The sequence below is a fragment of the Chlorocebus sabaeus genome, chromosome 11 (genome assembly GCF_047675955.1).
Source record: "Chlorocebus sabaeus isolate Y175 chromosome 11, mChlSab1.0.hap1, whole genome shotgun sequence".
NCBI classification, from domain to species: Eukaryota; Metazoa; Chordata; class Mammalia; order Primates; family Cercopithecidae; genus Chlorocebus; species Chlorocebus sabaeus.
Genome location: NC_132914.1, coordinates 118,173,803 through 118,315,567, shown reverse-complemented (window position 1 = coordinate 118,315,567; position 141,765 = coordinate 118,173,803). Strand labels below are relative to the sequence as shown.

The window sequence follows — 141,765 nt, the reverse complement described above, 5'->3', positions numbered from 1 at the left end:
TGAAGAAACTAAGACTGAGAACCCACCAATTCCGGACGCAACACTTGTTATCTTCTTTTGGATAATAGCCCTTCTAACAGGTATGAGGTGATGTCTCATTGAGGTTTTGATTTTTCATTTGCATTTCCTTGATTAGTGCTGTTTAGCACTTTCACTTACACCCGTTGGATGTTTATGTCTTTTGATAAACGTTTGTTCAGGTGCTTTGCCCATGTTGAATCAGGTGATTCGTTTTTGACTACTGTGTTTTGTGAGTTCTGTATATATTCTGGATATTGCTACCTCATGAGTTGTGTGGTTTGCAAATACTTTCTCCTAATCTGTAGGGTGCTTGAATATCGTTTATTTCTGTCGTGCAGAAGCTTTTTAGTTGGATGCAACCCCACTTGTCTGTGTATTCATTGTGCTTTTGATGCTGGATCCGAAAACGTTGGCCAGACCAACATCAGGAAGCTTTTGCCCTGTGTTTTCTTCTGGTAGTTTTATGATTTCAGGTCTTACATTGAAGTTTCTAATCCATTTTGAGTTGCTTTAGAATATGCAAAGGAAGCGCTTGAAAAAGCGCTAGGTTCAGCAGATCCTTCCTTTGGGGAACTGTCTTGGGATTACAGCAGGATTGCTTGGCCCCCAGCATGCATCTCTGCAGTGACCAGGGCTGTGTCAGCGTGGCTAGGGGGGTGGGGGGAGCATGGCACTGAGGACTCCATATGGGAAAAGGGAGGAGGAAGACTTAGCCAATCAGGGTCAGGTTATTACCAGGAGAGCGCTTGAGACAAACAGTCCATCCCCCTGTGGGGGATTCTCATTGTTAGTGTAGGTGAACACACATCCAAGAAAATGTCACCTACACCGATATATGGTGGTGGCAAAGTCTCTTTTCAGTTCTGGATGGGACGTAGGCATTTCTCCAGTTCTCTGTTAAAATACACACGCACACACACGTTTTTACTAGGAATAAAATCTATTGCACTCCGACATTTAGTAAATCACATAATCCATTAGGTGATATCCAGATGTTTAACTTGTAACTTCCATAATACATTAATTTGAACTTACAGAAATAAAAAGGAAAGCATTTGGAAATGGATCCCAGAATATAGGACATTTCTATAGGAAACGACATAAAACATAAGATTCAATGAGATGGTGACAATAACACTCAGGGCTCAATTTATAATTAATCAAATTACATTAATTATAATCATGAAATGTCCCATATTTTTTTCTGTGACTTCGTATAGTGCAGACAAGCAGAAACTTCCTACACCACCGAGTAATTTTCTGACCCTGTTACTTTGCAGCGAGTGTTTTATTTGGCCTCAGGATGGCCTGAAGCATTGCGGTGGCTGGGTTCATCACAGGGCAAATTGGACACCCTGTGATAACTTTTAGGTGTAATTGAAGGAGCCAAAAAAGGGCTCAGGGCTCCTCAGCAGAGACTCTCCTGAATGTATAGACGTGGGATCCACCCTGAGCATCAAAAAAAGGAAACATTCTGCATGCCTATGTCCAGACAACTCACCAGTTGCTGTACTTTGCAGTCTATGAAGAGAAAGTTAGGGGCACCATGGTGGCAGAGAGGCGGCCTCCAACCCTCAAATGCACAGTCCAGAATCCATGCTCTGTGATCAGTTGGACCTTCCCTTTTCAGTGGATGGATTCTCTGCAGACTCTCATGTCCCATTCTGTGCCTGTTCCCATGTCCACCTCCCAGTAGTGGTGGCCACAGGTGTGAAGCAAGGGGAGCCCAGGACACACACAGACAAACGGAATCTCTCAGCAAGGTCTTGCCGATTCGGTCTGATGCGCCCAGATCGGATGCTCCTGAGTCATCAGAAATGAGGGGGAAGTTGTTGGCCGTGTGGGCATCCAAGGTTACATTGGCTGTGAAAAGAAAAACAGGTCACCTGCTCAGTAAATGGACAGAAGCCAAGCCCATGTCTCCCATCTACTTCAAAGTTCCAAGTATCTCTTGACTTTAGTTTCTTTAATTCTGCTGCTTATCCTGAACTCAAAACTTTTTATGAGGCAACTTTTCTGACTAGTTCAAATTCTCACAGGTATGCTTGGTGGAAAGACCCGACGCTCTTTTTTTTTTTTTTTTTTTTTTGAGACGGAGTCTTGCTCTGTCGCCCAGGCTGGGGTGCAGTGGCCGGATCTCAGCTCACTGCAAGCTCCGCCTCCCTGGTTTACGCCATTCTCCTGCCTCAGCCTCCCGAGTAGCTGGGACTACAGGCGCCCGCCACCTCGCCCGGCTAGTTTTTTGTATTTTTTAGTAGAGATGGGGTTTCACCGTGTTAGCCAGGATGGTCTCGATCTCCTGACCTCGTGATCCACCCATCTCAGCCTCCCAAAGTGCTGGGATTACAGGCTTGAGCCACCGCGCCCGGCCTCTCTTTTTTTTTTTTTTTTTGAGACAGAGTTTCACTCTGTCACCCAGGCTGGAGTGCAGTGGCATGATCTCCGCTCACTGCAGCCTCTGCCTCCCAGGTTCAAGCAATTATCCCGCCTCAGCCTCCTGAGTAACTGGGATTATAGGCGTGCGCCACACATCTGGCTAATTTTTGCGTTTTTAGTAGAGAGCGAGTTTTCACCATGTCGGCCAGGATGTTCTCAAACTCCCAACCTCAGGTGTCCCATTGGCCTCAGCCTCCCAAGGAGCTGGGATTACAGGCGTGAGCCGCCATGCCTGGCTGGTGATACTTCTTATTCACAGTAGATATTTTTATTTTACTCTCTGTCATGTGTTTGCTTCATTGGACTTTTGTTCATTTAGAGTGGAGTGTCTGTGAAGGCAGACATCATGACCCTCTTTCTACCACCTTGATGCGTGAAGCATGAACAAATGATAAGACAATGCAAGTGATCAATATTAAATGAAATATTTCTCTTTTCACATTTTATTACTCCAATTTAAATAGTCCCTAGAGCATAATTTCAGGCTTTTGTTTTCCATGTTTGTAAACAAATTATGCACAGTTCTGACAGCAGATGGGCTGTCTCTGCAGCTGATGGTGTGATGACAGAGGTACCAGTCCTGGACATTGAGAGGATCCAAGGCCAAGGGGAGGGAGGGGGCCTAGATGGAAGAACGGTTTCCATCCTACATGGGAGGTGAGGCCTTAAGCAAAACAATGGTAAATTTAAAAGCCAAGAGAAAGGTATTTGAAAGTTGTTAGCCATCAGTGATTGTAGGGAAAAGGGGCAGCAAATACAAAGGTGTATAATTTAAGGCATTGAGTATGTGGTTGCCAGGTGAAGCCACTAATGTTCATGGAGGAAGAAAGGAAGGGAAGCAGTATAATCTGGCCTAGAGAAAATTGTCAGGCCATGCGTGGGGGCTCATGCCTCTAATCCCAGACTTTGGGAGGCAAAGGCAGACAGGTCACTTGAGGTCAGGAGTTCAAGACCAGCCTGGCCAACATGGTGAAACTCTATCTCTACTAAAAATACAAAAATTAGCTGGGTGTGGTGGTGGGCGCCTGTAGTCTCAGCTAGCCGGGAGGCTGAGGCAGGAGAATCACTTGAACCCAGGAGGTAGCGGCTGCAGTGAGCCGAGATCGTGCCGCTGCCCTCCAGCCTAGGCGAGAAAGTAAGACTCCATCTCAAAAAACAAAAAAACCCCACCAGGTGCGGTGGCTCACGGTTGTAATCTCAGCACTTTTTGAGGGTGAGGCAGGTGGATCACCTGAGGTCAGGAGTTCCAGAGTAGCCTGGTCAACGTGGTGAAACCCTGTGTCTACTAAAAATACAAAAATTAGCTGGGCATGGCAGTGGACGCCTGTAATTCCAGCTACTCAGGAGGCTGAGGGAGGAGAATCACTTGAACCCAGGAGGCAGAAGTTACAGTGAGCCTGGATCACTACGCCGCTGCACTCCTGCCTGGGTGACAGAGCAAGACTCCATCTCAAAAAAAAAAAAGAAAAAGAAAATTGTTCAGAACATTGTGAAAAAAAATCTACAGAACATGTTATCCTTCAAGTGAAAAAAATGAATATGATCACCAATGTGGATTTTATAGATGACGATAAGACATCAGGGGATTGATTGTTGTTTAGTGGTAAATTAGAAAGAAATGAGTTGAATGGAAATGAATGAGGAAGGGGGCTCCAAACAAGATGTGGACAGAGTGAATCTGTCCTCCATATTTCAGTAGAGACAGTCAGGTGTTGGTAGGTGTGGATGAGTGGAGATCATGAGTGTCGGGGAAGATACCGTGCAGGAGCCAGCAATGTCGGGACATCATAGGAGCCCACTACCATTTAGAGGTGTACTTCTTTGCCCGGGCTGACCGCGATCTCTTCATTTGAATGTCCCTTTCCTCCAGAGTTATGCAGTCTGATAATGTTTTGTAGAGCCAGGGCCACTGTTGAAGCCCATGGGGCACAGGTGAGGAGACCAGAGTCTGCAACTCACCTCACACAGAAACGAACACCGCAGGTGCTTGATTCCAAACTCTTCCCAACCGTGGGGTGAGAGGTTGCTTGGTGCAATAGGTGCCACCATTCACTGCATGTTAGAATTATCAGGGCAATCTTAATGTCAGAGTCCTGGGAACCTCAGCTAGAAAGAAATGCAAATTCAGTTGTTCTATGTTTTTGCTACTCAGCAAAGTTCCCAATGAAAGGATACTGATCCTGAGATCTCCCAGTTCAGAATTTGTGTTCTAACAAGATCCCCAGGTAATTGGAGCACAGTAAGTTTTAAGAAATCCCTTGTCTGGGCCATGACCTGGACATTGGTAATTTTTCTTGGGGATCACTAGGTGATTCTATAAATTATCAGGGCTGAGACTAACTGATGCTGGAGGAACATGTCAAATTTAGGTGCCAGACAGCAGCTAATCACCATAAGGAATGGGAAGCCAATTACACAAGTGATTTTTTTGGCCTGGTCATAGGAAGGGGACAGGGTACACAGATTTCCTTACTGTGGTACTTCCACATCCTTGGATTTATCTGTGGAAATCTTCAGTTTGGGCTCCAGTTTCTTCATGTGAGAAAACGGCCTCCTCAGTTGCTGGTTGGACATGGTTTTGTTCTTCTGAGACACCGTGGAACAGCAATAGCAAAATAGCTCCTGCCCATGGGGCTCCATCTGCAGTGAATTGATGCACTTGAGGCAGACGGTGCATCCACACTCCAGGGACACTGGTTTTTCTAGGTAGGCTGCACAGACGGGACAGCTGCTTGCTGCTTGTAAGAGTCCAGCCATAGCCGCTGCCAGAGGGAAAGTGAACAAGGGAATGAATTTCCATGAGTTGAAAGCCTGTTCATTGCGACAAGTGACAGCCTTTCCATGCCTAGAGGTATTCTGTTCCAGCTATTATCCATCAAACAAAACCATGAGTACAAATGCTCAAGCACTTGTCCTTGTCTTCAGAAATTTGAAGTTCTATTGGGAAAGAGAGTCACAAGTCATCACTATGCTCGGAGCTGAGGTGGAAGAAGGGTCCATTCTGGTAACCCAGCAGCTATGCCAGCAGATGCACCTGAGCCCATGACACAGGAGCAGCCATGTGAAATGCACTGAGCTGGGGTCATTTCACCACCTCCTGGGGGAGCCCAAGCAAGAGATTAACATATGAATTAGGAGCCAGGCAGGGTAACTCACATGTGTAATCCCAGCACTTTGGGAGGCTGAGGTAGGAGGATCCCTTGAGCCCAGGAGTTCGAGATCAGCCTGGACAGCATAGGAAGACCCCACCTCTACAAAAACTGCAGAAATTAGCAGTGAGCAGAGATCACACCATGTTATTTCAAGCTGGGCAACAGAGTGAGACCCTGTCTCAAAAAAAAAAAAAAAAAAAATTACATCCTTCCTGCAGCCTTGGAACTGAATAACAAAGTGGCTGCCACCATTCCTAGAGTGAGGGGATCCAGGGTGACTTTTTCAACACGGAGGCAGCCCTCAGACAACCTTTGTTGAATTCATTAATTATTAATTTGTTTCATTTTCCTAGGTCATAACCCCCATTTCTAAACATCTGAGAAGGAAAAACAAAACACAGAGGCGTGGACTTACCTCTTCTGCTGGAAGCTCCTCTGTCTTCCAGCTGCTTCTGCCAAGAGCTTTAGACTCCAGGCACTGTGCTTTTGGCCACTGAGATCTGCCGCCTTACTGTATATAACATTCCCAAGTACCTAGAACCCTTCAGTGGGATTTCTACCCAGCCAGTGAGGCTCCAGGCACTGTGCTCTTGTTCACTGGGATATGGTGCCTCTTTCTGTTGCCTCATATAAAGCAGGTATTTGCCCACACATCAGTCTGCTGGGTTTTCAGTGCAACCCAAACTGCAAGGTCTTGCTGGAGCCCAACTCAGATTCAGGTGACTTGTTCTGTAAATGGTGAAAAAGAGGATCAGAAGTTTGAACTGTGAATAAATTAGTAAGAATTTCTCTATGGAATTCTACCAGCGAAATGTCACCAGTTGTCTTTCTTGAAACACATTTTGGGAGGAGGTTGCCTCCAGGATCTGAGAGTAGCAACTGAGGAATCAGCACAATTTATTGCTGGCCCCACACAGTGGGTCAGAAAAATCCACAAGTGGCCACACAACCGAGTTCATCCAGAACAGCAATCAATGGAAGGTACTGTGGAAAAGTAGTGGAGTTCAAGCCCCACACAGTGGGTCAGAAAAATCCACAAGTGGCCACACAACCGAGTTCATCCAGAACAGCAATCAATGGAAGGTACTGTGGAAAAGTAGTGGAGTTCATTCAGTCATCATGATTCTAGTTGGATCAGTTTTCCATTTTTAAGACAAAACTGTCCTATTTACTGTTTCTCTAGTTTTCTTTCTCAGAATATTATGAACTAAGAGTCATGGAGAAGGCAGCTTTTTCAGACTGACTTATCTCACTGAGCAATATACATTGACTGCCAGCACCTGGCTTTGAGATCACCTTCATGGACCCCAATTCCCTTTCCCAGCCTTTCCTTGCAAGGCCTCATGTTGGCTCTGGTGGGAGCTTCTTCCCATCTGCCAAGGCCCTTCAGACGTACCCCAGTGGCAGCAAGGCCTCCACCAGGGACACCACAAGCCACCTGAACTGAAGTCTTGCAGCTCCAGCCCAACTTGAAATTTCCCAGTAACCATTCAGCCCCTACCCAGCCAGTACTGGGAGTCTTTGATGGACAGCAGCATGCAGCCCCCACCTCTGACTGCTCTTTCCGGTTTGGAGATCTGGTAACTCAGCTCTAGCTCCAGCTTCAACCTCCACTCTAGGGCCTAACTGCCAGGGCAGCCCAACACAGTCAGCTTTGGAGGTTAGTCATCTGCAAATTCTGTCTTGGACACCCCCCCAGCACCCAGATGGTCTTTACCATACCTCCTTTATCACCCTGGTTCCCCCACTGCCTCTGGCTCTGCATCTGCTGCCTATGCTCCTAGCACTGGGAACAGTGTTCAGCCCCACATTGAGCAGCCTTGCTCCACATTGGGCAGCACAAGCCCAGCTTCTTGAGGCTGGCAGTTTCAGTAGCACCCATGGGCTCTGGGAGCAGAGAAGCGACCCCAGATCTGAGTTCCAACTTTGTGTCACTCAGCAGCACAGCAGGAAGGAGAGGGGCCCGAGCACCACACACCCCATGGGGGAAGTTTCGACCTGAACAGGTGGGGCTCCCCTAGCTGGAGGACCCCTTGGTGACCTAGGGACCTAGTGCTGGAAATAATTGCCTCTTTGGAGGCACTGTTGCCCCTCCTTTGAGTCACATCCCCGGAGAATCACCCAAGCAGAAACCTCTAATTCTAACTTGGGGGCCCAGGGCTGCCCCTAGCTTCAAGTCCGGGCCAGGATCTGACCCTAGCAACTTTGCTTCTCTCTGGGTGTGGAGAAGAGAAACCTCAATTCTAACGGCCTCCCAGTACCCTGTCGAGAGGGTTCTGCTGGTCACAGAACTCCAGGGCCATCCACCAGCTCATCCTCCTCAGGATCAGGATCCACTCACTTGGGGTCCAAGAGGGGAATGCAAGACTCGGAGGAAACTTCCTTCCTGGAGCCAGCATCCATCTGCCTCAGACCTTGCTGAACTGAACAAAGGAGGACAGACGCAGGAATAAAAGCAAAGACAAAAGCGTATGTTTGGAAGAAGGGGTCAGGGGGCTCCTTGCTTCTAGCGAACAAGGGCCCTGAGCTTCTAGAGCCCTTTGTGTTTATCGAGTAAAGGAGATAGGGAGGAGGGGGTGGTTGTCAATCAGCTGCTTGATTTAGTGCAGGCCTGCATGACTGCTTTCTTTGAACAGCAGGCTCCAGATGTTCCAGTAGATAACCTCAAGGAGCACGGTGCCAGGGAGTGATTGCCTTCAGCATACCTTCTAGAGGCAGATGCCAGTGTGAGTTTGCCCACATCCTGCATTCATGATAAACAGCTTGCTGTTTAATCATATAGCCTCCAGTGGAATGCTGAGTTGGTCACGACCCTCAGGTCTTCAGCTCCCAATATCCATCATCCTCCCAGGAGGTACCTTCTGTGAGTGCCATTTAAAAAATGTTTTCCTCTGTAATCTCAGCACTTTGGGAGGCCGAGACCATCCTGGCTAACATGGTGAAACCCCGTCTCTACTAAAAAATACAAAAAACTAGCCGGGCGAGGTGGCGGGTGCCTGTAGTGCCAGCTACCCAGGAGGCTGAGGTGGGAGAATGGCGTAAACCCGGGAGGTGGAGCTTGCAGTGAGCTGAGATCCGGCCACTGCACTCCAGCCTGGGCGACAGAGTGAGACTCCGTCTCAAAAAAAAAAAAAAAAAAAAAAAAAAAAAATTTCCTTTTTGTTTGTACAAATTTATGGGATACATGTGCACTTTTCTTACAGGCATAGATTGTGCAGTGATCAAGTAGGGGCTTCTAGGGTATCCATCACCAGAGTAATGAACATTGAATTTATTAAGCAATTCTCCATCATCCTTTGCCTCCCACTCCCTCACCCTTCGTTATCTATCATCCCACTCTCTCTATCCATGTGAAATTGCTCAGTGAGCTCACAGAGACAGAGAGAATTAACTACGTAGACTTAGTGGCATGCAGAGAAAAAGTAATGTACATAGTTGATAAAAGAATGGTTTCTAGAGTTTGACAATGTTACCTACTGAGGGACACTGAATTTTTAAAATTTAATTTGTAGAATGTGATTTTTATGGCTGTCTCAAGCAATTGTTACAGCAGCACCTAGAAGCGTCTGATGACTCTGAACTAGCAGAAGTGCATGGGTATGCCATTTCACATCAAGAACGGAAGTTTAGATTCTTCTATAGTTCATAAGCATGATGACTGGATTTTTCACCAGCACGTGTGAAATATGCTTTCCCAAAACCTTGTTACAACATCAGCGCATTACCAATCTTAACAACAAAAAATAGAAGGAACGTTTTCCTCTCACATGTTGACTTTGTGTGTCCACACTATCAACTACATATGATGGGGCAGGTCCTTTTCCCCGTAACTTGTTTTTACAAACACAATATAATAGTGTGGAGGGAGCGATTCTGTTTTTGAAACAAAACAGGTGCTCATAAATCACACCCTTGTACATGAAAACTACACGTCTGGATGGGAGTGGTGGGAACCCACAGTGAACTTGTTGAGTCATGAAAGGTGGTGGAAGAGGGCAGGGAAGTAGCTTCAATGACAGATGTGGAAGACACTGCAGCATAGCCTACCCTTGCTAGTGGCTGACGACTGGGCCTTGAAGAACTACCATCAATAAACCAAGTGTAGTCTGGATTAGGTGCCGAGACCAGCTTGGTTGTGGAGACCCTAACCCAGAGGCACTAGAGGAATTAAGACAAAGACACGTAAATAGAGTGCAGAGTGGGAATCGGAGGCTGACAGCCTTCAGAGCTGAGAGCCTTGAACAGAATTTGACCCACATATTTGTTGACAGCAAGCCAGTGATAAGGATTATTTCTGTAGATTATAGGCAAGCTAAAAGCATTCTTTATGGGAAACAAAGGGACATGCTCTGGTTTGTTATCTGCAGCAGGAACATGTTCTTAAGGCACAGACTGCTCATGCTATTGTCCGTGGTTTAGTAATGCCTTAAGCGGTTTTCCGACCTGGGTGTGCCAGGTGTTCCTTGCCCTCATTCCGGTAAACCAACAGCCTCCAGCGTGGGCGTCATGGCCATCACAAGCATGTCACAGTGATGCAGAGATTTTGTTCATGGCCAGTTTCTCATGGCCTGTTTATGGCCAGATTTGGGGGCCTTGTTCCCAGCGATTAGGAACAGGAAAGAGGGAAATACGGGAAAATGGGGAGGATGCCATATAGGTTAGAGAGAGACAGTCATGAGGTTCAGGTTTGGTGCTAGGTGTAAGGTGAGAGACCAGGTTGAAGTCTGTGCCAGGAGCAATGGTAATTGTGAGAGTTTCAACCAATAGTGAGTATAGTTGGAGGAGTCAGTGGGGGCAGAAAATATATGTGCCAAGTGTAAGGAGGAAAATAGATTTTGAAAGTTACGAGAGCTCTAGAGGGTAAGTGGGGTATGGTTTGTGATCTCGAGGGCCTCTAGAAGTATCGAAGTGGTGGCTGCCACCACATATAGACGTGAGGGCCAGCCTGGAACTGTGAGGTTAAGTTGTTTGGATAGGAAGGCTGCAGGTTGTGGGTCTGGTTCCTGTGTAAGAACTCTGACTGCATAACCTTGTATTTCAGCCTATGTAAGAAGACGGATTGGGACAAGTTAGGCAGTGCTAATGTGGGAGCTGTTTCTAGGGCTGTTCTTAAGGAACAAAAAGAAGAAAGGACTTAGGGTCTATGGGATCAGTCAGGTTTCCCTTTGTGAGTTTATATAGTGGTTTAGTTAGGACCGCAAAACCTGCTATCCAAAGGCGAAAGTATCCAACCACACCAAGGAAGGAAAGAAGTTGTTGCTCTGTAGAAGGGGTTGGGATTTCAGAGATTAGCTGGACACGATTAGCAGGGAGAGCACGTGTGTTTTGCTGAAGGACTATGTCGAGACAGGTAACGGATGGGGAAGAAATTTGGGCTTCAGAGGGGGATACGTGATACCCCTTTGAGAATAGATGTTGAAGGAGCAGGAGGGTGTCCTGTTGGGAAGATTCGTAAGAGGGGCTGCAGAGGAGGAGGTCGTCCATATATTGAATAAAGTGAGAAACGGATGGATGGAAAGAAAGTAGATCATGAGAAAGCTTGATTAAAGTAATGGGGGCTGTCTCTGAAGCCTTGCGGCAGTACAGTCCAGGTGAGTTGCTGAGATTGGTGGGTGTCAGGGTCAGTCCACGTGAAAGTCCCTTGATGACGGGTGCAAAGGAATAGTGAAGAAGGCATTTTTGAGGTCGAGGACGGAATAATGACTTGTGGAGGGAGGTATTGAGGATAGGAGAGTATATGGTTTGGCACCACAGGATGGATAGGTAAGACAATTTGGTTAATAAGGCAAAGATCCTGAACCAACCTGTAAGATTTGTCTGGTTTCTGGACAGGTAGGGTAGGGGAGTTGTGAGGAGAATTTGTAGGCTTTAAAAGGCCATGCTGTAACAGGTGAGTGATAACAAGCTTTAGTCCTCTTAAAGCCTGTTATGGGATGGGGTACTGATGTTGAGCAGGGTAAGGGTGATGAGGTTTTAATGGGATGGTAAGGGGTGCCTGAGTGGTCGCCAAGGAGGGAGTAGAGGTATCCCACACTTGTGGATTAAGGTAGGGAGACATGAAAGGAGGATTCAAAGGAGGCCTCGAATCGGGCAAAAAGGCAGCAGTGAGGTGTGGTTGTAGTCCAGGATAGGAAGCAGAAAATTTAATTAAAATGTCTTGGTCTGATAAGGGAACTGGGCAGTTGGGGATAACTAATAAAGAGTGAATAAAAGAATGTTGTCCAAGTTGGCACCAGAGTTGGGAAGTTTTAAGAGGTTTAGAAGCCTTGCCGTCAATACCCACAACAGTTACGGGGCAAGTGAAATAGGCCCTTGAAAAGAAGGTAACGTGGAGTGGGTAGCCCCTGTATTGATTAAACAGGGTAAGGATTTACCCTCCACTGTGAGAGTTACCCAAAGCTCAGCATCCATGATGGTCCAGGGGGCTTTCGAGGCGATTGAGCAGCATCAGTCTTCAGCCACTAAGCCAAGGAGATCTGGGAAGGAGTCAGCCAAGGAACATTGGATTTGAGCTCCAGGAGCTTTAGGAGGGGCGACGATGTGAGTTGGACCATCTGACCTCCAGTGGGGGCCCGCACAGACAAGGCATGGCCTAGGAGGAATCCTGGGCTGCGGGCATTCTGAGGCCCAGTGGTCAGGCTTTTGGCATTTGAAGCAAGGTCCAGGAGGAGGTTTTGAAGGAGCCCCTGGGAGCTGTGGCTTGGATGTTCTGTTTTCTGTGCTGGAGATGTGGTTGTGGGTTGTCTTACAGTGGAGGCAAGTAGCTGTAACTGAGAGATACATTGCCACTTGGCAGCTTCTTCTCTGTTACTGAACACCTTGAAGGTGAGGTTGATTAAATCCTGTTATGGGGTTTGAGGGCCAGAATCCAACTTTTGGAGTTTTTTTCTAATGTAAGGAGCGGATTGGGTGATAAAATGAATATTAAGGATAAGATGGCCTTCTGGTCTCTCTAGGTCTAGGACTATAAAGCGTCTTTAAGGGTAGCTGCTAAGTGGGCCATGAACTGGGCTAGGTTTTTATCTTTACCTTGGGTTGTTTCTTTTATCTTGTCATAATTGACAGCTTTATATGCTTCCTTTTTGAGCCCCTTGACTAGACAGGAGACCATGTAATCTCGCCTAGCTATACCTGGGGAGTCCATCTGGTATTGCCAATGGGGATCCTCTTGGGGAACTGCCCTGGTGCCCTCTTGGAGGCCTGGCTCATGAAACCGGCGGCTGTCTGCATAGGGCTGGGCTAGAAAATAAACTCTTTCTCGTTCATCTGGGGAGAGGGGTAGAGGTCAGGATGACATTTAAGTCACTCCAGGTTAAATTGTAGGACTGAGTTAGATATTGGAATTCGCATATATATTCAGTGGGAGGTCGGATGAGAAAGAGCCTAAACACTGGCTGATTTGGGAAAGGTCTGATAGAGAAAAAGGCACATGTACCCTGACTATGCCTTCACCTCCAGCCACCTCTCTCAGAGGAAATTGTTGGGCAGGTAGGGGAGAGCTAGTCATGGAATGAAACTGTAAACCGGACCAGGTGTGAGGAGGGGAGGTAATAGAAGGGTTATAGGGTGGGGGAGCAGAGGCTGCAGAAGAATTGGGGCCCAATTCAGCCTGGCAAAGGGTGGTCAGGGGATGAGGAGAAGAGGTCAGAGGGGTCAGTGGAAAGGAGGATTCAGGAGGACAGAGCTTGGGGTGGAGACCGAAGGAGCGGACGGGAGAGAAAGAAGGAAAATCTGGGATGAGTCGCATTGGGAGCAGAGACGAGGGAGGGAGCGAAGTGTAAAACATGCCTGGATGTCAGGCACCTCAGACCATTTGCCTAATTTTTGACAAAAATTATCTAGGTCTTGTAGGATAGACAAATCAATAGTGCCACTCTCTGGCCACTTGGAACTATTGACAAGTTTGTATTGGGGCCAGGCGGTATTACAGAAGAAAATAAGACATTTAGATTTTAGGTCAGGTGTTAGTCGAAGGGGTTTTAGGTTTTTAAGAACACAGGCTAAGGGGGAAGAGGGAGGAATGGATGGGGTTAGGTTGCCCATAGTGAAGAAGGTAAGTTTAAAGAGGAAGGTAGAGACACAGAGAAACGGAGGTGAACAGCTACCAGGCTTCCAGTAGGCATCCCTAATTTTGTCTTGGGCTGTAATGTGGGTGAGCAGCCAAAACAGGAGTCCCCACAATTGACTTGCCACCAACGGAATGTGGATGAATGATCAAGGCAAGCATCCCCATGGTGATCAGACACCAAGGGAAGACCATCTTTCCAAGTCCGTGACTGACATCGGAGTTTTTGAATGCATGGATAAAATGTGTCTCCTTTTTGTCTCTACCAGGAAGGGAAACTGAAATTGAAAGGAGAGAGATTGAAGGGAGGCAACAGAGGCTAGGTAGACAGTGAAAAAAACCCTTACCCGAGTGCGAAGAACCACTTAACCGATTTGAAATTGGTGAGATAGTCTTCGGGCTGGCTGGTCCGGTGACCTGAGGTTGTAGGTGGATCTCCTCATGGAGGGAGCGTGAGGACAGGGGACTGGTCTCCCGAAGGAGTTCTCCTGTCCTGGGTCTTCAGCACCAAATGTTGCATGCATCCTTGTAAGAGACCCCCTGAGCAGGTTTAGTGTGAGCAACAGGCTGTTTATTCACTTGGATGCAAGTGGGCTGAGTCCAAGAAAAGAGTCAGCAAAGGGTGATGAGATTATCATTGGTTCTTAGAGGTTTGGGATAGGTGGTGGAGTCAGGAGCAATTTTTTGTGGGCAGGGGATGGATGTACATTCTCAAGGGCAGGGAGGATGTTATAAAGTACATTCACAAAGCTGGGGAGGGTGTATTGTCACAGGGCGGGGAGGAATGTTACAGAGCACATTCACAAGGAAGGGGAATATCACAAAGTACATTATCACGAGGGCTGGGGAATGTCACGATGGCTTGACCATGGTGCGGCCAGCTTAGGGGACCTTACACTTCCCATCTGCCCAGGCCCTTCAGACATACCCCAGTGGCAGCAAGGCCTCCACAAGGACACCACGAGCCTCCTGCACTGAGGTCTTGCAGCTCCGCCTCAACTATTAAACTTCCCAGTAACCCTTCAGCCACCACTCAGCCCGTACTGGGAGTCCTTGATGGACAGCAGCATGCAGCCCCCACCTCTGACTGCTGTTTCCAGTTTGGAGATCTGGTAGCCCAGCTCCAGCTCTAGCCCTAACCTCTGCTCTAGGGCCCACCTGCCAGGGCAGCCTGAAACACACTCAGCTTTGGAGGTTCATTATCTACAAATTCCATCTTGGTCACCCCCACTAGCAAGCACCCAGATGTTCTTTGTTGTCCCTCCTTCATCCCCCTGGTTCCCCCACTGCCTCTGGCTCTGCAGCTGCCTCCTACGCCCCCAGCACTGGGAACAGTGTTCGGCCCCACATTGAACAGCCCTGCTCCACGTTGGGCAGCACAAGCCCAGTTCCTTGAGGTTGGCAGTTTCAGCGGCGCTCATGGGCTCTGGGAGTAGACTGGCGACCCCAGATATGAGTTCCAACTTTGTGTCAGTCAGCAGCACAGCCGGAAGGAGAGAGGTCTGAGCACCACACACCCTATGGGGGAAGCTTCCGCCTGAACAGGTGGGGCTCCCCTAACCAGAGGACTCCATGGTGACCCAGGGACCGGGAGCAATTGTCTCTTTGGAGGCACTGTTGTCCCTCCTTTGAGTCACATCCCTGGAGAGTCACCCAAGCAGAAACTTGTAATTCTAACTTGGGGGCCCAGGGTCACCGAAAGCAAGGCAAACTCTAGGCACAAGTCCAGGCCAGGCTCTGATGCTAGCAACCTGCTTCTCTCTGGGCACAGAGAGGAAACCTTAACTCTGCGGCCTCCAGGGACCCTGTCGAGGGTTCTACTGGTCACAGAACTCCAGGGTTGTTCACCAGCTCTTCCTCCTCCAGACTGGGATCCATTCGCTTTGGGTCCAAGAGGGGAATGCAGGACTCAGAGGAAATATTCCTGAAGCCAGGGTCCATCATCCTCCCAGGATAAAACTTGTGTGAGTGCCATTTTTTTATTTCTTTTTATTTGTACAAATTTATGGGATGCGTGTGCGATTTTGTTACAATCATAGATTGTGCAGTGGTCAAGTTGAGGCACTTGGGGTATCCATCACCAGAGAAATGAACATTGAATTTATTAAGCAATTTCCCGTCGTCCCTTCCCTCCACACCCCTCACCTTTCAGAGTCTCCATTATCTATCATCCCACACTCTGCATCCATGTGAAATTGCTCAATGAACTCACAGAGACTGAGACATAACTAGTACATAGACTTAGTAGCATACAGACAAAGGTAATATACATGGGTGATAAGAACCATTTCTATAGTTTCACAATGTTTCTTAGTGAGGAACACTGAATTTCTTAAATTACATTTCCACTATGTGTTCTTTATTCGATCTTAAGAAATTGTTAAAGTAGCATACCTACAAATGTCTGGTGACTCAGTAACAGCAGAGATACAGAAGCATGGCTTTTCTAATGAAGAATGCAATGGCGCAGATCCTTCTGTAGTTCACCAGCATGATGATTGAATTTTCACGGACACATGTGAGATGTGCCTCCTCCAAATTTTTTTTACAACAGCACATTACCCATCTCACAATAACAAATAGAAGGAACTTTTTATTCTCAAATGTTCGCTTTGTGTGTCCACACTGTCAACTATATAGGACGGGGAAGGTCCCTTTTCTCCTCTAACTTGTTTTTATAAATAGAAAATAATAGTGTGGAGGGAATGATCCTGTTTTGAAACAAAACAGGTGCTAGAAACCACACCCTTGTACGTGTAACAATACACATGTGTGGATCGGAACAGTCGGAACCCAGAGCCAGGCTGTGTTGTGTGTTTCATCATCCCTGGGTGACCTGTCACCAAGGCCATGCACCGATTAGCATGTTGCCTTTTGTTCCATCTGTCACCCTGTGAGTGGAAGAGTTCACATTAGCAGTTGGCAATTTGAGGGACTTATCCATAGAGTCCTCCAAGATGGGAAATGGAAATGCTGTGGCCAGGCAGTTCCCTCTTAGAGGACCTGTCTGGGTATGCCTTGTTTTGGGGCTGCCCACATTCGTGTCCTCAGATAACAGCACTTCTTCCCCTCTCCTTGCAATTAGAGAACATCTGCTTCTAAATACCAATTGTGGTTCCAACTGGGGTCATCCGTTTTAGCACTCTTCCTATAATCACCTGAGACACAGGTATACTATGAGTCCCAATCCTGGCCAAACATGGTACTTCAGCCCATGACCCACGATCACCTGAGACAAGTATACTATTGAGAGGTGACAACATGCTAGCAGCCCTCTAAGTGCCTTCTTGGCCTCGGCGCCCACTCTGGCGGCGTCTGAGGTGCCCTTCAGCCTGCCACAGCACTGTGGGAGCCCCTCTCTGGGCTGGCTGAGGCCGAAGCTGACTCCCTCTGGTTGCAGGGAGGTGTGGAGGGAGAGGTGCCTGCGGGAACCAGGGCTGCAGGCAGCGCTTGCGGGCCACCGCGTGTTCCAGGTGGGCGTGGGCTCGGTGGGTCCCGCACTTGGGGCAGCAGACCGTCGCCGGTGGCCCCGGGCAGTGAAGGGCTTAGCACCTGGGCCAGCAGCTGCAGAGGGTGCGCCAGGTCTCCCAGCAGTGCCAGCCTGCTGGTGCTGCACTCGAAATCTCACTGGGCCTCAGCTGGCTCCCCGTGGGGCAGGGCTGGGTACCTGAAACCCGCCCTGGCGGAACCCCCGCCCCTCCCCCCCCCCGTGGTCTCCCAGGCGGCCTGAACCTCCTCGATGAGCGCCACCCCCTGCTCCACGTCGCCCAGTCCCATCAACCGCCTAAGGGCTGAGAAGTGGGGGGTCTATGGCCAGGGACTGGTGGGCAGCTCCGCCTGCGGCCCTGGTGCAAGATCTACTAGGTGAAGCCAACCGGGCTCCTGGGTCTAGTGGGCACTTGGAAAACCTTTATGTCTAGCTAAGGGATTGTAAATACACCAATCAGTACTGTGTGTCTAGCCCAAGATTTGTAAATATACCAATCAGTACTCTGTATCTAGCTAACCTAGTGGGGACTTGGAGAACTTTTCTAACACTCTGTATCTAGCTAAAGGATTGTAAATGCACCAATCAGCACTCTGTGTCTAGCTAGGGGATTGCAAATACACCAATCAGCACCCTGTGTCTAGCTCAAGGTTTGTAAAACAAACCAGTCAGCTCTCTGTAAAATGGACCAATCAGCAGGATGTGGGTGGGGCCAGATAAGGGAATAAAAGCAGGCTGCCTGAGCCAGCCACCAGCAACCTGCTTCCGTCCCCTTCCACTCTGTGGAAGTTTTGTTCTTTTGCTCTTTGCAATAAATCTTGTTGCTGCTAAGTCTTTGGGTCCATGCTGCCTTTATGAGCTGTAACACCTCGAAGGTCTGCAGCTTCACTCCTGAGGCCAGTGAGACCATGAACCCACCAGGAGGAATGAACAGCTCCAGACACGCTGCCTTAACAGCTGTAACACTCACCGTGAAGGTCTGCGGCTTCACTCCTGAAACCAGCCAGACCACGGACCCACCAGAAGGAAGAAACTCCGAACACGTCCGAACATCAGAAGGAACAAACTCCAGACACACTGTCTTTAAAAACTGTAACACTTACCGTGAGGGTCTGGGACCTCATTCTTGAAGTCAGCGAGACCAAGAACCCACCAATTTCGGACACACTATGTATGAGTCCCAATCCTGGCCAAACATGGTACTGCAGCCCATGACCACAACTCCTGACCCACAAACATAGAACCAAAGTCCAGTTGATTAGAATGCTTCCCCTACAGATGGAGAGAATGGATGAGGACGAACTCTCTCTAAGGTTGACAGAACTGTAAAACTATGAGCTTGAAACATGCAAATAATGGCTTTTTCCTCCAGAATTTGGAGAGGAAGTTTCCCCCACCCCTGCAGGGCCTAGGGAGGCATGAGGAGTTTGTAGAAACTGAGTCCTGGTGAGGGAGGATGTGAGCAGGAAGGTACTCACTCTCTGCAGGTGCAGTCATTGCCCTTCTTAGGCAGTGACTAAGTTCACCCTGATCTCATTGCTATCGGAATTACGGTCAGTGAGACAGTGGGGGTCACTGTCTTCATTCATTCTCGCACTGAAGCAACTACTCAGAGGCCCACATCCCTAGATAATTCCCATTCTTGCTCATCCAGGCCTGGTCAGTGGAAGGGAGCCAAGGGAGCTTGGGAGCGAAGCTGACCCCTGGGCACTTGGAGTAGTCAACAGGCCACGGAGGCTCACCACGAGCCCCTTGCCAGTGCAAAGATGCTGGTGGAGGAGGGCACACCATTGAACTTATCCTTTACAGAGGCTTGGTTTGGAGGAAACTGTCATATTTTGGGTCAGGTGTGGAAACCTGAAGGAGACTGTGTTAGATGTGAGGTCCTCTGGGATCAACCACATCTTCCAAAATGTTATAGGTATGAACCACGTGCACCCAGCCCAGATATGTTCCATGAGAGGGAAAGGATCACCCCAGGTAAAGAATGAAGTGAGTCTCTGTCTTTCACGTCCCTAAAGCCATGCCAGCTCTTTGTCTGCGTTCAACCACTACCAAGAGTCTGGCTTGTTCTTTGGAACATTTAATGAGTGGATACTTTAGTGCACTTAAAAGGAACTAGTCTATTTAAGACTTTACCTGAATTCAATCATGTTTAGCCTTAAAGCATAACAGAGACCATATTAACTTTTGAACCTCTCAAAACCAGGCACTGAGGCATAGAGAGGTCTGTACAACATGGCCAGGTACGTAGAGCTCCTCAGTGGGATTTGAACCCAGCTAGTGAGGCTCCAGGCGCTGTGCTGTTGCTCACTAGGATATGCTGCCTCTCTCTAAAGCCTCATATAAAGGCAGGTATTTTCCCAGACATCAGTCTGCTGGGTTTTTGGTGCAACCCAAACTGCAAGCTCTTCCTAGAGCCCAACTCAGATTCAGGTGGCTTCCTGTGGAGTTGTTTCAACAGGGGCTCCAAAGTTTGAACTCTAACTAAATTACTAAGAATTTCTCTATGGAATTCTGGCAGCAAGATATCAATAGTTGTCTTTCTTGTAATACATTTGGGAGCATGTTCTGTTGAAGATCAGAGAGTAGTACCTGAAACGTCAGCACAGTCTATTCTATTGCTAGACCAGTGCAGTGGGTCAGAAAAGTCCACAACTGGCCACACAGCCGAGTTCATCCAGATAAGCAATCAGTGGAAGGTACTGTGGAAAGTCAGTGGAGTTCATTCAATCATCACGATTCTAGTTGGATCAGTGTCCCCTTTTTAAGAGAAAACTGTCCTATTTACTGTCTCTCTAGTTTTCTTTCTCAGGATATTATGCACTAAGAGTCGTGGAGAAGGCAGCTTTTTCAGACTGACTTATCTCACTGAGCAATATACATTGACTGCCAGCCCCTGACTTTGAGGTCACCCCCATGGACACCACTCCCCTTTCCCAGCCTTTCCTTGCAAGGCCTTATGTTGGCCCCAGTGTGAGCTTCTCCCCATCTGCCCAGGCCCTTCAGACGTACCCCAGTGACAGCAAGGCCTCCACCAGGGACACCACGAGCCTTCTGCACTGAGGTCTTGCAGCTCCACCCCAATCATAAAACTTCCCAGGAACCCTTCAGGCACCACTCAGCCGGTACTGGGAGTCCTTGATGGACAGCAGCGTGCAGCCCCCACCTCTGACTGCTGTTTGGAGATCTGGTAGCCCAGCTCCAGCTCCAGCCCTAACCTGTGCTCCAGGATCCACCTGCCAGGGCAGCCTGAAACACACTCAGCTTTGGAGGTTCATCATCTATAAATTCCATCTTGGTCACCCCCACTAGGAAGTGCCCAGATGTTCTTTGTTGTCCCTCCTTCATCCCCCTGGTTCCCCCACTGCCTCTGGTCTGCAGCTGCCTCCTACGCCCCCAGCACTGGGAACAGTGTTCGGCCCCACATTGAACAGCCCTGCTCCACGTTGGGCAGCACAAGCCCAGTTCCTTGAGGTTGGCAGTTTCAGCGGCACCCATGGGCTCTGGGAGCAGACTGGTGACCCCAGATCTGAGTTCCAACTTTGTGTCAGTCAGCAGCACAGCCGGAAGGAGAGAGGTCTGAGCACCACACACCCTATGGGGGAAGCTTCCGCCTGAACAGGTGGGGCTCCTCTAGACGGAGACCCCATGGTGACCCAGGGACCAGGACCAATTGTCTCTTTGGAGGCACTGTTGTCCCTCCTTTGAGTCACATCCCTGGAGAGTCACCCAAGCAGAAACTTGTAATTCTAACTTGGGGGCCCAGGGCCACCGAAAGCAAGGCAAACTCTAGGCACAAGTCCAGGCCAGGCTCTGACGCTAGCAACCCTGCTTCTCTCTGGGCACAAAGAGAGGAAACCTCAACTCTACGGCCTCCTGGTACCCTGTCGAGGGTTCTCCTGGTCACAGAACTCCAGGGTTGTCCACCAGCTCTTCCTCCTCCATACTGGGATCCACTCACTCTGGGTCCAAGAGGGGAAGGCAGGACTCAGAGGAAATATTCCTGGAGCCAGGGTCCATCATCCTCCCAAGATGGACATTGTGTGAGTGCCATTTATTTATACAAATAAACAAATGATAATTTATAAAGAATAATTTATTTTACATAAAATGCATTATTTGTTATAAAATATTACAAATGATAAAATTTATAAACAGTATTTTATTTATCATCAATAAAATGTGATTTATTATTTTTTGTACAAATTTATGGAATACATGTGGAATTTGGATACACTCATAGATATGTGCAGTGGTCAAGTCGGGGCATTTAGGGTATCCATCACCGGAGTAATAAACATTGAATTTATTAACCAATTTCCCATCATCCCTTCCCTCCCAGCCCCTCACCCTTCAGAGTCTCCATTATCTATCATCTCACTCTCTGCATCCATGTGAAATTGCTCGATGAACTCACAGAGACTGAGACACAACTAAGTACATAGACGTAGAAGCATGCAGACAAAAGGTAATATACATGGGTGATAAGAGAACCATTTGTATAGTTTCACAGTGTTTCTTAGTGAGGGACACTGAATTTGTTTTTTTTTTCTTTTTCTTTTTCTTTTTTTTTTTTTTTTTTTGAGGCAGAGTCTCGCTCTGTCGCCCAGGCTGGAGCGCAGTGGTGCGATCTCAGCCCACTGCAACTCCGCCTCTCGGGTTCACGCCATTCTCCTGCCTCAGCGTCCTGAGTAACTGGGACTACAGGCGCCTGCCACTACGCCTGGCTAATTTTTTGTTTTTTTTTAGTAGAGATGGGGTTTCACCATGTTAGCCAGGATGGTCTCGATCTCCTGACCTCATGATCCGCCCGCCTCAGCCTCCCAAAGTGCTAGGATTACAGGCGTGAGCCACCGTGCCCGGTCTGAATTTCTTAAAGTGAATTTCCACCATGTGTTTTTTATTCAATCTTAAGAAATTGTTAAAGTAGCATACCTACAAATGTCTGGTGACTCAGTAACAGCAGAGATACAGAAGCATGGCTTTTCTAATGAAGAATGCAATGGCAGATCCTTCTGTAGTTCACCAGCATGATGATTGAATTTTCACGGACACATGTGAGATGTGCCTCCTCCAAATTTTTTTTACAACAGCACATTACCCATCTCACAATAACAAATAGAAGGAACTTTTTATTCTCAAATGTTCGCTTTGTGTGTCCACACTGTCAACTATATAGGACGGGGAAGGTCCCTTTTCTCCTCTAACTTGTTTTTATAAATAGAAAATAATAGTGTGGAGGGAATGATCCTGTTTTGAAACAAAACAGGTGCTAGAAACCACACCCTTGTACGTGTAACAATACACATGTGTGGATCGGAACAGTCGGAACCCAGAGCCAGGCTGTGTTGTGTGTTTCATCATCCCTGGGTGACCTGTCACCAAGGCCATGCACCGATTAGCATGTTGCCTTTTGTTCCATCTGTCACCCTGTGAGTGGAAGAGTTCACATTAGCAGTTGGCAATTTGAGGGACTTATCCATAGAGTCCTCCAAGATGGGAAATGGAAATGCTGTGGCCAGGCAGTTCCCTCTTAGAGGACCTGTCTGGGTATGCATTGTTTTGGGGCTGCCCACATTTGTGTCCTCAGATAACAGCACTTCCTCCCCTCTCCTTGCAATTAGAGAACATCTGCTTCTAAATACCAATTGTGGTTCCAACTGGGGTCATCCGTTTTAGCACTCTTCCTACAATCACCTGAGACACAGGTATACTATGAGTCCCAATCCTGGCCAAACATGGTACTGCAGCCCATGACCACAACTCCTGACCCACAAACAGAGAACCAAGGTCCAATTGATTAGAATGCTTCCCCTACAGATGGAGGGAATGGATGAGGACGAATTCTCCCTAAGGTTGACAGAACTGTAAAACTATGAGCTTGAAACATGCAAATAATGGCTTTTTCCTCCAGAATTTGGAGAGGGACTGTCCCCCACCCTGCATGTCCTAGGGAGGCATGAGGAGTTTGTGGAAACTGAGTCCTGGTGAGGGAGGATGTGAGCAGGAAGGTGCCCACTCTGTGCAGGTGCAGTCACTGCCCCTTAGGCAGGCCTGAGTTCACCCTGATCACATTGCTATTGGAATTATAGACAGACGGTGGGGGTCACTGTCCCACTCATTCAGTGGAAGGGAAGTTCAATCCTGGCACAGCCATCATGTGGCAATTGGTTGGAATGTCCTGAGTCCTGTGGCACCTTGGGAGGCAAGCTGACCACTGGGCACTTGGAGGAGCCAACTGGCCAGTTATGCTCACCACAAGGCAGCCGGCAGTGTTAAGATGCTGGGGGAGGAGGTCACACCTTTGGACTTGTCCTGCACACAGGCTTGGGGTGGAGGAAACTGTCATATTTTGGGTGAAGGATGAAAACCTGGAGGAGGCTGTGTTAGGATTTGAGGTTCTCTCTGGGATCACCCACATCTTCCAAGATGATGTAGGTGTGAGTCACAGGTGTGCAGTTCAGATGTGTTTTGTGAGAGGAAAAGGGTCAGCACATGTGAAGAATAAAGTGAGCTTCTGCATTTCACTTTCCTACAGGCCTGCAGGTTTCCTGTCTGTATCCAACCACTACCGAGAGTCTGGCTTGTTCTTCCAAGAAGTTCATGACTGAACACATTAGGGCACTTAGGAAGCACCAGTCTCCTCAAGGCCTCACCTGAATTCAGTCACGTTTAGCCTTATAAGACAACAGACACCATATCAATATTTGAACATCTCAGAATAGGGAACTGAGGCACAGACCAGTCTATACAGCACTCCCAGTAGACGGCTCCTCAGCAGGATTGAAACCCAGCCAGTGAGGCTCTACGCACTCTGCTCTTGCTCACTGGTACCTGCTGCCTCTATATCATCTCTGAAGGCAGGTATTTGCCTACACAGTCTGCTGAGTACTAAGTGCAACACACACTGCAGGGGGTTCCCAGAGCTGGACTCAGATTCAGTTGGATTCCTATGCAGATAGCAAAAAAGGAGGACACAAGTTTGAACTGTGGATCAATTACTCTTAAGTTTCTCTATGATACTCTCCCAGCAAGATGTCTGTCTTGTAATAATTTGAGAGAACGTTGACTCCAGGATAGGAGAGTGTTCCTGAGGAGTCGGCATACTTTATTGCTGGCCGCGTGCCGTGGGTCAGAAAAATCCACAACTGGCCACACCGTTCTGTGCAGCGGGAAGAACCATCAATCGAAGATACTGTGGAAAATCAGTTCAGCTCCTTCAGTCATCCTGATTCTGGTTGATTCGGTGTCCCATATTTAAGACAGAACTCTAACACTGTTATGCTATGATCTTCTTTGAGTTCATCTGTGAAAAATCTAAATTATTAAGTCAATCGCTAGTCTTACAACTAGAAAAGAAAGACACGTATACTATGTAAATTTGTGACACTGTTCATAGAATGCAACATCTCAATCTAATGTTACATATTCAGGTGAGTGTGAAACATCATCTGAGATGAGCTCTTCTCTGGGCTCAGCCACATCTCTCAAGATCCCAAGGGAGTCAAAAGGTTGAAGTGTGAATTGATTCGCATGAATTTCTCATTAATCCTGCCAACAAGATGTCAACAACTGTCTTTATCGTCACACATTTGGGGGGCTCTTGCCTCTAAGATCTGACTGTGGTTACCAAGGAATCAGCACCATCTGTTGCTGGTCCCACGCAGTGGGTCAGAAAAACCCAAAACTGGCCAGACAATTGAGTTCATCCCAGAAAACCATCCATTGAAGTACTGTGGAAGGTCAGTAAAGTTCATTCAATCATCAAGATTCTAGGGGGTTCAGTGTCCTGTATTGAAGACAGAACTCTCACACTGTTAAGCCTTAGTCTTCTTGCAGTTCATCTACACACATTTAAAATGAAGTCATTGCTATTCCTGCAACTGGAGAAGTAAAGATGTGTTCACAGTTTAAAGATTGATTCCCTTTTACTGGAAAGCAACATCTGAATCTTCTATTGACACATTTAGCATACTATTAAACATCTGCTCAGATGAGCCTCTTCCTGAAACAGTGTTGCCAACCTTGACTAAAATAGTCATTGTGTAGAACGGTTTGAAATTAACATAAACATGGAACAGACATCACAGAAATGTCTCAGATCCTTTGTCCACACTTTTCTTAACCCAGTTTTCCAGTGATGTGGTCCGTTTGTAACTCCAGAGCTTACAGCTTGCAGTGAATGCCAGCAATGAGTTCTCAGACAATTCCAGCTGAGTGGGGTCGGAGGGCAGCTCTTCTAAGAGAGTCCCCTGCAACCAGAATCCACCCCCCACGTAGTTATTGAAAAGGCTTGTTAAACCACAAACATCCACTGGATGGCTTTTTTGAGGTCTGGTCGTGAGACACCTGTGGCCTTGGAAAAGCACTGGAACCGCATTCTCAGGAGGCTGTTTTCAGCCTTCCCTATCACACCACACACTCCGCTCCCTGTCCTGTTTTCAGGGTCAAGGAGTTTCATTCTCATGCACAAATAAGTAACACACAGCACCTCAGTACTTTTCCATGCCCCGACCTCAAATGCCATGTACATAAGCTTGAATATGCTGCCATGCGCCCCCCACAGTAACAATGACCAATATCGATACATTCTTACGAACTGAAGTCAGGAGTTTGCATGGAGGTTCACTGTGTTGTGCCCTCTATGGATTGTGACAAACTCCGAATGCCATTCACCACCCATACGAACTAGCTGCATGCCCTGTGTTTCCCCTGCCAATCTCTCTCCCCTTTGCCGGAAACCCTGGCAACAACTGTCCTGTTCACTGTCTAGAGTTTTCTCTCCCAGAATTGTATAGGCCTGGAATCATGGAGTAGGCAACTTTTTCAGATGGCCTTATCCCCCTCAGCAATATTCATTCACTGCCAGCACCTGTCTTTGAGGTCATGCCAGGGTTGCCACTCCCCCTTCCCAGATTTTCCTTGCAAGGACCCATGTCGGCTTCAGTGGGAGCTTCTTCCCATCTGCACAGGCCCTTCCAGCGCCCCCCAGTGTCAGCAAGGCCTGGACCAGGAACACCAGCAGACCCCTGCACTGGAGTCCTGTGGCTCCACCCCACTTTGAAATTTCCCAGTAACCCTGCAGCCGCCACCCAGCCAATTCTGGTAGAAATGAGGGAAAAAAGGATCCTCCATGCACTCGGCGAAATTTCTCTCCAACCTTCTCAACTGAAGTCTAAAGTTACACTGCAGATAATGTTGCCAAGAATGTGGAAAGTCTGCCTGCCATCACCACCTCTGCCAGCCACGGCTTCTGTGTGGCGGGGCCACACGCACTATGGAAAATGACAAAGGCTGAGGATCGGGACAGGGATGTGGCTCTGTTCCTATGAGGAGAACGGCTGAGGATCAGGACAGGGATGTGGCTCTGTTCCTATGAGGAGAACACAGGAGGTTGTGCATTGCAAGGCGGGAAAGGTCAAGTCAGCGGATCCCATGAAGAATCCCCACCCCATTCCCTGCCAAACCTCCTGGGTGAAATAGGCGTCTGATGGCTCCCGAGGGCCTTTGCAAGAAAACAGGATTCTTGCTTAAGCAAATGTAAATGTAAGATCAGGTAAATTATGGCTTGAGGAACGTTGGGATCATAAACCCCATGTGAAATGCTTTGTATCATCATAGAAATCCATTAGCCTGCAATTGAGCTCTTAATATTTATCCCCACAAAACAATGAGAATGCTCCATTTGAAAAGGGTCACTTTTGCCTACAGAAGCATGCTTCTCATAACAAGACTGTCCCAGGCATTTCTTACTCTCTAGAACGCAGTTTTGCCAGTGGTGTTTGAGAAAAAACCCAAGGTGAGGAACTCAGTGCTAAAAGGTATGACGACAAGACTTAAGGGCTCCGGGAATCCAGGGACAGCTGCTCAGTAGATTCCGCGGGAGAAGGCAGGGCTCGGGCCCCAGACTGGGCCTGCAGAGGGAGAATATATAGAGGGATAGAAGGAAGTCACAAGGGTCCCCGTGCCCGGTGAGGGTGGGGATGGGGGAGGATGGATCCCAGGGTTTTAATGTCAGGAGACTCATGACATCATCATCCTCTGAGTCCAGTGATTTTCCTGCTCCTTCTAAGTGGGAAAGAGCAGGGGGGATGATCCTGGCTGGAGTGACCCTGCATGGACATCTCTGACATTTCTCAAGAGATGGGGGTTCCTTCCTGTTGAAGCTGTGACAGGAGTTGGGGACTGGCGTCATCATGCTGTGCGACAAAGCAGGTCCTTCCATCCTGGAAGCTGGCGAGAGGCAGAGAGTAGGAATCAGGTTTCCGGTCCTCTGAGCTAGACTAGGGGGACATAGTTCAGCAGGGATGGACTCAAGGTCAGGCCAGACACACAGAGCTTCCCAGGCTGACCTTTTTAGGGCTGTACAGAAATGAGTTTCCATCTTCCACCTGCTTTTGGAAGTTGCCTGTCGAGTGCCCTTCTGTAGACGGCACTAGCCAAAGATTGCCTGGCTCAGAAGTGCATTGAAACTGAAGGCAGTGTGGCCCCACCTGGCCACGATGGCTGCTCGCACTGTAGCTCCCTGGCAGGTGCGAGGGCACCGGCTCCCGTTCAGGGCAAGCTCAGCAAAGCAATGGAGGCGGATCCCAGAGCCTAAGTCACCCTTGCTCCTCCGTTTCACAGCCCAGAAGATGTGGGTTTGAGATTTTCTCTGAAACGTTCTTGGAGTTCTCAGGCCCAGACTCTGAATCCTTGCACTCATGGGGAGCCGCATTGTGGCCGCAGATGTTCAGTGCAAGGGTAGGAATGTGCCCTCCACATTTCGTCTCATCACAGCGCTCAGCCCTGGGCAGCCTGTCTTAGGCCCCATGAAGGTCTCATGAAAACACCCCCAGGCTGGGTTCTAGCTCGAGTGGGCAAAGGTTCCCTCCTCACACTGTTCAGCCTGTTGGACCTTCCCACTGAACGAGGCGTCTTCCCAGGATCTGACCCAAGTCAGAGAGTGGTGAGGGTGGGCTCCTGCAAACACTGGGGTCTTCAGGACCCCATTTTCCTGGGGTCCTCTGCTCTGATCCTGTCTAGACAAGGTTAGTTTCACTTCTCTGTGTACAAGTGCACCCCCTCCCCGACGGCTTCCCTCTGGGCCAAGACACTGTCCTCATTATTGCATCCCTATATCTCATGGTGCCTGGCCCTTGTGCAGGTGCTTAAAAAAATCCTGTTTCCTTGCAAAGGCCCTCAGAAGCCACACATGAATGATGGGATCAGAGCACCCAACCCCACTGCAAGGAGACACCCAGGGAGTGAGTCATGTCTTCCTCGTGTTTGTATCTCTAGAGCTGCACCATCCAGCATGGGAGTCGCAACCTGGAGGTGCCGTGTGTATAACTCACCCATTCCTCAGTGCAGTTAATCAACACAAAATGAAAGGTTCCAAGCCCAGTGCCCCACAGAGTTTGTACCAGCGACCACCATATGCAACAGCACAGAGAACATTTCCATCCACACAGAACACACTCTTGGGAACCTGCTCTGAGCCTGGCATGGGGTCTGTTCGTGAAACTCATCTAACTTAAGAAACCTGTGCATCAAAGTTGGAATTTCAGGTGAATGGGACTGGAGGAAAGAGCTCTAATGATCCAGTGGGAAGGCAGAAGTGGGAAGATGAAAGGGGTGCTCTCTCCTGAGGGTTTGCACCTGTGAGCAGTGTCTTGGAGACTCTCAACTCTACAGAGTTAAAGGAGGGTTGAACAGCCCGAGAGAGAGAGAGCAGAGTGGTCTTGTGCGATCCAGCTTGACCTCAGCTGGAGGAAGAGGGATGAAGGAGTCTTCCTCTAGAATAGTTGTCTTCCCACTTATGACAGTCTTTAGAGACTCCATTGTCAACAGAAGACATAGTTGAAGTGGGGATGAAAAAGACACTTTGGATTTGGAACAACCCCAGGAGGGACCCAGTGGAGGAGGGTGCCTGCAGTGCTTGGGGTTGGTCTGCTGCTTTAGAGACTGAGGAAGTGGGGGATGAAATTAAAAAGAGAAACGAAATGTGTATGGAAGCCTGCTTTGTCCTTGTCACTGTCTGCTGACTCAGGAGGGAGAGGTTTGGTGCCTCTGGGCTTTGAGTGTGCAGTACCTGTCATCATCTTTTCTTGCTGTGGTATTGAAAAATGATCTTTCCCAGAAAACCACATCTTTCCTGCCTTTGCCTCAGCAAAACTTCAAAGCCTTTTGTAATGTCTGGGAGCACCTCTGGGAAATATGCACAGAGATTTTGGGTTGGGTTTTGGGCATCGACCTACAATGGATAGAATCTAGGGTACAGGACTCCCCTTACAGGCACCACGGGAACCAGGGGCCAAACACCTTCTAGCGAGTGCAGTTTCGTGGAGAGGCTAGCCCTCTCCGTCTGCAATTCCAGGCTTGTGACTGCTGCTTCCTGGTCTATTCCTGGTTGAAAAGCTGTTCCCTGGGCTGGATGAGGTAAAGAATTCTCCCCTGGGATAACTACAGATGTCCTGGCATCCTAGAAAGGCAATAGGCAAACACCTTCCTGTTGTCACCCAAATTCCAAATCCTGGGATGAGGAATAAACCTGGATTTACTTCCATTTGAAAGGCCCCAGTCCAGCTGCACCTCGAGACCTTCCCCATTGGAGAGGACGTGTGAAGGGGTGCTGGGTGAGTATCACAGTCTCAATGCCCTCATCCCTGGAATCCTCCAGGCCCAGGACAGAGTCCTTGGCAGCAGGGAAAGGGCTCTCTGCACTCTCATGCCCACGGCTCTGGCCAGATAGCACTGCCCTGCTGCCCACAATCCAGCCTCTACCCTGTGCTCAGCCCTCCCGGGCACCAGCTTCCCTCCCTGTCCTCCCGCAGCTTGGAGGAAATCCTGAACGGTCCCCTCAATGCAGGTGGCCAGGATCCCGCCTGTTGTAGACTCCTTGCTACCTCACTTATGAACTAAGGCAATTTCACAAGTTACGTGACCCCTGAGCTTGTGTTCATTCTCTCTCATGGGCTCTGGAATTGTTGTGAAGATTCAGTGTCTCTCCAGGTACCCAAAGTGATCCCAGACCCAGAAAACAGTTGCCACAGTGAGTTGGATGTAATTCTCTCCCATAGGACCCAGCGTAACTCCAGGCTGGTGGGAGGCGCTCCCTGGGTTGGTCTGTTTGGTGAACTGGTGAATGAATTGGAGGTGGTGGCAGTGTACCCGCAGTGACTGCATCAGTGATTGGAGAATGAGATGAATGGTGGCAGGTGACAAGGAGAAAGGAAATGGGTGTTACTCCAGAGAATGAAAACAGGCCCTGAAGTGGGGAGGACAGAGGGAAGTCCATGTTATGCACAGAAAGTTACGGAGATGGTGAGCTACTCTCAGAGGAACAGGATGGCCCAGGCCACCCTTCCTGGTCACAGTTATGAAATGTGAGGACTGGAAAAGTGTGTTGGAGATCAGAGGCCAGATACTCACAGATAAAAGAAACCCAGGCCCTGGGAGGAGGTGACTGTAGAGATGAGGACCAAGAGACTCCCAGGATTAGGCTCCATCATCCCAGGAGCAGCAGGAACCCAGGTTCCCACCTGCACTCTAACTCTCCCCGCTGCCCTTTCCCAAGGCCACCTCATTCCTCTTCCTGCAGGAATCCATGCAGCCGGGTATGTGCAGATTTCAAAGGGTCTGAGAATGGAGGCAACAGCATGCCTGTCATTGAGTTCCTGTCTCATCTTCTTTCATCTTCTCTTTCCTTTTCATCCCCCCTTCCATTGTCAAGAGCTTCTCTTTGGAGTCCTACCCCATTCTTCCCTCTGTTAGGATTCTCATCCTGAAGGACCTGCTCCCACCCAGGTGAGTGAGGTCCTGGGTCTGCATTGTGGATAAAACCTTTCCCAGGCATCTTGCCACTGTCCTGGCGCTGCCCTGGTTGCTGACCCCAGGCCGCAGCCCTGAATCCTGCTGAGCAGCTTCAAGTGCTCCAGGCAGGGAGCTGGGCTGTCCTTAGGAAGAGCTGGGCCCTTCCTGCAAAAGGGGATCCGAGTGAAGTCTGGTCTGCCCTGGACCCCCTTCACGGGGCTTTGTCTGCATTGGGGGGCTCTGACATGCACGATTCTTCTCTTCCAGAAGTCAGGACATTCTCCCACTGTCCCTGCAGGAGGAAACGTAGAGGACATAAAGTTTGAACAGGAAGAGGAAATGAGAGTGTGTGAGTGTGGAGGGGCAACAGGAAGAGGGGAAGCCAGGAAGGGCGCACGGTCCCATTGCTTCCCTCACTTTCTTACTGACGTGTCCACAAAATCAGTGAACTCCATCCGGGAGAACACTGGAGCGGCTTCTCTTAAGGGGAACCCAACAGAGGCAGATGAGAGGACGCTGAGCACCCGTGCAAGCAAGGGGAGGGTGCCCTGAGATTGTCCTGCCACAGCAGAATGATTTTCTTTTTTGTTAAAAAGCACACAGGCCAGTTGGGTTGGGTGATTAGAGAGAAAAAAACTATTAGGGGAAAAGAACAAAGAGCTCCAGGAGGCTGTCCACGGGAATGTGCCAGTTCCTGACCCCATCTTGCTGCGGGTCCTGATGGAGGGGCAGGGTCACCTCTCCCACCCCTGTGTCATCAGACCTCCTGGTCTCTCAGGGTCCAGGTGCAGGGGACTCTGTCTTTTCATCCGAGAGCCCTGGAGACCTCCTCATTTTAGTGCATCTTTTTCAACAATCCAGAGGCCAGACTCCCCAAGGCTGCCTAGGTGAATACCTGGGTTAATTCGCTGCTGTGGGACATTTATAGGCGCACTCTCTGTGGACAGACAGCACCCTCAGCTGAGAGCAGCAACCAGGCCTCAGTGCCCTGTGGATCTAACCTGGGGACGTCAGCGCGAGGTCACCTTCCAGGGCTTGAGGGGCCTTCTGGGTCCTGCACACCCAGCCCAGAGAGCCCCTCCAGCCCCCGGCCCCCCACTGCCTCCCCAGTGACCCCTGTGCCTGTGTGTACGTGGCAGATCCCGTAGCGACACCCAGGCCGGCCCTGATGTGCAGATCTCACCCAGGTCTAGGGGTGATCTGGAGCTTCACAGGTTTTGGGGAGATCTAGTCAGACAGGAGGCTGCTTCACCTCATTGGCAGTTCATTTTTGATAGAGATTTGGGATTGTTCTGAGAAATGTTCATTTTTAATGCTGGTGGCCTTCCCTACAACTAGTTTTATTTTAAAAATATTTTCTGTACAGGAAAAGATAAATCAACAGCAGCCTAAACAGAGGCAGGCCTTGATGCCCTGCTCTGGGCTCTGTACTTTGTGCTGCGGTCGTGTTTCCGACTGTGGAAGCCCAGTGCTCCTGAGAAGTTTGTCTCCGGTTTCTGTCCCTGCCCTCAGACTTCCTTATAGGAAGTCCCCCGGCCCCTCTGTTGGCTTCTGCAGACTCTCCTGACCTGTCCCTCGCCCTCTGAGGGTGCCACCCCCCTCATTCTGTGCAAAGTATGTGTCATCCTGTGCTCAAAACATACATGAAGGAACTGGTTTTTTTCTTGAAACCTGACATTGGGTGCGATTCCCCTCCCCTCCCACAGCAGGCTGCCAGGGTGCCGATGACTTTCTGTGTGTTGAACTGGGGCTGGTAAGACACGTGGCTCTAAAGAGCAGCAAGGTTGTACACTTCCTGTTTGTGCACCTTATCATGGTAAAATAAGCATTGATTTCACAACAAAACAGAGCAAAAAATCTTTTTTCCACAAAGCCAACTTCAGGCACAGGTTGATTTCTACCAGATATTGAGGTAGAAAGAATGCCAGCCTCCTCCATACTCTTCCAGAGACTAGATGTGGGGACTCATGCTCGCTGCTTTCATCAGGAGACTCTTGGCCCCACCCTAGCAACAGACACTGCAGGGAAGGGGAATGTCAGGCCAAAGGCTCTGGAGAGTGTTTGTCAAAATCTGATGCAATCTTCAGCAGTCTCAATTTCCAGATCTGGAAAGGAAAGTAGCTGAACTCTCATGGTGGGATCTGCATGGGGTTGAGAAGGACAGAAGGACCCTTGGCTGTTTGGGTGCAGCCGGGGAGAGTGGTAAGAAGGGAGGTGCCATCGGGTTCCTGGAATGCACATTTCACGACAGAGGGAAGGAGCCCGGGGTTGGATGTCTTCAGGCTGTGGCAATGGACAGGTCCCTCTAGGAGGAGATGGACTCTGCCCCTGCCCCTGCAGAGTCTAGGGAGGGAGGAGGAGCTTGTAGAGACTGAGTCTTGGGGAAGAAGGATGTGAGCTGGGAGGCGCCCACTACATGCTGGAGCAGCCACTGCCTCTTCCCAGCCAGGCCTGAGTCCAGGCTGCTCAGACAGGTGCTCAGATCTTCAGTCCATGAAGGGAAAGGGAAGCAGGGAGCTGGCAGTCTCCATTGAGAGAGGCACCAGAGAACCAGGCCAGCAGCCCTCCTCCCCAGTTAACTCGCCTGCCCTGCTCATAAGAGTTTGTCAGTTACAGTGAAGCTAAAGGCTCTGTCCTACGGGTGTGGCTGGCTCGGGAGTCCTGAGCTCTGAGCCAGTGGGTGTCAAGCAGGACACTAGTCATTCAGGAACTTCCAGAAACCTCACCCTGAGGTGGCTCATGGTGTGAAGGTGCTGGGGCAGAAGTGGCGTGGATTGGACACCCTGATCCTTCAAAGGGTCTTCATTTGGGGTCACCTGCATCCTTTTTTGGGTCAAGGTTTACAACATAGATGCAGGAGGCTGTGTCAGCCACCTCCCGCAGGACATCACCTCTCTCCAAAGCAATCCTGGAGGAAGAGGATTTGGGAAATGGGCTGAAGGAAGCCCTGGTTCAGGCGCCCAGGGCATGATCTAGAGGAATCTGGGCTTCAGGGGTCTCCGACTCCAGGAAACTAACTACCTTCCTGGCTCAGCCTCGTCCCTCCTGAGTATTGTGACTCTGGGTAATGCCCTTAGCCCCTTTCAGTTTTAGTGTCCTCAGCGGTAAAATGTGGGTCACAGCCCTGCTCTGCCCACTTCATGGGGCTCACGTGAGGGTCGCAAGGGATGACAACAGACCCTCTTCAGGAGTGAGAAGTTCCCACCCATGTAAAGGCTGGAAAGTGACTCGTGACTTGTAGCCTCTCTGAAGGCAACCACTACTACGTGTCTCCCTCATTCCCTCAGACATTGTGTATCTGAGCACTTTTCTAGCACTTATGAAGTGTCAGTCATTTTTCCGTTGGCTTCCTCTGGGTCTGCTTGTAGGTAGGGTCTGAGTCCAGGCCATCAGGCACTTGCCACTAGCTCTCAGTCACTGAGCTCAGCTGCCCTCCTGAATTGTCTTGTTAGAGTAACGTCCCCACGCAGTCATCGGGGTGTTTGTGTGAAGTGCTCACGGCACCTCAGGACGCCTCCTCCTAAGCCAGCTTTGACTCGGTTGCTCCCCTAGGCAGCTGCTGGAGACGAGTGACCTGGGAAAGGCGAACACCTGCCCACTGTCTCCTGCCCACACCGTATCAACAGGGGGCTCTATTTTGAATGTATATTTCCAAACTCATGGCTCATGGGTACAACTAGAAGAGACCATGAAAGATTCCAATTCAGAATATGCCAGAAAAGTGATCTGGGCTCAAGAAAACCCTCCTGGCCATTCCCAGAAGCATCCCGTCAGCATCTGGCCGAAGGCAGGAGGAGCCCCAGACATCAGCACCTGCCATCTCCTCCAGTGAAGGAGTCCTGGACCTGAAGCTCTCAGGAGACTGGAACCGTTGCTGTGGTTTGTACAGCAGGGCCTGAGTCTTGGTGAGGAAGGACAGGAGCAGGGGGGCACCCACTCAGAGCTGGGGCAGCCACTGCCTCTTCTCAGCCAGGCCTGAGTCCAGGCTGCTCGGGCAGCTGCTGTGATCAAGAGACACTGAGACCCTGCGAGCTTGCCGGCTTCACTCCCTGCACTGCCCAAGCCCCAGCCCAGCAGGCCACTTTTTCAATGAAAGAATCCGCACTGCCTAGCAGCCCAGTGTGGTCAGTTGAAGGCGAATCTGATTCAAAGTCCAACGGTCACGTGGGCAGTTGGTGGGTGACGTCCTGCATTCCGAGTCGGTTGGGAGTCAAGCAGGCTACTGGTCATTCAGGGCAGTCACCCAACCACAGGGAAGTCTCTTCACAAGGCAGCCACAGAGTCCAGTGTGGTGGGAGACAGACACACATTGGGACCCCACGCATTCAGCAGGCTTCATTTGGGGGAAAGTCATGGCATCTTGGGTCAGGTGTTGAAATGTAAAGCCAGGAGTTGAGTCAGGGTTTGGGCCCTTCTTTTGGGCCAAGCACCTCCTCCAGGCATCGGTGTCTGCCTGCAGCAGCCATGGGGTAGGAGGATTTGGGAAAGGAGTGAGGAGGGTCCTTGGTTCAGTGTCCAGGGCGTGATCTAATGGTCTTGATGCAGGTGAACTCCAAAATTGTACCTTAGGCCGTGAGAGTCCTTGGCTTTGCTCAGGAAACAAGAGCCAGCCAGCAGTGAAAGCCAGCAAGTTTGTGTGAACAACAGTGTCTGCCGAAATGGCTGCTCCACAGACAGAGCAGGCCTGTCCCAGAGGCGTGTAGCACCAGTGTAGTGATGGCTAGCTATATTTATAACCACTCCTAATTATATGCCAATTAAGGGGCGGGCTATTCACGACTTTCTGGAACAGAACCAGGAGTCCCGGAACCACGTGGCAACTTCCAGGTCACTGCCATGGCATTTGTAAGCTGTCATGGCCCTGGTGGGGGTGACTCAAGCGTATACAATACAATTCCTAGTCCTAGTTTGTTTGGGACAGTTTCTTTGCTATATCTTGTTTCCATCAGCAGGGCTGTGATAGTTGCTTGGAAAGTGAGTCCTGCTTATCGCCTGTCTCAGTCTCAGGTGTTCAGGGATCTCCATCCCTTGGGAACCAACTAAATTCCCTGCCTGAGCTTCATTACTCATCACCGTTGCTACTCTGAGCACGTCACTGAATCTCTGTCAATTTCAGTGCCACGAACCATAAAGTAAAAGTTACAGCCCCTGCTCTGCACATCCAGGAGCTGTAAAGTGTCGTGCCCATGCCCATGTGGAACAGTAGGGCCCTGTCCTTCCCCCGTCTGTCACCCTCCATGTCCCCTCTCTGGGAGTCACCATTGCTTCGTGTCTTTTTTATTTTTCCTGACGCGTAATCATTGAACACTTAGGTAGGCAGCGCTTATGAAGTACCCGTCGTCATTTTTCTGCAGGCTGTGTCTGAGTTTATCTTTAGCCTTACCACATGGTAGTACTAAGCAAGCCCTAGTAACGTGTTCTCACCCCAGAGCAGGGAGCTGAGGACGGAGGGGCTGAGTGACAGTCCCAGGCACACGTGGCTTTGATCTCAGGCCATCAGGCACCAGCACCCATGCTCTGGTCACTGTGTTCTGCTGACTTTCTACACTGTCCCATGTAAAGAAAGTCACTCTTCCCACGCAATCCGTCTGTGGGGTATTTTATGCACACCTCACTGCAGGATCCCTCTTCCTAACGCCCCTTTCATTCAGGTGTCCCCACTGGACAGCTAGTGATAAGGAGATAATGGATTCCAATAAAGAGTATACATGGGGATGGATTCTTGGGGAAGAAAATGTATCCCTTGCCCCACAGCTGTTCAACAGCATCAAAACCGGATCTGGCTAAGGACCAAGGCTAAGCCTCAAATATCATCCCATACAAGCTCTTCTACTGAAGTCCCTGTGGCAATTTAATCATTCAATTTATTCACCAGCGACTGTTGTAGTTTATTCAGTGCATCAGATTTAGAAACAAAGTAAATTGTTGTCATATTCTTTTGTATTGAAATATAATGAAATATAATTTACAGTCCATAAATGCACCTTTATGAAGGATACAATTCAGTGGTTTTTAGTATATTCTGGTTTTGCCATCGTCCCCACTACCTAATTCTGGTACTTCACCACTCCAAAGAGAAACCCCTTGCCCATGTCAACCAACCCCATTCTCTCCACACACCCTGCCCTGCCAGCCTCTAATCTGCTTTCTGTCTGTGGGTTTTTCTATTCTAGACATTTCATATACATAGAATCATACAATGGGCTGTCTTCTGTGTCCTGGCTTCTTCAGTAGGCGGAGAGTATTCACATTCACCCGTGTCGTGGCCATATCTGGACCTCACCTGTTTATGGTGGAATACCATCCATTGTGGGAGCATAACTCATTCGTTTTTCCATTTGTCAGTGATGGACAGATGCGTTATTTTCATTTTTTGGCTACTATCAATAATGCTGCTATGAACACCCATCTTCAAATTGTCGTATATGATTTTTATTTCTCCTGAATATATATCTAGCATTGGAACTGCTAGGCCATATCGTAGCTCTGTAACTGTTTGAGGAACCACCAAAGTCTTTTCCTTTTTATATTTGCACAAGTGATGTGGGAAGGTCCCAGTTTCTCCAATCATTGCTAACACCTGTGTTTGCTTTTTAAATTATAGCCACACTAGTGGATGTGAAGTGCTATTTCAGGGGTTTTGACTGGCATTTCCCTATTAACTAATGATTTTAAACATGTTTTCTTTTTTTTTTTTTTTTTTTTTTTGAGACGGAGTCTCGCTCTGTCGCCCAGGCTGGAGTGCAGTGGCACAATCTCGGCTCACTGCAAGCTCCGCCTCCCGGGTTCACGCCATTCTCCTACCTCAGCCTCCCGAGTAGCTGGGACTACAGGCGCCCGCCACTGCGCCCGGCTAATTTTTTTCTATTTTTTAATAGAGACGGGGTTTCACCATGGTCTCGATCTCCTGACCTTGTGATCCGCCCGCCTCGGCCTCCCAAAGTGCTGGGATTACAGGCGTGAGCCACCGCGCCCGGCCTTAAACATGTTTTCATTAATTTATTGCCAATTTGTGTATCTTCTTTAGAGCAGTATCTATGCAAATCCTATTTTAATTTTGAAAATTTGTTAGACATTTTATTGTTGATTTATTAGTGTTCTTTATCTCTTCTGGATAATAGACCCTATCAGATACATGAATTGCAGAAAATTTATTCAACTCCGTGTTGTTGTATCCCTTTCATGATGGTGTTCTTTGAAACACAACAGATTTTAAGTTTGGTGAAGTCCTATTTATTTTTCCTTTGGTTGCTTGTACTTTTGGTGACACATCTGAGAATTCATTGCCAAATGTAAGAAAATGAAGATTTATGCCCTTTTTTCTGAGATTCATATAGTTTAGCTCTTTCATGTTTTTTGTTTTATGTTTTATCAAAGGCTTAAGCCTTTGATCCATTTTTAATTTTTTTTTTTTTTTTTTTTTCCTGAGACAGAGTTTCCCCATGTCTCCCAGGCTGGAGCGCAATGGCGTGATCTTGGCTGACCGCAACCTCCACCTCCCAGATTCAAGTGATTCTCCTGCCTCAGCCTCCCGAGTAGCTGGGATTACAGGCACGTGACACCATGCGTGGCTAATTTTTGTATTTTTAGTAGAGACGGAGTTTCACCATGTTGGTCAGGTTAATCTCGAACTCCTGACCTCAAGTGGTCTACCCGCCTCCGCCTCCCAAAGTGCTGGGATTACAGGCATGAGCAACCATGCCTGGCCTCTTAAATTAACTTTTGTGTATGGTGTGACTTAGGGGTCCAACTTCGTTGTTTGCTTCTGGATGCTCATTGTCCTGACACCATTTGTTGAAAAGGTTATTCTGTCTTTGGCCTTGCCACCATTTTTAAAAATGGACAGTAAATGTGAGGGTTTACTTCCAGACTCATAATTCTATTTCACTGATGTATACATCCATCCTTTCACTGGTACTGCACAGAGAGATTATACTACCTTTATATTAAGTTTTTAAGTTAGGAAGTCTGAATCCTTGTTCTTTTTTAAGATTATTTTCTCTACATTGGGTTCTATTCCTTTATGAGTTTTGGGATCACTTTGTCAGTTTCAAGGGAGCTGGAATCCTTATAGGAATTTGCTGAATCTGTCAATGAATTAGGGGAATATAACATCTTAAGTATAAGCACTCTGGTCTATGAACATATGTCTTTCCATTTTTTAGATCTTTTAAAATTTATTTAAATGATGTTTTGTAGTTCTCAATGTACAAGATTTGTACTTCTTTTGATAAATTCATTTCTATGTATTTATTTGTTTGTTTGTTTGTTTATTTGAGATGAAGTCTTGCTCTGTTGCCCAGGCTGGAGTGCCGTGGCACGATCTCAGCTCACTGCAACTTCTGCCTCCCGAGTTCAAGTGATTCTCCTGCTTCAGCCTCCCAAGTAGCTGGGACTGCAGGCGTGCACCACCACTCCTGGCTAATGTTTGTATTTTTAGTAAAGACAGGGTTTCACCACGTTGGCCAGGCTGGTCTCAAACTCCTGACCTCAAATTATCCACCCACCTCAACCTCCCAAAGTGCTGGGATTACAGGCATGAACCCCACTGTGCCTGGCCTCTATAGTTTATTTCTGATGCTATTGCAAAAAGAATTGTTTTCTTAATTTCAAGTTCAGATTGTTTATTGCAAGTTCATAGAAATACAATTGATTTGTTTATCAAGGCTTCAAGCCTCGTCAAAGGTTTATTATTATTATTTCTCAATATAGGATTATGCTCAAAGAACCTTGAAATCTTCTCTTATGGACAAGTGGAAGAATAAACTCGTATAAACTTTCTGGAAAGCAAGTTGGCAAGTTATCAAGATCCTTAAAATGCACCATATCCTTTGACACAGTAATTCTTGCCCAAGAAATTTTTTTTATTTCATTGTAAGTTGACAGTTTATAATTGTATATATTTATGAGGTGCCAAGTGATATTGTGATTTACTTATATGATGTGGAATAATTAAATCAAGTTAATTGATATATCCACAACCTCAATTACTTACCATTTTTATGGCGAGAAAAATTATTACCTATTGATTTTGTATCCTGTAATATTGCTGAACTTACTTATTAGTCCAAATAGTTTTTCATTTATTTCTGATGATTTTCTATACAGTGTCGTGTCATTTGCAAATTGGGGTAGTTTTATTTCTTCCCTGCCCATTTGTATGCTTTTTATTTCTTTTTCTTGCCTAGTAGTTGTAGCTGGAATTTCCATTACTGTGTTGGGTCAAAAGTGATGAGAGTTGGCCTGGCGTGGTGGCTCACGCCTATAATCCCAGCACTTTGGGAGGCCGGATCACCTGAGGTCGGGAGTTTGAGACCAGTCTGACCAACATGGAGAAATCCCATCTCTTAAAAATACAAAATTAGCTGGGCATGGTGGCACATGCCTATAATCCCAGCTACCCAGGAGGCTGAGGCAAGAGAATTACTTGAACCCGGGAGGCAGAGGTTGCTGTGAGCCGAGATTGTGCCACTGCACTCCAGCCTGGGCAACAAGAGCAAAACTCCGTCTCAGAAAAAAAAAAAAGTTGGGGGGAGGGGGAGAGTGGATATCGGGGGAAATTTTTCAGTCTTTTACCATTAAGTATAAAGTAGTGGTGGGTTTTTCATAGATGCCCTTTATAAGGTTGAGGAAGCCAGCTTCTATTCGTAGATAACTATTTTTATATGATAGGGCGTTGCATTTTGCCAAATCATTTTTTAGTCTATTGAGATGATTATGCTTTTTTTGTTTGTTTGTTTTTCTGGTTACTTGGAGTTTATTTTCTGCTTGGTGCCAGGTGCACAGTTCCAGGCATCAGGAGAGGTCACAAGTACTGGGGCGGTAGGGAGCGGGGCTTTCTCACTCCTTTTGGTGTCTGCTGTGTTGATGTGAATGAAAGTCAGCTTGCTGCAGCTGCCCAGTCCTACATGGTGAGGAGTGGGGAAGGAGTCAGGGAGGGACTCTGGTGGCCTAGCGTCTCCACAGGCCTGGGGCTGGTGGTGGCCGCTCAGGTCAGGACGGGGGTCTAGGACGGGGCTGTGCTGGACTAGCCACTGGGCTGCTTCCTCGGGGTGTCCCGAGCCGGGCCCCAGGTGGTCATGCTGCTGGAGGCCTGGGGGGTTCCGGGTGCTCTACCGACTCCAACACCATGGCCATGAATAGGAGGGTGGACTTCCCAAAAAATAAACTGGCCCACCAGTGACCTGGGTCAGCCTTGGGGAAACCCGGGGGCTGGGGCATGGCTTCCCCAAGGCACTCGGTACTGCCACAGGAAGCGGCAGGTGTTGCTGGAAGCGGAACCCAGGTGACCTGGGCAGCGACCTCTCTCAGGCCTTGGCACACGATCACAGGTGGTGGGGTCAGGGGCGCTGGGCCACAGAGCCCATTTGCAGAAGAGGCCTGGGGAGACTGCTCCACAATCAAGATGCAGGCACACAAGAGATGATTATGCATTCTTAACCTTGTTTTGTTACTATGGTATATTAACATTGATTGATACAAACTTTGGGAATCAACCTTGCATTCCTAAAATTAATCCCATTTGATCATCATGTATCATTTTCTCTTTTTTTCTTTTTCTCTCTCTCTTTTTTTTTTTGAGACAGGGTCTCACTCTGTTGCCCAGGCTGGAGTGCAGTGGCTCGCCATAGCTCACTGCAGCGTTGACATCCCCAGACTCAGGTGATCTTCCCACCTCAGTCTCCCAAGTAGCTGGGACTACAGTAGTATGCCACCATGCCCAGCTATATTTTTTTGTATTTTTTGTAGAGATGAGGTTCCACCACGTTACCTGGGCTGGTCTTGAACTCCTGGACTCAAGTGATTTGCCTGCCTTGGCCTCCGGAGTGCTGGAATTACAGGCATGAGCCACCCTGCCTGACCCTTGTATCATCCTTTTTGTTGTTGTTGTTGCATTCGGTTTGCAAGTGTTTCGTTGAGGATTTTTTGCATCTGTAGTCATTAAAGACATTGGTCTGTTGTTTTGTTTTCTTGCGATGTCTTTGGTTTTGATATCAAGGTACTAAGATTATAGAATGGGTTGTTGGGAAATGACCCCTCCTCTTACATGTTTTAGAAGTTTGTGAAAGACTTAATTCTGTTATAAACTTTTGGTAGAATTCACCAGTGAATCAATCATGCCCTGAGCTTTGCTTTATGGGGATTTTGACCCTTTTTTTTTAAAAATTAATAACTCAATCTATACCTTGCTATAGGCATATTCAGATTTTCTTTTTCAGTTTTGTTGGTTTTTTTGCTTTCTAGATATTTCTTCATTTCATCTAGGTTATATAGTTTGTTGGCATACAGTTGTTCATGGTATTATAATCTTTTCATGTTTTCATAGGGATGGTATTGAGTCTTCTTTTTTTCTAGGTCAGTCTAGCTAAAAGTTTGTCAATTTTTTTGATGTTTTCAAAGAAATTTTGATCATTAATTTTCTGTATTACGTTTCTTTTCTCCATTTTATTTATTTTCATTATAATCTCTATTCATTCTGCTTGCTTTGGTTTGGCTTGTGCTTCTCTTTTCAGTTTCTTAGGTGGAAGATTAAATTGTAGATTTGAATTATTTCATGTTTTCTAATATAGGCGTTTCCTATATTAAATGCATTTAATATAGGATATAAATTTCCCTCAATGCACAGCTTTTCTTGTATCCCTTAAGTTTTGATATTTTGTGTTATTGTATCCATCCATCTAAAGTATTTTATTAATTCCTATTATGGTGCTTTTGACCCATAAGCTATATAGAAGTGGTGTTGTTTGATTAACCTATATTTGTGAATTTCCTAAATTTCTGCCTATTATTGATTTAATAAAACCAATTTAATAAAATCATTGTGGCCCGAGAGCATAACTTGTATGATTTTAATCACCTTAAATTTATTGAGATTTGTTTTCTTGCCTATCATATGGTCTATTTTGGGGACTGTTTGATGTGTGTTTGAGAAGAATGTGTGTCTTGCTGTTGCCGGATGGAGCAATCTATAGATGCCCATTAGGTTTCTTAGTATTGTTCAAGTCTTCTACTTCCTTGTTGAACTTTTCTGCCTCATTGTTTATCCACTATTTAAAGTTCGGTATTGAAGTCTCCAAATATTATTGTTAAAGTGTTTATTTCAACTTTCAATTCTGTCAGTTTTCCTTCACGTATTTTGAAGCTCTGTTGGTAAGTGCAAAATGCAGTTTTATAATTTATACCTTTATAGTTTTATAATAATTTTGTAATTATTATACCCTTGAAGGATGGACCCTTTGATCCTTATAAAATGTTCTTCTTTGTCTCTGGGAATAATTTTGTCCTTTTGATCTAATATTAAGAAGGACATTCTGGCCCTCTTTTGGTTAATACTTGCTTGATGCATTTCTTCCTATTCTGTTACTTTGATCATCTTTGTGTCTTGAATTTAAAGTTTGACTCTTGTAGACAGCATATAGGTAGATCACATTTTTTATCTGTTCTGTCACTCTCTGCCACTTAACTGAAGTGTATCTGAAGTATAATCAAAGTCCATTTGATTTAATTATTAATTAGGATTTAGTAAAATACTAACAGGATTGAAATATTCTATTTTGCTATTTTTGTATATGTGGGATGTCTTCTGCTTTTGATATTCCTCCATTACCATCTTATTTTGTGTTAGGTATTTCCTGTTGTGCTGATTTAATCCCTATGCCATTTCTTTTGTCATAATATTTTTGGAATTTTTTCGTTTTAGTAGTTGCCCTGGAGACTACAATTAACATCTTAACTTATAACATTTAAGTGCGATTAATTTCAGTAGCATACATTTTTCTCCTATACATGTTCCGTGCCCCTTTCTGTATATTGTTATTGTCATATAAAATACATTTTTATTCATTGTATGCTCAAAAACATAGATTTATATTTGCTTTACATAGTTGTCCTTCAAAGCAGATACAGGAAAAATACATTATTTATACATGTTTACTACATACATTACATTTATTTATTTATTTATTTATTTATTTATTTATTTATTGAGACAGAGACTCACTATGTTGCCCAGGATGGAGTGCAGTGGTGTGATCTCGGTTCACTGCAACCTCTGCTTCCCAGGCTCAAGCCAGCCTTCCACCTCAGCATCTCAAGTAGCTAGGACCACAAGCTTACACCACCACACCTGGATAATTTTTGTATTTTTTGTAGAGCTGCAGTTTTACCATGTTGCCCAGTCTGGTCACGAACTCCTGAGCTCAAGCAATCCACCCACCTTGGCCTCCCAAAGTGCTGGGATTACAGGCATGAGCCACCACGTCCAGCCCATACATTTTATTTATTTAGACATACTTTCTCATTTTTACTAACATAACTTTACCTTTTACTAACATAACTTTACCAAATTCAAATTCTTGTGAATTTGAATCACTCTCTTGTCTTCATTTCAGCTGGAAGGACTCTGTTTAGTGTTTCTGGTGGGGCTAGTCTGACAGGTATTAGTGCATAAATACCACAGGTTTATCATAGTCGTTATATGAAAACCACTTAGAAAGCCCAAATGCTTTTGGACAGCTTGTAGATTTTGAGAGTTCGGGGACACCACTTGGGACAACCAGTAAAATTCTTCCAGTGCTTGGCCACTCCTCGGCACCTGTCCCAAACTGATAAATAACGGGAAGACTCTTTTTTCCAAGTGGAGTTTGGCTCTTGTTGCCCAGGCTGGAGTGCAATGGCACCATCTTGGCTCACTGCAACCTCCACCTCCCGGGTTCAAGCCATTCTTCTGCCTCAGCCTCCCAAGTAGCACAGATTACAGGTGCATGCCACCGTGGCCAGCTAATTTTTTGTATTTTTAGTAGAGAAGGGGTTTCACTGTTTGGCCAGGCTGGTCTCAAATTCCTGACCTCAGGTGATCTGCCTGCCTCGGTCTCCCATATCCTGGGATTACAGGCGTGAGCCACCACACCCAGCCAGCAATTCTTTGTTTCACAGATTTTTCCTATTATTTTCCTGTTTTGAATTTCATTGATTTCTATTCTGTTTAATATGTCCATCCTTATGCTTGCTTTTTTGTTTATTTTGCTCTTTAGTTTCTAGGATCTTGAGATAAGACCCTATATTACTGATTTGAATTTTGTTTCATCATTACTGTATGCATTTGGGGCAATCAGGTTTGTTCTCAGCACTGTTTTAGCTGTGTCATACCATTTTTACTTGGATAATTATGTAGCATGGACAGTGGGACAGTCATTTATCTAAGGACTCTACCTGTGTGTTCTCGTTCATTCTTCGTTTACTGTGGCGAATCAGGTGGTAGCTGGAGGGAAAGTCCCCAGCTTCATCACTGGGGACTTTCCTCAAATGGGAAAGTGTTCCTCAAATGGGAACTTTAAACTACTCTTCATCCTTGCCTTTCAAGCGCTGCTCCTCTAAAAGGATGGGGACATTTTCTCACTATATTTCCTACTTCTTTTTAAATTTTCTCCTCCAGTTGGGCATTCAAACCTGTGAATCTGGGTTTTTTTTTTTAAATTTTGCTGCATTTCTGAGTATGTATATACACACACACATATAACTGTAGTATCAGTGTGTGTGTATATATATATAAATATAAAATTTGTGTATATACATATATTTGTTCAATCTGAAAGCCATTATAATTTTGAAGTTTATAACAATACAGAATGACCTATTCTTTCAGCAACTAACCCATTACACCCTCTGTTGTGTAATCAATGGACAAAATATGTCATCGTCTATATCAATGCAGATTGTATACATCATTCATGACCTGTTTATTTGTTCTCAAAATTTGTACTTAGCAGTGATGATGGACATTTGTACTGTGATATTTATGTCATGAAAGGTACCTATTCTCTTTGGTTTGTGTGTGTGTGTATATGTGTGTTTTTGTTGGAGTGTAGTGGCGCGATCTCAGCTGGAGTGTAGTGGTATGATCTTGGCTCACTACAACCTCTGCCTCCCGGGTTCAAGCGATTCTCCTGCCTCAGTCCCCCGAGTAGCTGAGATTACAGGAACATGCCACCTTGCCTGGCTAAGTTTTGTATTTTTAGTAGAGATGGGGTTTCGCCATGTTGACCCAGGCTAGTCTCGAACTCCTGACCTCTGGTGATCCTCCTACCTCGGCCTCCCAAAGTGCTGGGATTACAGGCGTCAGCCACCGCACCCAGCCAGTACCTATTTTCTTTGAAACATAACAACTTTCTCATCTTCATCCTAAAATTTTCAAAGCATACTAAAGGGCAGAAACCACAGTTTGAAGACAGAGCATGCATCAGAGCCAGACTGCAATATACAGAGATTTGATGATTATCAGACTGATAACTATGATTAATATGCTTAAAAGCTCTAATGGGAAAAGTGGACGAGATGCAAGAACCAATGGGATGTAAATAGAGAAGTGAGAATCTAAGAAAGAATCAAAAGGGAATGCTAGAAATAAAAAATGCCGTAAAAGAAATGGAGAAGTCCTTTGATGGGCCCATCAGTGGACTGCACATGGTTGAGGAAAGAATCAGTGAACTTGAGAAAATGTCAATAGAACTTCCCAAACTGAAAAGCAAGAGAAAAAAAGGCTGAGGAAAACAGAAAAAAAAAATCAAAAAATGACAGGACAATTACAAAAGGTATAACATCTTTGTAAAGGGAATTCTAAAAGGAGAAAAAGGAGCAGAAGACATATTTTAACTAATAATGGCTGATAACTCGCCAACATTATTGACAGACACCAGGCCACAGATCCAGGAATCTCAGAACACCAAACAGGATAAATACAAAGAAGTCAATATCTTATCATATCATATTCAAATTTTGTAGAATCAAAGATAAAAACTTTGAAAGAAGCTGGGCACAGTGGCTCAGGCCTGTAATCTCAGCACTTTGGGAGGCCAAGGTAGGCAGATTACTTGAGGTCAGGAGTTCGAGACCAGCCTAGCCAACATGGTGAAACAGAGTCTCTACTAAAAATACAAAAATTAGCTGGGCAAGGTGGTGGGTGCCTGTAGTCCCAGCTACTCAGGAGGCTGAAGCAGGAGAATTGCTTAAACCCAAGAGATGGAGGTTGCAATGAGCCAAGATCACGCCACTGCACTCCAGCCTGGGCAACAGGGCGAGACTCCATCTCAAAAAAAAAAAGAAAAGAAAAAGAAAAAAAGAAAAAAAACTTTGAAAGAAGCCAAAGGAAAATATACATATTACTCATAGAGGAACTAGTATAAGAATTACATTGGGCAGGGTGCGGTGATTCACACTTATAATCCCAGCACTTTGGAGGTCAAGGCAGGAGGATTGCTTGAGCTCAGGAGTTTGAGACCAGCCTGGGCAACAAAGAGAAACCCCATCTCTACAAAAAATATGAAACATTAGGCTTGACAATGTGTGCCTGTGGTTCCAGCTACTCAGGAGGCTGAGGCAGGAGGATCGCTTGAGCCTGGGAGGTTGAGGCTACAGTAAGTCAAGATTATGGTACTGTACCACTGCTTGGGCAACAGAGTGAAACCCTGTCTCAGGAAAAAAAAAAAAAAAAGAATTACATTGAACTTCTTGTCAGGAACCACATAAGAAAGAAGAGAGTGGAGTAAAATACCTAGTGTTGAATGAAAAAGCCCCCACACCTTGAATTCTGTACCTGTCAAAATTATCCTTCAAAAATGAAAGAGAAATAAAGAACTTTAAGGTAAGCAAAACAAAAAACAAAAACAAAAACAAAAAAAAACCTTGTTCAGACACAAGGAAAATGACATAGATCACAGACAACATCACTTTTGAGCTGAAATTTTTATTCACTATTTTATGTCATTTTTCTTTAAAGGGATCTAGAAAATTTTAGAAGCTCCACAAACCCTGGATAAGCTTTTGCAGCCAGTCATGAACTTAACCTGCCCCCCTCACTCCACCTTATCCAGCCACATTTCCAAAAACCCAGTCTTATTTTGTGACCCAGAGTCACAAGTTCCCCCAAATGTGCTCAATACGTATGATCCCAACAAATGGCAAAATCTTGTTTTTACCATTAACGGAAAGAAGAAGAAAATCATTCTGGCGTTTTGTTGATGATGGTTGGGATGAGGGCAACTTCGAACTTAGAACCCTGAGTGGAACTGTTTTTTGCACTTCCTGGGAATACCTGTTGGACACAAGAATTAAAGAATGTGGTTACATCCAGGCGCGGTGGCTCACGCCTGCAATTCCAGTACTTTGGGAGTCCGAGGCAGGCGGATCACCTGAGGTCAGGAGTTCAAGACTAGCCTGGCCAACATGGCGAAACCCTGTCTCTACAAAAAATACAAAAATTAGCCAGGGGTGGTGGCATGTGCCTGTAATCCCAGCTGCTCAGGAGGCTGGGGCAGGAGAATCATTTGAACCCGGGAGGCGGAGATTGCAGTGAGCCAAGATTACACCACTATACTCCAGCCTGGGCAACAAGAGTGAGACTCTGTCTCAAAATAAAAAATTTTAAAGAATGTGGTTATTAGAGGCGATTCAGGATTATCCAGGCTTCCCTTCGAGAAACCTATGCAAGGCTCTAAAATGGGAGCCAGATGGAAGGAAAAGTTGCGGGCTTACTCGGGAGGTGGGAAACACCTGGAACCCAGTCCCACATGTGACTTGAGAACTGAGAGGCTGATGACTAGATGCCCTGCTGTCCAGGGCTCCCTTCTGACTGATCTGAAGGCTGCAGATTTTCCCTACAGTATCCCTTAGCACTCAGCATGATGCACAGTGCACAGTAGGAATTCAGTAAAAAGGTTTGAGATGTGACTCTTGTTCAGGATGTCTTTTGGTCCTCAAGAATCTTACACAGGAGCAGCCAAGCATGCTGGCATGCACTGTAATCCCAGCTATTCAGGAGGCTGAATGAAGCAGGAAGATCCTCTGAGCCCAGGAATTTGACTCCAGCCTGGGCAACATAGCGAGACGTCCACCCCTCCATCTCTAATAAAAATTTTGAAAAATAAAAAAATAAGCATCTTCCGCAGCAGATATTCTTCTTTTTATTTTTTTATTTTTTTGAGACGAGAGTCTGACGCCCAGGCTGAAGTGCAGTGGCGCGATCTCGGCTCACTGCAACCTCTGCCTCCCCAGTTCAAGCGATTCTCCTGCCTCAGCCTCCCGAGCAGCTTGGATTACAGGCGCCCACCACGCCTGGCTAATTCTTTTGTATTTTTAGTAGAGATGGGGTTTCACCATATTGGCCAGGCTGGTCTCAAACTCCTGACCTCAAGTGATCCACCTGCCTCGACCTCCCAAAGTGCTTGGATTACAGACATGAGCCACCATGTCCGGCTCCACAGCAGAGATTCTTAACTTGGGGTCCAGGAAGCCCCTGAAATTGCATGCAAATATATAAGCATAAACATGTTTTTTAGAGGGACGGTCCCTTACGTGCACAAGACTCTAAAATGTTAAGAAACACTGGGGTAAATGAGGAAGCAAACACCTCTGGGAAAGAGGTCCCGCACCACCACGCACAGTGTGTGCAATGCAGGACCAGAGGGGACCTTTGGGATGGTCCACTGTAGCTGAGCCACCGTACTCAAAGATGGGGACCCTTGACAGACGCCTTGACGGAGCAAGCAGAATGTCACCAGGAAGTTCTCTGTCCTCCACCATTTATCCCTTTTATGGACTTAAAAATACAGTCAGAAGATTGAAGTGCTTTTGCTTCCTAGGAAACATGGTATCATTCATTCATTTATTCAGCCAACATTAACTGAAGCCCCACTGTGTGCCAAGCTCTGTGCTAGACCCTGGGACCACGTGCTTCTCACCCTGAAGATTCCCAATAGAGTAGACACATACCAAATTGCCCATAGAATGGGGCTGCCTTATTCATTTCTGTATTCTCCAAGCCTCGCCCAGTGCCCAGCACGTAGTAGGAGCTCAATAAATAAGAAGTGACTTGGGCAGTAGGATAATGTCGTGGGTAAGCCTCTGGCATTTAGAATCAGAGAACCTGGGTTTGTATCACTGCTTGTCCACTTCTTTGGTGTGTGACTCTGGGCAGGTCACATCATCTTTCTGAGACTCGATTTCTTCATAATGTAACATGGTGTGAACTTGCATCACACAGTCTTGTGGGGATTATGGGAACTAAACTGTGAAAAGAGGCTGGGTGTGGAGGCTCATGACTCTAATCCCAGCACTTTGGGAGGTCAAGGCAGGTGGATCACTGGAGCCCGGGAGTTTGAGACCAGCCTGGGCAGCATAGCAAAACCCCATCTCTACAAAAAAATACAAAAAGTAGCCAGGCGTAGTGATGCCTACTTGTAGTCTCAGTTACTCAGGAGGCTGAGGTGGGAGAATCACTTGAGTTTGGGAGGTGAGGTTGCAGTGAGCCCAGATCGTGCCACTCACTCCAGCCTGGGTGCCAGAGCCAGACCCCGTCTCAAAAAAAAAGAATAAAATAAACTGTGTGGAGAGCCTGGAATACACAGAGTGCTTGATAAGTAATAGCTATCAGAGTTAATATCAATACCATAATGTAAAAGAGCCCTGGTAAACACTCTGGGCTCCTGTCTGCCTTCTGAGAAACAAGGATTAAGCAGATCCCCTCTGTCTCTTCTGTACTAGGATCCTAGGAACTAGAAATGGTGATTGTTTTAGGTGGGCGTGGAGCATCACCTTGTGGAAGAGAGGAAAATTGACAAAAATGTCACAGTTTACTATTAAGAATATATATTGGAATCCACAGTTTTTAAAATATAAGTATGTATACCAAAAATGCCCTAATGCAAGGTGATCCCCAAATCCAATTTTTCCAATTGATTAATAACAAAGATTTGCCAGTGAGAAAATAAAAATGTGTTTCAGAATCACACAAACCAATGGGGAAAAACATAAAAATAAATAAATGAAAAATAAAAATATATTGGCATAGCCCTAATTACATAAGCTTAAGGGAAATCAAATATGCATTTCCAATATTTTGTTAATTTATTTAGATACGACTATACATTTGTATGTGTTATGGGGTAATATATAAATATTACTCTTTTCCACTTTCAGTTTTCAAAAAGATTTTTTAACTCAAGCTCTTCACAGCCATCTCCTACTTGGTGTTTCTCCCTCTCCGAGGCAATTTTTGAATCTTCTAGGCCTGTGTTTCGGGACTCAGTATTTTTTACTCCATTAAGCAAAATGAGAGACAGGCTGTCATGAATCTGGACATTTTTATTTTTAATTTTTTCAGACAGGGTTCCATTCTGTTGCCCAGGCTTGAGTGCAGTGGTTTGATCACAGTTCACTGCAGCCTCGACTTCCCAGGCTCAGACGATCCTCCCACCTCAGCCTCCCTAGTAGCTGGGACTACAGGCACATGCCACCATGCCCAGCTAATTTTTTTGTGTATTTTGTAGAGATGGAGTTTTACTATGTTGCCCAGACTGGGAATCTGGACATTCTTAACAAACCTCAGTGACATATTTATGCGTTATTAGGGCATTTTAAAAACGCATCCTGTAGGTGCATACTTATGGCCTCCACAGTATCAATGTGGGATTTATTTTTCCTCCCTTCCTTCCTTCCTTCCTTTCTTTCCTTTTTTCTTTTTTCTTTTTTTTTTTTTTTTTTTTGAGACAGAATCTGGCTGGCTAGAGTGCAGTGGTGCCATCTCGGCTCACTGCAACCTCCGCCTCTGGGGGTCAAGTGATTCTCCTGCCTCAGCCTCCCAAGTAGCTGGGATTACCGGCGCCTGCCACCATGCCTGGCTAATTTTTTTGTATTTTATAGAGATGGGGTTTCACCGTGTTAGCCAGGCTGGTCTCAAATGCCTGGCCTCAAGCCATCCTACCGCCTTGGCCTCCCAAAGTGCTGGGATTACAGGCGTGAGCCACCGCGCCTGGTCGTTAGTTGAGATCTTTAAAGGTCAAAGTGTCTACCACCAACTGTCAGTTTGCTCTTCAAAATGAAGTTCTTGAGAGAACAGCGCTCCCTAAAGATAATTTTTTAAAAGATTACCTCCTTCCTGTGGATTATTGGTGGGGGGATAGGGGAAACCTAAATATACGCAACAAAATAAGCAGCAAAGGGGTGAGTATGTCTTTGCTTTTAGAAAATAAAGAGTCAATCCCAGGCCCCAGGACTCCCCAGGCTCAGCCCAAGCCCCCACCCCCTCACCCCAAGGAGCCCGCACCTCCTGATGCCAGGGCAGACGCTACTGAGTTCCTATAGGGAGACAAGGTCTCCTCCTCCCGCAGCAGGAAATAGGGGATGGAGGGGTGGGGGCAGCCCAGCTCCAGGACATCCTGGGTCATTCCCAGCCTGAGAACCTTCCTCTCAAGGAAGCCCAAGGGGCACTTGGCTCCATCTCCAGCCTTTTTTCCTGGCAACCTCAAATGGAAAGAGAAAATCCCTCTTTGAAAGCTCAGAAAGTTTGTTTCCAGTTAAAACAAAACAAAACCCAAACAAAACAAAGTTCAGTTTCAGTTTCCATTCTCAGTTGGCAGGAGAGATGGCTGCTGAACTAAGGCAGCCCAGCAGAGGGAGGCTCAGCTGATGCCTGGAGGGCCCCCTAGCCCTCTCTACACCCTAAAGAGAAGAAAATAAGCTTAGCCATTCTTCCATCGGTGTCTCAAGCCTGTAATCGCAGCACTTTGGGAGCCCGAGGTGGGCAGATCACCTGAGGTCAGGAGTTCAAGACCAGCCTGGCCAACATGATGAAACCCCATTTCTACTAAAAATACCAAAAATTAGCCAGGCATGATGGCAGGTGCCTGTAATCCCAGCTACAAGGGAGGATGAGGTGGGAGAATCACTTGAACCCAGGAGGCGGAGGTTGTAGTGAGCTATCACGCCATGGGTGACAGAGCAAAACTCTGTATCAAAAAAAGAAAAGAAAAAAAAAAAAGCAGCTACCTCTCTAAACCACACCATCTCCCTGCCTTTCTGCAGTTCTGTGGCCTGCTGGACAAAGGCTGGGAGTTGCCCCTAACAGGGCTGGGCAGAGGCAGAGACGATTCGTTCCTGGTGCCACAGAGAAGGCAGGCTTCCAGGACCTGTGTGACACCCCCTGGGACAGGCTGGATGCCTTTGTAAAACGTCCTTCCAGTCTGCCTTCGTTAAACAGCCTCCAGCCCCAGGGAGACTGGAAGGATGAAGTGAAGGATGCCGGGCACAGAATCGGGCAGTTCTTGAGGGATCGGTGCTTCTATAATGAGCTGATTCTGGACCAAGAAGTCAGGGTGCTGAAGGTGGCGAAGGTGAGCACTCAGGAACCCCCGGAGTCCAAATCCCAGCTCTGCCCTGTGGGACTGCGGGGCTGTGGGATGGTAAGGGATGAGTTGTTTTGTCTCTCTGAGCACTAGTCTCTTCCTCTCTAAAACTGGTTTCTAATGCACCATAAATGGGATAAAGCATAGAAAAGTGCTCTTAAGCAGTAAACTATTCTACATATCTGGATGATGATGATGATGATTTGGGATCCAGCTGTCTAAGTGCCAGGGAATCAAGTGGAATATGGATAGCAGGTTTGTATAAAATTTATGTCTTTTGGCCGGGCACAGTGGCTCCCACCTGTAATCCCAGCACTTTGGGAAGCTGAGTGGGGAGGATCGCTTGAGCCCGGGAGTTCAAGGCCAGCCTGGGCAACATAGCAAGACCTCGTCTCAATTATTTAAAATTTTTAACTTTTTAATATATTATTTAAAAATTTTTTTCTAAGAAATTAAAATAAAATTTATGCCTTTTGTTTCCTCTTTAACAAGCCCCATTTTACCCCTAAAGTGACAAAGGTCATCTATATTTTCATTCTAAAATGGCACTGACTGGCTGGGTGCAGTGGCTCACACTTGTAATCCTAGCACTTTGGGAGACCGAGGCGGGCAGATCCTGAGGTCAGGAGATCGAGACCATCCTGGCTAACACGGTGAAACCCCGTCTCTACTAAAAAATACAAAAAACTAGCCAGGCGTGGTGGCGGGCGCCTGTAGTCCTAGCTACTCAGGAGGCTGAGGCAGGAGAATGGCATGAACCCGGGAGGTGGAACTTGCAGTGAGCTGAGATCACACCACTGCACTCCAACCTGGGCGACAGAGCGAGACTTGATCTAAAAAACCATAATAATAAATAAATTAAATAAATAAATAAAATAACACTGATTTTGTTAGAAACTACCTAGCAATTAGCTAATATCAGAGGGTACTCTCTGGGTTCAGAGGGTTTGTTAGGGGCTGACCATGGAATCAAATACCTATTTATAGCATGGTTTCCCTGGGAAAGTACTAAGCTATAGTTCAACTTTTAATATATCACCCTAAATCAAAAATGCCTTAACCATAAATCTAGATTTGGCTCATTTTGCTAGAATGGAAGACATCTAACATTATCTTAAGCAAATCAGACTTCACCTGGGAGTGGCAACGACTGCCAAGAATAAGACTGAAAAGGAAGGAAATGCAGCTTTAACGAATCTTCAGGCCAGGCACAGTGGCTCTTGCCTGTAATCCTGGCACTTTGGGAAGCCAATGTAGGCAGATTGCTTGAGCTCAGGAGCTCAAGACCAGCCTGGGCAACATAACAAAACCTCGTCTCTACAAAAAATACAAAAAATTTAGCCAGGTGTGGTAGCATCCATCAGCGGTCCCAGCTACTCGGGAGGCTGAGGTGGGAGGATCACTTGAGGCCAGGAGGTCGAGGCTGCAGTAAGCTGTGATCATGCCTCTGCACTGTAGCCTGGGTGCCAGTGTTAAAGAATCTAAATACGGAGTTGAAGGCAAATAATCAGGAGTGTTACTAGCAAACTGTGAGCTTCAAAACAGAAATTCGAGCTTCCATGGTTGCTTAAAAAGATACAACTTTGCCCTTCTGGCTTTTGACGCGTCCACACATCTGAATGTGCCCTACGCTCCCTCTGCTGTAGAGCTCTGGCCGCATCTTTGCTTTCCAGATCCGAAACCAAAACACAAAGAACGGGGGAATCCTGATCAGAACCGGAAATGGAATGCATATTCTCTTAAGAATGGGCTTGAAGGTGTTCAAGTACTTTAACATATGTTATAATAAAGTTCTACGGATTGAAATGCCCTGTCTTGATGGGAGGCACACCATTTATATGACCTCAAATACTCACATCTTGAAGATCCTATTTCCACCTCTCAGGGATGTGTGTCAAATGGAGTCTGTTTGTCTGTATAAGAAAAAAATATATTTTACCTTTCCTCTTGCTCTCTCAACCATCTCTATTTCCAGAGGTGGAAACATCCCTAGAATACCTGTTTCCACTGGTTTTGACCAGCACAGAAAATGCCTACAACAAGGTTATCTATGGAGCTAGAGATCCTATTTGAATAAACATCGGTAAACAAGCAACAAGAAGGACTTTGTTTCTGTATTAGGAAGAAGGGAGTACATTGCACATAATTCAACATTTGCTTGAGCTTTTTAAGCACTAAGTTTTCTTCCTTTCCTTTCTTTTCTTTTCTTTTTTTTTTTTTTTTTTTATGTGACAGCCTTGCTCTGTTGCCCAGGCTGGAGTACAGTGGCACAACTTTGGCTTACCACAACTTCCACCTCCCAGATTCAAGCAATTCTCGTGCCTCAGCCTCAGTCTCCCAAATAGCTGGGATTACAAGCACGCGACACCACGCCTAGCTAATTTTTTTTTCCCTTTTTTGTATTTTAGTAGAGATGGGGTTTCACCATGTTGCCCAGGCTGATCTTGAACTCCTGAGCTCAGGCAATCTGCTCACCTCAGCCTCCCAAAGGGCTGGGATTACAGGTGTGAGCCACCACACCCTGTGGGAAGGTTCTATATATTCACTGTCCAATATGATAGCCACTATTTCTGGGCAGCTCTTGAGTACTTCAAATGAGATCAGTAACACCAAAGTACTGAATGTTTTATTTCATTTCATTTTAATTCATTTAAATGTATGTATTTATCTATTAGAGACAGTATCTCTGTCACCCAGGCTTCAGTACCAGTGGCGTGATCGTGGCTCACTGCAGCCTCTAACTCCTGGCCTCAAGCAATCCTCCCACCTCAGCTTCCCAAAGTGCTGGCAATACAGGCGTGAGCCACTGCTCCCAGTATAATTAATTTAAATGTAAATAGCCACAGGTGGTTCTTGGCTACCATGTTGGGTGATACAGGTCTTGACGTTCATTTATGGAGCGATATACAAGAAGCTTGTAACTGTGGTTGTCTCTGGAAAAGGAGTTTAGGGCTTAAAGAGGAGTGGAGTTTTACATGTTACTTATATCCTTTGAAGTGTTTACCAAGTATTTAATTTTTTTGCATCAATGCAAAAAGGAATAATACTCAGCAAAGACCATGATGTATGATGGAGACCAAGGGCTCCTTAGGGACCTGGGTGAACAGCCTAACCTGGGTGCCTCTGGCTTCACTCCTAACCCCAAAGCAACAGATCTCAGCAGACGTGACACCCACTCATGTCATCCTCCACAGAGCAGCTCCACAGGGAAGGGGATGACGCTGAACTACAGCTCCGACCTGGACCTGATTCTCTTCCTGAGCTGCTTCTCCAGCGTCCAAGACCAGGCACAGCCACGAGACTGTATCATTAAGGAGAACTGGGTTGCTGTAGCAAGAGCCTGGCTTGCAACATCACTGTGGTCCGGCACAGGGAGGGGACCAGGGCCCCTGACTCCCTGTCCCTCCAGGGCCAGTCCAGGAGAGCAGCGGAGTCATTTGGATGGATATGCTCCCGGCTTTCAATGCTCTGGGTAAAGACGGCGACAGGTCGGGTCCAGAGAAACTAGTCAGGGCCCCTTCGCCAACCTGGCCTCGGAAGGTTTGGGAAAGTGGAATCCAGTGGGAGAGACTAGAGGTTGCTCTTTTTCGGGGAGACAGGACTGGAACGATACCTTGGAGATTAAGTCCTCCCATAAATGCGTGTGTTACCATATTCCATCATGGCCTGGGGAAATAAATGGAACTTCCAAATTATAGATTCCCACCCAACCCAAGGAGGTGATTTCTCTAATCCTTTGGGATTAGAAAGGTTGCTTGCAGGGTGTTGGGTATTGTTTATTTTTAATTTTTATTTATTTTTTATTTTTTGAGGCAGGGTCTCGCTCTGTCGCCCAGGCTGGAGTGCAGTGACGCACTCTCTGCTCACTACAACCTCCGTCTCCCGGGTTTAAGTGATTCTTCTGCCTCAGCCTCCTGAGTAGCTGGGACTACAGGCGTGCGCCACCACGTCCAGCTAATTTTTGTATTTTAGTAGAAACGAAGTTTCACCATGTTGGTCAGGCTGGTTTCAAACTCCTGACCTCAGGTGATCTGCCCACCTTGGCCTCCCAGAGTGCTGGGATTACAAGTATGAGCCACTGCACCCGGCCTCCAGCATTTTTGAAGAGAAACAAATGGAAATAACCTCATTGTCTAAGGATACCGTACAATGTTAGGGATAGCCATTGTGTGTGTTTGCTGTTGCCATACAGTGCTGTACTGCTATCTTTTTTGTCTTTTTGAGACGGGATGTCCCGCTGTGCCCCAGGCTGGAGTGGTGCCATCGGGGCTCACTGAAGCCTTGACCTGGGCTCAAGTAATCCTCCTGCCTCAGCTGTGTGGCCAGAACCACAGGCATGTGCCACCACATCAAGCTAATTTTTTTATGTTTTGTAGAGATGGGATGTGGGGGGTTATCACTTTGTTGCTCAGGCTGGTGTTGAACTCCTAGTTTCAAGCAATCCTGACTCGGTCTCCCAAAGTGCTGGGATTACAGGCGTGAGCCACCACACCCAGCCCATCTGTTACCTTCTGAAGTGTGGTGTCCTGCTTAGAACCTCTCGGTTCCAATGCCACGTTCCTCAAGGACAGTCAAATGGTTGCTGATGAGTACAAACATGATTTTCAACAAGCTTCAGAGCTCAGGGGCTTCAGATATTAATAAAAACAATAACATCAGTAATAATAACAAGACCACCATTTACTGACTTAATTCTGTTCATGATCTATGCTAAATATGCTGCATTTTTTATGTAGTCTTTCCAGCAATTATTTTAATATACCTTAAAATATATATTAAATTTCTTAAATATTAAATTAAAATTATTTTAATATACATTAAAATATGCAATTATTCATTGTCCCCATTTTGGAGATAAGAAAACAGAGACCAAAGCAGAAGTGGAGCTGAGATTGAAACACAAAAGTCTCCGACACTAGAACTTGTGCTCTTAGTCCACAACACTAGATGTTTTTCATCATAATAATTAAATTTTTTTCTGGTCAGGCGTGGTGGCTCACACCTGTAATCCCAGCACTTTGGGAGGCCCAGGTGGGTGGATCACTTGAGCTCAGGAGTTTGAGACCAGCCTGGACAACATGGCAAAACCCCGTCTTTACAAAAAAATACAAAAGTTAGCCAGGCGAGGTGGCACTTGCCTGTTGTCCCAGCTACACAGGGGGTTGAGATGGAAAGATTGCTTGAGCCTGGGAGGGGGAGGTTGCAGTGAGCTGAGATTGCACCACTGTGCTCTAGCCTGGGTGACAGAGTGAGACCCTGTCTCAAAAAATAATAATTAATTGTTTCCGATTATCTGAATATCACAATAGACTTATTTTTTAAAAAAATTAAAGCAATGCAAAAAAGCATAAGATGATAAAATCCACATGAAATCCCTGAGAGAATACCAATAACAGTGACTATTCTCTCTTGACCTTTTTTTTTTTTTTTTTTTTTTGAGACAGAGTTTCCCTCTTGTCACCCAGGCTGGAGTACAATGGCGCGATATTGGCTCATCGCAACCTCCACTCCCCAGGTTCAAGCGATTCTCCTGCCTCAGCCTCCCGAGTAGCTGAGATTACAGGCATGTCTGGATAATTTTGTATTTTTAGTAAAGACGGGGTTTCTCCATGTTGGTCAGGCTGGTCTCAAACTCCTGACCTCAGGTGATCCGCCTGCCTCAGCCCCCCAAAATGCTGGGATTATAGGCATAAGCCACCGTGCCTGGCTTTTTTATTTTTTTATTTTTTTATTTTTAGTTTTTTTGATGGAGCCTCAGTCCATTGTCCAGGCTGGAATGCAGTGGCGCAATCTGAGCTCACTGCAACCTCCGCCTCTCCAATTCAAGGGATTCTCCTGCCTCAGCCTCCTGAGTAGCTGGGATTATAGGCGCTCACCACCACCAGCTAATTTTTTGTATATTTAGCAGAGATGGGGTTTCACCATGTTGGTCAGGCTGGTCTCAAACTCCTGACCTCAAGTGATCTGCCCGCCTCGGCCCCCCAAAGTGCTGGGATTACAGGCCTGAGCCACCGCGCCCATCCTCTCCCGCCTCTCTTGAAATCTATATGCATATGGTGCACACAGAGCTTACATAAGTGGACCCATATCATGCATACTGGTTTTGTAGTCTTCTTTCAAAAAAATACTTTTGCTTATTGACCTTTCAACTTGAATTTTTGGGAGCTATCTATTAATGTAATTTGCACATTTTCCCATTGAGCTGTCTGTGTTCCTTATCATTTGTAAAAACTCTTTGTAACTTGTAGATATTTACCATTATTTTTCTTTTTTCTTTTATTTTATTTATTTATTTATTTATTTTTGAGGTGGAGTCTCCCTCTGTCACCCAGGCTGGAGTGCAGTGGCTGGAGTGCTGTGGCTGGAGTGCCATGGCTGGAGTGCAGTGGCTGGAGTGCCGTGGCTGGAGTGCAGTGGCACAATCTCAGCTCACTGCAACCTCTGTCTCCCAGGTTCAAGCAACCTTCCCTCCTTGGCCTCCTGAAGTGCTGGGATAACAGGAACGCCTGACCTGAGGATATGACCTTGAGCGAAGCAACCTCCCATTGTCTGAGGGCAATGCTTTGGCAGAGACTCAACTAGGAGCTGTCAGCAGCAACACTCCCAACAGCTGGGCAATGAGTGCCCCAGTCCTGAAGGGGCATCTGGTGACAAGTGCCATCATCCTCATCCACTGCACTTCAAATCTGTGTGCTCTATTGTGTGTGAGTTATATCTCAGCTGAATAATCCAGGAAAAAGAATTGACTTAGCCAGGCACAGTGGCTCACGCCTGTAATCCCAGCACTTTGGGAGGCCAAGGTAGGTGGATCACCTGAGGTCAGGAGTTTGAGACCAGCCCAGCCTATGTGGCAAAAACCCATACCTACTAAAAGTTAAAAAAAAAAAAAAAAAATTAGGCCATGGTGGCGTGCACCTCTAGTTCTAGCTACTAGGGAAACTGAGGCAGGAGAAGCACTTGAACCTGGGAGGTAGAGGTTGCAGTGAGCTGAGATCGTACCACTGCACTCCAGCCTGGGGGCAACAGAGCAAGACTTCATCCCCCCCACCCCACCCCAAAAAAAAGAATGACTCCCAGAGTTCTAGCCACTGCTGACAGTGAACCCTGCTCTTTTTTCTGTTCACACTCATCTCATTAAAATTCAAATTTGAGATTTGTCTCCCCCATTAGAATAATAGCTGACGTTTATTGAGCACCAACTATATGCCAGATACTGGGCTGAGTACTTTTCATCTATCACTTCTTTGGAGCACTACAGTAGCCTTAGGATGTAGGTACTATTATCATCTTCATTTTCCAGGTGGGGAAATTGAGACACAGATAGTTTAGATGACTTCCACATTCACACAGTGAATACACTTGGATTTGAACCCAGACACTCTGGCTCCAAAGCTCATGCTGCGACTACTGTGCTTTGCTGCAAACTCACCAGGATCTTATTCATCACTCTCTCCCAGTACCTGGCGTAGTGGCAAACACATAATAGGTGCTCAGTAAATATGTGTTGAATGAACGGATGAATTTAAAGAAGATTGAATGAAGTCTTGGATGAGGTCTGGAATAACATGTCACAGGTGAAATTCTTCACCCAGTGCCTAGCACACAAGTGCTCAATAAATGCAACAGCTACCAGCTGTTATTAGCTCCTTCCACTGCCTCCTCCAAATTCTCCCTTCAAATCCTTGTGTTGGGGTGGAGGGAATTCTGAAGAGCTGTATTCTTTCCAGTCCTGGCAGTTCCCTCACTCCTACTTCTATACCAGGGCCAAAATGGCAAAAACAGAATGCATGTTGTGGCAGAAATTGCTATTTTCCCTCAATATCCTTAAGGAAGCCTTAAGGTTTCTCTCTTTCTTCCATAGCAATAGAATTTTTAGTTAGGCACATTGCCAAAGGCTAAAGACTACATTTCCCAGCCTCCCTTGCAGCTGGGTGTGACCATGTGATTAAGTTCTGACCATTGGCATTATTTTATATGTTATGCATAAATTATCATGTTTATCCCTGACAACCTTTGCCATTTGCCTGTTGGTTTCAGAATCTCCAGGAGCTATCTTCCTCCTGCTTTAGAGTCAGGAAGGAAGATGGAGAAAATGTGATATTAGGCATTGAGACAATTTTTGTGCAAGTTTCTGTCCTTTGGGTAGGTTGAAAACTGGATGCAGCTTTATTCCGTGGTGCTCCAGATATCACAAGGAGAAAGTCCCTAAGACCCAGAAGCCCAACTGAGCTGTTTTGCCAGAATACAAGGAGATGAATTATGTTAATGATCAGGGACGGGGCTCCACATTTTCCTACCTTTAAACAGGGAGGCGGTCACAATTCTGTGGAGTTCTGGGGACCTACAGAAAACAGGCTGATATGAGTTAGCAAAAGCCTCGTGTTACTGGGGAGGCCAGGAGGCTCCCAGTGAATTTCATTCAGCTCCAAGAAGAGATTCAGAGAAGGAAGGCTTAAGGTTTCAAGGAGGAAGGACCTTGGGCTGCTGACTCATTTCTTCTACACCCTTGTTTACTTGCCTTTCTATCCAGCCCAGACTCCATGGTCAAGCCTGCCAGTCACTCCCTAGTGGATGCCTTCAATTTTCTGCCCATTTGTCCTTCCAGTCCATTCACTCCTGGAACATAAGGACATTTTGGGTTGCAAGTGACAGAGACCCAATTCAAAATAGTTTAAGCAAAAGTAAGTAGAATGGGCTGGCTGTGGTGTCTCATACCTACAATTCCATCACTTTGGAAGGCCGAGGCAGGAAAATCACTTGAGGCCAGGAGTTTGAGCCCAGCCTGGGCAACATAGAGATCTCATATCTACAAAAAATTTAAAAGTTAGGTAGGTGTGGTAAGCACACATCTATAGTCCTAGCCACTTGGGAGGCTGAGGTAGGAGGATCACATAAGCCCAGGTGTTTGAGGTTACAGTGAGCTATGATTGTGCCACTACACTCCAGCCTGGGTGAAAGAGTGAGACCCTGACTCTAAAAATACAAATACAAAATAAATAGAATATAATGGCCCATAAGAGTCCAGGGGAAGCTAACATTAGGTACAACTGGACTGTATTAGTCAGGGTTCTCCATAGAAACAGAACCAATAGGGTATACATGTAGATAAAGAAGAGGGGATTTATTAGGGGAATTTGTTGCATTAGTCTGGTCTCACACTGCTATAAAGAAATACCTGAGACTGGGTAATTTATGAAGAAAAGAGGTTTAATTGGCTCACACTTCCGCAGTCTGTACAGGAAGCATAGCAACCTCTGCTTCTGGGGAAGCCGCAGGAAGCTTACAATCATGGCTGGAGCAGGAGCAAGAGAGAGAAGCAGGAAGTCCTTCATACTTTTTTTTTTTTTTTTTTTTTGATACAGAGTCTTGCTCTGTCACCCAGGCTGGAGTGCAGTGGCGTGATCTTGGCTCACTGCAATCTCCACCTCCTGGGTTAAAGCAATTCTCCTGCCTCAGCCTCCCTAGTAGCTGGAATTACAGGTGCCCAACACCAAGCCCAGCTAACTTTTGTATTTTAGTGGAGACCGGGTTTCACCGTGTTGGCCAGGCTGGTCTTGAACTTCTGACCTCAAGCAATTCATCTGCCAGCCTCCTGCACACTTTTTAAACAACCAGATCTCACAAGAACTCACTATACAGTATCAAGGGGGTATGGTGCTAAACCATTCATGAGAACTCCACCCCTATAATCCAATCACCTCCTACCAGGTCCCACCTCCAACGCTGGGGTTTACAATTTAACATCAGATTTGGGCAGAGACACAGGTCCAAACAATATCATTGGCTCATATGATTACAGAGGCTTAGAAGTCCCAAAATATGCCATCAACAAGCTGGAGACACAGAGGAGCCAGTGGTGTAAGTCTCAGAGTCCGAAGACCTGAGGACCTGGAGCTCTGATGTCTGAGAGCAGGAGAAGATGAAGGTCCCAGCTCCCAAGGAGGACAGCAAATTCACCACCCTTCCTTCACAAACTGTCCAGGCTCTCAGTGGATTGGACGATGCCCACCTACATTAGTGAGGGCAGATCTTCATCCCTCAGTGTACTCTTTCAAATGCTAATCTCCTCTGGAAATAGCCTTACAGGCACACCCAGCGATAATGTTTTACTCTCTGGGCATCCTGATGCCTAAAATTAACTGTCGTGTGGATCCAGGAATCCAGATGATGCTAGAGGGGGTGCCAGCTGGTTTATGTGGCAGGTCAACTCTCCCTGACAATCACACACAGACCTGTATAGCACTTCAGTGACACAGACACATTTCCACAGAGCAGCACCAAGAGTACAGGGAAGCTAGAAGTGGACGAGGCGGGGATGCCGGCAGCTGCAAGAAGATGCCGGGGAACAGACACAGAAACTCTCCCCGCCAGATTAAAAAAACACAGCAGCACAAAGGCAGCTGTTTGAATAAATTCATTGGAGAGTCTAAGGCAGCTCTCTGGACCAAGCTGTAAAGGAGATAAGACAGAAATAATCACACAATAGACAGGCCTTAAAGGTACTGAGGTTCTCCACCAGGTGTGGTGGCTCACACCTGTAATCCCAGCACTTTGGGAGCCTGAGGTGAGTGGATCACCTGAGGTCAGGAGTTCAAGACCAGCCTGACCAATATGGTGAAACCCCATCTCTACTAAAAATACAAAAATTAGCCAGGCATGGTGGTGTGCACCTGTGGTCCCAGCAACTCAGGAGGCTGAGACAGGAGAATCGCTTGAACCCGGGAAGCGGACGTAGCAGTGAGCCAAGATCGTTCCATTGCACTCCAGGGTGGGCAACAAGAGCAAAACTCTGTCTAAAGAAAAAGCAAACAAACTATATATATGTATATATATTTATCTCAGCTGGGAAAAATAGGGATGCCTTCACCATAGGTTTCTCCTTACCCAATAGGCTGACCTGAGCTTGTGCATGTGGTCACTGGACTCTGACAGGAGCAAGAGAAGGGGCAAGTCCCCCTAGGCCCGCACTTTTTAAGCATCTGCTTGCATCACATTTGCTAATGTCCCACTGGCCAAAACCAGTCACATGGCCAAGCCTTGATTTGAAGGAAATAGAGAAATAAATTCCACCTCTTGCTGGGAGGAGCTGCAAAGCCAGCCTTGCAGAGGAGTGTATACAGGGAGGAGAGGAAATTGGCATTATTATTATTATTATCATTATTATTATTATTATTGAGATGGAGTCTTGCTCTGTTGCCCAGGCTGGAGTGCAGTGGCGTGATCTCGGCTCACTGCAAGCTCTGCCTCCCGGGTTCACACCATTCTCCTGCCTCAGCCTCCTGAGTAGCTGGGACTACAGGCATCCACCACCACTCCTGGCTAATTTTTTGTTTTATTAGTAGATACAGGGTTTCACCGTGATAGCCAGGATGGTCTTGATCTCCTGACCTTGTGATCTGCCCACCTCGGCCTCCCAAAGTGCTGGGATTACAGGTGTGAGCCACCGCACCCAGCCAATTGGCAGCAGCATTCTATGCATTGTTAGCCTTTTTTTTTTTTTTTTTTTTTTTTTGAGACAGTCTCACTCTGTTGCCCAGGCTGGAGTGCAGAGGCACGATCTCAGCTCACTGCAACCTCTGCTTCCCAGTTCAAGCAATTATCCTGCCTCAGCCTCCCTAGTAGCTGGGATTACAGGCACCCGCCACTGTGCCCCTCTAATTTTTTGTATTTTTTAGTAGAGACAGCGTTTCACCATTTGGCCAGGCTGATCTCGAACTCCTGACCTCTGAGGTGATCTGCCTGTCTCAGCCTCCCAAAGTACTGGGGTTATAGGCGTGAGCCACCATGCCCAGCCTGTGAGCCATTTTCTTCTATAATCTCTCTCCATGAATAGAAAACACGGCCCTGCTTTCTATCAAGGCATTCTCCACCACCTCATAGGAAACATCTGTGGGTGCCTACTCATCCATTAGAATGCATGAGCAAGCCAAGAAATTCAAGGGAGCTAACACCCCACAGAGCAACGTGTAACCAAGGGGAAGGCCAGCACCAGTGTCCCCTCTTCTACCTCTCAGATGGATAATTTTTTTCTTTTTAAACAGGGTCTCACTCTCTTGCCCAGGCTGGATTGCAGTGGAGCAATCAGGGTTCATTGCAGCCTTGACTTACCGCACTCAGATCCTCCTACCTCAGCCCCGCCCTCCACCCTACCCAAGTAGCTGGAACAACAAGCACACGCCACCACACCCAGCTAATTTTTAAATAGTTTGTAGAGAAGAGATCTCCATGTTGCCCAGGCTGCTCTGGAACTCCTGGGCTCAAGCAATCCTCCCGCCTCAGCTTCCCAAAGTGCTGGGAATTACAGGCATGAGCCACTGCACCTGGCCTAGATGGACAATTGTTTTTCTTTTTTTTTTTTTTTTTTTTTGAGATGGAGTCTCATTCTGTTGTCCAGGCTGGAGTGCAGTGGCACAATCTTGGCTCACTGCAGCCTCTGCCTCCCGGGTTCAAGCAATTCTCCTGCCTCAGCCTCCCAAGTAGCTGGGATTACAGGTGCCCACCACCATGCCTGTAATATTTTTGGTAGAGACGGGGTTTCACCGTGTTGGCCAGGCTGGTCTTAAACTCCTGGCCTCAAGTGATCTGCCCGCCTCGGCCTCCCAAAGTGCTGGGATTTCAGGCATGAGCCACTGTGCCTGCCCTAGATGGACAATTTTAAGGTACATTCTACACAGTACCTAGGAGGGTCCCGAGTGGGATCAAGCCCCAGATGCCCACAGTAGTAATCAATTTAATGTTCCTTGAGACCAAGTGTAGTGGCTCATTCCTGTAATCCGGCACTTTGGAAGACCAAGGTGAGAGGATCACTTGACCCCAAGAGTTCAACGTCAGCCTGGGCAACACAGCAAGACCCCGTCTCCACAAACAATTTTCTGAAAATTAACCAGGCATGGTGACTGTAGTTCTACCTACTCAGGAGGCTGAGGTGGGAGGATCATTTCAGCCTAGGAGTTCGACACCGGCTTGGGCAACATAGTGAGACCCTGTCTCAACAATAAAAATAAACAATTCAAAATTAGCCAGGTACAGTGGCTTGTGCCTGTAGTCCCAGCTACTCAGAAGGCTGAGGTGGGGGGATCACTTAAGCCCAAGAGGTTGAGGCTACAGTGAGTTGTGATCACGCCACTGCACTCCAGCCTGGGTGAATGAGCAAGACAACATCGAAAAAAAAAAGAGAGGGAAAGGGAAAGCGAAAGCGAAAGGGAAAGAAAGAGTTCCTCAGATTGGCTTTCTCTGCTTCCCAATCCCCCACACTTATCCCTTGAGATCATTTCCCAGAGCAAACCACCTTCATGCAACCCTTTGTCTCATGCTCTGCATTGAGAGGAATCCAAGCTAAGACAATACTCATCTTTGTGTCTCTTTCTCCTGCTCAAAACCTAGCTCAGCCCTTTCCTATCCCCTGGCTCTTCTCCCTCCCTGCAGATGCCTGCTCAACTGGGTGATATTTTAACAACCATGAAACCAACACATTACAGATTTCATGTTCCCTTTTGAAATCCTCAAGTGTCATCCAACATATTAACGATCAAAAAATTGAAAGCTGTGTAACCCTCAGAGATTTCATGAAGTCGAAGAAAAAACGAATAGGTTAAGGTCTGAATGTTTATTGTTTGAGTAACTTCTATATTGCCTTGCAGTTCATTGTCAGTCATCATAACCATATGGCAAATGTTTGGAGTCTTAACCGATTGTTGACTTAGCTTTATGAAATTATCACTGCTCTTTAATATAATCCTCGTAATATGGTATTGCTCAAGGATCAAGTACTACCAAACGTTGGAAATATAAGAAATTTTAGAATTTATGTAATTAAAATACATGATGCCTTCCACTTGGGGTTAGCCAGTTTGAAAAGTTAAATTGGAATATGTTAAATTGGAATAAGTTAAATTGGAATACTGAGAAACTCCTTGAAAGAATTATCTGCACTTCTGGTCTCCATGTTCCCCACCCCACCCAGCCTAATCTGGCTTCAGCTCCCTCCTCTCTCCTAAAACTGCACCCACCTTGATCACTAGTAGCTTTCTTGGGTACTTCTCAGATCTGTATTTCTTCACTTCTCAGAAGCATTCAGCAATGTGGGTGACTTTTTTTAACTCTGGTTTTGTGCCTACCTCTTTGGCCACCCCAGCAGGAACCGCCTAAATTTCCCTTCCTCTGCTCATCACTTCAATCTGGGGCTTGGCCAGGCATAGCAGTTCATGCCTGCAATCCTGGCACTTCGGGATGCTGAGGTGGGAGGATCGCTTGAGCCCAGGAGTTTGAGGCTGCAGTGAGCTATGATTGCATCACTGCACTTCAGCCTGGGAGACAGAACGAGACTCTGTCTCTACATTAGTTCATTTTGGTGTGACGGTGTGATTCATTCCTCCCCGAGGTACCAATGACCATGTGTATACTGAGGGAAATCAAATCTGTCTTCACATGGAGCAGGGCACTCACTTCTCATCTTTGGGTACTACCAAATCATCGTCCAAAAAGCACTCCTAGAACTCCCCACAGCCATGCCCACTCCTCCTCCTCTCCTTGTGAATGGTGGCCCCAGCAGTTACTCAGGATGCAAGCCAGAGAGCTGGGAGTCATCCCTGTCTTCTCCCTGCCCTCACCTATAGTCAACAAGAAGTCCTGCCCACCCTTCTTCCAAAATAGACCTAGAATTCAGCCCCTCATCTCCACCCGCACTGCTTCCAGCCTCGTCTTGGGCCTCACTGGTCATCACCTGCATCCCTGCAAAGCATCCTCATGCATTTCCCTGCATCTGCCCTTGCCCTCTGCCACCCATCCTCGCCATGGAAGCAGCCAGACCAATCTTTCTAGATCTTAACTCCACTACATGCCACTCCCCTAAATTTGCCACTGCCCTCAGGACAAAAAGCAGATTCACCTGGTCTCACTTGGTCACCCAGGCTGAAATGCAGTGGCATTATCATGGCTCACCGCGGCCTGGATCTCCCTGGACTGAGGCGATCCTCCTACCTCATCCTCCTGAGTAGCTGGGACTATGGGCGCTCACCATCCTACCTGGCTAATTTTTGTATTCTTTGTAGAGATGGGGTTTTACCATATTGCCCAGGCTGATATTGAATTCCTGGGCTCAAGCAATCTTCCCACCTTGACTTTCAAAGTGCCGGGATTTCAGGTGTGAACCACCATGCCCATCTCATTTCCTCTTTCTTAAAACAGTATCTTCACTTGGCCTTCAAACCATCACTCCTGATTTCTCTTCCACCTCACTAGCTACTTCTTTTCCTTCTTCTTTACTGGACTCATGCAACTCCCAAACTCTGAATAATATTAAGTGCTCTGGGGCTTAGTCCTGGGTCTTTTTCTCTTCCTGCTGTTATCACTTCCTTGGTGATCTCATTCAGTGTCATGGCTTTGAACATCTCTATGCCAGTGACCCCCACATTTGTATCTCAAGTCCAGACCTCCTCCCTGAAATCCAGACTTGCATATCCAACTCCCACCACACATCTCCACCCGGGTCTCTGACAGACACCCCCAACTTCAGTTCCCAAACTGAGTTCCTTCCTGATCTCCATGTCCAGCCTATCCCACCTCAGTTAAGGGCAGTTCAACCTTTCTGTTGCTAAGGCCAAAAGCCCTGGACCTAGACCTTGACTCTGATCTTTCTTTCTCATCATACTCTACCCATTAGCAAGATCTGTCAGCCTTAGAGTCAAAATATATCCAGCAGAATGACATGATGTCCAGATTCACTTCCAAATAACACAGTAGGGAATCTAGGGATGGGGGTATAATTGAAACCAGATTGTCTATAAGTTGATCATTGTTGAAGCTGGTAATGGTACATGGAGGTTCATTATATTATTCCACTTTGTTTGTTTGAAATTTTCCAAAATCAAAAAAATTAAATCATACTATTTCACTGCTACTGCTCTGATCGCAGTCAGCTGATCTCTTGCCTGGACTGTTGCAGTAGCTTCCTAACCATACTCCTGCCTCCACTTTCACCTCCACTCCACCCTCTGCTTCTAATCTAATTTCTTCCCAGCAGCCAATGTGATTAATCCCATTAAAATGAAAGACCGTGTCACTCCTCCACTGAAAACTCTCCAGTGTATGGTATCAGACTCCTACAGAACAACACAAAATGCTCCCCAGTTGTCTTCAAGATCCTATCCACTCCTCCTCCTTGTTTATGGAATAAATCTTTTTAAAAAGATCCTATATCCTGGCTGGGTGCAGTGGCTCACACCTGTAATCCCAGCACTTTGGGAGGCCGAGGCGGGTGGATCACTTGTGGTCAGGAGTTAGAGATCAGCCTGGCCAACACGGTGAAATACTGTCTCTACTAAAAATGCAAAAATCAGCCGGGTGTGGCGGCAGGAGGCACCTTTAATCCCAGCTGCTCAGGAGGCTGAGGCAGGAGAATCGCTTGAACCCGGGAGGCGGAGGTTGCAGTGAGCCAAGATTACACCACTGCACTCCAGCTTGGGCAACAAGAGTGAGACTCTTGTCTCAAAAAAATTTTTTTAAAGTATCTGTTGAATGAATGAATGAATGAATGAGTGAGTGAGTGGCACTCCAAGATTCAATCCTGCCCACCTGTCCAGGTACATTTCTCACCACTCCCCTGCTCACCCTTTCATGCCAAGGCACACAGGACACTTGAGTCCCTGGCATACCCTAGCATTATTTACACTTCTCAGCCTCTATTTGTGCTGTACCCTCATCCTCCTGGCTGGAATGCCAGTCTTTTTTATTTTTTATTTTGAGACACAGTCTCATGCTGTCACCCAGGCTGGAGTTTAATGGCGCCATGATAATTCACTGTAGCCTGAACTCCTAGACTCAAGTGGTCGTCCCACCTCAGCCTCCCAAGTAGCTGGGGCTACAGGTGCACAACATCACATCTAGCTATTTTTTTAAATTATTTTTGTAGCGACTGCTCCAGGCCACCACTGCCTCTCAGCTGCACCACTGTGCAGCGTCTTGACCATCTCCCTACATCTGCTCTTGCCTTTGCAATCATCCTAACCACAGCAGCAGAGAAGTTATGAGTGTGGCAAAGGGCAGACCAGAATTCAAAGCCGACGTGGAGTGGGGAGTTGGATACATGAGTCTGGATTTCAGGGAAGAGGTATGGATTTAAGATACAAATGTGGAAGTCACTGGGTGCGGTGGCTCACGCCTGTAATCCCAGCACTTTGGGAGGCCAATGAGGGCAGATCACTTGAGGTCAGGAGTTCAAGACCAGCCTGGGCAACATGGTGAAACTCTGTTTCTACTAAAAACACAAAAAATTAGCCAGGCGCGGTGGCGGGCTCCTGTAATCCCAGCTCCTCAGGAGACTGAGGCACAAGCATTGCCTGAACCCGGGAGGCAGAGGTTGCAGTGAGCTGAGATCGTGCCCCTGCACTTCAGCCTGGGCGACAGAGTGAGACTCCGTCTCAAACATAAACAAATAAATAAATTTAAAATTGATATGTGGGAGTTGCCAGAGTAAAAACATTTGAACACGTTGAAATCACCAAGGGAGTAAGTCTGGAGCAAGAAGAGAGAAGGGCCCAGGACTAAGCCCTGGAGCGCTTAGTGTTATTCAGAGTTGGCTACGTTGCCCAGCTATGTTGCCCAGGCTGGTCTTGAACTCCTGGCCTCAAGCGATCCTCTCACCTTGGCCTCCCAAAGCGCTGGGACTACAGGCATGAGCCATCGTGCCCGGCCCGGATCCCTGGTCTTTAAGATTCCTCTCGAGCAGGTGTCTGCTAACACCAAACGAAACTCATCTGCTGGCTTCCCACCAAATTTTCATGCTTTCTTCCTACTTAACATACATCGCACTGGACTTTTGAAGTCTCTTTTTTCTATGTCTCCCCCGCCGTTCTGGGAGCCCCCTTGGAACAGGAACCTCCTCTTATTTTGTCTTCCTGGCTCAATGCATGAACTTCTTGGTTCAGTGCATGAATCGTAATACCTGTTAAACCCACGCTATGGGCCGGGCACGGTGGCTCACGCTGTAATCCCAGCACTGTGGGAGGCTGAGGTGAGCAGATCATTTGAGGTCAGGAGTTTGAGACCAGCCTGACCAAATGGTGAGACCCCGTCTCTACTAAAAATACAAAAAAAAATTAGCCAGGCGTGGTGGCACATGTCTGTAGTCCCAGCTACTCGGGAGGCTGAGGCAGGAGAATCGCTTGAACCCGTGAGGCAGAGGTTGCAGCGAGCTGAGATCGCACCACTGCACTCCAGCCTGGGCAACAGAGCGAGACCCTGTCAAAAATAAATAAATAAAAAATTTAAAAAAACAACAAAAAACTCACTCTACGAATAGTGAGTGTGAGGGCCAGAGAGGCTGGAGTCTGGCCCAGGGTAGACTAGAATTCCCAGTCTGTTATTTTGGGCTCCAGATTCTCTCTCCATCACCTGAACGTGAGTGAGTCCCTTCCATTCCCAAGCCTCAATTTGCTTAGACAGATTTAAGCAGCTGAATTGGCTAACCACTATCCAACTCCAACCTACTGGACAAATTGCCGCCTCTGGGGTCAAACACTATCCAATTTCAGTTTCCAAACATCATGAAAGGGAACTCTAAAAATTGAGAATCGAAACTGATAGCAGAGAGACTGACTAGACGGCCAACCTGTTAAGGTGGCCCCAGACATTCCAGCCTCAGCCGAGCGTCCTCCTGTGCCCCTACTGCAGCAAGGGGGTCTCCAAGAAGGGGGACCTGGAGTCAGCCCATCACACCTGGTTTCCTCTCTGCTAGGGAGCTTCATCCCATAGAGCACTGGAGGGCAGTTGAGGAGGAGCTGCCTTAAAAAAGAAGGTGTGTGCCAGGGAGCTGGGTAGGTGCCTGGCTATATATCTGCCCAGCTATATGTTTGCCCAGCAGTGGTACTCTCGGGACAGAGATGGCACTGATGCAGGAACTGTACAGCACGCCAGCCTCCAGGCTGGACTCCTTTGTGGCTCAGTGGCTGCAGCCCCACCGGGAGTGGAAGGAGGAGGTTCTAGATGCTGTGCGGACCGTGGAGGAGTTTCTGAGGCAGGAGCATTTCCAGGGGAAGCGTGGGCTGGACCAGGATGTGCAGGTGCTGAAGGTAATCAAGGTAAGACTGGGCTCCTCCAGCGCCCACACAGGACAAAACCCAGTATCAGAGTCCACGTCCCTGAAGATGCTGGGGACCGCTGTCCTCCTTATCCCTAGCCCATGCTAATGACATCGCAGAACACCCCATCCCACCTCGCTGTCTACACCCCACTGCACCGCTGCCTGGAGCAGAATGACTCTAGTAATAATAGTTCACATCTGGGGGCTCACTAGCCTAACCTCTTAACATACACTATCTCTAATTCTTGCACCCTGTGAGAGAGAGATATATATATATGATATAGGAAATCATTGTTGATTTTGTTAGGTGTAACAGTAGTCTTGTGGTTATCAGGGAGAATGTTCTCTTTTGTTTGGACACGAACACCAGAGTATTTTAGGGACAAAGTTCCTTGGTGCCTGTAATTTACTTTAACGTGGCTTACATTAAGCAAATGTAGCCAGGAATTTAGACTTGTTGAATCAACTAGTTGGATATATGAGTGTTAGTTGTATCATCTTTCCACTTTTCTATATGTTTTAACTTTTTTATAATAAAATGACTTTTTTTTTTTTTTAGAGACAGAGTCTCGCTCTGTCACCCAGGCTGGAGTGCAGTGGCACAATCACTGCTCACTGTAGCTTCGATCTCCCTGAGCTCAGGTGATCCTCAGCCTCCTAAGTAGGTTGGGATTACAGGCATGCACCACCATGCCCAGCTAATTTTTGTATTTTTTGTAGAGACAGGGTTTCACCAGTGTTGCCCATGCTGGTCTCGAACTCCTGGGATCAAGAATATGCCCACCTTGGCCTCCCAAAGTGCTGGAATTACAGATGTGAGCCACCATGTCTGGCCGTCCAATAAAATGATTTTTTTTCTTTTTTTCTTTTTTTTTTTGAGATTAAGTCTTGCTCTGTCGCCAGGCTGGAGTGCAGTGGCACAATCTTAGCTCACTGCAACCTCCGCCTCCCGGGTTCAGGCGATTTCCTTGCCTCAGTCTCCCAAGTAGCTGGGACGACACATACCTACCACCACACCTGGCTAATTTTTTGTGTTTTCGTAGGAACGGGGTTTTACCATATTGGCTAGGATGGTCTTGATCACCTGACCTCGTGATCCGCCCTCCTTGGCCTCCCAAAGTGCTGGGATTACAGTGAGCCACTGCGCCCGGACTAAAGTGATTTTTTAATGGAGGCTCAGAGAGGTGAGATGACTTGTCCGAGGTCACACAGTGTTGAAGCTAGGACTTGAACTTGACTCAAGGAACCCAAGCCCCCCTCACTGAGATTTTTCCCCAGCCCTTCCTCCAGCTGTTTCATGCCACCTCCTGTGCTCGTTAAGATCAAAATTCAAGAGGGTCAGAGCTAGAAAGGCTTTGGAGAATCAGACAGTCTAACCAATGCCTCACTTAAATAATTAAGTAAACTGGGGCACAGAGAGGGTGAGAGATATCCCAAGGTCACACAGCGAGTTGGTGGCAAAGGCAATACTAGAATTAGGACCCCTGACTCCCAGCCCAGTGCTCAAGTTCTCTCTCTAGGGGCAACCAACTCACAGAGGGATCTAGAAGCCCTGGGCCCCTATCCGTTCTTTGCACCTATCCCCAGCATATGAAGCCTGAGGCCATACAATTTATAAGTGAGAAACCACAAATTTTGATACTAGACAGACTCTTCGCTTCCTCCCTTACCAGCTGTGTGGCTTTGACCTTCCCACTCTTATTTCTCAAACCCACAATCTTCTCATCTGTGACTGGGGCATCATCATTTCTCCATCACCAAGCCAGTGGGGCAATGCAGGCTCAATGATTCATGCATGATAAATGCTCAGAAACAGAAGCATCATTAGAATTCTTGCCAAGCTTTCTTCTGGGCCTGGGACTCAAGTTTGACTCTGGCAGACCTTCCCAGACCACCCCCTCCCCAACAACCTTGAGAACAAAGTGGAGGGAATAAGGATTTGTGTGTGCGCATGCCACCACGCCTGGCTAATCTTTGTATTTTTAGTAGAGACGGGGTTTCACCATGTTGACCAGGCTGGTCTCGAACTCCTGACCTCAAGTGATCCACCCAACTTGGCCTCCCCAAATGCTGGGATTACAGGTCTAAACCACTGCACCCGGCCAAGAATGAGTTTTTACGGCAGGAAATGCTATTTACCCAAGCCTCAAATTCTTCCTGCACATCATAGCCACTTCTCTTGAAATCACTAAATGGTAGCAATCCCCAGAGAGCCATAACTAATGAGGAATAATGTATCTTATTTCGAGTCTAAACCCTCCCTTTCCCCACCCTCTGAAAATCTAGTGAGTGGAGCTGGTCCACATAAGGGAATGCTTGTCTTCAAATGAATTGTGCTTAAATAGGTTTAAAACCGAAGCAAACCAGGAAGCATGTTCTGGATGTGTTCTTTTCTGTCTGCCTGGATCTTACCAGTGGGAAAGGCAGAACGGGAAGTCTAGGCCAGGCACAGTGGCTCACGCCTGTAATCCCAGCACTTTGGGAAGCCAAGGTGGGAGGACTGCTTGAGGAATTCGAGACCAGCCTGGGCAAAATGTGAGAGCCCCAACTCTGCAAAAAATGTATAAAAAATTAGCTGGGCATGGTGGTGCATGCCTGTAGTTCCAGCTACTCGGGAGGCTGAGGTGGGAGGATTGCTTAAGCCCAGGAGGTCGAGGCTTCAGTGAGTGAAGATTGTGCCATTGCACTCCAGCCTGGGCAACAGACCAAGACCTTGTCTCAAAAAGAAAGGGAAGTCTAGACTGGTCTTTGGGGGAAACGTGTCCTTCATTCACACACAGGTGCCATCTCCAACCCTCTCCCAGGGGGTGGAGGTGCTGGATCTGAATGCCCGTGATCCCTTGGAAGCAGGGACTGGCTCACAGCCTTGGGTCATGAGGAAGAAAGAGGCAGAAGAACCACACACTACTTGAGTTCTGGCTCTTTCTCTGACGCCGCTGCCTCCTGGCTGGGAGACCATGGCAAGTTCCCCATTGCCTCAGTCTTCTCATCTGTACAATGGAAATATTTCTCCTAATACCCACCTCAATACAGGAAGTGAAGGGTTTTTTTGGGGGGGTAGTGGTTTAGATGGAGTCTCACTGTGTCACGCAGGCTGGAGTGTAGTGGCAAGATCTCAGCTCACCACATCCTCTGCCTCCTGGGTTCAAGTGATTCTCCTGCCTCAGCCTCCCCAGTAGGTTGGATTATAGGCACACACCACCACACCTGGCTAATTTTTGTATTTTTAGTAGAGACAGGGTTTCACCATGTTGGCCAGGCTGGTCTCGAACTCCTGACCTCATGATCTGCCCAACTTGGCCTCCCAAAGTGCTGGGATTACAGGTGTGAGCCACGGTGCCTGGCTGGGAAGTAAAGATTTTAAAAAGGATAATATGTACACAGGGCTCTCAGGGGTGCCGGACACAGGGCGTGCTCATGTCATCCAGCATCCGTGCTTATGTCACACAGGGCGTGTTGTGTCATCCAGCAACAGCTAGAATCTGATTCATGTGCAGTGACTCCATCCACCAGGAAAAGTAGCCCACTGGGGGTCTGGTGCCTCCGTAGCAATTCCACCTGCAGACACGGAATGAGCAGGAGAGGTGGCCAGAGAGTTGTGGGGCTTTGCATACCAGAGGCAACAGGGCCTGGAGAGCTCATCTAGAATCTCAAAACATCAAAAAATCCCTTCTCGACCTCCTTCCGTTACTAAGGGGGAAAACTGACACCCCGGCAGCAGAAGGGATTGTCTAAGTCAGCTGGATAATGAGGAGAAAGAGAAACGTATTGCTGACTTCCTGTGTGCCAGGCACCCCACCAAACGCTTGGCATACATTATTTCATCTGATCCTCCCAGTAGCCCAGTGACTCTTGTTCCACCATTACTTTCATTTTACAGATGAAGGTCTTAGAAGTCAGAATGTTTATCCAGCTAGGAAACAGAGAAGAGTAAAGATCTTTTTCAGGTTGCCCCATTTCACAGCCTGTGGCTCTTAAATCCACCAGGCAAACTTGCTCCTTGCTTTATAATGTCATGAAATTATTCAGCCCCACCACCACCCCCAGAATCCTCAAACAACCCTACAGGAGTAGATGCTACCATTCCTCTGGAGTTGGCCTTACTCTGTGGATAAGAAGACTGGGTCTCAGAAGCAATGCAGTGTAGTAGATAAGAAACTGGGCATTTGGGGCATCCAAGGGGGCAAATCTCTTGAGTCCAGGAGTTCGAGACCAGCCTGGGCAATATGGCAAAATCCTATCTCTACAAAAAAAACACAAAAACTAGCCAGGCATGGTGGCACATGCCCGTAGTCTTAGCTACTTGGGAGACTGAGGTGGGAGGATTGGTTGAGCCAAGATCGCACCACTGCAGTCCAACCTGGGCAATGGGAGTAAAACCCTGTCTTAAAAAAAAAAAAAAAAAGCTGGGCTCTGAGGGCTGCAAACTGCAAGACCTGGGACAAATGACTAATGACGAGAAAGAGAAACATATTGCTGACTTCCTGTGTGCCAGGCACCCCACCAAACCCTTGGTATACATTATTTCATCTGATCCTGCCAGTGGCCCAGTGACTCATGTTCCACCATTGCTTTAATTTTACAGATGAAGGTCTTAGGAGTCAGAACATTTACACAGCTAAGAAACAGGGAAGAGTCAAGATCTTTTTCAGGCTGCCCCATTTCTCGATCCCATGTCTCGAGATCCTCCAGACATCTCAGTTTTCTCACCTGTAAAGTGTGGGTATCAGTACCACCCAGTACCCGTCCCTCAGCGGGTGGTGAGCATTCAGTGAGACCGTGCATGTGAAGTGCCACAGGGGTTGCCTGGCACATGGCAGTGGGCCTCAGGGTGACGGCTCTGTGTTCTGCAGGTGGGCTCCTTCGGGAATGGCACGGTTCTCAGGAGCACCAGAGAGGTGGAGCTGGTGGCGTTTCTGAGCTGTTTCCACAGCTTCCAGGAGGCAGCTAAGCACCACCAAGAAGTTCTGAGGCTGATACGGAAAACCATGTGGCAAAGCCAGGACCTGCTGGCCCTCGGGCTCCAGGACCTGAGGGTGGAGCAGAGAGTCTCCAATGCTCTCATCCTCACCATCCAGACCAGGGGGACTGCGGAGCCCATCACGGTCACCATCGTGCCTGCCTACAGAGCCCTGGGTAAGGGGAGGGGAAGCCCACCCGACTCACACACTTGCCCACCCCAGGAGACTTCCCAGTGTCTCACCTTTACTCATGGCCATGTGCACACACCCACATTTATTCATTCCATCTGTGTCCTGTGCTCAGGGCTGGGTTATTGCAGTGCACAGGATTAACCCAACTCTGGCTGTCATGTTGCTTAACTTGAAATACAGAAATTGACCAAAGAATTGCAGAGATAAATACATGATTGCAGGCTGGGCGTGGTGGCTCACGCTTGTAATCCCAGCACCTTGGGAGGCAAAGGCAGGTGGATCACAAGGTCAGGAGTTCAAGACCAGCCTCGCCAAGATGGTGAAACCCCATCTGTACTAAAAATAAAAAAAAATTAGCTGGGTGTGGTGGTGGTTGCCTGTAATCCCAGCTACTCAGGAGGCTGAGGCAGAGAATCACTTGAACCCTGGAGGTGGAGGTTGCAGTGAGCCGAGATTGAGCCACTGCACTCCAGCCTGGTCGACAGAGCAAGACTCTGTCACAAAACAAAAACAAATAAAAACAAAAACAAAACAAACATGATTGCAAATGATGTAAACGGTGGCCTGAATAACCACAGAAAGAGTGCTCAGGAAGTGACTTTCTGGGGAAAGAACATTCAGGGGGCTCTGACACCCAGTGAGGGGAAGGAGCTAAAAGTGGGGGTGGGGGTCTGTCACTGCGTTTTCTAGAAGCAGATCGTAAGACATGGATGTGAGGACAAGCAGTTTATTTGGGTGTTCATCCCAGGAAGCACTGGTAGGGAAGTACGGAATTGAGATGGGAAAGGCAAGAATTCAATACAACATGCATCCGTGGGCAAGTCACCACCCTCAGCTTCACCTCCTGGGAGAACTCGCAGTCATGTTACGGAATGTGCCTCCGCGGGATCCCAAGTGGGAGGCTGGAGCGCTTACTCACCAGCTTCCCAGCCGTCACTGGTTGGGGGCTGCTTCGGGAGCACTAACTCACTGGCCCTGTTGTTTGTCCTCGGGCAGAGTTCTAGGTGTTTGAAGTAAAACCTACATGCTGCAAGCCCAGACCCTAGAGGTTTCTTCTCATGTGCTAACTCCTATCAGCTGCAGTGGCCGGCTGCGTGGAGTTGCTCTTGGGAGAAGGTGTAAGAGACAGGATCTGATTTTAGCAAGGAAGAGAGTGCTGGGATGTCTCAGTGATATGTACCATGGAACTGGTTCTCCCTATGAGTTTTTTGGTTTTTTTGAGACGGAGTCTTGCTCTGTCTCCCAGGCTGGAGTGCAGTGGCGCCATCTCGGCTCACTGCAGCCTCCGCTTCCAGGGTTCAAGCAATTCTCCAGACTCAGCCTCCCAAGTAGCTGGGATTACAGGTGCCCACCACCATGCCATGCCTGGCTAATTTTTGTATTTTTAGTAGAGATGCGGTTTCGCCATCTTGGCCAGGCTGATTTCAAACTCCTAACCTCAGGTGATCTGCCCACCTCAGCCTCCCAAAATGCTGGGATTACAGGCATGAGCCACTGCGCCCGGCCTCCCTATGAGTGTTGAAAGAGATCCAAAACAGACATTAAAGAAAATGAGGGACATTGAGGACATTGAGGGAGGACAATAGGAGGGGCCTGATGCATGGAAAGCCCAATGTTGGTTCTCGAGAGTAAGAATTTCACAAGGCCGGGCGCGGTGGCTCAAGCCTGTAATCCCAGCACTTTGGGAGGCCGAGACGGGCGGATCACGAGGTCAGGAGATCGAAACCATCCTGGCTAACCCGGTGAAACCCCGTCTCTACTAAAAAATACAAAAAAAACTAGCTGGGCGTGGTGGCGGGCGCCTGTAGTCCCAGCTGCTCGGGAGGCTGAGGCAGGAGAATGGCGTAAACCCGGGAGGCGGAGCTTGCAGTGAGCTGAGATCTGGCCACTGCACTCCAGCCTGGGTGACAGAGCGAGACTTTGCCTCAAAAAAAAAAAAAAAAGAATTTCACAAAAAGGACAGTTAGACAAGGCAAACCTTTGGTTTCTGTAGATGTGAGGTCTCAAGTGTCCCTGGAGGGATAACGCCAATGCATAAGCAGGCTCTCCCCAAAATACTACTTACCACCCTCCGGCTTCCTCAATCCCCAATCTCTCCCTTTGCTCCCTCACTCCTCAGGGCCTTCTCTTCCCAACTCCCAGCCACCCCCTGAGATCTATGTGAGCCTGATCAAGGCCTGTGGTGGTCCTGGAAATTTCTCCCCATCCTTCAGCGAGCTGCAGAGAAATTTCGTGAAACATCGGCCAACGAAGCTGAAGAGCCTCCTGCGCCTGGTGAAACACTGGTACCAGCAGGTGAGGGGGCAGCCAGGGTGGTGGGGGCAAGGAGAGGGAGGAGGGTGGGTGGGGAGGAAAGACAGGGCCTGATTTTCATCTCAGGAAACTGCACCCAGGGGAAATGGAAGCAGGTAGAGAGGGAGAGAATGCTAGTCTTTTGAAATGTAAAGTGAAACCGTCAGTGAAGAAGGTGGAAAAGGAGGAGAGGAGGAGGAAGAGGAGAAAGAAACAGAGAAGGAAGGAGAAAAATAGGTACTCTACAGTATTTCAGTAAACTTGTTCTTTTTATTTTATTTTATTTTTATTTATTCATTTATTGAGACAGGGTCTTTCTTTGTTGTCCAGGCTGGAGTGTGGTGGTGCGATCACCACTCACTGTAGCCTCCACCTCCCTGGATCAAGACCTCCCTGGCTCAAGCGGTCCTCCCACCTTAGCCTCCTATGTAACTGGGACTACAGGCACACACAACCATGCCTGGCTAATTTTTTTATATTTCTTTTATAGAGACAGGGTCTCACTATGTTGACCAGCCTGGTGTCGAAATGGTCTCATGCGATCCTCCCACCCTGGCCTCCCAACGAGCTGGGATTATAGGCACAAGCCACCACACCCACCCCACAAGTTCTTGTTACCCTTCAATTACAGTCTAGGACTGGCAGATGTCAACTTCGCCAGGTACCGTGGCCATTAATCACAGCAGGTTAGGGCCCAACAAGAGGAAGGATTTTTTTAATTCCACCCCAGGAGTCGAAAAGAGGGCATGTGTGAGTGTAAACAGCCCTCAGGGACATTTCTCAGGCAGCAGTTCAGTCAGTTTTGGAAACAAGATCTGCCCCCAAGATAATCAATGGAAACTCCAACTACAAAACAGAACTCAGAGACAAAAATCATTTATTATATAAAACTTGCAGAGAAGTTACAAGGGAATCAGACAGCAGAAGGAAATATTTGATCCAATAAAAATAAAATAGGCCGGGCATGATGGCTCATGCCTGTAATCCCAGCACTTTGGGAGGATGAGGCGGGCAGATCACGAGGTCAGGAGATCGAGACCATCCTGGCTGACACAGTGAAACCCTATCTCTACTAAAAATACAAAAAATTAGCCAGGCATGGTGGCGGGCACCTGTAGTCCCAGCTACTTGGGAGGCTGAGGCAGGAGAATGGTGTGAACCCGCAAGGCAGAGCTTGCAGTGAGCCGAGATCATGCCACTGTACTCCAACCTGGGCAAGAGAGCGAGACTCTGTCTCAAAAAAATAAAAATAAAAATAAAATGTAATAGGGATTTAAAGAAAAAACAATTACTGGTCAAATGTGGTAGCTCACGCCTGTAATTTCAGCACTTTAGGAGGCTGAGGTAGGAGGATCACTTGAGCCCAAGGGTTCAAGACCAGCCTGAGCAACACGGTGAAACCCCCGTCTCTACAAAAAATATAAACATTAAAAAATTAGCTGGGGGTGGTGGTGGGTTCCTGTAGTCCCAGCTGCTTGAGAGGCTGAGGCGGAAGGATCACTTGAGCCAGGAGGTGAAGTAAGTTGAGCTGGGTAATGTTTTTATCCATTCACTAAGGCTTACATCTTACTGATTACAGGCATCCTACATTTTATATATCATCTAAGTTTTAAGAATATAACATTTCACTAGTATTGGAGAAAATAAGTTATATTACCATGGTTTAAATTTCTAACAAAATTATACTGTTGTTAGTTATGGTTTACAAATTTGAGTGTTAAGTATGAATTCACAAAAAGTTACAAAACAAATTAACTTATAAATTTATTTATTTATTTATTTATTTATTTATTTATTTATTTTTTCGAGACGGAGTCTTGCTCTGTCGCCCAGGCTGGAGTGCAGTGGCACGATCTCGGCTCACAGCAAGCTCCACCTCCCGGGTTCACATCATTCTCCTGCTTCAGCCTCCCGAGTAGCTGGGACTACAGGTGCCCACCACCACGCCCGGCTAGTTTTTTGTATTTTTAATAGAGATGGGGTTTCACCGTGTTAGCCAGGATGGTCTCGGTCTCCTGACCTTGTGATCCGCCCACCTTGGCCTCCCAAAGTGCCGGGATTACAGGCGTGAGCCACTGCACCTGGCCTTATAAATAAATTTTAATTCAAAATTGAATTTCTAAAGTCAGGGATAAAGTTTTTCTGTTAGTAAGTCAGTGACTTATAGGAAAGGCCCAAAGTTTCATTTATTTGGGAGATGAGAATTATACGAGATGATTCTGTGTTTGTCTCAAGGCCAAAGTGTTACAGTTTTTTTCCTCTGACCTTGGGATGTGATCTAATATTCATATATGATGGCCATAGGAAAATATGTCCATTTTACTTCCACAAATCAAACTACTGAATATTTGACCAAAATTTTAACCTTCTGGCTAAGTATCAATGTTATCAGTGAAATTCTTCTTTTTGTTTTTTTGTTTTTTTTTTTTTGAGACAAGGTCTCACTCTTGCCCAGGCTGCAGTGCAGTGGCGTAATCTTGGTTCACTGCAACCTCCTCCTCCCAGGATCAAGCAATTCTCCCACCTCAACCTCCCAAGTAGCTGGGATTACAGGCACCTGCCACCACGCCTGGCTAATTTTTGTATTTTTAGTAGAGACAGGGTTTCACCATGTTGTCCAGGCTGGTCTCGAACTCCTGGCCTCAAGTGATCCACCCGCCTCGGCCTCCCAGAGTGCTGGGATTACAGACATGAGCCACTGCGCCTGGCCTCAGTGAAATTCTTAACACAGGAAGTGACCAGTATCAGTTAAGATGCTTTCTTTTGCAAGTAAGAGAAAAATACAAAAACCAACTCAAACCAGCTTAAACAATAAAGAGAATTATCAGCTCATGTATGAAAACCCCTAAACAGTCGGGGGGTCGGGGTGTGGAAGGGGGAGCTTCAGGCACTGGAGAGGGCACTGGCTCTGTTTCTCTGGCATTCTCTCAGCTTCTCATTCCTCTATATGCCAACTTGGTCCTTTGGCTTGTTTCCCTCTTGGTGGCAAAGTGGCCACAACTGTTCCTTCCCTCATATTCACACATGGGAGGACTTCTCTTCTTTCAACCACTGAACAAAAGAACTAGGCTTTACTCTAGTTGAGCCAACTTAGATCGCATGCCTTCTCTTGAGCCAATCATTTGCAAGGGGGAAAGTTTTATGCTGATAGGTCTGTGCCAGTCAGGGTCCATCCTGGAGCTGCGGGTGGGGGTCAACCCCTTCCAAACATCATGGCTACTATGCAATGGGGAAGGAAAGAATGTCCGCTAGAGAGGCAACCCCAATCTTCACTACAGAATCTCAACTATTACCATTTTTTCCTCATCTAAGGAAACCTTTCCTTTCTTTAAAGAAACATTTCTCAGAAGCTGAATACATTACAATAGATTTAAATGAGACTGGTTAGGCTAGGATGCTTGTGACCGAGCACAGCCTGCTCACACCTGTTCATAAATTCATCCCAGGAGTTATGTCTGTCAAGCACATATTGAAGCCCAGTGGACTCACTCAGCCCTTTAATTCTAAAATGGTGAAACCTGTGTCCACAGATGGAATGTGACGTGGCCAAGGTCACACAGCCAGTAGGCAGGAGAGCCAGGACTAGAACTTGGATTTCTCAGCTTCTGGTCCAACGCCATCCTTACACAGAATCTTAGGGTCTCTCTCTCTCTCTGTCTTCCCATCTCTTTCAACAGTATGTGAAAGCCAGGTCCCCCAGGGCCAATCTGCCCCCTCTCTATGCTCTCGAACTTCTAACCATCTATGCCTGGGAAATGGGTACTGAAGAAGATGAGAATTTCATGTTGGGCGAAGGCTTCACCACTGTGATGGACCTGCTCCAGGAGTATGACGTCATCTGTATCTACTGGACCAAGTACTACACACTCCAGAATGCAATCATTGAGGATTGTGTCAGACAACAGCTCAATAAAGAGAGGTACTGGACTACTGTTTGCCCACCAGATCTCACAGAAAAAAAAAGAGAGAGGAGCTAGTGTAACGTGGTATAGAATTTTATGGACTGGCTGTATTAAGCAGTAAGGCTGCCACCATAGTTGAGCATTGACCTCCCACACCAACACAGCTGGCATCTCAAGTTGGTGGCTTATCAAAGCCACTGGGGGGCCATGGGGCGGGTATAAGCCTGTTCCTTGTTTCCTAAGCCACCCTCCACCTTAGCTTGGCCCTCTTGCTCTCTGAAGACCATTTCAGTGCTCTGTAGGTGCTAGCATGGGAAAATGGAAAGAATCTTGGAGACTCAAGTTTAAATCCCAGCTCAGCCATTTTCCTACTGCTATGAGCCTCAATCCCTTATCCATAAGCAGGAATAAATTGGAACATACGATACAGGATTGATGCAAGGGTTGGAGAAGATCTGTGTTAAGGATCCACAATATCTAGCATCTGGCAGATGCTGAGTAAATGCTTATATTGGAGCGTGTGCTTCAGCATCCCATTCATATCCCCTCGGCCTTTACCGTTCTAGGGAAGGTTGGTTTCACTTCCAACTGTCAGCACCTGCATCCCTTTGCCAGCAGACCCACTCTGAGAACAGCCCTTCACCAGATCCGGTGGGAGTTGGTGGATAAATACCACAGCTCCCTCACCCCAAAGATGGAAGGAATCTGGGTCTCATTCCATATGCTTTTTTCTTTTTCTTTCTTTTTTGTTTTTTTTTGAGACAGAGTCTTGCTCTGTCACTCAGGGTAGAGTGCAGTGGCTCAATCTCCGTTCACTGCAACCTCTGTACACTGCAACCTCCACCTCCTGGGTTTGAGGGATTCCCCTCCCTCAGGCTTCTGAGTAGCTGGGATTACAGGCGCCCACCACCCACACCTGGCTAATTTTTGTATTTTTGTAGAGACAGTGCTTTGCCATGTTGGCCAGGCTGGTCTCAAACTCCTGACCTCAGGTGATGCACCTGCCTTGGCCTCCCAAAATGCGGGGATTACAGGCGTGAGCCACCACCTATTCCATACTCTTTCCCAAAGATCGCCTCCAGTTGACCACAGTAGTAATTACTTCAATACCCACCCTTTGTTGTCTGCCTTCCCTTCTCTGTCTCACTGTCTCACTCCCTTATTCGTGCTTCCTGGGATCACTTTCCAAATCAGCGAAATCCTTATGTGGGGATCTGCTTCAGGGGAAGCCCAACCCAGACAGTTCCCTATGTTAGAAGCTCTGGGCCTGTGTGAGCAATATCACAATGTTTCGTGTTCTGTTATGTAGTATTGGGTCTCTTTTGTAAGGGAGAAAAGCCAGGTCCGCTCATGAAAAGAGGATTTATTATAACCATGCCCAGAAAAATCGAGAAAGCATCAGGACCTGAGACTCCCTCTCTCTGTCACTCTCTCTCATGAACCACAGCACTTTTCCCCTCAGCCTCTGCTTCTCTCTCCACACCTGTCCTGCTCCCCTCTGCCTCCCAGGTATAAGGGACCTCCATCATCCCCATATCCAAACCCCAGAGGGAACCAGTCTGATTACTGGTCACAGGACACAGACCCCGTGTGTTGGGCCACCTGCCAACCAACAGAATGAGCCACTTTAGATCAGTGACCCCATCCCATGGGACAGCCTGGCACTTTCAAGCAGGACTGTTTTAGGGAACAGTCAGTGTTGGGAGGAGCCAGCCTGGAGCCCAAAGTCCAGTTCATTCCAGTAGCCTGTGTCACATTCTATTACACAGATAAAGTCGCAGCTCCCTCCCAAGCCCCAGAGTACAAAGTGCTGTTTTTGTTGTTGTTGTTGTTGTTGTTGGGTTTTTTTTTTTTAGATGGAATCTTGCTCTGTCACCTAGGCTGGAGTTCAGTGGCACGATCTTGGTTCACTGCAACCACGACCTCCTGGATTCAAGCTATCCTCCCACCTCAGCCACCCAAGAAACTGAGACTACACGTGCCCACCACCATGCCCTGCTAATTTTTGTATTTTTAGTAGAGATGGAGTTTCACCATGTTGTCCAGGCTGGTCTTGAACTCCTGACGTCAAGTGATCTGACCACCTCGGCCCCCCAAAGTGCTGGGATTACAGGCATGAGCCACTGCACCCCGTTCAAAGAGCTGGTCTTAATCACAGACTTGCAGTCACCCCAAGTTAATAAGCAAGCCCAAGATCCCCTTCAAGCCAATATTCTTTAAAATATTTATTCAATATTTATAGAAAGGAGAGACTCTTGGGGGCAGCCCAACCTGTGCTCTGTTGAGGAGGTAGACGGGTAAGAGCCCCATCTACTGGCTGTAAGAACTCAGGGAGATCTAGGCCGGGCACAGTGGCTCATGCCTGTAATCCGAACACTTTGGAAGGCCGAGGCAGGTGGATCATGAGGTCAGGAGTTCAAGACCAGCCTGGCCAAGATGGTTAAACCCCATCTCTACTAAAAATACAAAAATTAGCTGGGCATGGTGGCAGTTGCCTGTAATCCCAGCTACTCGGGAGGCTGAGGCAGAGAACTGGCTGAACCCGGGAGGCGGAGGTTGCAGTGAGCTGAGATTGCACCACTGCACTCCAGCCTGGGTGACAGAGCGAGACTCTGTCTCAAAAAAAACAAAAAAACAAAACAAATAAAAGAACTGAAGGAGATCTGTAAAACTAGGACAATCACAACAATAAAAATAACAGTCCCTGCCTTACAGAATTGCTGTAAGGATTAAAATAGGTTAATTTGCCTAGGATTTGGCCTTGTTCTTCCATAAATGTCAGTAGTTGGTGGCAGTGGTGTTTCTATTATCCAAAGCAATTCAGCAGCTCTAACCTTAAACTTGCAAAGCCTACACCGAACGGAAAGGGCCCCCTGCCTGAATGGGCATCTGTTATTCCTCTATCATGCCTCTTGGGGCCTCATTCTCCCCCCAAATTCCTTGCAAACACCTAAGGCACTCTCCCAAAGAGGAATTCTTTTTTTTTTTTTTTGGAAACAGTCTCACTTGGTCGCCCAGGCTGCTGGAGGGTGGTGGCACGATCTTGGCTCACTGCTACCTCCACCTCCTAGGTTCAAGCAATTCTCCTGCCTCAGCCTCCCGAGTAACTGGGATGACAGGCACGTGCCACCACACCTGGCTAACTTTTTGTATTTTTAGTAGAGACAGGGTTTCACCACGTTGGCCAGGCTGTGCTCAAACTCCTGACCTCAAGCCATCCTCCCGCATCGGCCTCCCAAAGTGCTGGGATTACAGGCGTGAGCCACGGCCCCTGGCCAGATAGAAATTCTTGGAAATAGTATTGTCTCCATCCTGCGGTGTTTTGGGGCCCTCCTGAACATCCCCAGGATGTGGACATCACGATGCTCAGTGGCTGGACTAAACAATTGCTGAGAAGGTTTTTTTCTGGCTTGAAGGCCTCCAAACCATTACAAACCTGGGCATCCTTTTCCTGTGTTACAGGCCCATCATCCTGGATCCTGCTGACCCCACCCACAACGTGGCAGAAGGGTACAGATGGGACATCGTCGCTCAGAGGGCCTGCCAGTGCCTGAAACAGGACTGTTGCTATGACAACAGGGAGAACCCCGTCACCAGCTGGAACGTGAAGGTAACGGCTCCTCTCTGGGCTGTCAAGGGCTTGAAGCTCAGAATGATAGACAGCTACTCAGTATTTACTCATTCAGTTCTGTGCTGATGGAGAACAGAACTTCAGAGTCACTGTTTTAAGGGCCAGCTGCACCACCCACGGGCTCTGTGAACTTGGACAAATTCTTTGGTTCTCAGAGCCTCGGGTTTCTTACTTTCAAATTCTTGTTTTCCTTTCCTTTCTTTTCCCCATAACCTACTGGAGAATCAGTTCCGTGTTCCTGATCATTCTTTGTATGAGTTGGGTCCAGCCAAGTCAGCTCAATCAGCCATTCTGTGCCACTGCTGTGCTCAGGGATGGGGTAGGGGGTGGGGGCTGGGGGACAACACAGGCACAGAAATAAGGCATGACCCCGAAGCTCGGCCAGGCGCGGTGGTTCACGCCTGTAATCCCAGCACTTTGGGAGGCCAAGGCAGGTGGATCACTTGAGGTCAGGAGTTCAAGACCAGCCTGGCCAACATGGAAAAAACCCATCTCTACTAAAAAAATACAAAATTAGCCGGCCGTGGTGGCAGGTGCCTGTAATCCCTGCTACTCCGGAGGCTGAGGCAGGCTAATCGCTTGAACCCGGGAGCCAGGGGCTGCAGTGAGCTGAGATCGTGCCATTGCACTCCAGCCTGGACAACAAGAGAGAAACTCTGTCTCAAAAAAAAGAAAAAAGAAAAAAAAGACAAGACCCTCCCTCTCAAAGAACTGACCCTATGTCGTTAGGAAGCAAGTCCATGAAACAAACTTACACAAAACTGCTAGAATTACCAGAGAAGACAAGATACTCTGAAAACAAAGCAAAAAAAGAAAAATACTAAGTCATATTATTATGTGATGCCAAACGTATGGTATAGGCAGAGATCACAAAAATCTATTTTATTAACATCACACTTTCTAGTTTGCAAAGCTCTTGTCCAAGGTCTGTCTCAGTTGATCCTAACGGGCAATTCTGTAAAGTAAGAAGGTCGAATATTATCACTATCTTTATTATTGTCATCATCATTGCTATTATTGCCATTTTACAGAAGAGAAAACTGAGGCTCAGAGAGGTTAATTAACTAAGATCATTCTGCTAAGAGGCAGCAGAACCAGAAGCTCTGGGGGTCTGGAAGCAGAATAAATGTTAACTAAAGTCACCAGAGAAGATTCCTTTAAAAAGTTAGGGGTTGAAATGAGCCGTAAAGGCCAGGGGGGGATATAGACGCTCAGAACAGAGGATAAAGGATGATGGGGGCAAAGCATGGGAGGCTGGGACGAGCAAGATGTGTACAGGAACAGGAGACTGACCTGCTTGGAGCAGAAGGAAGAAGCAGAATCAGAGGCTCCAGTAAGGTACAGAGAGTATAAACAGGGACCCACTGGCCAAATGAGGAGGCCCACCCATGGGCTGGAAAATATACGCCTCTGGATTTTTCCTGAATGTAAAAGCCATTGTAGACCGGGGGCGGTGGCTCACGCCTGTAATCACAGCACTCTGGGAGGCCGAGGTGGGTGGATCCCTTGAGCCCGAGAGTTCAAGACCAACCTAGGCAACATAGTGAAACCCCATCTCTACCAAAAATACAAAACTTGGACGGGTGCGGTGGCTCACGCCTGTAATCCCAGCACGTTGGGAGGCCGAGGCGGGCAGATCACGAGGTCAAGAGACCGAAACCATCCTGGCCAACATGGTAAAACCTCATCTCTACTAAAAATACAAAAAATTATCTGGGTGTGGTGGCATGTGCCTGTAGTCCCAGCTACTAGGGAGGCTGAGGCAGGAGAATCACTTGAACCTGGGAGGTGGAGGTTGCAGTGAGCAAGATCATACCACTGCACTCCAGCCTGGCAACAGAGTAAGACTCTGTCTCAAAAAAAAAAAAAAAAAACGTAGCCAGATATGGTGGCACACACCTGTAGTCCTAGCTACTCAGGAGGCTGAGGTGGGAGGATTGCTTGAGCTTGGGAGGCCAAGGCTGCAGTGAGTTAATATTGCACCACTGCATACTGCAGCCTGGGGTGACAGAGCAAGGCCCTGTCTCAAAACACAAAACAAACACAGAAAACATTGTGCAAAGATTTTTTATCTTGACAAATCAGAAAACTTGGCAATGCCAGGCTTATATTTCTTTCTTTCTTTTTTTTTTTTCCTTTTGAGACAGAGTCTCCCTCTGTTGCCCAGGCTGGAGTGCAGTGGCACGATCTCAGCTCACTGCAACCTCCACCTCCTGGGTTCAAGAGATTCTCCCACTTCAGCCTTCTGAGTAGCTGGGACAACAAGCATACGCCACCACACCCGGCTAATTTTTGCATTTTTTAGTAGAGATGGGTTTTGCCATGTTGACCAGGCTGGTCTCAAACTCCTGACCTCAAGTGATCTGCCCTCAGCCTCCCGAAGTGCTGGGAATACAGGTGTGAGCCACTGCACCCGGCCAAGGCTTATATTTCTTCTGGAAAGAATCAGCTAAAGGCCTGACCCTCTCCAGCATTTTCCAGGTGCTCTCCAGCCACCGGGGGCTCTCAGGCCCTGGAGTGTAGCCTCTGGAGGTGATGAGAACACAGACTCTGGAGTCTGACTGACCTCACTTCACATATCTGCTCTACTCATTACTACCTATGTGATTGGTGTTCAGCAAATTATTTAACCCTGCTCAGACAGTTTCCTCATCAATAGCATGGGGATAACCGTAGAACCCACCAACTAATAGAGATGCTCTGAGAATAAAATGCATTAAGGGTATGGAAGGTGCTCAGTATACAGCCTGGAAGGTGCTTACCACTCCCTACACATTTGCTGCTGCTGCTGCTACTATTGTAAAGATAAGGACAGATGAAGGGAACATTTGCACATCAGACAGAGAAGTGTGGACTTAACACCTCTCCTTCTCCCTCTCCCTTCCAGAGGGCACGAGACATCCATGTGACAGTGGAGCAGAGGGGTTACCCAGATTTCAACCTCATTGTGAACCCTTATGAGCCCATAAGGAAAGTTAAAGAGAAAATCCGGAGGACGAGGGGCTACTCTGGCCTGCAGCGTCTGTCCTTCCAGGTTCCTGGCAGTGAGAGGAAGCTTCTCAGCAGCAGATGCTCCTTAGCCCAATATGGGATCTTCTCCCACACTCACATCTATCTGCTGGAGACCATCCCCACCGAGATCCAGGTCTTCGTGAAGAATCCTGATGGTGGGAGCCACGCCTATGCCATCCACCCCAACAGCTTCATCCTGGGTCTGAAGCAGCAGATTGAAGACCAGCAGGGGCTTCCTAAAAAGCAGCAGCAGCTAGAATTCCAAGGCCAAGTCCTGCAGGACTGGTTGGGTCTGGGGAGCTACGGCATCCAAGACAGTGACACTCTCATCCTCTCTAAGAAGAAAGAGGGAGAGGCTCTGTTTCCATCCAGTTAGTTCTCTCTGGGAAACTTCTGTGTACATTTCTCCCATGTACTCCAGAACTCATCCTGTCAGTCACTCTGTCCCATTGTCTACTGGGAAGGTCCCAGGTCTCACCAGCTTTATAATGAGTTATCCCAGGCCGGATATGGTAGCTCACACTTGTACTCCCAGAACTTTGGGAGGCCAAGGTGGGAGCAGCGCTTGAGCCAAGGAACTCAAGACCAGCCTGGGTATCATAGGCAGACCCCGTCTCTACAAAATAAAAAATAATTCACTGGGTGTGGTCGTGCACGTTTGTAGTCTTAGGTACTCGAGAAGCTGAGGCAGAAGAATCGCTTGAGCCAGGAGGTTGAAGCTGCAGTGAGCTATGATCACGCCACTACACTCCTGCCCAGGCAGCAGAGCAAGACCCTGTGTCTAAAAACTAAAACATAAAAATAAGTAAATCTGTTTAAAAAAAGAATTATCCCAGCCCTGCCAGGAGGAGGATGAGGAGGGGTGTGAGAGACTAAATATACAAATAGACAGTGGCCACATGACGTACAACGACAGAACTCTGACCCACAACCTTCTTTAGCAATCAACCCCAAACCATCAGGGCAATAACTGGCAGCTTCTCTAATTCCCCGCCCCTTGCCCCCACTCCCATCCTGCTTCCTACTTATGACCAACCCAAGAAACCCAAATAAGCTCCCCAGACCAATCCCATGGTTAGCCCTCTTCTGGTCAGTGCGCTTCCAACTTCCCCATACCAACAGCCTCAATCAGGGTACCCCTGAAGCCTTCCCATTTTCCTGCCTGTCTTTAAATCTCTGTCAAAAGCAAGAGATGGTGGCTGGTTCCTTTGCTACAGCAAGTTGAGAATAAATAGCCTTTGTTAGTTCTCATTTGGGTGCTCTTTATTTCCACAGGGCCTAATGCTGTCCTAATGTTTATTGCTTGATCATTTGAGCTTCTCAACTCTTAAGAAATGAGGACTGGGGAAACTGAGGCAAAAAGAGACAAAGAATGGGAGACTGAGGATGATACAGTGTAAAAAAAATCACCTCAACTCCTAAAACCCATACACAAACAGTACATAATAGTCAGGAAAGTGTAGGAAAATGATAGCATCTTTATTATCAAAGGATGTCATGTGATCAGGTTTATTCCAAGCAATAAAATGTTTCTTTTTGCCCTCCCGTTTTGCCTAGCTTTCTGGTGGGCTACTCACCTACCATAGCGTAGAAAATGCACATTTCAATTGGTTATCAATAGCCTCTGGTCAATTTAGCAATCATAATCTGTGTATTTCCCACCTCTGCCTTCAGGGACAGAAAAAGTGCCTCCTTTCCAGGAGGCAGACAGGCTGTTCCAGTCCCCAGCTTTGTGTCCTTCATAATGCCCAGCACAGCCCACTTTGTAGGTGGTGGGAAAATTCTTGTTTAAAATAAAAAAAAGAATGAAAAATTCAAAGTCTTAGTCCACTTGGGCTACTAAAACAAAATACCATACACTGGATGGCTCATAAACAATAAGCATTTATTTCTTACAGCTCTGGAGGCTGGGAAGTCCAAGCCAAGACGCTGGCAGATTTGGTGTCTGGTAAGGGCCTTTTCCTGATTTATAGATGGCAGCTTCTCACTGAGTATTCACATGGTGGAAGGAGCAAAGGTGTCTCTGGGGTCTCTTTTATGAGGGCCTTGATCCAGTTCATGAGGGCTCAGGCCCCATTACGTAATTGAAAGATTCTCCCTGGGGCCTGAAAGCTTAAGAGAATGAACAACTCCTCCCTCCTTGGGTTCAGTCCCAAAGCACAAGGCCACTTGCGCCAGCAGCATGCATCAGCAAGACATCAGAAACAGGAAGAGAGCTGGCTGGAAGACACGTACCCCCTGAGGACTGAGAGAGAGGCCGTCCGGGTACTGTGTAGCAGTCACGTCAGACTGAGACACTTCCTGTTTACAGGAGACTCTAAAACCCCTGCCCCGTCCTCATGTGGTGCAGACGCCATTTTAAGCCTCAGCCCACCTGCACACAGGTGCTCATAAAAAGAGTGTGTTGCTCCACACTGCCTCGTGTTGTGTGTTGGCACACTCTCAGGGTTCAAACCAATACGAGACCCTTTCACTAAATACTTCCCAAAGGTCCCACTTCCTAATACCATCACCTTGGGAGTGAGGACTTTTTGGAAGTTATCAGTATCAAAATGGAGTCACTTATGTCAAACCCTAACAAATGCCTGTCACAGAAATTATCTCAACAAGTTCCTCAGGCCAGGCGCAGTGGCTCACGCCTGTAATCCCAGCACTTTGGGAGGCCAAGGCGGGTGGATCATGAGGTCAGGAGATGGAGACCACCCTGGCTAACATGGTGAAACCACATCTCTACTAAAAATACAAAAAAATTAGCCAGGCATGGTGGCACACGCCTGTAGTCCCAGCTAGTCGGGAGGTTGAGGCAGGAGAATGGCGTGAAGCCGAGAGACAGAGCTTGCAGTGAGCCGAGATCACGCCACTGCACTCCAGCCTGGGCGACTGAGCAAGACTCCGTCTCAAAAAAAAAAAAAGTTCCTCAAAACCACAGGATTATAGATAAGCCACTTGCACAAGGATATGTGCCTAATAGTGGGTGTCTCCACAATAAGCTAACACTAGCACCTGCAACAGGCTCCTGTAATCAATGGTACTTGTTTCAAAGAAGCTTATGTGGACTTTTTCTTTGTCTTTTCTCCTTGCCACAACCTCTTTTAATGTGCCTATAGTCCACGATAGCATGCATATCTCAAATTGCAATTCCTTGCAATTCTTGAAAAAATGCTTTATTTTGGAGAGTCAGTCTCTCTATTGTTTATTTTAGGGTGCCAATTTTAACACATGAATTTTGGAGGAATACAAACATTCAGACCATATCAGTCACCTTCCTCTTTTTTGAAATAGAAAAGCTCAAGGCCAGAGAGTTTATTTTAGTAAAATTTTGACATACCTGTCTTCAAAGATAAAACATGAAACAGCATTCCACAGACAAAAATAAAGTGATTTTGTTCATCCCCGGCTCTCTAAGGTGTTTCTTAGGCCCAGCTGGACTGAGAAATTACTAGAATAAATGACATCAAATCAAAACCTGGGAACTAATCCTGGTTCTGTCATTAGCTCCTTAGGAGATTCCCTTCCCCTCTGGAAATCTCTTCATCAAGAAAAGATTGGAGAAGTTAATCTCTTTTTACGGAGTCTCGCTCTGTCGCCCAGGCTGCAGTGCAGTGGCCGGATCTCAGCTCACTGCAAGCTCCGCCTCCCGGGTTTACGCCATTCTCCTGCCTCAGCCTCCCGAGTAGCTGGGACTACAGGCGCCGCCACCACGCCCGGCTAGTTTTTTGTATTTTTTAGTAGAGACGGGGTTTCACCGTGTTAGCCAGGATGGTCTCGATCTCCTGACCTCGTGATCCGCCCGTCTCGGCCTCCCAAAGTGCTGGGATTACAGGCTTGAGCCACCGTGCCCGGCCGGAGAAGTTAATCTCTTAGGCCCTTCTAGCTCTTGCGTTTGAGAACCGCCCACCTCCCCATTCCCACCTGGTATCCCCAAGCCAGTACAGTTCAAGGCCATTGGCAGTCCGAGTCTTGGAACTACAATCCCCACAATGCCTCGCGCCTCTCCTCTCACGTGAGGTCGTGCGGGAGGGCTGATAACGGCGGTGTTCTCCACAATCCTTTGCGGTGGTTCAAGATGGCGGCGCCCAGTGGCACTATGAGCGATTCGGAAAGCAGCAGCAGCAGTAGCGATGCGGAGGAGCTGGAGCGGTGCCGCGAGGCGGCAATGCCGGCCTGGGGTTTGGAGCAACGCCCGCACGGGGCAGTAAAGCCAAGAGCCGGTAGGGTACTATGTTTGGGGAGACTGGCTGAGGGGCGTGGGATCTTCCCCTGGAGCCTGAGAGGATGAATGGTGAGGAGGGAGTCACTGGGACTCGACTTCCTTCCCCGAGAGAGCTCCAGGGACTGGATGTAGTGCTGATTGAAAGCATGGGCAGGTGCAGTAGGGAGGGTATTTCGTTTTCCCAGTCGGGGAAACTGAGGTACCCAAATGTCATTTGATTCTGCTTCCTTGGATCTGTCCTCACTGCCCCACACTGGGAAGGCCGCCCTCTCTTCGAGGTGACTGCAACAGCCCCCTCCCGGCATTCTCGCGCCCAGCCTTTCCCCACCTCCAACACATCATTCTCCCACCCTTGAGGTTGCCAAGAGCAGTGCTCAGCACATCACTCTGACCGTGACTCCCTAGTCCCCTGGGAATAAATACAGACCCCCTCAACATCAAGGGGCCTAATTCAAGAACGCAAGGGTTCTTGAATCTGGAATGAAAAAATGTTGCATCTTTGCTTTCCATTCTCTTCTGACTGAACTTTATAGTCTCTTTCCATCATGCAAGCACTAAGCCACAGTAGTTCTGGCAATACCGTTACTTTATCCCAACAGAAATCACAGATTTTCATATCTCATTATGATCTTTGCAGATACAGATATCAATATATCATTTTATTGATAATAAGATAGATATTGGGAAAAAGTCATTTACACTCATCCCTGATTTAAAAAATGTGCCACTCTAATTTTTAGACCCATCTCTAGATCTAAGATGTAAAAAGAGCATATATCACAAGTTTGGTTGTTTACTATCATGATAATTAAATTTCAGTATCATTGGTTTTCTTTGTAATCCTATATGTTGCATTTCATGCATTTAAAACATTACTCTGAGAAGAGAACCAGGCTTCACCAGGCTGTTAGAGAAGGCTATGGCAAAGCAAGGTTAAGAACCGCTGCATTTGTTTAAAAGGACTTACAAGCCCTTTGGTGATCCATTTATTGCCTTCCTCTCCCTTCCTTCCCTCCTGCCATACTGCACTTCCTGTAGGTAGCTTCCAGATCATAGTCTGCCCCCTTCACCCCCTAGTACCATAACCACAGTTTTCTCTGCAAGTTTCCATCTCACTCATTAGCAGTGGGAACTTGAGCAAAGTACTTAAATCTCACTGTACCTAAATTCCCTCAAATTACAGTGCGGGTAGTGGTAGTACCCACCCCATAAGGTTGAGAAGTAAATGAGATAATGCAATCTACAGTGCTTGGCACATCTTAAAGGCCCAATACATGGTGGCAAATATGTGGTTGGTCTTTCCACATGGACTGCTTTCCTCCTCCTGCCTAATTCTTGCTCTTTTTTTTTTTTTTTTTTTTTTCAAGACTGGGTCTCAGTCTGTTACCCAGGCTGACACAATCATGGGTCACTGCAACCTCGACCTCCCCCTGCTCAGATGATCCTCCCACCTCAGCCTCCCAAGTAGCTGCGACTACAGATGTGTAGTCCCAGGTACTTTTTTAATTTTCTGTAGAGATGGGGTTTTGCCATGTTGCCCAGGCTGGTCTCGAACTCCTGGGCTCAAGTGATTCTCCCTTCTCGACCTTCAGAGTGCTGAGATTACAGGTGTGTGAGTGCCTGTGCTTCTAGTTTTTTGGTTTTTTTTTTTGAGATGGAGTTTCACTCTCGTTGCCCAGGCTAGAGTGCAGTGGCACGATCTCAGCTCACTGCAACCTCTGCCTCCTGGATTCAAGTGATTCTCATGCCTCAGCCTCCCTAGCAACTGGGATTACAGGCGCCTGCCACCATGCCCAGCTAATTTTTTGTATTTTTAGTACAGACAGGGTTTCACTATGTTGGCCAGCTGGTCTTGAACTCCTGACCTCAGGCAATCCACCCGCCTCGGCCTCCCAAAATGCTGGGATTACAGGTGGGAGCCACCGCACCTGGTCTTTATTTATTTATTTATTTATTTTTGAGATGAAGTCTTGCTCTGTTACCAAGGCTGGAGTGCAATGGCACAGTCTTGGTTCCCTGCAACCTCTGCCTCCCAGGCTCAAGCAATTCTCCTGCCTCAGCCTCCTGAGTAGCTGGGATTACAGGCACCTGCTACCAGGCCCAGCTAATTTTTTTTGTATTTTTATTAGAGACAGGGTTTCACCATGTTGGCCAGGCTGGTCTCGAACTTATGACCTCGGGTGATCCGCCCACCTTGGCCTCCCAAAGTGCTGGGATTACAGGCATAAGCCACCGCATCCAGCCTAGATTACATTCTTGAGTGCGTCTGGTCATAGCCACCAGGAGTTGAGAAATTACTTTTTGCCCCTGTTCTAAACACTTTGTTGTCTGTTTTCATCTTCCCAGCAATGCCACAAAAGGGTATATTAGCCCCATTTTACAGAAAACTGATGCTCATAATGGTGAAGTAACTTGGCCAAGGTTGTCCACTTTGTAAGTGGCAGAGCCAGGTATAAATCCAGGCCTACCTGACTCCAAGTCCATGCTCTTCATTGCTGCTGTGCCACTCTGCCATGGACAAGTGTCTATTGTGGTCAGAACTCCCACCCTTTGGTCCATGACTATGTGGAAATATAGGTCACTATTTTATTTATGTAACCTCTAGAGATAGCTCTTAAATCCAGTGATGAACTTGTCACTCAAACCACTTTAATTTTAGGGTAGCATGTACTTTGATTTATTTTTCCAACAATTAATTCAAACCAAGATACTATGGCAGGATCCGGGGATACAAAGATAAAAAGAGGCAGACCATATATTCAAGTAGCTTACAAATCCAGGAAGGAGATGGGCATGGAAACAGTGTCTCCAACACTACCTCCAGAAGGTTGGTGATCGTATTCCTATTTTATAGATGAGAAAACAAAGACTGAGGGAGATAAAGTGACTTGCCCAGCATCACACAGCTTGGTGGCACAGCCAGGACTCAACTGAACTGTCTCCCTCTGCAGTAACTGTTTCTGTTCGCTGATGGTACCTCACCTTCATCACACTGTAGTCATGATGGAAGGGATGCTCTTCTTCCATGTGATTATGTGCTAAAGACGAAAGACCAGGTCTTTAAAGACTGTCCATCCAGGCCCCCACATTACCCACCTCCAGGAGCATGGGGCATGTTTAGCATTCTGTGTTGTGCTCTGGGGTACAGTGACATAGACCACAAGGTCCTAGGACACAGATGCAACGTGTATAGGTGATGACATAAACACAGCAGTGCCCCCATGGAGCAATTTCATACACCATGGCCCTCCACTGGGCCCGGAGCTACCAAGTGTCCACTTTGTTCAGTTGGCCCCTTAAATATACAAGCATGTTTTGTCTTGTTAGTTAAGTCAGAAACCTCAGAGCTAACTTTCACTCGTTTCTCGTGCCCTGTAGTCAGTCTGTCAGTGAATCCTATTGACTCCATCTATTTATTTATTTATTTATTTATTTATTTATTTATTTATTTATTTTAGACGGAGTCTCACTCTGTCGCCAGGCTGGAGTGCAGTGGCATGATCTCGGCTCACTGCAACCTCCAGCTCCTGGGTTCAAGTGATTCTTCTGCCTCAGCCTCCCAAGTAGCTGGGACTACAGGTGTGCACGACCACACCCAGCTAATTTTTATATTTTTAGTAGAAATGGGGTTTCACCATGTTGGCCAGGATAGTCTCAATCTCTTGACCTCGTGATCCACCTGCCTCAGCCTCCCAAAGTGCTGGGATTATAGGCGTGAGCCGCCGCGCCCGGCCTTGACTCCATCTTAAAAGTGTATCTATCTGGAGTCTAGCCACTTCTCACCACCTCAATTACTGCAGCAGACTCCGTGTTCCTGCCTTTGTCCCAACAGTCTCGTGCCACACAGCAGCCAGAGATGCTCTATCAAAACCCAGGCCAGTTTATGTCCTTCCTCTGCTCAGTTCCAGAGCTCCTCCTCCTCAAAGCCCAGGTCCTCCCATTGGCCCACGTCAGGGCCCTTCATGATCTGGCTCCCCCTGAGTTCTCCATCTCTGCTGCTCTCGGTTTACTGGGTGGGCTCTGGTCACACTGACCTCCTTGCTGGTTCTAAACACACAAGCCAAGCTCCAGTCTTAGGGCCTTTGCAGATGCTTTCCCTCTGCCTGGAAGGCTGTGTCCCACATGCCCACTTGGTTCACTCTCTCTCCTCTCTCAAATCTCTGTTCAAATGTTACCTTATCAATGAAGCCCTCTCTGCCCACCTTTATATAACAATCCCCAGCCCAGCACTCCCCACCTCCCTCCCCTGTTTCTATTTTTTTCCATACACTTACCATTATCCAAATTTACATTTTGTTTATGTATGTGTGTTTATCATCTCTCTCTACCAACTAGAATGTAAGCTCCATGCGACAGCGATATTCGAGTAAGTTGCTCAGCAGTGACAACACCTGGTTAATAAAAGGCATTCAGTATCTGGTTTGAGGGAATGACCAAAAGGCCAGGCAACCCCACTATTTTGGCTTGAAAAATGTGATCCACAAAAGAGCCACCTTCTCTCTCTTCCCCTGCACTTAGCACACAGCCAGGTGGGCATTAAATTGTGCAGTCAAATCACACTTAGACCTGCCTGTTCAGCATAGCGTGGTGGTTAAGAGGGGGCTCAGGAGTCAGATGGCCTGGGCCCTCAGCCCAACTCTGTCACTTATTAGGTAGTTGACTCTGGCCAAGTTATTTTACATCTCTTTCTTCTGCAAAATGGGATAATGGTAGCCCCTCCAATCAGGTTGTTGGGAAGATTCACTGAGTTATATGTGTTATATATATTTTAGGTTACATATATATTTTAAGTTTTATGTATAGATAACTAAGTTATATATATAACTATTTTAAGTTATATAACTAAGTTATATATATAACTATATAAAATGTACTTATATAAAATATGTAACTGTATTATATACATATATAAATTATATATGTAACTATTTTAAGTTATGGGTATATAACTATTTTAAGTTATATATAGATATATATGAGTTACATATGTATGTATATATATGAGTTATATGTATTTTAAGCTGCTGAAAATAGTGCCTGGCACACGTTTGTTGTTGCTGTCATTGTTTCCTCTATAAATGCCCCAATTTTTGTTTTTCCACAGGTGCTGCAAATAACCAGTTGTCAACCTCCCAACCGAGCCTCAGGTACTATGCACTTTGAGTTCAAGTTTCACTTATTCATTCAACAAATACTGATCCCCTGCGTGTGCCAGATGCTAGGCTACACAGCTGGCATTTCCAGGTGAACAAGACAGACATGGTCCCTGCGCTCATGGGGACAGCTTCTGAGCGGGCAGGAAGTGAGGTCTCTTTGTGTGTGTCATAGGCATAAGGTGGATGAGCATGAACAAGATGGCAACGAGCTTCAGACCACCCCTGAATTCCGAGCCCACGTAGCCAAGAAGCTGGGAGCCCTGCTGGACAGGTAAATAAAGGTGGAGTTTCTCCTCTCCTGCCCTCGTTAATACAAACAGCAATGGCTCACATTGGCTGGGAGCTCACGGTGTCCAAGCAGGCACGGTGGCAGGCATCTGGCATATGTCACCTCCCTGCATTCATAAACAACATTATCATGTGGGTCCTGCTGTTACCTTTATTCTCCAGGTGAGGAAACAGGCTATCAGCAAGGAGATATGTTTGCTTAAAGTCACATCATCGTCATAGCTACCGTTTACTGAGCAACTGTTTGTGGTCATACTCTGTGCTAAGTGCTTGATGTCCATTTTCTCATTTAATCCTTGTTATGCCCCTAAGAGGTAGGGACTCTTATCATTCCCACTGTACAGATGGGTAACTGAGGCTCAGAGAGGCAAAGTCATTTGCCCAGGGACACTGCTACTAAGTGACAAAGCCAGAATTCGGAACCCAGGAGGGAGCAGAATTGGGCCTCAAACCCAAATGTGTCTGACTCCAAGCCCATGATTTTTTGTTTTGTTTTGTTTTTTGAGGTGGAGTCTCGCTCTGTTGCCCATGCTGGAGTGCAGTGGCACCCAATCTTGGCTCACTGCAGCCTCCACCTCCTGGGTTCAAGCGATTCTCAAGCCTCAGCCTCCCGAGTAGCTGGGATTACAGGCACCCACCACCACACCAGGCTAATTTTTGAATTTTAGTAGAGATGGGGTTTCACCATGTTGGCTAGGCTGATCTCAAACTCCTGACCTCAAGTGATCCGCCCACCCTGGCCTCCCAAAGTACTGGGATTACAGGTGTGAGCCACTGTGCCTGGCCAAGCCCATGTTCTTAACCCCTGCATTATCCTGCAACCATGAGAGTAAGAGGGGAACAGCGAGAAGCTCATTCCCGCCACAAGAGGGCAAGGAAGGGCCACATTCCTATTTCTTGGGTGCCTTCTGGGTGCGAGGCACAGTGCCCGGGCTCTGTCTTACATTCTCAACACAGGTTGGTCACCCAGTCGGTAAGGACACAGGTTGGCATTCTTAAAGTAGGTGTCAAGGAATACAACCTGTTTGAGTCCATATGGGCTGCTATAACAAAATAACATAAACTGGGTAGCTTGTAAACAAAATAAATGGATTTCTCACATTTTAGAGGCTGAGAAGTCCAAGATCAAGGCACCAGCAGATTCAGCATCTGGGGAGAGCCCTCTTCCCAGTACAGATGGCGCCTTTCCACTGCGTCCTCACATAGTGGAACAGGCGAGGGGTCTCTCTCAGGCCTTTTTTATAGGAGCACCAATTTCATTCATAAAGGCTCCACCCTCACGACCTAATCACCTCTCAAAGGCCCCCATCTCCTAAACCTAATACGCTGGGTTGAGGATTTCTTTTTTTCTTTTCTTTTTCTGGAGACAGAGTCTCCCTCTAGAGCACAGTGGCGCGATCTCGGCTCACGGCAACCTCCACTTCCTGGGTTCAAGCGATTTTCATGCCTCAGCCTCCTGAGTAGCTGGGATTACAGGTGCGCGCCCACCACGCTTGGCTAATTTTTTGTATTTTTTCTATTTTTAGTAGGAATGGGTTTTCATCATGTTGGCCAGGCTGGTCTCGAACTCCTGATTTCAAGTGATCCAGCCGGCTTGGCCTCCCAAAGTGCTGGGATTACAGGTGTGAGCCTCTATGCCCAGCTGGGGTGAGGATTTCACCATAAGAATTTGGGGAGGACACAAACATTTGGATTCTAGCACTAGCCCAAAGCGTGGCTCTAGAAAAAAGGAGGTCCAACAGCAAAGAAGTGTGAGAAACACTCAATCTACATACCTCCACGTGTCCTTGCAGACTACAAGCCACAGTAGTATATTCGAGGCTCTGAGAACTCCTGTAGTGAAGAGACCTGTGTAACTGTTTAGCCCAGCATTTTCCAAACTTGTTTGGCCACAGTGCCTTTGTTTCATGGAAGACTAGTCAACAACCTATGGAACGGGTCTTGAGATACACTGGGCTAGATCCGTTCCTGACTGGCAGAGCCCTGGAAGGGAGATGAGGCAGGATTTGGGGCCATTGGCATTCCAGTCGAAGTAGATATCAAAAAGGACAAATGAGCCTTCCCAAAGTGTGAACCAGCTATTCTCCTGAGACAGAATAATGGGCCAGAGCCCCGCAGCCTGAACCCCACAGGGTTCCCCTCAATTGAAGAATGTAGGGGAGGTGTTTAGGAAGGCAGCTGCATTTCAGCCTGTGGGAGCACAGTTTTTCTTGTGACTCTGTGGCTTCAGGCTGAACAGGGCCTGCTTGGCATTGCTCGAGCCACAGAGATGTTTCTGCAGTAGAAATGCCAGCCAGCCATGGTTAGAATATCCTCTGCAGCGTTTTCATGTTTCTCCAAAGAAATCTAAATGATACCTTAGGCTAGGCGTGGCGGCTCATGCCTCTAATCCCAGCACTTTCGGAGGCCGAAGCAGGCGGATTATTTGAGGACAGGAGTTGGAGAACAGCCTGGCCAACATGGTGAGACCCCATCTCCACTACAAATACAAAAATTAGCCGTTCATGGTGGCGTACACCTGTTATCCCAGCTACTTGAGAGGCTGAGGTAGGAGAATTGCTTGAACCCAGGATGCAGAGGTTGCAGTGAGCTGAGATCACGCCACTGCACTCCAGCCTGGGCAACAGAGCGAGACCCCATCTCAAAAAAAAAAAAAAAAAAGATGTAAATGATACTGCATTTGGTCCCTTGTGTTAAGTCAGTGTCTCTCAACCTTGGCACTGTTGACATCTTTGACTAGCATTTGTTGTGGGGGGTCTATCCTTCTTCCCATTATAGGATGTTTACCAACATCCCTGGCTTCTACCAACATCCCTGGCTTCTACCAACATCCCTGGCTTCTACCTACTTGATGATAGTAGTACTGACGCCACCAGTTGTGACATCCAAAAATGTCTCCAGACATTGCCAAATGCTCCTGGTGGCCACCATGGAACCACTGTGTGGGGTCAAGAACAGGTGCCTGAGTGGCATCATCTCTACTCCCTCTCCCCAGGTTGCTTTTCCTGAACAGGACTTGGGGGGGCGCCTTGGCATACGGGAAGGGAGGTTAGGGAAAGCACCCAGGGCATTGGTGCGTCTGCCTTGAGGGCATTGCTGAGAGCCTTGTTCTCCGCGGTGCACAGTGACATCTCCATCTGCACTCGCCAGAGACATGCTTCCGGCCTTGTGTCTCTAGAGAAATGTGGTTTATTTTTATGTTAGAGATCCTGTGAAGGCCAAAGCTGTTTTTTTTTTTTTGAGACAGAGTCTCGCTCTGTTGCCCAGACTGGAGTGCAGTGGCCAGATCTCAGCTCACTGCAACCTCCGCCTCCCGGGTTTATGCTATTCTCCTGCCTCAGCCTCCTGAGTAGCTAGGACTACAGGCGCCCGCCACCTCGCCCAGCTAGTTTTTTGTATTTTTTAGTAGAGACGAGGTTTCACCAGGTTAGCCAGGATGGTCTCGATCTCCTGACCTTGTGATCCGCCCGTCTCGGCCTCCCAAAGTGCTGGGATTACAGGCTTGAGCCACCGCGCCCGGCCCAAAGCTTTTCTTGATGACAGTCATCATCTGCATCATCATCATAGCTACCATTTACTGAGCAGGTATTTGTGGCCAGGCCGTGTGCCACAAGTGCTTGATATCCATTTTCCCCTTCAATCCTTGTGACAACCTTAAGAGGTAGGGACCTTCATCGTTCCCACTGCACAGGTGGATAACAGAGGCTCAGAGATGTAAAGTTGTTCACTTAAGGGACACAGCTAATAAGTGATAAAACCAGGATTCAAAACTCAGGTCTCTGAAGTCTGAATGAGGTCCATGAATTGGATCAATTTCCATTTCCTGGTTGTGATATTGTGCTATAGTGAGGCACAGTGTTACCATTGCGAGAAAATGGGTGGAGGGTCTGTGGAACCTCTGCATTATTTGTTGCTACTGCATGTCTACAATTATCTCCAACTTTTTTAATTAAAAAAAAAAATGTAGACAGGCACGGTGGCTCAGCCTGTAATTCCAGCACTTTGGGAAGCCGAGGTGGGTAGATCACAAGGTCAGGAGATCGAGACCATCCTGGTTAACACGGTGAAACCCCATCTCTACTAAATACAAAAAATTAGCTGGTGTGGTGGCAGGCGCCTATAGTCCCAGCTACTTGGGAGGCTGAGGCAGGAGAATGGCATGAACCTGGGAGGCGGGGCTTGCAGTGAGCCAAGATCGTGCCACTGCACTCCAGCCTGGGAGACAGAGTGAAGACTCTGTCTCAAAAAAAAAAAAATTAAAACAGGTCTGCCCTGCCCCAGAAGCTGTCCTCTGAATCAGTTTTCTAGATTGGTCATATTTCACTTTTCATGCTTGCTGCTAGGAAGCTCAGAGCAAAATGTATGCCTTCTCTCTAACAAGTGGGTAGGACTTCTTAACCACACTTCTAGGTCTTTCTGTTCCTCTTGTGCTTATATCTCTTTGCCCTATTTGAAATTGCTTTCATTTTGTTCTACTATGTCTTTAAAACTTCTTCAACACTTGCTGGAATAAAGTGGGCTTTAAACAAATGAAGCACTGCAGTTTGAGTGGCAGAGGCTGGTCAGCATATTATAATCAGACCATCAACCCTCTTACTATGCCAGCACGCTTTCTGCTTTTGCATTTTTTATCACATGCTCTATCCCCTCCACTTCAAAAAGAATTTTTTTTAATTGTTTTTGTTGTTATCCAAAAATCTTATCTTAAATCAACCATCTCCTCTCCCCTTAGCTTCATTACCATCTCAGAAGCAGCAAAGGAGCCAACAAAAGCTAAGGTACAGAAAGTTGCTTCAGAGGATGATGGTGAGTGGTTATACTTAATAGAAGCTATCATTTATTAAGCACCTAATGTGTGTCTGCAGCTGGGCGAAACAGTTTTGGTATATTCTTTTTTTTGGATAGGGCCTTGCTCTGCCTGGAGTGCAGTAGAGCGATTATAGCTCAATGCAGCCTCAACCTCCCAGACCCAAGCTATCCTCCCACATCAGCTTCCTGAGTAGCTGGGACCATAGACACATACCACCAACTCTGGCGAATTATTGTTTTTTTCAGAGACAGGATCTCGCTGTGTTGCCCAGGCTGGTCTTGAACTCCTGGCCTCAAGCGATCTGCCCACCTTGGCCTTCCAAAGTGCTGGGACTACAGGCATGCACCACCACACCTGGCTAATTTTTTTATTTTTTGTAGAGACAGGGTTCAGCCATGTTGCCCAGGCTGGTCTTGAACTCCTGGCCTCAAGCTATCCTCCCGCCTCAGACTCCCAAAGTACTGGCGTTACAGGCATGAGCCTACTGCACCATTCTTTCATCCACTCAGCCCTGTGGTGAGGCAGGTATTATGATGAGACCCCATTTACGGACAAGGTGACTGAGGCCCTGAGAAACAAAGTCATTTGCCTGAGGTGGCCTCATCTGTGTCACCCCGAGCAGGAGCACTTTATTGTTGCCCTCACAGCCTTGTCCATCTGCGTCTGTCCTGTATCAACACATTTGCCACTTTGAAGGCTGCCTTAGGTCAGGAGCTCAAGTGCTGACTTCCAGAAGCCTCTGAGGGCTTGCTGAGCTGATGTGGCTGCTGGCTTCCGCTCCAGCACACCCTCCACTGGCTCCATCAGGCATCAGCATGACTGTTGGCAGATGCAGAATCACTTTGTAGTTAGACGACTGATTCCCGGGTCTTTGCCTCTGGACCAGGAGCTCCTGAGGGCAGAGGTGGGGCAGCCTCAGCACCTGGCACCTGGGAAGAGAGGTTGGCATCTGGCGGTGCTGACTCTTCCCCTTTTATTTTTTTGTTGTTGTTGTTCGTTTGGGTTTTTCTTGTTATTCTTTTTTAAATTTTTTTAATTTGTGTCTTTTTAAAATTTTTATTTGTTTCTCTTATTTTTTCTTTTTGTTTCTTTTTTAAATTTTTTTTTGTTGTTTCTTTTCTTGTTTACCTTTTTTGTTTCTCATCTTTCTTTTTGTTTCGTTTTGTTTTCGTTTGACTCTGCCCATTTGAATCTTAGGTTTCCGCCTTTTCTTCACGTCTGTCCCTGGAGGCTGTGAGAAGGAAGAGTCTCCCCAACCCCGCCGAAAGCGACAGCCCTCCAGCTCCAGGTGAGAACTCACACCTCTCCTCACGTCCCATCCTTTTTCCTCCTCTTCTGTCTTGGTGGGTTCCCCAGAATAGCCAAGCAGACTCCAGGCAGGACCAGGCCGAGGCATCGACCCTGTCAGGCGGCTGGATACCTCGTGCTCTCAGTGGGAGGGAAAGCCCTCTGGGTGGTGACTTTAGATGTTTACTGCTTTTGAGCACCCATCTTGGGCCAGACACCTCACTTGATCATAGCTGCCTCCTGGGACATCCCTGGGAGGCCTGCACTCTGTTAAGATCCCTGTTTTATAGATGATACTGATGGTCAGAGAGGTTAAGTCACTTAAGGAGGTCACAAGGCTGCTACGCCCAGATGCCAGTATTGGAAGCCAGGTTGGCCCCACTCCCAAGCCTGAACTCGCTACCGGCCTCCCTCTGCGGCTGCCTCCTGGTGACGTGGACCAAAGGAGGACAGCGAGAGGCGGCTCTGGGGCTGTGTCCTGACTCCAGCTAACGCAGGGTGCCCTCGTTGCTGCAGTGAGGATAGTGATGAGGAGTGGCGGCGGTGCCGGGAGGCAGCTGTGTCGGCGTCCGATATCCTGCAGGAGTCAGCCATCCACAGCCCTGGCACGGTGGAGAAGGAGGTAAAGAAGAAAAGGAAGCTGAAAAAGAAAGCCAAGAAGGTGACCAGCGTCGACTCGGCTGTAGCCACCACCACCCCCACCCCCACCAGCACAGCCACAGTCCAGAAGCAGAAGTCAGGTGAGCTCAGCGGGGACCAGGTGTCGCTTGGGACTCAAAAGAAGAAAAAGAAGAAAAAGGCAAAGAAGGCCAGCGAGGCCTTTCCATTCCCACCAGCAAAGAGTGCCACAGCTGTGCCTGCAAATTGAACCCAGCCATGGGCACAGGGCTCAGCTGGCTCCAAGGACAAGGTGCCCCCCTGGGGACAAGGCATTTCCAGGCCCCACCTCCCTCTCCAAGTTCCAGGACTGGGCTGGCAAATCCAGACTGCCCATGAGACCCTGATGGTGATGAGGGCTTGCCTGAGAGTTGAGCCAAAAAAGTGGCTGTAGGGTGAGAAGCCCAAGCAAGGCCTGCCCCTCTGTGCTCCCATGGAGGGCTGGGGGCAGGGGTCGGGGGGAGGCCTGTGGTTCCAGGACATTCCATGGCCTCAGGAAAAAAGGAGCCTTCCAGTTATTTGAGACTAGTGGCCAAGTGGTAAAACCTCCACCTCCCTAGAACTGTCTGAGGTGGGCAGGGGAAGGGAGACCTTCCCTACCACCTCTTTAGCCTGGTATGAGAAACAGTTTTTAGAAAATGAGAGAAGGGATCCCCAAGAGGCCAAGGCCCAGAGAAAGTTTGGTTCTTCTCTCCTTGGCCCCATAGACTTCACAGAATTGTCTGAAAAAGGAGAGCTTTTTCACCCCTGGCTTTCTAGAATTTTCTTTGTCTGCATTTGTGAATATACCACACATGATGGTGTCTCTGAGCCGACCAGATTATGGAAACTCAATTGTCAGAGGACCCAAAACAAAACTTAGAGTGATTTGGGTATTGCCTGTCAATGCTGAACCTTGAGACGTTTTAAATACAACACAAATCTCTACACTCCCAGGATTTGTGCATTCACCCCACCCAAGACTTCAGGAAGTGTCATAGCACTCGTGGACTAGGTTTCATGTGACAAAGGCATTCTGCAAGAAGTAGAAGCTTGTGACCGGGTGCAGTGGCTCACGCCTATAATCCCAGCACTTTGGGAGGCCAAGAAGGGTGGATCATTTGAGGCCAGGAGTTTGAGACCAGCCTGGCCAACATGGCGAGACCCCGTCTCTACTAAAAATACAAAATTTAGCTGAGCATGTTGGCACATGCCCGTAATCCCAGCTACTCAGGAGGCTGAAGCGGGAGAATCACTTGAACCCAGGAGGTAGAGGTTGCAGTGAGCCGAGATTGCGCCACTGCACTCCAGCCTAGGCAACAGAGTGAGACTCTATCTCAACAACAACAAAAAAAAGTAGAAGCTCGTGGCCAGGCACGGTGGCTCATACCTGTAATCCCAGCACTTTGGGAGGCCAAGGCAGGTGGATCACTTGAGCCGAGTTCCAGACCAGCCTGGGCAACATGGTGAAACCTCATCTCTATAAAAAAAAAAAAAAATACAAAAATTAGTTGGGCATGGTAGTGAGCACCTGTGGTCCCAGCTGCTTGTGAGGCTGAGGTAGGAGGATCTCTTGAGCCCAGGAGGTCAAGGCTGCAGTGAGCCGTATAATGCCACCGCAGTCCAGCCTGGGTGACAGTAAGAGCCTGTCTCCAAAACGAAATTGTGTTTTAAAGTAGAAGCTTGAGGTTAAGATGAAATCTGGCTTCGTCGTTCGAGTCTCAGCAGAGCCAGAAAAGCAGAGACGTGGGGTGTGAGAGCGTGGGTGCGGGAGCCCGTCTCTTCTTCGCAGACCCCGGGCCTGCCCCAGCCTCCCTCTACCTGCCCAAACCCCATCTGAATGATTTGTGGACAAGCAAGAAATTACCACCGCATTTCTCCTTGGCTTTACTAAAAGTTAAATAAACGTGCCGCTCGCCCAAGCTGGCTACAAGCTGCAGGGGGTGCTGGGTCACCCCAGGCCTTTTCCTGAATCCCAGGGTGGATGCGGTGCATTGAGGGCCAGGTTCTCAGCAGCAGGCCCAGGGATGTGGGACCATGCTTGCCCTGGGTTCACAGGCTCCTTTGTCCCTCCTGGCAGTGCTCAGGACCTTGGACTCCTCAGGGTGGCTTCGAACTGCCCTCAGCCAGCCAGACCCCCAGGATTAGTCCTGTCCACAGAGGTAGCTCCTGTGCCCTGGGGTCACCTCTTTCTTCTGGGCACCTCAGCTTGGCCAGCCACTTGGGCCTTGCTCAGCTGCTCGGGCCTTGCTGCCTTCTGAGCTCAGCTACTCGTGCCCCAAATAAGGGCAGGGTCTGCAGGGCCCTCGAGACAGGAGCTGCCCCACCAGGACCTAGACTTGGCATGGGTTGCGAGGCTCCCACAGGAATAAGGACAACTTCCCAACCCTGAAGCAGCCTTCCCAGTAGAGGCAGGAGGCCAGGCTGGCCTCAGAGGCGTGATGCTCTTGGGAACAAATACCCAGGAAAGCTGGAGGTCATGGGGCCTGGGAGATGGAATCGCTGGGGACAGGGGAAGCCGGGAGAGCTCTGTCTGCCTTCCCTGTTAGCTTCGGCCTCCCTGGGCTCGGGCATTGGAGCCCCAAGCTCTGGCCCAGAGTAGCCCCCCAGGAAATGCCTGTGTGAGTAGGTGATCGGGTCAGTACAAGTGGCATGTGGGTCACTAGCTGGAAGGAGTTGGGGCAGGATGGAGTGGCCCAGTGGGTGCATTGGTGACCGAACAAGGCCACGCTGATCCAGGGCCTCTCGGAGCTCAGCAGGTCACCGCTACACAGGCTTGTTTCCTGAGAAGTGTGGCTGCCAGAGTGATGTAGCGGTCCCGGGGCTCTCCACAGGCCCAGGTTGGGGGTGCCCAAGTCATAGGCCGCCCCCTTCTGTTCCAAGTAAGCAGATTGTGTCCCACACAGCAGGGACAGTCCCTCCTACATCTGCCAGGAACAGGCTTTGCTTCTAGCTCTCCATGGCCCCTCTTGTGCAACCCAAGCAGCCCTCCATGGGTTGAGGCGCCTCGGAGCCCTCTGTTTCTGATGCATCAGCAGAGTGGGGAGCAAGGCACAGCTGTCCAGGAAGGGCCACAGGAGCTCAGCAGGCTCAGGTCCTTCAGGCAGGGCTGGCTGCTGCCCTCATCACCCCCCAAGCAGGCAGTACAGGCCCCAGGGCCCAGGTGCCGAGGTTACTGGGAGGAAGAGGCCATCTGCGTGGAGATGAAGGTCTCAATGACGCTGTGGTTGGACGGCAGCAGGTGGCTGTGGCCGTTGCTGGAGTCTGAGCTCTGGTACAGCACCAGGCTGCTGGAGGACACTGCGGAGGCAAACGAGGCTGCTGACCACCCGCCAGGCACCCACACCCACCCCCCTGCCCGTCCCGAGGGGTACTCAGGATGAGGAGGCAGAGCCACGCCTCCCGGATCACAGCAGACAACAGGAACCCCAAAGTCACACTTCTACCCTCGGTTCTTAACAAGGGGAGCCTGCCAGCCGGGGTCCAGGGCCGCCCAGGGAGTGGCCTCAGTACCTCTTAGTGGGAACGCTGGAGAAGCCCCAGTGAGATGCCGGGGTAGGTAGTTGTACATGTTGGCTTGGCTAGGCTGAGCCAAACGCTAATCTAGGCGCTGCTGTGAATGCAGGTGCTTTGTAGATGTGGTGAATGCCACAATCAGTTGACTTTGAGTCAAGGAGGTTACTCTGAAAATATGGGTGGGCCTCCTCCATCCGTGGAAGGCCGTAAGAGCAAAACTCGGTTTCCCAGAGAAGAAGGAATTCTGCCTCAAGGCTGCAGAATTCACTCCCTGGAGTTGCCAGCAACAGATTTCAGGCCCGCCAGCCCCTGCAGACACGAGCCAAGTCCTTCAGGTAAATGCACTGGTTCTGTGTTCCTGGAGAGCCCTGACTGATGGCCATGGTTAAGAGAATGGGCTTTGAGGTTGGACCTGGGTTCAAGTCCTGGCCCTGCCATCTGGTAGCTGTGGGAGATGCGGCAAGTCCCTCCCCTCCTTGAGTGTCCACTTTCTCATCCGTAAAATGGGGGTGATCATGCAGATGCCTCACGCGGTGAATGCCAGGACATAGAATGACCTCGGTGGCTGGCACGACAGCTGCCAGGGCCGGGTCCAGGAACCTTATAGAAAGGGGGCAGTTTGCAAAAAGACAGGCTGCAAAGCCCAGCCACCTGACTCCAAAGTGCCCACTCCTGATAATGACATCATAGATTACAAACTCAGGCGACCACCCCACCGCCAGGGGTCATTGGAGCCGATGTGAGTGGATGCAGTGAGGCCTGGTGAGCTGTTATATGGGAGTATGAATTTTTCCAATTTCCCAAAAGATGCCAGAAATCCAGATTTCTATGTGAAAATTCCTGATTTTGAAATGTTGGCAATAAATTCAAAGAATGTTCAACCCTGAGCCAAGCCAAACCAAACACGCGCAAGAGTCGCTTCTGGCTCACAGACCTGCTCCTTATCATGACTTCATCTTTTTCCTCAATCCAGCCCCTGAGATGTTCTTGCAAGGTGGACCCTGTCTTCCTGGGGTCACCTGTGCCTCTTGGGCTTCATGGGCACACAGGCCATGTCTGGGAGGCGGGGAACCCCACCCAACCCCCCATGCCTGCCAGTGCTTCCCCACATGGCCTAGGCCTGCTGCATGCACAGTCCCACAGTGACAGGACAGCAACAAAAGGGGTGGGACCGACATGGAAGGGGGCGGAGACAGTAAGGGAGGGGGCGGAGCCAGGGCCTCTCACCCGTGGGGCTGGCGCTGAGCCGGTGGGCTGGCTGCAGGTGCTGGATGCCTGCTGGGTCCTGGCTGGGGACGTGGAGGGTGGTGGCCTGAGAGGCCGGCGTGTGAAGCCCGGACTCACTGGAGGCCTCAGTGTCTGAGGTGAAGACCTGGGGGAGCAGAGCAGCCTCCTGAGTCCCGGGGATGTGGGGGTGAGGGGCTCTGTCACAGGCCAAGGGAGGGCCAGCAGGCCTGGACCTTACCTGCTTGGTAGGCGTGAGGCTGGCCAGGGCGCTCAGGTTGGTGGTGTCAGTGATGAGCATAGTCTGCGGGAGCAGGCCCGTGTGGGTGTACTGGGCCACCTCGGGCTTGTGGCTGTAGAGGGCTGGCCGCAGGGGAGAGAGGGGCAGACGTGGCAGACGTGCCTGACAGCCCCCGTCCCAGGCCTCAGGACCGGGGAAAGGGGGGCATGGAGCCTGCTAAACAACCAGACTGGGCAGCAATTGGAGATCCAGGACTGATTTTCAAAACTGGGGGCTCCAGATAGAGGGACAGACCCTCTCCCCATCACAGGGAACTGCTCAGCTGGGATTGATGCAGGGGAGCCTGGAGGAGGCCAGAAACCAACTCCAGCTTGTGTCACCTGGAGACAGCAGGTATGAAAGGGAACGGGAGGCGTGGGTGCAGGGCTACTGTACTAAGCACAGGTGCTACGTACTAAGCGCAGGTGCTACTGTACTAAATGCAGGTGCTATGTACTAAGCACAAGTGCCATGTACTAAGCACAGGTGCTGTGTACTAAGTTCAGGTGGCCCCTGTCAAAGAGCAAGGCAGAGGACAGCAGTACCTCCATCTCCAGGCCACCTCTCCAAATAAAACCCCATGTTTTGCCTACAGCACCTCCCCCCACCCCGCAGGAGACACACAGACGCTAGGAAAACTCACATAAACCACATATTCTCACAGTGACTCAGACAAAAACGTAACACACACACATACATTCTCAACCACGTACACATACAGACCCAAAATCTCTTTAACCCAGTCCCAAATTCCAAAAAAGTCTGAAACCAAAAGATTTCCTTAAGATTGGCACTAGAGCTCATTTGGTGGCAAAACCCAGCCTGAACCTGACATGAGGTTATGAGTGTTTAAACTGCCTTGTAGAAATCCTACTTTGGCTGCAGAAATAGCAGTGCTTTGATCACAGTGGGCTGTCTCAAACCCTGCTAGGAGTGTTATGTGATAGCTGGCATATCCACCAAATTACCTTCCTTTTCTTTTCTTTTTTTTTCTTTTTTTTTTTGGCAGAGTCTCACTTTGTTGCCCAGGCTGGAGTGCAGTGGCACAATCTCAGCTCACTGCAACCTCTGCCTCCTGGGTTCAAGCGATTGTCCTGCCTCAGCCTCCCAAGTAGCTGGGACTACAGGCACGTGCCTCCACGCCTGGCTAATTTTTGTACTTTTAGTAGAGACGGGGTTTCACCGTGTTGGCCAGGCTGGCCTCGAACTCCTGACCTCAAGTGAGCCGCCCACCTCGGCCTCCCAAAGTGCTGGGATTACAGCTGTGAGCCACCACACCTGGCCCCAGATTACCTTTCTAAAGTCTGAATAGATTTTAGAAATTCATATGGCCCTAAGAGTTTTAGAGAAACACAGGCACGCACACACAAACGCATGCATAACTGACACACACCTAGACATGCACTAGGGATCTGCTCACACAAGCAGTCATGTGCACACACACACAGATACGTGCATTCACATGGGAACACACTGTGGCCTGCAGACACCCTCAGTCACGGAAACACACTTGTCCTGGAGACACACTCAGACTGCAACGCCTGCCAGGCACCCCCTTCCCCTGCATCCATTGACAGCCAACCTCTATCGTCATCTCCCCCTGTGTGGGGCACAGGGTGCTCACCGTGGGGGCTCTGCAGCTGGGCCATGGTGGCCATGAAGGGGCTCTGGGTCACATGGCTCTGCACAGGCGGCATGAGCGGCTGCTGGTAGGAAGGGTGCAGCGGCTGGGAGAACTGGACGGGCTGCAGGGTGGTCAGGCTGCTGCCCATGCTGTTGATGACGGGCACACTCTGTGCCTGCGTGGAGGCCAGGCCTGGAGTGGAAGGGGCGGGAATCAGCTGGGCCCCCCAGTTACATCCCATCACCCCCCAGGACCTCCCAAGGGCGCCACCTCTCCTTCCCAGAGCCCGTGGTTTGGAGGAGGGGGCAGGGTGGTCAGGAAACAGCCCTCCACTGGGACCTGCCACTAATTTAAGTGGCTCTGGCAACTCATTCCCCCTCTTTGAGCCTTTAGCTCCTTATCTAGGCTAGTGGGAGAGGCAGGCAGTGACTTGTTCAAAAGTCGTCAAACTGAGGTTCCCTGGAGCCCTGGGGTTCTACAGCAGTGCAAAGGCCCTGGGGTTAGCTCTCTGCTCCCCTCTCCTAGCAGCTCCCTATCTATCTTATGTACTGGGCTTCTGCATCCTTGTACCTACAAATAAAGGCTTTCTGGGCTTAATTTTTCTTCATAAAACAAAAAACTTAGAAAACATCAGTCTCCCTTACCCTGCTGTAATTTGCCCATAGACCCCTCACCTTCTGAGGTACCACAGAATCGATGTATTATGCTCAGTGCCTGCCTCCCTGCTTGAGTTGCTGAGATTTTGGTCTGTTTGGTTCACCCAGGTATCACTGATGTAGCACAGTGCCTGCTCCAGAGTAGGCACTGGATAAATACACGTTGTATGAATGAATGAATGAGTGAACAAATGAATGAATGAGTCCCAGTGGCTCTTCCAGCTCCTGGATTCTGCAGTTGCCCCATGAGCCTCCCACCCAGGTGCCCACCCATCCCCTCCAGCTTACCGATGACCAGGGTGGAGGCACCTGTGTTGGTGAACGTAGGACCCAGGGAGGCAGGCTCACCAGGCCCGATGGTCATGACCCCAGGAAGTGAGGCCATGATGAGGTTCTGGGGCTGCTGGTTGAGGCCTGGGGATGTCTGCTCCAAACTGTGCAGTGCCGTCAGGGTGCTGACAGGGGGGAGGGGGCCCCCAGCTGCTGAGACCTACGAGGGGAAGCCAAGCTGAGTCGGGGGTGGGGGCGGGGTCCCGACAGGGCCTCCCTGGGGACTGTTCCAGAATCTCCCTGCCAAGGAAAGATAGGTTGGGTTTTCCCTACAGGCAGGATGCTCACCAGCTTGGCTTCTGTACTCAGCAGGCTGTGGCTGGGCTCCAGGCCCGTGGGGGACACTTGGTGCAGGGGTGTAGACACTGTCACTAAGGGGCCGCCACTGCTTGAGGGCACTTCTGAAGTCTCACTGGTCGCAGGCTGTCCATAGCGCACACCTGGAGAGGGAAGCAGCGTCCTGCCTCAGCACCCCACTTCCCAGCCCTCCCCTGCCTCCATAGCCCTCATTGCTTCAAACTCCATTGGTCTGCTTAGGCCAGCTGCCCGTCGGCCTTTATGCAGCCAGCAAATCTGCCTGTGTTTCTACCTTTTGCCAAGCCCTGGGTTAGCTGCTCCCAGTTCCTTGAAGGCTGGGACTGCATTTATTAGCTCCATTCCCCCCACTGCCTAGTGCTATACCTGACATGCAGTAGGTGCTCAGTGGAAGACAACTGAATTGAATTTAACTGAATTTAGTTGAGTTGAAATGAATTGATACAATCTGAAATGAATGAATTGAATGGAATTAACACAAATCAACTTAGGTTGAGTTGAGTGGAATGATATGAAGTGGAGTGGATGGTGTGGAGTAGTATAGATTGAATTGAGTGGAATGAGTGGGATCAAGTGGAATGGGTACTGTAAAGGGTGGAGAGGATGGGTGGGAAGGAATAGAATGGAGTGGAATGGTGTAGGGTAGAGTGGATGGAATGGTGAGGAATAGTGTGGAGTGGAGTGGAATGAATGGAGTCGTGTGAACAGAGTGGAGTAGAATGGTATGGTATGGAGTGGAGTGAGTGGGTTGGAGTGGAGTGGATGGAGCAGAGTGGAATGGATGAAGTATGGAGTCATGTGGGGTGAAGAGTGGATGGGACAAATGGAATAAAATGGTATGGAGTGGAGAGGAGTGGAGAAAAGAGTGGGTAGACTGGATGGAGTCACATGGGTGGAGTGGATGGAGTGGAGTGGATGGAGTGGGTGGAGTGAAGTGGATGGAGCACAGTTAAATGAAGTAGAGGGAGTGGAGTAGATGGAGTTGAGTGAGTGGAGTGGATGGAGTGGAGTTGAATGGAATGGATGGAGTAAGTGGATGGAATAGAGTATGGAGTGGATAGAGTAGAGTTGAATGTAATAGATGGAGTGCAGTGAATGCAGCGGGGTATGGAGTCGATGGAGTGGAGTTGAATGTAGTGAGTGGGATGAAGTTGGATGGAATGGATGGAGTGGAATGAATGGAGTGGAGTTGAATGTAGTAGATGGGATGAAGTTGGATGGAATGGATGGAGTGGAGTGGATAGAGTAGAGCTGAATGTAGTAGAGTAGGGTGGATGGAGTGGAGCTGAATGTAGAGGATGGGATGAAGTTGGATGGAATGGATGGAGTGGAGTGAATGGAGTAGATGGAATAGAATAAAGTGGATGCAGTGAAGTTGAGTGGAGTGAATGGAGTAGAGTGGATAGAGTGGAGGTGAATGTAGATGGGATGAATTTGGATGGAATGGATGGAGTGGAGTGGATGGAGTAGAGTGGATGGAGTGGAGTTGAATGTGGTGGATGGGATGAAGTTGGATGGAATGGATGGAGTGGAGTGGATGGAGTAGATGGAATAGAGTGGATGCAGTGGAGCTGAGTGAATGGAGTGGAGTGGATGGAGTGGAGTTGAATGTGGTGGATGGGATGAAGTTGGATGGAATGGATGGAGTGGAGTGGATGGAGTAGATGGAATAGAGTGGATGCAGTGGAGTTGAGTGAATGGAGTGGAGTGTATGGAGTGGAGTTGAATGTAGTGGATGGGATGAAGTTGGATGGAATGGATGGAGTGGAGTGGATGGAGTAGATGGAATAGAGTGGATGCAGTGGAGTTGAGTGAATGGAGTAGAGTGAATGGAGTGGAGGTGAATGTAGGGGATGGGATGAAGTTGGATGGAAGGATGGAGTGGAATGTATGGAGTGAAGTTGAATGGAGTGATTGGAGTAGAGTGGATGGGTGGGGTCGAATGTAGTGGAGGGAGTAGAGGTGAATGGAGTGGATGGAATGGGGTGAATGGAATGGGGTTAATTGTAGTGGATGGAGTGGAGTGGATGGAGTGAATAGAGTGGAAAGGAGTAGAGTGAATGGAATGGCGATAAAGTGGAATGGATGAATGAACAGAGTGAAGTAGAGTGATAAGGAGTGGTGTGAATGGAATGGAACCAAACTGTAGTGCTAAGAGGTTTAGGTGACTGCTGTCACTGGGACAGTCCTCCCCAGCCCTCCCACCTTCCCACGTGTCCCCTGTCCCCACAATACCACTTACCGTGGAGCTTACTGGGGGAGAGGGCAGGTGGGGGCAGGCCAGGGGAACTGTGGGCGGGCAGTGCAGGTCCCGGGCCTGGTCCTGGTGGGGGCCCGCTGTATGTGTCCATGGCCAGCTTGTGCCGGAAGGCTTCTTCTTTGCGCCGGTTGGCAAACCAGTTGTAGACACGCACCTCTGTGACGAGGTTGGAGCCCAGCCCCTGTGCCTGTGATGGGGACACCCCCCTCTGGATGCATTCCGCCCTGCAGAAATAGCCACCCATGAGTCTCCAGGCCAGGCTCAGAGGAACCCGGTCCTGGGCATGAGGGGGAGGGTTCTGAGAAGCTGAGCTCTGCCTGAGGGTTTGAAGCTGGCAGATCTGGGTTCCAATGCCAGGTCTGCTGTATGACGTTGGGCAGGTGACAGTCTCTCTGACCTCAGTCTCTCCATTCATAAAGTGAGCAAAAGAGCCATAGGATTGTAGAGGGAATCAGAGTAGGTGGGCATCCATGGAAGGGTTGCTTGGTGTCCAGGGTGCAGGGGGGCTGCGAGGAATGGGATTAGGTTCAAGTATTCTTAATTTTCTGGGCCAGGCTAAGCCAACATCAGGAGTTCTCGGCGACTGGACAGCCTTTTACAGGGCCTAGAGTCACCTTCCCCTTCCCTGGCCTTGCCACAGCCCAGACCAAAACAGCACTGTTTCCCACCCGCCATTGTACCTATTGCACTCCTCCACCAGTGTCTCTCGCTCCTCCTTGCTGGGGTTCTTCTGCCTCTCATAGGCCTGGAACAGGATCTGCTGGGATGCTGGGCCCCACTTAAAACGGTTCCTCCGCCCCTTCTTGGTTGGTAGCTCATCACCTGTGGGCTCTTCAGTCAGCCCTCCCTGCCCTGCATGGGTGAACTCTGCAGGCACAGAAAGCTGTGAGTGGGGTACTGGCCACTCTCAACTTCCCAGGTCAGTTCCTCTGACCGTGCCCTTGACTCTTTCTCATTGCTGGGGTGCTGAACCAGAGTAGCTTACAGCTAGAACTTAGAAATCATCTAATCCAGTGATGACAAACACACAACACATACGCCATCACTTTCTTAACCAGTGTCCAAGGCAAACATCACTCAATCCCTGAATGCTTTCCTACCAACCCAAGATATGATCTCACAATTCTTCTCAATACAAGACTGCAGGTAAGCATTAGCATTTGTTCCTATTTGGCACATTTACTCTCCCCATTTTACAGATGAGGAAGCCGAGGCTCAGAGGGCTTACTTATTTTTCCAGGGTCATGCAGCAGAGCAAAAACTTGAGCCATATGTCCTCAGTAGATTCAGAATTATATTCAGCTTTCCAGACTTGAAAATCAGGCTTTAAATGCAAATGTTAGCTAGAGGAAGAGACCCAGCCAGCCTTCGTCAGCTGATATCACTTTACTGGAAACTAGTCTACTGGATTATCCCTGAGCAGGCCACCAAAGGACTGGGACACACAAGTGCCAGGACAGCACTTTATGAGAAGAGAGGAAGGTAGGTTCTGAATCAGGGGCACAGCAGCAGCAGGGCCCTCACCATCTCAGTGCCAAGAAGCAGCAGCGGGCACAAGTGGCTAGGACTACAGGCGTGCACCACACCTGGCTCATTTATTTCTATTTTTATTCTTGTTTTTTGTAGAGATGGGGTCTCCTTCTATTGCCCAGGCTGGTCTTGAACTCTTAGCCTCAAGTGATCCTCCCACCTTTGCCTCCCTGGGATTATAGGTGGGTGCAACCACACCAGGCTGGGAGCTGGTAATATTCTGTGTTTTTTAAATCTGTATTGGAGTGTTCACTTTGTGAAAATTCATTAAGCTGTATGCTTTGGATTTGTGCACTTTTTATGTTAGACTTGATTTAAAAGTTTCTGTTATAGCAGACACAGTGGTGCGTGCCTGTCATTCCAGCTACTTGAGAGGCTGAGGCAGGAATCACTTGAGCCCAGAAGTTCAAAACCAGTCTGGGCAACATGTAAAGACCTCATCTCAAAAAATAAAATAAATAAAAGTTTACATTATTATGTATATAAAAAAAGAGTCATTCAACTGAAAGTAGCTGAAAAGAAGAGCTCTCTTCCTTCTGAGGTTGCTAAGCTGATAGGATGGCAGCCCAGGGCTTCCAGAACCCATCTTTGCCTATATGAGGAGAGCCTGTCTGAGAATGAAGCCAACAAAAAAGAAAACAGAGTCAAGAAATGCTGTGTGAACCTCATTTGAGCCCCTTGATCTAACCATGCCTGAAGCAGCCCTGGATTCCTCACACTGCATCAGTCGATACCTTCCCTTTTCTGTTTAAATCCATTTGAGTTGGGGTTCTGTCCCCTGTTACTGAAAGAGTCCTAATACTTCAGTCATATATTGACTCTGCATCTCAAATTCTCCAATTTCTCCTTAACTTTTAAGTTAAAAATCCCCCAGGGAAAGCTATTTGAGCCAGTTTGCATCTCTATTCTCAGCTCTAGGCTGAAGTCCTTGATGATATTTCTGTTAGAAAATTTTAATGCATTTTATTGAATATTGTAAAATTTCTTCTAGTGATAGTTTTAAGAGAACACTATTTCTCTCAGAAACTAAATCTAGTTCTAATAGATTTTCAAAATCTTTATTGTTTCTTCTCATACAAATTAAAATAGTATTAAAATGTACTGTTTTTCCAAGTGTGTATTACAGCACAGTAGAGTGTGAACACCCCAATAATTGGGATGAGGGGTAGCTATAGAGTAAGGATTAGAGCCATCTATTGCATGCATACATACATACATTTATTTATTTGTTTGTTTGTTTGACAGAGTCTCCCAGGCTGGAGTGCAGTGGCATGATCTTGGCTCACTGCAACCTCTGCCTCCTGGGTTCAAGCGATTCTCTTGTCTTGGCCTCCCAAGTAGCTGGGATTACAGGCGTGTGCCACTATGTCCAGCTAATTTTTGTATTTTTAGTTAAGACGGGGTTTCACCATGTTGGCCATGCTGGTCTCAAACTCCTGCCCTCAAGTGATCCACCCTCCTCGGCCTCCCAAAGTGCTGGGATTACAGGCGTGAGCCACCGCGCCTGGCCTGCATACATTTTTTTTTTTTCAGCAGTGATTTTTACTGTTGGTGGAAGTGTAAATTGATATAACTTCTTTGGAAGGAACTATGCCAATATGTACCCCAGATTTTAAAGCAGCTATTCTGTGTTCCAGCATTCCACTTCTAGGAATTTATCTTACAGACACAGTCACATGTGAACATGCACTTATATAAATAAGGATGTTTTTTGCTGCAGTTGGTTGTATTCACAGATTGCAAAAACCCTAAAAGTCCTTCAGTAGGTGGCCAGTTAAATAACAGCCAGCAGCCCTTATAAAGAATGAAATCAATCAATCTCTCAGTGCCAATATGAAAAGATGTACAGGATTTATTGCCAAGAGACAAAACACAATGTGCAAAATAGTGTGTCTAGTATGTTCCCATTAATCAGAAAAAGAGCAAGAAAACAACATATCTATTGCTACTATATGCAGAAAATCTCTCTGGAAGGATACACAGGAGTCTGGGAATTTCAGTGGCTGCTTTAGGGGAAAGACATCTAATTTTTCTTATAAACTCTTTTTCTTTTTTTTAACCAAATGTGTATTGTCTTTCTTTCTTTCTCTCATTCTTTTTCTTTCTTTTCTTTCTTTTCCTTCTTTCCTTTCCTTCCTTCCTTCCTCCCTTTCTTTTCTTTCTTTCTTTTTTAGAGGAGGAACCTTGCCATGTTGTCCAGGTTGAACCCGAACCCCTGGGCTCAAACAGTCCTCCCACCTCAGCCTCCCAAGTAGCTGAGATTATGGCACACCACCATGCCTGGCTATTTCTTTTTTTAAAAACCTGGATAATTTATAAATGTCAAAAAATGTTACACATAGATAGAGGTTGGAAAGTGACAGTGCACCTGGGATTTGGTGGGGTATGAGGCCTGGAGAAGAAAACCCACCATTCCCTGAGTCATAGGGCTCCCAGAGCTTCCTGAGTTTGCAGTGGAGGATTTCCTGAGCATAGACCTTGCCTCTGAGCCTTTACTGATGCTGTTCCTTCTGCCTGAAACACCCTTCCCGGCATCTCCAGGGGTCAAAATTCAACTCCCACTTTAAGACCTAGTCTAAAGGTCATATTTGCAATGCGAGCCTTCCTAATACCTCTGCCTTCCTGAGGAAGAACAGGTCACTCCCCAGTCGACCGTCAGCTCAGCACCCTGAAATGCTTTGTGTAATACTCTGCACTGGACCAGGCACCCCAAAAATGCTTGATAAATAGTAGCCATTATTATTGTTGTTGTGGCTGCTGTTGTCCCATTCTAATACATGTCTCACTGGATCCTAATGATCTTTTCTCCCACTTTCCAACTTAACCATGGGCTCTTAGAAAGCAGGGACCCAGGCCGGGTACGGTGGCTCACGCCTGTAATCCCAGCACTTTGGGAGGCTCAGGCAGGTGGATCACCTGAGGTCAGGAGTTCAAGACCAGCCTGGCCAACATGGTGAAACCCTGTCTCTACTAAAACTACAAAAAATTAGCCAGACGTGGTGGTGGGCACCTGTGATCCCAGCTACTCTGGAGGCTGAGGCAGGAGAATTGCTTGAACCTGGGAGGAGGAGGTCACAGTGAGCTGAGGTCACGCCACGGAACTCCAGCCTGGGCAATAAGAGCAAAACTCTGTCTCGAAAAAAAAAAAAGCAAGCAGAGACCCAGTTCATTCATCTTTGGATGCTCAGGACCAAGCCTACTCCTGTCCCACAGAGCGCCTGGTGCAGAATAGGTAATAAATGCAGGTTGAATCCCACGGACTTCCTTTCCATCTACCTGTCTGTGCAATGGGGATGGTGAAGCTTCCAGCCCCCACCTATGAGTTAGGGGAGAGTCCTGGGCCCTCCCAGGGAAGACGCAGGGTAGGGTCATTACTTACGCTGCGCCACCTCTCGCTGCTTGCGGACGTACCAGGTGTACAGGGCGGCCCGCTTCTGCGTCTTCATGGGGGTGCCCTTGTTGAGGTGTTGGGACAGGTGGGACTGGTTGAGGCCAGTGGTGTCGACCACCTCCCGCTGTGGGATGTTGTGCTGCTGCAGGTAGGACTTGACCATCTTCGCCACACGCCACGGGTCCTCCCTGGGAGGAAGGGCAAGGACAGGGTCTGCTCAGCAGGGGGTATCCCTCCCCATAGGTGGGGCTGGGGCCCTGGGTGCTGGAACCCTTGTCAGCCCTGAGGGTGGGGACTGTGCATGAAAGCAGTTATGGAGCCAAGGGGCCTACACTTGGACTCAGGGACAGGGAGGTATGGTCATTTATGCCAGGACACAGGGACACAGACACCTGGTCATGAGGACAGAGACTTGTAGATGCACACACATGACAAACGTGGGCACAGGCCTATGGACACAGACACTGGAACAGATAAAGGTTTAGAAACATGGATACACAGACATATGGACACAGATGAAGATATATGGATAGATGGATGGATGGGTGAATGGATGGATGGGTGGATAGGTGAATGGATGGGTGGGTGGGTGAATGGATGGATGGGTGGATGGGTGGATGGGTGGGTGGGTGGATGAACTGGTGGATAGATGGATGGACTGGTGGATGGATGGTAGGGTAGAATGGATGGACAGATAGATGGGTGGATGGATTGGTGGGTGGATGGATAATGGATGGATGGATGGATGGATGGATGGATGGATGGATGGATGGATTGGAGGTGGGTGGGTGGATGGATGATGGATGGATGGACAAAGGAGAACTGCTGGAAAAAGGAAAGCATTGAATCTGAAAACAAGGAAAGAAATATAGATTCTCCAATTTTACACCCAGGTCCACTGAGGCTCACAGAATTTGCATCATTTTGTCCCTTGTCCAAGGTCACAGGGCAAGCAGAGTCCCATCCACCTAAAAGGATTCAGCTCTAAGATAGCCTTTCAGGCAGAAAATTACAAAGTCAAAATGCTTCCTGAGGCTGGGTGCTGTGGCTCACACCTGTAATATCAGCACTTTGGGAGCTGAGGTGGGAGGATCACCTGAGGTCAGGAGTTTGAGACCAACTTGGCCAACATGGTGAAACCCTGTCTCCACTAAAAATACAAAAATTCGCCGGGCATGGTGGTGGGAGCCTATAATCCCAGCTACTTGGGGGAGCTGAGGCAGGAGAATTGCTTGAGCCTGGGAGGTGGAGGTTGCAGTGAGCCGAAATCTCACCACTGCAGCCTGGGTGATAGAGTGAGACTCTGTCTTAAAAAAAAAAAAAAATTCCTGAAAATCTGCACCCTTGGCTGTGGCCAGGCCAGTTTCCCCACAGCACCAGAACAGGCAGCTGGTTTTTCCACAGAGTCCCAGGTGACAGGGTTGACATTCAGAGGGCTCATAGTACCAAAAATGCATGTGAACACTGGAATGCCACTCTGTGGGCTGAGATTCTCCCACCAGAGAAACTCAAGGGACCCGATGCCACCTGTGACTCGTGTCTCTGCTCACTGTGGGTCTCCCCATGGGGGACAGAAGGGATCAGACAGCCTGAGCCATATACATTTTCTCTCCTTCTCTCCTGCTCTGTCTCAATCCCCGCCTCTTTCTCTCTCCCTCTCCTGAACTTATATTACTAGTATGTCACAGATAGACTGGGCGCAGTGACTCACACCTGTAATCCCAGCACTTTGGGAGGCCAAGGTGGGCAGGTCTCTTGAGGTTAGGAGTTTGAGACCAGCCTGGCCAACATGGGGAAACCCATCTCTACAAAAAAATAAATAAAAATAAAAAATAAGTCAGGTATTGTGGCAGGTGCCTATAATCCCGGCTACTTGGGAGGCTGAGGCAGGAGAATCGCTTGAACCCAGGAGGCAGAGGTTGCAGTGAGCCAAGATCGGCACTGCATTGCAGCCTGGGCAGTAGAGTGAGACTCCGTCTCAAAAAAAAAAAAAAAAAAAAAAGTTACAGATAAATACAGCTCAATACAGCAGCACTGAAACAGGCAGACTGGGATTTGAACTTGGGTCTGCGATTCCAAAGCCTGTGCTCTCTCCTGCCTCACTGAGGAATTCGCTTCTAGAATTTGAGCCTTCTATCATTGGCACAGGTGACAAATGGCACAAGTAGAAGGCAATTCCTTGCCACGTTGCTTGCCATAGAAAAGATTAGAAGCAATGAAGGAGCCCAGCAAAAGGATCCTGATTAACTAAATGGAGGTGCATCTGTTCAGTGCAACCACTGAAAAAACCCCACTGAGGAAGCTCTGTGTGCCCAGACGGAGCAGAGTTTATCTGGTGTGTCTGCTATACTGCTATTTACGAAAAATTTGAAGTGAGGTAAAAGAGGATTTCTAGAGGATTTCTACATATTTGTGCACATGTAAAATACCAGAGGGCACTCACGGAACTGGGGACTCTGGTTGCTTCCAGAGGAGAACGGGGTGCTGGGGATGGAAGTGAGAAGGACAATTTTCTCTGGTGTCCGTATGTACTTTGTAAATTACGTAACATATAATATACTATATATGCATACATGATTTTTATTTTTATTTTTATTTACTTATTTATTTTTTGAGACAAAGAATTGCTCTGTGGCCAGGCTGGAGTGCAGTGGCGCGAGCTCAGCTCACTGCAGCCTCCGCCTCCCGGGTTCAAGCAATTCTCCTGCCTCAGCCTCCCGAGTAGCTGGGATTACAGGCACAGGCTAGCACACCCAACTAATTTTTATATTTTTAGCAGAGACGGAGTTTCACCATGTTGGTCAGGCTGGTCTTAAACTCCTGACCTCAGGTTATCCACCCACCTTGGCCTCCCAAAGTGCTGGGATTACAGGTGTGAGCCACCACGCCTGGCCAATATTTATTTTTATGTATTTATTTTCTTTTTAGAGGCTACTTGTTCTGTCATCCAGGCTGGAGCTCAGTAGCGTGATCACAGCTCACTGTAGCCTCCAACTCCTGGGCTCAGTTGGTCCTCCCACCTCAGACTCCCAAGTGCTTGGGACCACAGGCACGTGCCAACGTACCCAGCTAATTTTTGTACTTTTTTTTCTTTCTTTCTTTTCTTTTTTTTTTTTTTTTTGGTAGAGACAGGGACTCGCTATGTTGGCCAGGCTGGTCTCAAACTCCTGGGCTCAAGCGATCCTCCCACCTTGTCATATATAATATTTAAAGCTGAATTGTAAACCAGCAATGGTAGCTCATGCTGGTAATCCCAGCTATTTGAAAGGCTGAGGTGGGAGGATCACTTGAGCCCCGTAGTTCAAGACCAGCCTGGACAACATAGTGAGACTCTGTCTCTGTAAAAAAATAAATAAATTAGCCAGGCATGGTGGTGCACACCTGTAGTCCCAGCTTCTTGGGAGGCTAAGATACGAGGATTCCTTGAGCTCAGTAATTTGAGACCAGCCTGGACAACAGAGTGGGACTCTGTTTCTACAAAAAAATAGAAAAATGAGCCAGGTGTGGTGGCACAAGCCTGTAGTCCCAGCTACTCAGAAGGCTGAGACAAGAGGATCTCTTGAACCTGGGAGGTCGGGGCTGCAATGAGCTGTGATTGCGCCACGGCACTCCAGCCTTGGCGACAGAGTGAAACCCTGTCTCAAAAAAAAAAAAAAAAAAAAAAATGAAAACTCATGTTTCTTGAGGATTTACTGTGAGCCAGACACCGTGCTGAGGGCGGCCACTTACATCTTATAACCCTACGAAGTAGACGCTGTGCCCATTTCACAGAGGAGAAAACTGAGGCTCAGAAAGGCACAGTCACTTGTGCAAGGTGATCTAGTTGGGACCCAGAAAAAATTTCATGTTGCTAGGAAGCCCCCCGCAGGCCTCTCCCCAGCTTCTCTCTCTCCCTTCTTTCCTGGGCTCCTAGGATCCTCTCTCCTTCACCTCCCCGCTTCTCTGGTTGCCAGTCAGAGCTCAGAGGGAAGGGCAGTACAAAGTCCAGCCTGGTGCTCCGTGGCAAACATGTTTATCTGATCCTAGAGCCAGGCTGCCCGATGCCTCCCCTCCCCCATCTGCAGCCATCACCCTCCTGTGCCGTGTCCTCCTGTGTCCTCCCTTCCTCCATCCTTCCCTTCTCTCTCCCCCAAAGAGAATAGGGTCAGTCTTCCTCTCACCAGAGCCTCTCCTGGGCTCAAACCAAAGAATTGCTATGTACCCCTGTCCATCTGATTCCATGTCTGTCTGTTTCTCTCTCTCTCTCTGTCTCTCTCTCTCTCTCTCATCCTCCCATACCAGGTCAAATTTAAGTTGAACTTGAAAATAAAACAAAGGCCAGCCAGCCTGCACGAATACATATGCAACCCTTAGAAACAGAAGACAGGCTCTTGAATGTGAAAATGGAAAGCAAACTGTTAAAGTGAGCTGATATGAATGTTCCACTTTTAAACAATTCCTAGTAGATTTGGGCAACAAATCCGTAACAAAAAAGTGAATTTTCTTTTTTTTTTTTTTTTGGAGACGGAGTCTTGCTTTGTCGCCCAGGCTGGAGTGCAGTGGCGCAATCTCGGCTCACTGCAAGCTCCGCCTCCCGGGTTCACGCCATTCTCCTGCCTCAGCCTCCCGAGTAGCTGGGACTACAGGCGCCCACCACTGCGCCCGGCTAATTTTTTTTTCTATTTTTAGTAGAGACGGGGTTTCACCATGGTCTCGATCTCCTGACCTTGTGATCCGCCCGCCTCGGCCTCCCAAAGTGCTGGGATTACAGGCGTGAGCCACCACGCCCGGCCACAAAAAAGTGAATTTTCAATGCCAGTTAGGAGACAGAGAGCCAAGAGGGCCTGGCTTTCCCTTTTCTGGGAGAAGCCTCCTGTGCCACTTTTTTCTAGAACCTACTTAAGCAATGTCTCTCTCTCCCCCCACCCCCCACTCTCTTGCTATCACTCTCTTCTGTCTCTCTGTGTGTCTCTTACACACACACACACACACACACACACACACAGAGTCTCCAAGGGCCTGACTCTTTTTGAGGGCAGCTTCTCCAACTGTCCTAGCTCAGAACTGAGAGGCCAAGGCTGCGCTCGGTGGTTCATGCCTGTAATCCCAGCACTTTGGGAGGCCGAGATGGGTGGATCACATAAGGTCAGGAGTTAGAGACCACCCTGGCCAACATAGTGAAACCCTGTCTCTACTAAAAATACAAAAATTAGCTGGGTGTGGTGTCGTGTGCCTGTGGTCCCAGCTACTCAGGGGACTGAGGCAGGAGGATCACTTGAACCCAGGAGGCAGAGGTTACAATGAGCCGAGATTGTGCCACTGCACTCCAGCCCCAGCAGCAGAGTGAGACTCTATCCCCACCCCCGAAAAAAAAGAAAGAAAAAGAAAAGAACCAAGAGGCCAAATCTCCAGGTATCTCCTGCTTTGACACTAATGGGTTTGAGAGTCAAAGCAACATGGGTTCAAATCCCACCACTGCAACCTAGCCACACGCGCTCCTGTACGACCCACATCTGCCCTGTAACGTGGGGAAAATCCACCCCTACCTCACACCGCTACTGGGAAAATTAAATGAGCTTCAAATAGGGAGGATGAACTTAGGGCAGTGCCTGGCACACAGTAAGTGCTGAATTTGTGGAATAATATTGTCATCCTCATCATCTTAATGCAGCCCTGGAGACCCTTGACCCCACAGAGCAGAGCCCAGGAGAGGTGAAGACCCGCCCACATCTTCCTCCTCTCTCTCCTACCCATTCCGGGGTCAATCAAATGTCCAAGGCTTTGAGCCTCTTGCCCTCTTGCCCTTGGAGTTTCAGGGCATGCAGGGTTGTGGTGTTCATCCCCACATCTGGAGGGGGAGCTGACTTCTCAGTGTGGGGGCTTTAGATTGGGCCTTGATTCTTTGCTTAACCTCCGTGTGCCTCAGTTTCCTCATCTGTGAAACGGGGCTAATGATATTTCAGACTTCAGAGATGGTGGGGAGGGAAAAATGAGCTTAGCACATTTTGTAAGCCCTTTATGAACTGCGAAGCACTGTATGGAAGTGAGTTGATGGTCAAGTTGAACAGCAGGAATGACTGGGGAAAGTGCAACCTCGAGGTTGCTGTATGGAGCTTGAGGTAGGAGGACCCAGGTCCAAGTCCTGGCCTGCCTTCAGTCCTTCGGAAGAGTTTCGTTCGGTAAGGCACTGCCTCTCTCAGCCTTAATTTGCTCATCTGTAAAATGGAATCACTAATAATGACTGCTGTGTATTGCACTTACTACATGTGTACTCTACAAGTGCCATGCCATTTTACCCTGTGGACAAGGGTTATTGTCATCTCTACCCTGCAGACAAAACTGAGGCTCAGAAAAATAAAATCACCTGCTCAGGCTAGAAAGGGGCAGAGCTGGGATTAGGAGGCAGGCAGTCTGGCTTTTATCGGGGTGTCACATCCTCTGTCCTCCCTTGGCAACTGTCTTCCTGGGTCTCGGTGCCCTGATCCTGATGGGCAGGATCAGAGCACTTCAAGGTTGGGGTTTGAAGGCCAGGGGCAGTGGCTCATGACTGTAATCCCAGCACTTTGGGAGGCCGAGGCAGGTGGATCACCTGAGGTCAGGAGCTTGAGACCAGCCTGGCCAACATAGTGAAACCCCATCTCTACTAAAATACAAAAAATCAGCCAGGCATGGTGGTGCGCACCTGTAATCCCAGCTACTCGGGAGGCTGAGGCAGGAGAATCACTTGAACCCAGGAGGCGGAGTGCAATGCGCCACTGCACTCCAGCCTGGGCAACAGAGCAAGACTCTGTCTCAAAAACAAAAACAACAAAAAAGAAACAGGTTGGGGTTTGAGCTGATCAGGGACAGAAAGGACCTGGGAGGACACCCAGGAAGGAACCCTGGGTCCCAGTTTCTCCCTTGGCCACGTCTCAGGCTGCTGGGCCCTGGCCAACAGGGCAGTAGATATCTTCAGGGCCTCAGAGAATCCCAGTCACTCACTCATTCCTGCTGTGCATCGGCCACTGGGCAGGATGTGGGTACAAGTGGTGAATAAGGCAACACAGGCCTTGTCCTTGAAGAGCTTCTATTTTCATGGCAGGAGACAGAAAACAAACAGATAAATCAGATGATCACAAGTCATGACAGGGAACCAGAGAAAGTAAACGACAGCAGTGGAAGACAGTGATGGGGGTGGGGCCCCCTTTTGGATGGAGCAATCAGGGAGGTGAAGGAGAAGGAATCGGCCATGGGAAGATCTGGAAAGGGGTTCCAAGCAGCAGGAAGAGCACGTGCAAAGGCCCTGGGGTGGGAATTGGCTTGGGGTGCTGAGGAACAGCAAAGCCAAAATGGCTACAGCAAAGGCAGGGAGGAAGACAAAGACCTGGGAGGAGATTCAGGAATTTGGTGGGGTGGAGGGAGGGGAACGAAACCAAGGCAGGGAGTTTGGATTTTATTCCTTGGCCAGGAAGGGAAACTAAGGCAGAACGAGAGGAACAGACTTGCCCAAGTTCACTCAGGGAACTAAGGGGCAGATCTGAAGAAAGAGCTCAGGTTCCCGCAATGGCCACAAACATGGGCCACCCCAGGGAGACCTGGGACCCAGGACCCACCCGGCTTCTTCCCAGACACTGACTTCTCCCAGGAAACAGCTTCTACTAGACATTCTGCCTCTGCCATCTTCCCAGCCTCAACCTCCCCAGCGGCCCAGGCCTTCAACAGGGGTCCCCCGCCCCTCTCTCCCTGGCTCCTTCCCCGACCCTGACGCTGGAGGCCCCACTTTTTTCACTCAGGGCGTTTTCCGATCCCTTTTGTTACCTGAACAATAAGTAACCCAGGTAGTTAGTTATAAACTCTACAGGAACAAGGAGCTGGTTGATAATTTATAGCAACATCTCAAATTTAAATGGAAAGTAAATAGCATGCTGTTAGCATTAAAGAAAACCCAATCGGGGCAGGCGGGAAGCACTCCAGCCTCCTTGCAAGCTTGGGGCACCTCATTCTCTCCCGTGCCCCTTCTCCCAGCTGCGTCTGAGCCCCCGCCCCCCGGCTCCTCCGTTCCGCTTCTCCCAGCTTCTCTCTCCATCTCCCCCGATGGCCTCTTTCTACACTCTCTGCCTCAGCTTCCAGGTCTCTGCTGGTCCCTAGGAAGCACTTTGACCTCTGCTTCCCCTTCAAATGCTGTGGATCAAGGCTCCCCCAACCCCACCATCCCACCAAAGGGGGCTGCTGACCGAGAGAGCTCACTCACTCAGGTAAGAAAGCATCCCCTGCCCCCACCCTCACCCCAAAGCCCCCAGTCCCATCTGGGGCCCTGGGCAGGTCTGGCCCAGCCCCACCCCATCGAGTTGCCTTCGCCCTGGGTCTGGGATGCCTGACTCTTTGCCCCTCCCCTGCAGCTCTAGAGTCCTTTGCCCTCCTCTTCCTGCCAAGTCAGGGGGCCCTGACTGCTCCCCTGCCCCCTGTCCAGGCCCTCGGGAGGCTCCCTGAGACCTCTGGGAAGCAGGAATCCACCAGCCCTCCCCCACCCTAGCTGGGATCAGGACCTTGGACAGAAAAGAGATGGGCCCCTTCAGAGCATCTTTGGGACTCGCTGTCTCTCTGACTCCCTGGCCACCCCCTGCAGGCCTCTGGCCCCTCATCATAGCAATTGAGAGCAGCAAACAGAGTAGGTTTGGGGCCTCCGTTGGGTGAACTTAGTCCAGCTCCTTCCCCGCTCTAAGCCCCGGTTTCCCCATTTGTGAAGCAGAGTCACTCATAGCTTCTGCCCAGGATTTCTCTCACCATGAAGGGAAATTATTCCCGTGAAACCTCAGCACAGCGCCCAGGAAGTAGTGAACCTCCCCAAGCAGGTGCTGTAGGGTGAAGGTCAGGGAGCCCCTGGGGAGGGGTGGCCCCTGCAGCCCCCAGGCCACCCTTCCTTCTCCCCTACACCCCCATCCCCCACCCCCACTAGGTGGGAGGTGGGTTGGCCCAGATCTTTCCAGGCCACCATTTCCACAAGTTAATGATCACAGACCTTATCAGAGCCTTTCGCCGTTTATAAATTTATAAAACAAAAGAGAAATAATAAAGCATGTGGGTAATTAGTAACTAGGTCAGCTCTGCTGAGGAGAGGGGAGGCATCGAGCTCAGGACCCACCCAGTTCTCCAGGAGACGGGGAGTCCGCCAGTGGATGGGAATGTAGAACGGGGAGCCTCTAATGGCGCCTGCCGGTGAGGTGGGGTGCCTGTGGCCACACAGGAAAGGGGAGCAGCTCCCACCTCGAGGCTCTGTCTGCCTCAGGTAAGAAAGACCTGGGCTTCCCTGGCTAAATGCATGAGTCCCTGGGAGGCCAGGGAAGCCCCCAAAACCCCAGCTTCGGGCCCTCCTCCCTGGCAGTGCTTCCTGGCCCCCGGAGCCTACCCACTGAGGACTCAGTGCAGGAGTTAAGGTCTGCAGAGTATACTTGATCCTAGTGGCTAAACATTTCCACCACCCCCCAGTTCTCCAGGCATTTGAGTTGTGAACTCACCTGCTTTTTCTCCCATCTTGGACCCCCCAGGAAATGTCTCCTGCCCAGGGACTGGGCTGAAGGCCTCAGCTCGTGGGGATTTGGGACTCCGCAGAGGAGCAGTTCAGGGGCTGGAGGCTCAACCCTCCAAGCAGGGGCCCCTGGGCTCTCCTGGACCCTGTCCCCCTTCCCAGCAGTTAGGCTAAAGGCTGAAGCTCATGGGGACTCGACTCAGAAGGGGGGCTCATTAGGAGCTGAGTGGGGGGCCCTCTGGGCTCTTCCTGGGAGCTGGGACGGGGAAGGGCTCCTTACTGCAGAAGGGTCTCCACCACGGCTTTCTGGTGGGCCGCCTCCTCAGGGCTGAGGTTCTCCAGCTCTTTGAGGATGGGTGGCGTGAAGTCTTCCCCATCGTCGTCCGTATCATCCTCGGAGCCCCGAGTCTCCCCCAGCCCATTGGGCAGCTCAGCCAGCTCCCCTCGACCGCCGCCGCAGGACTCCCCCTTGTCCAGGGGGCCATCTCCAGCCAGGAGGTAGGGCCCGGGCTCACCCAGTGCCTGGATCAGTGCCTCTTTGCTCAGCCCTGACTCGAGCAGGGCCGCCAGGAGCTCCGTCTGCAGCTGGCTCAGTTTAGAAACCATGGCTCGGCTGCCACAGGGCCACGCGGCCTGGGTCCACCACGCTAGCCGCCTCCCCCACTGCGTGGGTTGCGTTTGCCTGCCAGCCGGCAGACACAAACCAAACTCCTTGCACCCACTGCCCCCCCAAAACCCCACTAGCCAAGCCCCGTGGGCACCCCCAACCCCCAACCCTGGCCCCAGCGGCCCGTGAATCAGGGCCCCTGCCTGGTCTGTTTACATTGGAGCTGGGGAAATTCTCCAAGGTTCATATTTATCCGTGTGCTTAGCGAAGGGACTGAACTTTGGACTTCAGCCCTGCAAAGTGCAGGCCTCATGGCAGCGGAGAGGGACAGGGAGCTATGGCCTGCGATGGGAGTGGGCAGACGGGAGGGTGGGGGAGGCGCAGGTGAGGGGCCCTGAGCAGCTGGGATGGAAGGTGCTGGGAGCCAGGCAGGCCATCGGGCGAGCAGCATTGGGTCCCACCCCCGAAAGAACCTTGTTGGGGCATCATGCTGAGACAGGAGAGCCAAAAATGCTTGCTGCTTACCAGAGCAGCCGCCGCAGGGAGCTCTAGACAGCTGGGCTAGCTCTTCTCAAGGGCAGAGGACGCTCACGGCCATTTTGGGACCCTTCCACCCCACTCCCGGCCTGGCACCAGCCCTCCTATAGGAAAAAATATGTGAAGATTACCATGTGCCAAGAACAGTGCTGGCTCTGTAAGGGCGAATTCACGGCATCACATTCTGCTGCCAGCTGTGAGTAGTTACAGAGATTATCCCCATTTTATAGAGGAGGAAATCGAGGCTCTGAGTGGTTAAGCAACTTGTCCAGAGTCACACAGCCAGCAAGGCACAAGACTTGCAAGGTGAGACTGAGTTGAGATGAGTGTGGCACTTGCCCCAGGTGCAAATTTTTTTTTTTTTTTTTTTTTTGAGTTAGGTTCTCACTTTGTCACCCAGGCTGGAGTGCTGTGGCGCAATCATGGCTTGCTGTAGCCTTGACTTATTGGGTTCAGGTGATCCTCCTGCCTCAGCCACCCAAGTACCCAAGTAGCTGGCACTACAGGCACACACCACCACGCCCAGTTGATTGTGTGTGTGTGTTGTGTGTGTGTTTTGGGTTGTGTATGTGTGTGTTCTTGAGACGGAGTCTCACTCTGTCACCCAGGCTTGGAGTACAGTGGAGCGATCTTGGCTCACTGCAACCTCTGCCTCCCACGTTCAAGCAATTCCCCTGCCTCAGCCTCTGGAGTAGCTGGCATTACAGGCACACACCACTATGTCCGGCTAATTTTTTTGTGTTCTTAGTTGAGTTGGGGTTTTACCATGTTGGCCAGGCTGGTCTCAAACTCTTGACCTCAAGTGATTCGCCCACCTCGGCCTCCCAAAGTGCTGGGATTACAGGTGTGAACCACTGTGCCCGGCCTTGTGTGCATATTTTTTGTGGAGAGGGGGTTTTGCCATGCTGCCCAGGTTAGTCTCAAACTCTTGGACTCAAGCCATCCACCGACCTCAGCCTCCCAAAGTGTTAGGATTACAGGTGTGAGCCACCATGCCTGGTGCAAATTTTAAGGGAGCGCCAAAAAACCCAGTCACCAAGGTAAATAACATTTTTATGCAATATATTTTAAAAATTAAAATTAATACAAAACCCCAAAGAATTAAAAACAGATGTCTGTACAAAAACTTGTGCATGAATGCTCATAGCAGCATTATTCACAAGAGCCAAAAAGTGGAAAAAAACATAAATATTCATCACCTGATGAATGAATAAATAAAATGTGGCTCGACCATGCAATGATATAGACATGTATACACACACACATACATATATATATATATATATATTTTGAGATGGAGTCTCGCTCTGTTGCCCAGGCTGGAATGCAGTTGTGCAATCTTGGCTCACTGCAACCTCTGCCTCCTGGGTTCAAGCAATTCTCCTGCCTCAGCCTCCCGAATATCTGGAAGTACAGATGTGCATCACCATGCCCAGCTAATATTTGTATTTTTGGTAGAGATGGGGTTTTACCATGTTGGCCAGACAAGCCTCGAACTCCTGACCTTAAGTGATGCGCCCGCCTTGGCCCTCCAAAATGCTGGGATTACAGGCATGAGCCACCGCATCCAGCCAATGCAATGGTATATTATTTGGTCATATAAAGGAATGGAGTTCCAGTACATGCCACAACATGCACGAGCCTTGAAAACATGATGCTAAGTGAAAAAGCAGTCACTGAAGACCTCATAGTGTGTGAGTCCATTTATATGAAATGTCCAGAACAGGCAAATCCATAAAGACAAAGTGGATTCGTGGCTGTCAGGGCCTGGGTGGGAGAAGGGAATGGGGAGTGGCTGCTCCATGGTGCCAGGTTTCTTTAGGATGATAAAAATGCTCTACAGTTGATTGTGGTGATATCGGATGACTCTGGGACTGGACTAAAACCCACTGAATTGCACATTTTAAAAGGGCAAGTTTGATGGTATGTAAATCAGTAAAAAAAATGTTTTAGCTTTATTGAGATGTACTTACCATACAATTCACCCATTTCATGCGTGTAATTCTGATATTTTTGTTTTTTATTTTTTCATTTTTATTTATTTTTATTTTTTGAGACAGGGTTTGGCTCTGTTGTCCAAGCTAGAGTGTAATGGCATGATCTTGGCTTGCTGCAACCTCCGCCTCCTGGGTTCAAATCATCCTCCTACCTCAGCCTCCCAAGTAGCTGGGACTACAGGTGCACACCACCACACCCAGCTAGTTTTTGTTTTGTTTTGTTTTGTTTTTGTTTTGGTAGAGTCAGAGCTTCACCATGTTTCCCAGGCTGGTCTCAAACTCCTGGACTCAAGAGATCCTCCCGCCTCAGCCCCACAAAGTGCTGGAATTACAGGTGTAAGCCACCATGCCCAGCCTCAAAACATATTTTTTAACTAATGTAAAATAATTTGTGGCGAACAAAATAGCAAACATCTAAATAAAGACAGGCCCTGTGGTCAGGCACGGTGGCTCATGCCTGTAATCCCAGCACTTTGGGAGGCCGAAGCAGGCAGATCACCTGAGGTCAGGAGTTTGAGACCAGCCTGGCCAACATGATGAAACTCCGTTTCTACTAAAAATAAAAAATGTTAGCTGGGTGTGGTGATGCATACAGGAGGCTGAGGCAGGAGAATCGCTTGAACCCAGGAGGCGGAGGTTGCAGTGAGCTGAGATCACACCATTGCACTCCAGCTTGGGCAACGAGAGTAAAACTCTGTCTCAAAAAAAAACAAAAAACAAAAAACAGTCCTGCCCTCACTCACCAGTCACATGTAGCTACCAAGCACTTGAAAGATGACTAATGTCACTTCTTGAAATAATTTTTAAAAATGTATATTGAGTTAAATTTTTAAATTAAGAAAACTTAGTCCAGGCGTGGTGACTCACGCCTGTAATTCCAGCACTTTTGGGAGGCTGAGGTGGGTGGACCACCTGAGGTCAGGAGGTCGAGACCAGCCTGACCAATATGGTGAAACCCCATCTCTAATAAAAATACAAAAATTAGCCTCAGGAGGCTGAGGCAGGAGAATTGCTTGAACCCGGGAGGCAGAGGAGGCAGTGAACCAAGATCATGCCAGTGTACTCCAGCCTGGGCGACACAGCAAGACACCATCTCAAAAAAAAAAAAAAAAAGACAATTTAAAAGTTAATGTTTAGAATAATTATAGATTTAATTAAAATTATATTTTTGTATATTATATATTAGTGTTATAGTTTAAAATAATTTGGTTTAAATTAATTAAAATTTTGTTTATAAAAATAACTTTTTATTTTAAAAATTAAAGAAAATAACTTCACCTGTTTCATCTTTTTTTTTTTTTTTTAAGAGCCAGAGTCTCACTCTGTCACCAGGCTGGAGTGCAGTGGCACGATCATAGCTCACTTCAGCCTAGAACTCCTGGCCTCAAGCAATCCTCCCACCTCAGCATCCCAGGTAGCTGGGACTACAGGTATGCACCATCATGCCCAGCTTCGTTTATATATTTATCTTTTTTGTTTGTTTTTTGAGACAGGGTCTCCTTCCGTCGCCCAGGCTGGAGTGCAGTGGCACAATCTTGGCAAACTGCAACCTACACTTCTGGGGCTCCCGTGATCCTCCCACCTCAGCCTCTCCAGTAGCTGGGACTACAAGCACTTGCCACTGTGCCTGGATAATTTTTTTTTTTTGTAGAGACAAGGTCTTGACACGTTGCCCAGGCTGGTCTCAAACTCATGAGCCCAAGCCATCTGCCCACCTCGTCCTCCCAAAGTGCTAGGATTACAGGGGTGAGCCACGCACCCCACGTATTTATTTACTTTTCATAGAGATGGGGGTCTTGCTTTGTTGCCCAGGCTGGTCTCGAACTCCTGGGCTCGAGTAATCCTTTCACCTCAGCCTCCCAAAGTGTTGGGATTACAGGCATGAGCCGTCTCACCTGGCCAGTAATGTATTTCACTCTATGAGCAACTCATGAATTAGGAACTGTTATAATCCTCCTTCTGCAGGGGAAGAAAGAGAGTCTCGGAGAGGTTAAATCACGACTCAGAGTCCCTCAGAGCTGGGCTTTAAGTTCCCCTGAGCCAGGCGGCTGGCTGTGCAGGACAAGTTGGCAGCCCCACCTTAAGGAGAGTGGTACCCTCTTTCCTCCAGTGCCTTTATGTTTTATTTTTATTTTTATTTTTGAGTCAGGGCCTCACTCTGTCGCCCAGGCTGGAGTACAGTCATGCGATCTCAGCTCACTATAACCTCTGCCTCCTGGGTTCAAGCAATCCTCCTACCTCAGCCTCCTGAGTAGCTGGGATTACAGGCACACGCCACCACGCACAGCTAATTTTTGTATTTTTGGTAGAAACGGGGTTTCACCATGTTGGCCAGGCTGGTCTCAAACTCCTGGCCTCAAGTGATCTGCCCACCTCGGCCTCCCAAAGTGCTGGGATTACAGGCGTGAGCCACCGCACCCGGCCAAGTGCATTTTTTTTGTAACCCCCCCCCCCGCCCCCGTGCAAGCTGCTTTGAGACTGGGCAGCTTCCTGCTGGGGACAGCATTCTCAAGTCCAGACTAAACAGGAAACATGCTATGCGCTGTCCCTTTGTGGCTTTGAGGTTCTCCTGCTTACTCTCCTTGCTGCCTGCAGCTACCTCTTGGTGACTTTCCCTTTCCAAGGAGCCAGAGGAACCAAGGAGGATGGGGCCTGACTCCTGCCCCCAGCATGTAAACTCGTTAACTGCTGGGTCCTCAGGCAGTTAGGTGGCTGAGCATTTGAGTCTGGGGCGGCAGGTGGATTTGGTTGGAGAGGGAATGACAGAGGTTGGGGAGGAGCCTCCAGCGAGTCTAAAGAGATAGGTACACAAGCAGAAAGTTCCAGCGCCTGCCCCCCGCCTGCCCTTCCCCCACACTCAGGGGACAAAGCTGAATTAACTCAAGGTCAGGAATGGCATTTGCATTCTTGAGAGTCACTGCAAATAAGAGCTGTAGTCATGGTGAGTGGTTAAGGCAATGGACTAGAGAATCACTGAGAAAAAAACAAACAGTGGCCAGGCGCGGTGGCTCACGCTTGTAATCCCAGCACTTTGGGAGACCGACGTGGGCGGATCACTTGAGGTCAGGGGTTCGAGACCAGCCTGGCCAATGTGGTGAATACCCGTCTCTACTAAAAATACAAAAATTAGCCAGGCTTGTCAGTGGGCATCTATAATCCCAGCTACTCAGAAAGGCTGAGGCAGGAGAATCGCTTGAACCCGGGAGGTGGAGGTTGCAGTGAGCTGAGATTGTGACACTACACTGCAGCCTGGGTGACAGAGAGAAACTGTCTCAAAAAAAAAAAAAGAAAAAGAAAAGAAAAGAAACGGCCAAACGCAGTGGCTCACACCTGTAATCCCAGCACTTTGGGAGGCCGAGGCAGGTGCATCACCTGAGGTCAGGAGTTCCAGATCAGCCTGGCCAACATGGTGAAACCCTATCTCTACTGAAAATACAAAAATTAGCTGGGTGGGGTGGCACACACCTGTTGTCCCAGCTATTCGGGAGGCTGAGGCAGGAGGTTAGCTTGAACCCGGGAGGCGGAGGTTGCAGTGAGCAGAGATCACGCCGCTGCACTCCAGCCTGGGTGATAGAGGAAGACTCCGTCTCAAAAAAAATTTGAAAATTAAAAATTAAAAAATGAACAGTTATGTTTAGTAAGTGCAGTATGTAGGCCAAGATAACTAAGTATGTCCTAACAACTTAGTAGCTGCTTGAAAAAAAAATGCACATAAATTTTAAAAATATATATATATTTTTTTGTTGTTGTTTTCACTCATTCTTAACTTCCTGTAAGGATGTACTAACGGTAGGCGTGTGCTGTTTGTTGGGCTGTCCACAGCTACTCAAACCTTGAAATTAGATAGGTTGCTATCACTCTCATTTCCTGTTACACAGTAACTTTTGCATGGCTCTTGCTTTTAATCATGACAACTGCCATACACTTAGCTTCACAAAATCATGTCATTGTGGAAAGGAAGGTTCCTCCATCTAACATTCAAACGTTTAACTATCCTGAGCTGGTAGTTTGCAAGGTGTCCGACAGATGTCGCTGTGTTTCCTTAGCAAATTCTCTAAAATAGTCCACTGTGTCCCAGGGCAGAGTAGATATTCAGTAAATGGTGGCTGTGAGTTTTATCACAATTCTCTCCTACTGGGTGAGCAGCTGTTTGCAAGGCTAAAATTCTGGCAAGGCACAGGCTTCCCCTTGGTTTTAGCAGCCAGCACAAGACGAGTGTCCCTTCAGCCAGTCTCAGAGCTCTTTGGCAATTCAACTGACCCTTGTCCTTCAGTCCAGACAATGCCCCAGGCCCACGTGCATTCAAACTCGGACTGTTCTTCTTCCTACCCCTGCTATCTTTTCAACTTTATAGACAGTCCATGCAATTTTCTCATCCATTTTCTCATTTAACATCTAACAGCTTCATGATATCCCCATTTTACAGATAACGAAGCCAAGACTTTAAGAGGATAGGGAACCTAATCAGCTAAGGCGGAGTTAGGATTTGAACCCAGATCCCCATGATGCCAGAATCTAAACCTTAACTAAACATGCGTTACTATTACTTTTGTTGTTGTCGTTGTTGTTGTTGTTGTTGTTGCTCTGGGTAACTCCAACCCTCTGCCCATTGGCCTTGTCACCTCAGTGCTCATTTTGCAGATGAAGAGACTAAGGTTCCGTGGGGCTGGAGCACAGTGGTTAGGAACAGACTCTGGAGCCAGAGTACCTGGGTTTGAGTCTAGTTCTGCCATTTACCAGCCATATGACCTTGGGCAACTTGCTTCTCTGCCTTAGATTCCTCTTCTTTGGGTTGTTAGGAGAATGAATGAGGTAACATCCATAGTGTCCAACACCCCGCAAGCCGCCAAGTGTGGTGGATCACACCTGCAATTCCAACACTTTGGGAGGCCGAAGCAGGTGAATCATTTGAGGTCAGGAGTTCAAGACCAGCCTGGCCAACATGGCGAAACCTCATCTCTACTAAAAATACAAAAATTAGCCGGGCGTGGTGGCACACGACTGTAATCCAAGCTACTGGAGAGGCTGAGGCAGAAGAATCACTTGAACCCGGGAGACAGAGGTTGCAGAGAGCCAAGATTGCACCACTGCACTCCAGCCTGGGTGACAGAGCGAGACCCTGCCTCAAAAAATAAAAATAAAAATGAACAGTGTCCAGCACCCTGAAAGCACTCCGCATGACTGAACAATCGCTGTTTTGTAATTACCAATATGAGGCCCTCACTCCTTTTGGCCAAACTGAGTTCTCTCCTCTTGTAAAAACTTCTGCATATGAAGTCACCCATTCCATTTGACCCTTTAGCCCTCATCCTGGCATTCAAGGGCATGGACAACTCAACCCCACTCTCTAAGCCAGCCTGACCTCCCCATTCCTTTCTCTGGCATAGAGGGCCTTCTCACCACCTGCCCTTACTCCCTGCCCGTTTTTGTCAGCCTGTACTGTGTGGAAGCTCCCAGGGAGACAACTGCAGTCATCTCTTTCCGCTGTGTTCAGTAATGTCAATTCGGCCCAGCTGGGGGTATTCGCATCATGGAAACAGATCATCAGATTTGGTGTATGTGTGTTTTATTTTGCTTTCTCAGAGAGCCGGTTGTTAAACACTAGCCAACACCCCATTGATGCTATTCCTTCTGCCTGAAACACCTCCCCATTGCCAACGAGCTCTAAAGACAAAAGGACCTGCGTCTGCATTTCCCAAAGGCAAGAATCTGGTATCACCTTCATATTGTTTTCCCATATTTGAGCACCACTGCCCGTAGCATTATTTACTTAGCAGTTTTGCTCCCGTCAACTCACTGCTTTAAAATTAAACTTATTTTAAAAAGAAAAGTTTTGACCGGGCACGGTGGCTCATGCCTGTAATCCCAGCACTTTGGGAGGCCGAGGTGGGCAGATCACCTGAGGTCAGGAGTTCGAGACCAGCCTGACCAACATGGAGAAACCGTGTCTCTACTAAAAATACAAAATTAGCCGGGCGTGGTGGCACGTGGCTGTAATCCCGGCTACTCAGGAGGCTGTGGCAGGAGAATCACTTGAACCCAGGAGGCAGAGGTTGCCGTGAGTCAAGATCACACCATTGTACTCCAGCCTGGGGAACAAGAGCAAAACTCCATCTCAATAAAAAAAGAAAAAGAAAAGCTTTATATAATTTTAATACACAAAAGAACAGTATCCCGGCCAGGCACAGTGGCTCGCGCCTATAATCCCAGCAATTTGGGAGGCCAGGCAGGAGGATCACTTGAGGCCAAGGGTTCAAGACCAGCCTGGCCAACATGGTAAGACCCCCATCTCTATTAAAAATACAAAAATTAGCCAGGCATGGTGGCAAGTGCCTCTAATCCCAACTACTCGGGTGGCTGAGGAATGAAAATTGCCTGAATCCAGGAGGTGGAGGTTGCAGTGAGCCGAGATCGTGCCACCGCACTTCAGCCTGGGTGACAGAGTGAGACTCGGTCTCAAAAAAAGAAAAAGAAAACCAGTATCCTTTGCCATAAATAGCAAGCAATCATTAAAACATGGAAATGAAGCGTCCACACTTATTCTTGTTTCACACTAAGGCCCTAAGCCTAAGGAGGGTTTTTCTATGTTAAAAGGAAATTAGGCAGTGTTCAGAGGGGTGTTAAAGATAGACTAGCAACGCCGGGCGCGGTGGCTCAAGCCTGTAATCCCAGCACTTTGGGAGGCCGAGACGGGCGGATCACGAGGTCAGGAGATCGAGACCATCCTGGCTAACACGGTGAAACCCCGTCTCTACTAAAAATACAAAAAACTAGCCGGGCGAGGTGGCGGGCGCCTGTAGTCCCAGCTACTCCGGAGGCTGAGGCAGGAGAATGGCGTAAACCCGGGAGGCGGAGCTTGCAGTGAGCTGAGATCCGGCCACTGCAGTCCAGCCCGGGCTACAGAGCAAGACTCCGTCTCAAAAAAAAAAAAAAAAAAAAAAAAAAAAAGATAGACTAGCAACTAACCAAAACTTTCTCCTCGATGTGAGCACTTGAGAAGGCACTAAAAAGAGAATGTTCTCCCTATGTGTACCATATCACTTACAATTACCTCGTGTACCACTATTTTGCAAATGCCGGAGGCAAGAGTACATTTCGATGCCTTAGCCTAGCACTCAAAGCCCTCCTCAATTTGAATCTCTCCAGCCTCATCTTGCACAGCCCCTCCATACCCAGGCCTCACCCACTCTATTTGCCATCTCCAGAACATACCCCGAACTGTCTCACCTCTGTGCCTTTGTACAAGCTGCTCTCTCTACCTGGAAACCTCCATTTGTCAAGCTGCTGCTGTCTTCAAGATCTTCCTTGTCAGAATCTCCTGCTGTCCTCTTCTGCCACCCGCAGCAATGTGAGCCTTCACTGGCTGGCCTTTCCTACTCACTGGAGCAGAGCTACCAGCATCAGAATGCCCTGGACCGGGGAT

At 48.2% G+C, this 141,765-nt stretch overlaps 3 protein-coding genes, 3 non-coding genes and 1 pseudogene across 9 annotated transcripts; 5 read left to right on the top strand and 2 right to left on the bottom strand.

Annotated features, from left to right (window-relative positions):
- Positions 1–740: 740 nt before the first annotated feature.
- On the bottom strand, positions 741–5,219 carry LOC103239274 (ret finger protein-like 3; annotated as a pseudogene).
- Positions 5,220–9,239: 4,020 nt separating this feature from the next.
- Positions 9,240–9,344, top strand: LOC119624096 (small nucleolar RNA U13). Its single transcript, XR_005240182.1, has one exon. It is a non-coding gene; the product is annotated as a small nucleolar RNA U13 (small nucleolar RNA).
- Positions 9,345–16,144: 6,800 nt separating this feature from the next.
- Positions 16,145–16,246, top strand: LOC140712897 (small nucleolar RNA U13). The gene has a single exon (XR_012094709.1). It is a non-coding gene; the product is annotated as a small nucleolar RNA U13 (small nucleolar RNA).
- Positions 16,247–22,173: 5,927 nt separating this feature from the next.
- On the top strand, positions 22,174–22,275 carry LOC119624106 (small nucleolar RNA U13). Its single transcript, XR_012094708.1, has one exon. It is a non-coding gene; the product is annotated as a small nucleolar RNA U13 (small nucleolar RNA).
- Positions 22,276–71,720: 49,445 nt separating this feature from the next.
- Positions 71,721–92,019, top strand: OASL (2'-5'-oligoadenylate synthetase like). The gene is made up of 6 exons (XM_008004973.3): positions 71,721–72,209; positions 77,065–77,347; positions 79,484–79,659; positions 83,334–83,575; positions 87,021–87,168; positions 90,077–92,019. Exons 1-6 carry the CDS (start codon positions 72,012–72,014, stop codon positions 90,575–90,577), a joined length of 1,548 nt encoding a protein of 515 aa, XP_008003164.3. The 5' UTR covers positions 71,721–72,011; the 3' UTR covers positions 90,578–92,019.
- Positions 92,020–94,238: 2,219 nt separating this feature from the next.
- Positions 94,239–110,994, top strand: C11H12orf43 (chromosome 11 C12orf43 homolog). 2 transcript variants are annotated; one of them, XR_012094606.1, is made up of 7 exons: positions 94,239–94,412; positions 99,519–99,561; positions 99,743–99,841; positions 104,591–104,664; positions 105,866–105,956; positions 106,472–109,350; positions 109,383–110,994. XR_012094606.1 is itself a non-coding variant. In XM_008004971.3 (6 exons), exons 1-6 carry the CDS (start codon positions 94,268–94,270, stop codon positions 106,821–106,823), a joined length of 804 nt encoding a protein of 267 aa, XP_008003162.1. In that variant the 5' UTR covers positions 94,239–94,267; the 3' UTR covers positions 106,824–110,994. The 2 variants fall into 2 exon arrangements, 1 of the variants encoding a protein (XP_008003162.1); XM_008004971.3 differs by having other exon boundaries at positions 106,472–110,994.
- On the bottom strand, positions 108,455–132,033 carry HNF1A (HNF1 homeobox A). 3 transcript variants are annotated; one of them, XM_073021150.1, is made up of 10 exons: positions 131,482–132,033; positions 121,706–121,905; positions 117,477–117,663; positions 116,779–117,020; positions 114,510–114,661; positions 114,180–114,381; positions 113,236–113,427; positions 111,573–111,694; positions 111,335–111,500; positions 108,455–109,891 (listed from the first exon to the last, which is right to left on the bottom strand). In XM_073021150.1, exons 1-10 carry the CDS (start codon positions 131,805–131,807, stop codon positions 109,764–109,766), a joined length of 1,917 nt encoding a protein of 638 aa, XP_072877251.1. In that variant the 5' UTR covers positions 131,808–132,033; the 3' UTR covers positions 108,455–109,763. The 3 variants fall into 3 exon arrangements, with proteins under 3 accessions (XP_072877251.1, XP_008003163.1, XP_072877252.1); XM_008004972.3 differs by having other exon boundaries at positions 111,335–111,479; XM_073021151.1 differs by lacking the exon at positions 113,236–113,427 and having other exon boundaries at positions 111,335–111,479.
- Between the last annotated feature and the right edge of the window lie 9,732 nt (positions 132,034–141,765).

Excerpts from the sequence above, each read along its gene's own strand:
- HNF1A (XM_073021150.1), bottom strand. The coding sequence starts at position 131,807 with ATGGTTTCTAAACTGAGCCAGCTGCAGACGGAGCTCCTGGCGGCCCTG. Across the intron at positions 114,382-114,509 it reads TGAGTACAGAAGCCAAGCTG|GTCTCAGCAGCTGGGGGCCC; the intron begins GTGAGCATCCTG and ends TTCCCCTCGTAG. Across the intron at positions 109,892-111,334 it reads GCTCAGCGCCAGCCCCACGG|TGTCCTCCAGCAGCCTGGTG; the intron begins GTGAGAGGCCCT and ends TTGCCTCCGCAG.
- OASL (XM_008004973.3), top strand. The coding sequence starts at position 72,012 with ATGGCACTGATGCAGGAACTGTACAGCACGCCAGCCTCCAGGCTGGAC. Across the intron at positions 72,210-77,064 it reads AGGTGCTGAAGGTAATCAAG|GTGGGCTCCTTCGGGAATGG; the intron begins GTAAGACTGGGC and ends TGTGTTCTGCAG. Across the intron at positions 87,169-90,076 it reads TCACCAGCTGGAACGTGAAG|AGGGCACGAGACATCCATGT; the intron begins GTAACGGCTCCT and ends TCTCCCTTCCAG.
- C11H12orf43 (XM_008004971.3), top strand. The coding sequence starts at position 94,268 with ATGGCGGCGCCCAGTGGCACTATGAGCGATTCGGAAAGCAGCAGCAGC. Across the intron at positions 99,562-99,742 it reads ACCTCCCAACCGAGCCTCAG|GCATAAGGTGGATGAGCATG; the intron begins GTACTATGCACT and ends TGTGTGTCATAG. Across the intron at positions 104,665-105,865 it reads AGTTGCTTCAGAGGATGATG|GTTTCCGCCTTTTCTTCACG; the intron begins GTGAGTGGTTAT and ends TTTGAATCTTAG.